The following is a 144,179-nucleotide window of genomic DNA, read 5'->3' as shown; positions in this document are numbered from 1 at the left end:
TGTGGTTATTACATGTTGTAAACAGCAATCCTATCACATACTTAAAAAAGCCCCAAAAGCTCAAATCAAAAGAGCAATTAGCTGGGAAAAGAACCCCAAACCATACAGCTCCTATTAACAACTGCCAACAAGCCAGACTGACTAAACAAAATAATAAGGAGTTCTGGAATTCCACATAACTCCACTTCATTCCCCTGCTGCAGGCAGGCCACAACAAGGACCATTCTAATCGGACAGGGATTTCCCCTTCTCCTAAGCACTGAATGGACACCTCCTTCCTCACCAGCCACACACTGGGACAGAAAAGCAAATGATTTGCATCTAAAAAGTCTCTTTCAGCTGAGAATTCCAAAGTACTAAGAATGCCTCAAGTTTATATAAAGGTTCTTTAAGGGCAAAAGGTTGCTCTAGGAGAATGGTGATGTAGCTTGGATCTATTTTCTTTTCCTCTTATCTAATAAGGTAATTTCAGTGGGTTTCTTTCCACTATTTTTCCTCAAACATCTCCTCACAGTGAAGACCAAAACCCACTCTGAAAACTTGTTTGAACTAGTGAAAAAGAGGACTAGAGGGAAACATGAGAAAAGATACAGTTGTCATAAAGCTGTCAAATGTCATATAGGTCAGGCCTATTAATTGTGTGACCCCTGTAACATTTGCAACAGATCAGTAAATCTCTACATCTATGCACATTGGAAGTGCCTGGAAATTTCAGTGTTACTTATGCTCAGAGTGTTTCTTCCTCTGCTTTCTTCTCATGAGAGAGAACTGATTTATTTTTTTTTTAATTAGAATGATCATTCTTTCTCTTTACATCCTATGTAACTTTGGAGAATCTACTCTTTCACTACCAGAAATGTTCCTATGATATTCAGTAAAATGGTAAATGGAATAATGCTATTTAAACAATTTGCTGCTGGCACAATCTCATGTCTATATATTCAGCTTTCTCATCCCTGGCACCTCTTTCACACAAAATGTCCTCAGTTAAGTGATAAATCCAAAAACTCTTTTTCTTGCTAATGCAGTTATCTACCTTAGTCTCTACTGAATCCTTTTCTTCTCCGTCTCATCATATTTGAGTATTTTGTCTTAGACTTCGAGGCTCTGAAGAGCACAAGTCCTCACACACACCTTTTAACTAGTTCCATGAGAATTCGTCTTCTCTTTTTCCCTAACAGTAAGTGAATGCATTGGTACACATGCAAAGTTTCTGGACAAAAGGTAGTGTATTTTATTTGATCAACTAGTACAGTTGAGAAAAGGGTAACTTTCAGGCCTATTAAGCTGTTCTTCAGGTCTGAAATCAAAGCAACGTACTTCAAAGCTGAATGCAAGCTGAGAAAACATGCTTCCCCTTTAATTAGGTATGTTATCAATTAGACCTGACAGTAAAGATACTGCCTGTGGAGTGATAAGGATGTTAGAAAACAGGAAAGGTGATAAGGTGCTTATCTGCTAATGGAAAGAAAGAGATCGGTAATTTATAGCCTGTGGAATATGAAAAGGGTAGGTGAGGAGAGGGGAGAGGAACTACAATTTGCCATAAAGCCAGTATTTCTTTTGAGATACCACCTATTGAGATTTTGCTGTGCCATGAAGTTATGACTTCTAGTTGCCATGGACATCTCCGGAAAGCACTTCATAACTGCACATATCACTGCATGCTTTGATTTCTTACTTCTGTGTAGTCCTTTGCAATTTTGCTCTCAGTTTTAAGGGCCAAATACAGACATCTTGGTTTCTGCTGGAAATGCTGGCTCAGAAGAATCAATAAGAGTGTACGGTCACGCTGACACCTAATAATGGGGCTTTATTAAAGCATTCATTTGCTCCAGCATCATGAATCAGAGATATCCACCTATAACAACATCATGTTCTGCTAACACAGATTGTTGTTCTTTCACAGACGCACACTACCATAAAATCACAAAGGCTGTAAATCCACCTGAGCACCTGGTTAAGAGTGGGTAGCTGCACACCCACTGCACTCCTCAGATGATGATCAGTGCTGTCAAATGGGAATTATTTTACAGATGTTGCACAACCAGTGCTTAAAGAAAGGTTCTACTTTTGTGATGTGACTCAAAATCACACACACCTCAATTATACCTAAGATCTGACAGAAGGTACCCAAGGCAGCTCAGTGTGGTGCTTCTCACTTGGAAGATGCTGGGGAAAACAGAAGGCACCACCACTAGCGCTGGACAGCTCTTCTGTAGGAACCTACTGGTGCCCACCCCTCCCTAGGCAATGACTTTCCAATGACAGATCCAACACCAGCCAAGTCGAAATACCCACCTTTCATAACTAGTGAAATGACTGCACTGTCTGCTTGAAAGCAGTTCTTTTTGCAAAAGAAACATACTTTTACATGTCCTTTAAAGCAGCTAACTCAGCTCTCTTGTGTGCTGGTCATTTGGTTTTATCTGCTTCATGAAATTTTAATCTATCTTTCAGAAATTCCTGAAATTTAAATGCCTGAAAAAGAAAGTCACAGATTTTTCTAAGTGGAAAAATATCACTTTACAGCAGTAAACGCTACTTGTTATTCCTATAAGGATGAGCTGACATGCCACTATTACTGATGTTGCTCTATCACAATCCGAATTCCTGTGTTCTTAGCTGTAAGATACTGTTTCAAGGAAATCAGTAAAATTTCATGCAGTGGCACCTGATCTGAATTTGGCTCTGGAGAAAAGCTCTTTGTTTAAAACTACTTCCATTTAATATGGGGAAATGACCTTAATATCAAAGGAAGCAGGGGGGTTGGAACTTGATGATCTTAAGGTCCTTTCCAACCTTAACTATTCTATGATTCTATGAAACTGCACTGCATGTGGAGTTCTGAAGACGTTGCTACCTAGCAGACTTGATGCTTCTCAACTCCTAATGAGTAGACACTGTCTCAGTGCTGACTTCTCTCTTCCTTCAACAGGCAGATGGTGTTTGCCTATCGGGGGTTTATTCATACAAACCCTGAGGTTTATGTTTGCAACAGCATAATGATGGACAGCCTGCTTTTGTTTAAAATTATAAATGAGACCAGAGGCACTTTTTTAGTGCTCTTGACATAGGAGGGGAAAAAAAGGAAAAGAAAATAACAGGGAGTCCACCCTGCACACCCTTTATTTGTGGAACTCCCACTGTCTTCAGCAGAAGCTGCACACGAAAGCTTTGTAGAGACATGTCTGAATATTTTTCAGCCTGACTGATTATTGCTGAGTTTTTCATCTAATGCTAGTCTTGGAGTACAACCTTTGCAACTTTATGTGGAATGTAAAAGTAACATTCTCTCAAAGGAGAAATTACTCCAAAGCTATTCATAACCTGAAATTTTTATACCATTCCTTGATGTTCTTATCTGAACCGTATCCTGGGCTGCATCAAAAGGAGTGTGACCAGCAGGTTGAAGGAGGTGATCCTGCCCCTTTATTCTGCTCTCGTGAGACCTCACTTGGGAGTATTGTGTGCAGTTCTGGTGTCCTCAACATGAAAAGGACATGGAACTGTTGGAACAAGTCCAGAGGAGGCCATGAGAATGATCAGGGACTGGAGCACCTCCCATATGAAGATCGGCTGAGAAAGTTGGGGCTGTTCAGCCTGGAGAAGAGAAGGCTGCGTGGAGACCTCATAGCAGCCTTCCAGTATCTGAAGGGGGCCTATAGGGATGCTGGGGAGGGACTCTTCATTAGGGACTGTAGTGATAGGACAAGGGGTAATGGGTTAAAACTTAAACAGGGGAAGTTTAGATTGGATATAAGGAGGAAATTCTTTCCTGTTAGGGTGGTGAGGCACTGGAATGGGTTGCCCAAGGAGGTTGTGAATGCTCCATCCCTGGCAGTGTTCAAGACCAGGTTGGACGAGGCCTTGGGTGATACAGTTTAGAGCGAGGTGTCCCTGCCCATGGCAGGGGGTTGGGACTTGATGATCTTAAGGTCCTTTCCAACCCTAACTATTCTATGAATGCTCACAGAAAATGTAACAGATTTCTTGTTGACTTCATCTTATATGGCAATTCTCATATTCAAAAGAGTTGTTGCACCTTTTCATCTACATTTACTTTTCTATAACTAAACTGAACCATCAGGGATGGTGATGCCATTTCCATTTGTGCAATTTACTGTCCTAGGTCAGTAGCGAGATCCCTGCCTGCAGTTAGAAGCTGGAGTCCAGAAGATGCCAGATGTGGTTTATACCTATTCAAGGTAATGGCTGTTCAGCACACTGCATTTTGACAATGGAAAGTATTTCTCACACAGTGATTCATGCTTAAACATGTCAGTGGCTTCTAGTCCTGACCTCAGAAAACTGCAAAGGTAAAACAGGAAAAAAGAAGAAAACCATCACCAACTAAAGTGAAACAGATCTGTGCTTACGCACAAATGTGCTCCTTCACAGAGGAAGCTATAAACAGCAAAACCCTGTCTCTACTGATGGCAATAGGAGCTCTACCACTGACCTCCATTTAGTAAAGATTTACTTCTAGCAAGAAAATATAATGACTCGACTTCATCATCAGTTGCATCTGCCTAGCTACACTGAATACAAGGACATTGATTACGGCAAAACAGTAGTAATTTGATTAAGGAATTCTGATTTAGGGAATGCTACCTCATTAACAGAAACAATCTTCAAACTGACTGATATGCTTCTGATTTATTTTCAAGTCATGGTCTTTGGAGGACTCTGTTAGAGAGTATTATTTTCAGGTCTTAATGAAGACCTAAGCCCCACACTGCCATAAATATGAGAAGTTTACAGTTAGATATTGAAGACAGGCAAAGAAAGCATTAATTTTACTTTATATTTGATTAATCAAAACAGAAATCAATACCTCAACCTTAAAAAACATGTTTGTGACAGAACAGGGAATTTAGCCTCAATCTAGTGATTCCAGTTCAGTGCTTTTACCACAAGACACACCTGTAACGTTTTTGACGTTCTAAACAGTAATTACACAGAAGTGGTTTCTCTTACTGCACTCACTGACTATAAATCCTTCATCCTATCATTGTTATTCTGAAATGGGGAAGCCTCACATATCCTCGTGTTCATCGGGAGGTTGAGGCAGATCCCTCACCCTTGGGCACTCACAGCATGGCTGGGAGAGCAGCAGGACTGTGCCTCTGACCCCCTCACTTGGGCAAAGGATGACTCACAGCTATTAAGAGTAATTCAGTAAAATCGTTTCTATGACAAGCTCCAGGTTCTGACAAGGTGATCAGTTTTCCTTGTTACTAACATTCCTAGATTGGTTTTAACTAGCATCCAGGAGTGTACAATGGGGTGGCAGTTGATGTTTCATGTATTGGTGGATTTGTATTGAATCAGGTTTTTGTCTTTCGGTTTTGTTTCAGATGGACTTGGCTTTCAGAACTATTACTTTGTAAGCAATAGAAGTGTCTCCTATAAACCACCACCTCAAGGTTCTACTGTAGGACATGGCTATGAAGGGAAATTAGTCAGACTTGTAATCATTGCAGAGTTAGAAAACTTTCTGCTATTCAAATAATCATTCTCTTTGCCTGGATAACCAGTGCAGGAGGAAAATAAACTCAGTGTAAATTCAAGCTTAGGAGCCTCGCTTATGTAGCACAATTTACCGGTGGGAAGGCAGCAGTTTGTATATCTAAAAGAGTGATGTTCCTGGTAAAATAACTACAACGTGGGCTAGGGTCATGTGAAAGAGTACTGCTGGGTTTGACTGATGGGAAAATCTGCAAGGAAAGCATGAATATAAACAGAAGATGCAGAAGGGATGTTCTGCTCCAGTGCAGTGCCTTGTGGAGATACTTAACTACCACTGAACTGCTATTAAACCCCCTTTAGCCTGCCTGACTAGCAGCGTGCAGTCTACACTAACACATTGCTTGACTTACTAGTTTCCAAGCTGCATAGAGCAAACCAGGCACCTTTGCACTGTGTGCTCTTTGCCATGTACAAATATCTCAAGTGCAAAATAGATTTATGAACTGTTATGTTAAAATGGTTGTCCCTGAGGCACAAAAACAGCAGCTCCAGAAACAAGGGTAGCCTTTTAAGTTGTCTTCAATTGCAGATCTATTTTGACACACACAAAAGATCAATCAACCTTCTGAAACAATAGAATTGACACGTTACAAGAAGGAATAACACCCAAAAACTACATGAGTGACTTTGTCTAATTACAGATTATTAGTGAGGTGTCACAGTTACGTGAGTGCCATAGTTCCAAATGTGATTTTATCTTTGAGTTTAAACCTCTTAAAGGTGTAGCTGCTCTTGAAAACCAGTTGTAGGAAGAATCTGAATGGAGCAAGGCAACAGAGAAAAACCCAGCAGTGAGAAAAACGTGCACAGAGGAAAGAGAAGCCATATGAGAAATCAAGATGGCAGGATAAATAATAGATGCAAGAGAATTAAAGTGAAGTATTTCAAAGGGTTATTTTGTCTACAGATGATTTTATGGGATTTATGCCATTACTGCTCAGGACAGTGATCTGTGTAAAACCTCCTATGCCAAATAAATAGTAAAGATTAAATTTCTGGCAAAATGCTCTCCCTATTACAGGATTTCCATTGCTTCAGCACAGCACAAATGAGGGAACTGACCTTGCCTGTGTAGTAATTTGCCTGTCTAGTAGGCCTCAGACTAAATTAAAGCTAGGATGGGAAAGCACAGAATGAGCTGTCAGGAAGGCAACACCACTTTCTGAGCTAGCAGACAACGAATGGTTTAAAGTCATTTAAAAACAAGCCAGATTAACAAGGTCTATAGAAAGCTGAAGCAGGAAGGCTACAGTAGCAACTATAAACATCTAGGTTCTAAAATCTGCATGGAAGCGTGATGCACTGCTGTGATTTGAGGCCCTAGAAAATCACGCAAGTCATTTAGTGGTATAAAGTCACTTTACCCTAGTAAAGAATCTGACTAGTTAAAGTTTAGGCTTGAAAGTTTTCTTTTCATTAATTCCTGCCTGCACCCGTGGTTCACAATGCACTACGCATCTGCTGACTTGCATCAGCAGTCCTCTTCAGCATTGCCCACACCCATGGGAACATGCTTTTGTAGCCTCACAAACAAACAGTTGCGGCAGGAACAGCTCGCATGCTGTGAAGTGCAAGTCTTCCTGCTTTCACGTTTGCTTTGCCTTTTCAAGGGAGAAATTACATCCTTCAGATACTTCATCTGCTTCAATTCCTGTGAGTGACAGCTCAGCAACAACACACTGCACGTTCATAAAGACAGTATCCTCCCCTAGCATCTTCAGCTAAAGCAGCATGGCCTGCTCTATAAATTCACAGCTTCCTGGTACATGATGGCTTGCAACGTGCAGGAGTGATACTGAAATCAAGAGGAGCAGGTCCAGATCTGTGGTTAATAGGTGTGCAATGAAAATTAAAATAAATGAAAATTAAGTTGCACATTTTCAGCTTTCATGCAAATGCTTTGCCAAATATAGCTCATGTCCTGCTCCAATGGCAGTAATTTCATGTTTCCACCCCAGCTGTGCTATTGAAAAAAGCCAGCTGTTTACAAGCTCATACAATTCTGAAGAATCAGTTTTTATTAACAATATTTTACAGTGAGTCAGCTGGTTACATTTTTCAACCGTTTACACTGTGTGCTTCCTACATAAATACCAGTAATATTCTATTATTCAGATTTATGAAGATACATGGATTTCCTACAAAGGATGCATATACATTTTCATTAGGCTAAAATGCCCTCTGTTCACAAAACCAGAAAGAACAGCTAAAAGGGACTTACTGTGTGGCTTGACCACTTACAGTCTGTCAGTAACACATCCTGAAACACTTCTCATCTACTGTTCCCTACTTACAGGAACCCGCCTTTGGTTAAGCCACAAACACTTCATGCCTTATCTACAGCTTATTGCTTCTCAGGCACAATTTACATAGCCTTACAGTGCAAAACTGGACTGATATCTATCAAATACTATTGATGGTTTTCCTAAGTCAACACCAAAGCATATTTTATTTGTTAGCCACTATTCATTCATTAGATTGTAGTCACATGCACCTACTCTATACACAGGGTGACATGTGAATCTGTTCCCTTGCAGTGACATTCTCCATGGATTAGTGATGGTGATGGAGAAGCTTGTGAAAGACAGCAAAAGCTCTGATGTGGCTTTCTGTTAAAATAAATAAGATCGGGGGGGGGGGGGGGGATCAGAGAAGAAACTAGTGTGCATATACATTAAACACATTTTTGTTGCCTAGAGAAAGGAAGCGCTGTGGACAGCCCGACCATGCAATACCTCACAGAGCTTGAGCCTCAAAGCAGAGCTTGAACATAAAGGTTAACTCCTCTCAAGTGCAGGATGTTTAAATATCTGCATGCTTAAATTATGCTTAAATTATTTCTTTTAATTCAGGTCAGTTTAAGCCGGGAGTATTCAGAGTTGCAAATATCCTTTGACCCATTCAAACAAGTGCAGAAATGGACTTGGGAGTTCAGGTTCTCTCTAACCATAAACAGACCAAACAAATGTGCATCTACTCATACCTTCAGAAATCATTTCTCTCTCTTTGCATGGCATATGGCATTTGCTTAATGTTTAAGTAGAACTTCTTTCCCCTCAGGCTTCTTCTCTCTAATTACTCTTCTTCAGTAATTACTCATTTTGTGACTTGGAATAATCTCTCCCATAGCAAAACCATCAACTTTCCAGTGCAGAGAATATGATGCTCTCAGAAAAAAATTCTGCCTGTCAACTTTGAGTTTAGAAGCACCAAAGAGACTACAAAGGATTCCATAAACTTTGTCAGAATCACAGAGGGGAATAATCCTGCAATTACATTTTTTGGCAAGCAAGTTCCTTATGATGCATTTTAGGCAGTAGAACTCTGCTTATAGATATGAAAAAAGAACTTTCTTAGGGTACACAACCTACAATGAGAAAACTCGTGCATCAGAATTTAGAATTTACAAGCTGAACCAGACAAACCCACCCTGCCTTCTGATACCTTAGCCAGAAGTGAAACTGTTTGCTGCTTCCAGTGAAACAAAAATATATTCACAGTCCAGAACACTTCACATCGTTATCACAAATGCTTCATCTTACTTTCTGATCTTCTAAAATAAAACTGACCTCAATTCGATTTTACAACACACTTGCTTTATGCCTGCATCCTGAAGATAAAAATAATGTTAAACACAACCCTGTGTCTGCAAATAGCTGAGGTCACTCCTACATCTCTGCGCCTAGCCTAGAGATCAGGGTGATGAAGACATTATGGTTATCGAAAGTCATCTGATGAAAGGAAGTACATGAGAGCAAGGCTTGAGTTATATAAGAAGGAAATGAAGACATACTTTCCTCCCCATCCCCAGATTTATAAAACACTCTGAAATCTCAGAGCTAATACTAAAAGAAGATATATTGTTCCCATTTTAGTTCATTAGAAGAAACATTTTGAAGTTAAGAACCTACCCTCTAAGTCTGCAAGTGACAAAACCACCCCCAAACACGCTGAAATAAGTCACTACCGTAGCAACTTACTCCTTTTGCACTGATGCCTTTTGTTTTTTGCATAATATAATGCAGCAAGTACATTTAGGGTAGAAATCTGTCTGCTTGCTATTGGTTTATGGAAAAACAAAACTGCAGCCAAATAAACTCCCAGGCAAGAAACTTGAAGTTTGCTGCAGAACGCAATGCGACTGTGACATCTGTGAGTGCACATGCCAGCAAAGGGAGGATGCTCGGGACAAGATGTGTCATCTAATGTCTGTGCCTGGGCTAATCAGAGAATACAGAGCCTTCCACTTAAAACTTTTCCCCCTTGAAGGTACAAATTCTTTTGCAATACACAGATGAGCAGAATTCCTGCTTTCCAGCACAACAGAGGACGGAAGCTCTTACGTAAGTACGATTTCCAGGAAGAAGCACATTCCTGACTAACTGACAGACTCCAAAGCCTCCAGATCAGACATTCTTTCAATACCACATGAAGAATAAAAGGAGGATGAAGGCAAGGAATTCCTGCCAAGGACTCTATATGCTTAATTCAAGTTTATCATAACCCAGAAACGCAAAGCTATGTGGTGTCCAGATGTTTTTGACAGATGGTGTCACGGCATTAAGCATTTTACCAGTGCTTGTCTGGTTTTACTGACCAGTGTCAGATCCCAAACAAATCCTGTCAGGAAAGATGTGGACATAACAAAACACTACCAGCACCTCCTCTGGAACTGAACTTGGAAACGGTACAGGGGGAGATACAGAAAACAACAGCAAAGCTGCAGATTTTAACTAACACAACAGAATTACAAAGGTTCGTGGTACTTACAAAGATTAGAGAAATAAAACCTTTTACAATACGTTGTATCTTTATAGTACACGGATTTAAAAAATCCTGCTACTGAAATCTCAAATGCAGTAATCTTTCATGTCCACTTTTAACTGTTATATCTGCAAAATGCCAGTGAAAACTTTAAAGCCGGTATGAAAGCAATGCATCCTGTCTGCCATAACACACGATATATAATACAACAGCATTATTCTGAGGAATCCAGTCAACTGAAGGACTGCAAACCAACTTACCAATTTCATGAAAAACTTAGACATTTATAAGGACCCAGACACAATCCCTCAAAACTTCACACGGTCAAAAATACATCATTCCAGCATACACACAGGGAGGTAACCACCTTTCCCTAAGGAAGTTACACATACTAACGGAGTTAAAGTTATGATGGTTGGGGTAAGTGGGACAGAATTTCTTGGGCTTATACTGCAAATAAATACCTATATTCTGCCTACAATCTTTTTGCACAGGAGCTGTAAGCCATGGCTGGCAATCTATCAGTGAAGATATGCAGCCTGTAATAGAATCCAAGCCTTGACAATATACCAGGGAACTAAAAAACTTCTAGGATAGATATTGCTGCTCTACCTCTGCTGGAAACCAGCAATTGCAGTAACTGACATTAGCAACAGCAAACGAACGAGCAGCTCCTGGTTCTGTGCTGGACTGAGCACCCTTCTGAAGTAGAAAACAGTTTCTCAGTAATTGCAAGTGGGAATATCTTTTTACTGCAAAGAATGTTCTCTGGTGTTCAAACCTCCTCCAACAGGGAAGTTTCTAAAAGGCCACTTCAGCTGGAACAGATCCTGTTGCGTTCAGTGGAAAGACTCCTGTTGACTCCAGATAGCTTTGAACGTAAGTGAACAAACAGCTTTTCTGCACTTGCTACTCCCAAGTTAACCACTTCCTCATTAGTTAGAGCCAGCTGCGTCATTTGGAACCAGTCCTTTGGGTATAAGAGTTCATGGTGTACAGTAGCACCAGGGAATAAAGCTGAAAACCATAACAACAGAATGTATAAATAGATAAGATCTCTCTATAGAGGACCTGGTTTTCTGCCTCCAGGACTTCAAATTACAGCAGAGTGCTCCGAGATACTCACATGATTACAGTTCGTGCAAGTACTGTAAGGTTACAGCCAGGGCTATAACCTGCTAGTATAGACATGTGTTTAAAGTGGAAAACATAGAGCTCAAATGCATAAGACTTAGAAAAAAGCTGGTTTTGTACAAAAGAAGAATTAATCTGGAGCATTCTGCTGTAAACCCCAATAACTGAAAAAACACTCAAAACCCCAAACCAAACCTCCCCCCCCCAAGAGCTAAACAAAATCAACTCCTCTCAGCATAGCCTAAAAATACAGTTAAAAGATGTCATTGCTTCCTTTCCTGCTACCCAAACAAACTCTCACCAAGTCACTGGTTCAGGCTCAGAGAGAGGAAGTGGTTGCCACAATGGCAACCCAACGAAAGCTCTTTGTCTAATACACTTTTTATAGCATGCAGAAAGAGCAGATAGCAAGAACACAGACATAGCTTCCCCTAGTTCATCATCTCCTTGTTTGATAAACTTCCTACTTCTCACAAAAATAAAGTATTCAGAGAAGTTTATAGAATGCTTTGACATACGTTCTGTGGCGGTGAATTATTCCTCAGGGAACACAAAAAGGTATAATTAAGGGAAAAGATGGAAGAAAAGATTAAAACATGAATGAATCTCACTACAAACTGGTCTCCCAGGTCAGTCAGTAATAAAAATGTAGTCTAGCATGCCTTTAAATGGATGTGGTTCAATCAAACGTTCCTAACAGTATATAACAGCATTACTTCTAAGTGCAAATGTCACTTTTATACTGCTTTAAGATGTTCTTTATTTCTACAGGCGTGTGACAGTGAAACATTTTTAGGAAAGCATATTTTATTCTCAAATCTTTATGAACTACCAGTTTTCTTAAGCAGATAATGCTAAACCTACATGTGAATACTCAGTGCTTCATTCTATAACTCAAAGCTGAGCAAACACATGCTGAAGCATTTCCTAACACACTTAAGTGCTCTAGTGCTCAGCTTCTCAGGCTGTTTTAATGGAAATCTCTTCCGTTTGAAAACTTTTGGGGCAGGAAGAGGGGGAGGGGATGTCACAGCACCTACAAAGTGTTCCCAAACAGGGAAATATGGAATGAAATACTTTAAGCTGGGCCTGGGGTCTGGAGCTTGTCTAGGAGTATTTTAGACAGGTCAGAGAAGAGTTTTAATGAGAGCTCCTGGCAAATTGTTATTGCAGGATCCACTTTCCACCACTCTTTAATCCCCCATTCCTCTCTTGCATTCACTGCACAGAATGAATACACACATGGAATGTTAATGGTTAATTACCCAACTCTGAAACCTAAATTCTCTTATTTCTCTTTTTCTGTTGTTGTTGTTTTGCCCTGTGCTCAGCGTGGACTGCACAATTCTCCTGAGAAGCAGATAACCATCTGGGCAGGCTGTGAATTCCTCACTGCCATGGCTGAACTGCCATCCAGCACCTCAGACAGACAAATTAAAGCTACACAGCAGAGCAGGCATATTCTTAGTTTCATCTTTCTCATTAGGATCTCATATACCTGCTTCCAATGTTGGATTATCAAAGCCAGTCCCTGCCACTGCAGACAACCAGGCTACACAGGACTTCTTGAATCTTCTCCTCTATCCAGGCTGCATACAAGTACTTAAACCCAAGTAAATTAGTGTCTAAAATTCTACTCTTTGATTGAAAGCATGGTAATGAGAAATTTGCTGTCTTAATTGGTCACAACTGTCACTGAGAGCCAGCTATCAGTTTGGCTCTGTGGGAAGCTTGCAGTGTTACTTCTGTTGGAGCCAAATGGTTGTCTTGCTGTGAGCACAAATGCTGACAAGTAGGGCAATATGTGGGAAGAAATCTGGCACTTCCAGTGGGATGTGCGTGTGCACACAAGCAGTTATGGGTTTGTATACTGGAAGTGTATCCTCTAGTTGACTCCACTAAACCTGTCATGTGCCCATTCACTTACCATGATCCTGAATAGCTCAATAGCTCTACCTGATATAAACTGGATGTCCAAACAAGTCACACCAATAAAGCAACCAAGATACACAAGTTAAATTACTTAATAAAGAAAAACATACCCACAGTGTTACAATAAAATAGAGCAGATAATGCATTGACCTTAAAAATCATATCTAGTGCCAAAAAGGGGGAAAAAAATCAAACCAAACTTTTTGATTGTAATTTGTTTCTTTAAATTTCAATTGCCAAACCCAGTAAATACTATTTAAAAACATCTAAGAAGCTTAAAGTGAGGCCTACACACAAAAGAGGACTTACTGTTGCAAAGCAAAGTTAAGTTCACTTAAGGAAAAGAAAGATGCAAGACTGCATTCAAGGCTGCTGGATGACAATACAGTGTTTTCATGTCATTTTCCCATGGCACTCAGCGATATCAAAGCTACAGAGGCCAGGAAGCATGACTGATTGTTGCTTTATTTTCTTAGTCCTTCAATAATTTCTAGCACATAAACACGTAACAACCATCAACAGAAGACAAAAGCTGAGATCTGACAACCAAATAAGCCTTCCAAAAGGGCAGAGTGTTTAATTCAATTTAATTCAGTGAAGGGTCAGAGCTGCTCTTACATCTCAGAGGATGCCGAGAACAAATAGATTTGTATTACAGAAATAGATTATAATATGTGGAAGGGAGGAAATGAAAGTCAGAGTTTCAGCCTTGGGTTTGTCTTTGCTAGCTTTTCCTGTATTACCTGGCTATACTGCCTTAAACACCAGAGACACAGCACACTCTTCTGCAGCTGCAAGGTTTGAGGCTTGCTGCTGATATTTATACTATAACTTCACTCTGCAACAAAGACCTGACAACCCCAACTACCTGAGAACTGACTTCCCCAGGAATGACTAAAGATTCATTCATATGAATAAATACCTGTGAAGGATCAAGTTTACTAGTTTCCTTTTATTTTGCACCTGTAGACATGAAAGGATAATTCAGTAATTTCATTACATCAGGAACATAAAACCAGCACTGGTTTTCCACTTACTATTAAAGGTAATCAAGCAGGGCTGAAATACTGTGCTCCTCTGCCGTTCCATTTTTAGATTATTTTCTTCCCCTTTCTATCTATTGGTGAGATTTGTATCACAAAACCATCAGCCTTTACAAAATGGATGCTTTTATCTCTGCAGCTGAGATGGTTGTGAAGTCAGGGTGACGAGAAAGAGTTTCCTACGTTAGAGTACATTTGCCACGTGATTAACTGGAAGATGCCACTGTGGTATTTCTATTTCATCTCTGTGAAGACATGCATCGAGGGCAACAACAAAGCACAATATGCACTTTTACAAGCCTAGCAATGCAAGCAGTCCCAAAGGGAAGCTTGCAGAGACACGCTTGCCTCTCCACTCATCCGCAGATCAAATGTTTCACTGAAGCCATCTGACTGACATTTCTCCTTCCAATGACAAGAAAAAGTGACATTAAACAAATTCTTGGGTTGCCATTGGATATTGGCTTCAAAATAGTTTTCTAGATGTCACATCAAGCTCATGGAAACTCCTAGAACTGCAATTCCCACTAAAGAATACAAAACCATGAGCAACATGCAGTATTTAATCCTTCCAGAAATACACTAAAACATAGAAGAAATTAATCTGAAATCTCTCAGATAACACCATCAGCTTAAAGATCTGTAAAAATAACCAGTGAGAAGCTCAAAGAAGTGGAACAACCTTAAGATTTTCTTGAAATGAAAGATGTGTTTTTAGAAGGTTATATGAGGATGACATTTAAAGGTGATATTTGAGGGGGAGCAAATAGTTAATCTATGAAACAGTATGAAAGTAATAAAAATACAGACGTTTACTGCAGTGCAAGCTCAGCATGGGCTGATTTGTTTGGGTCACTTGCTCTGCAATACCATGGCTAGACTGCAGCCTCACACTTGCAGGTGTAGATAACAGACTGCAATACTGCACTCCCAAGTGTGCCTGCATTCTTAGCTCCTCCTTAACTTTTGGTAACTTTGACTTCTGTTGTATTAGTATTGTTTTGAATGAAAGATAAATGAGCTTATAACTGAAGCCAGATAACTACTCTTATCTCCTACTCTGAATTTGACTTGAAGATAGTCGCTGTCTTTATGAGTCTGGCCTAAAATACCATAGGCAGCTGGCAGTTTCACTTAGTGTTGCCCTGACAGTAACTCCAGTGAAGCAGGTTAGTGAATGCGTTGTGTATTTACCAGCTCTACTGTTTATATTGCTATCAACGATGTTGATACTGTAGCAGGTCATTGCCAGTTAAGTAAAACTCAAGTTTATGTTACCATCAACTATTTATTTTACAATTGACATGGGCAGATATTGTGTAAATAAGTAGCAGTGTTTTCCTGTTAACAGAACTGTATTTAAAGTTTATGCCACCAGCAATGGTAATGTGAAAATGAACCACTCACACTGAAGAGATTTATATCTAAAGCATAAGCGGAGAAAGTAACAGATTACCTATCATTAAGCTTGCTGACAACTTCCCTTAGAAGAGATTGTTCTCTTGTTGGTAACCACTCTGCTAAATTTTAGCTGCATGCATCTACTTTAGGCTCAGAAAGCCACAATTAGAATGGTTCTGGAATGTGCAAGAATAATAGTAATTATTAAATTAAACATAATATTTATTGTATTGGAAATAAGTGCTGTAATTTTTTTCCTTTGAAAAGCTCTCATGCCTTGAGTGGGCTAGAAAAAGGACTTGAAATTCAGCAGACATGTAGTCTAAGCATAAATACTTCTGCTATTCTCATGAAAATCTACTCATATTTAGCCCCTTGGCTAAATATAAACCTTCAAATTCAAGCTTTTGCAAATACAGTCCATATTCTCAACAGAAGCTCTTTAGAGCTTTCCAGGAGAATTATCAAAATACAGGTTTTTTCTTGCACACTCTCAAGCCTCTCACAGATCCTACTATATATAGGATACATAGTTTCCTTATATGTTACCACACTTTTTTTCCCTATTGCTTATTCTCTTCTATCATATGCTATTACGTACCTTTAAAATGATTATTTTATCTACTACTCCATTACCTCAAGGGCAGAAGTCTGTGCAGTGCATCTCAAGTTTCTAATACTGATAATACAGATGGGCACTCACATTAGGCCATATGACCCTGCATCACATGGTGCCCCTGCTTCTTGCAGGGGGGCTGCATTAGATGACCTTTAAAGGTCCCTTCCAACCCAAACCATTCTATGTAGCCAAGCTTTTTTTTTCCCCTCAGAATGTTCTAAAAGCCCCCAAATAATTACAAACAAAAGCTATGCTTAAGGAAATCTTACCAACTTACGGGTACAGTGATGGATGGCTTAGTGGATATTGGTGCCCTTGTGTACATAAACACCATGGCACAATTAAATAATCATGTACCACTTTTCCTTCCCCTCTGAAGTCGCTGCATACTAATGTAGATGATTTTACATAGGGCTTCTGCTTCATTTGCTGAAGAGCTGAAAAACATACTGGGAAAGGAGAACTGTGCCAGCTCAAGGTCATATGAACTGAAGAATCCACATCAGCGCATGTCCTCTGGGCATCACCAGCACAACAGCTCCCAGTTGTGATGCATAAGGATGAGAAATGACAGAAATGAAGAAACCTAAGTAAGGCAAATTGCTTAAACCCAAATTCTTCACAAGCAATTGCTAACCCCTTGTTCCTCACCATCTAGGTACCCCACGTGACACAGATCTGATTCAAACAAATGCTAAATATTTACCAGATAGCTAAAGTAAATGAGAACTGTGTTTTGAATGGGCTATATAATTCCACTTGAAAAATCAGTCTCCAAGTGTTAAATATTCAAAATAAGCTAATATTTTCAACTCAAAGTCTCAATGCAGATGTTCATAATCTGTAAAATTAGAAAGTTTGCTCATTTTATGAAAGTGTAATGAAAATAAATTGATTAATGTTTAGTAAAACATTCAGACACTTAAATGATAAGCAGCACTCAGACCTATGAGAGAGTGATTCCAACTTCAGAGATGGGTAGTAAATCACTGAAAAAGACAACAGAATTCTATAATGAGACAATGGTGTCAACTTGAGCACTGCCCAGCCTTGCCAGGAACCAGCTTTATGAAAAAGAGATTCAAACAGCAAAACTGTATGGGTAATATTAATTTTGGCACCTCCTATTTCTAAGTGCTTGTCCTTGAACCCTTAAATAATAATTATTAAACCAGTCTATGTCAATAAAAAAATGAAATTATAATTTGATTACTGGAATCTATGATAAAATACACAGGCTACTGAAATCTTTGTAGACAGGTTGCCTATGAACACCGAAACTGGGTGGCAGCTTGCAGAGGTGCTTTTTCCTTCTTCCTGCTTTTGCTGCCCCTTTTTTCTCTTTTCTTTTGTGGTTCAATAAAAGCATTCAGCTTTCAATTCTTATCTTTTGGATGTGTTATATTCGTGCTACAGGAAACAAACAGCAGCATTTCGGTTTCTTTCTCTAAAGAAGACATTAATTCAGAGTAGAGTAAGCAATAGCAAAAAAACCCACAAGACATCGATACAGGGTACAGTAAGCAACAGCAAAACTTCATGTTTTAAATTGGAGAAGCAGCCAAATGAATTTTGAAAGCTTCTTCGTTGGAGGCTGAAAGGCTTTGTACAAACTTCATCCTGGAGTGATATTTTTGGCTGTAATATAGGGGTTTGTAATGGAAATGCTGACAGGCCCATAATTACGGAAGCACTAGCGGGCACCACTATAATAGTATATCAGATAGGCATAGGACTTAAATGCGATACAAGGTATCAAAAGATGTCAGTGTCTGTCCTCATTAAAGCAGCACTTAAAATTCCTTTTAACCTCCATTAACTCAAACCACGAATTTGATGTTCAGAAAGACACAGACAATGGTACTAACACTTGCAATTAATACATCCCCTTTAGTACTTCAAACTAAATTGAAGCATCATCCTAACTGTTTAAACTCATAGAAAATGCAAAAAAATGAATAATAAGAACATTTCATTTGACAGGACAAACTGAAGCCATTTAAAGCAATATAAAACACATTATTTCCTGTGTTCTGTGACATCTTAAAGCTTCTTCTTATACCCAAATATGCAATGATATATCTGTGATGTAATTACACTTCTGGATACGGGGAAGGGGGGAGGGATGGAGGGGGAGTTTTATTCTTTGTTCAATGGGTTCTTGTTTGTTGTATGACCAAGACAACTGTCAGATTTATATATCAGAATGAAATTCTTGATGCCTGTGCAAATTCCATGCATGCAGAAAAAAGAAGATCAAGCCTGAAGATCCAGGAGGGTTGAATAAGATGTTTACAGACAATATAGACTTTAATCTTACATTGTTAATCCCACCAAACCCATTCACTAAACTGGTAGCACGATCATAACCTGCACTGTAGATTCTAGGCCTGTAGTATGTAAATTCTGTAATTTCACCTGAGGGTTGTGTGCTATAATCATGTTCTTTTTTCCAACAGATGCAGAAATACCGCAGGAGGTTACCTTTGAATTATTTCCAACCACATGCTCTATTTCACGACTCCAACAAACCCACTCCTATTTCCTCCTCTGCATTAAGGTGATTGAAAACAACAGAAAGATTGAATTTGCCTTTCCTGCATCTAGCCAGAAAATAAAATTTTGGGGGTAAGTTCTCCTGAACAAGCCCTTTTTCAAGCATGAAAAATACATTAAGGGGAAAAAAAAGGAATTACATTCTGTACAAATCCAGGTATACAGCTCTTATCAGGTAAGGGAACTAACAAATGTCACATTCCACAGAAGCTTGCCTCACTGGAAATGGGATTGATGGTGGTTTTGATGACTAGGTAAAGAAAGAAAACATCTCGCTGAACAGAAAGTACTTTCCCATGGAAAGCTGGAATAGTACTATTTTGAGTAATGCCCTACTTAAACACAGGGACACCCTCACTCTGTCACTCACACAAACGTGATTTGCATGTTTGGTGGCTTGTAATTCAGTCTCAGACTACAGTAACACCTTATAAAAGATGATTCATAAGATTATTATATTTGCACATTTCCCTATTACTGACAGTGAAGGCTTCCGTGGGCCACCAGTCTCAGGACTACAGCCACTGCAGGACAGCATGACCAACAAACCAAAAAGGTCCCAACATCTATTGATGTTATTCCTATTTGAATGTGGAGCACAGCAGAGACTGCTGGGACTCCTGCCTTTGTGTCATGGGAGGTTTTCATTTTCTGATGAGGAAAACAGGTTTTCTCCTGAAAAGGAGAGGTTTTAAGATTTTATATCCACAGAAGACAATGGAATCGCCCAAGCTGAAGAACAGAGGTCTACATAAAGATGTTCTTTACTATTAACTCACTTGGTAAAGAAGGTGAGGCAGCAAAGTATTAAGTGCCAGACAATATATTAGTGTTTACCAAGTGAGGCTCATCTCCCCTAGAAGTCTATTGACCAGACAAAAATCTGCTTCAACCTGTGCCATTTTGTCCATATTATATAACATTTATCAAATCCTATGTTCCACAATCTTGATAACAGTCCCTACTGTTTGAACTTTCAAACATAATGGGGCCCTCTGATAGAAGAGAGTTAAAAGAACACACAAATGTGAATGTCATGAAAAGTGACTTGTAGTACTTTGTGGGAGGGTAAGACAAAGAGCACTTTCTTGAATCATGAAACTAGGTGTGATTTTTTCTGGCATTGTGTTATACAAATAGTAACAGGGAGCTCTTTGGCATTCCAGGAACTAAGTATAAATATGTGCAACCTAAAAGTATATCTTCTTAATGCAAATTTAATGCGCTGTTCAAATGCTGGGCAGCTATTATGCTGCCGTCAGCATTTCATTATGTGCTTTTGGTTTTCCTGATCCTGCTTCCTTCTGACCATTATACCTAAGACACACCTCCTGTGCAAGGGTGAAAGATGGAAATATGTCAGAGCATGTTCTGCAGTGACTTATTTGGTTTTCAAAGGCCATAAGATTTTGACATGACAGTAGGTGATAGTCAGAAATACTACTTTCTTTCTATGTTAGATCTTACCTTAGAAAACTCATTTTCAAGTTAGTACCTTCCTACTACAGACCTACCTGCTGTCTTCATTATCATTTTTAACATAGTTGGTATTAACTTGGTCCATTAATTATATTACAAATGTGTTTAATGTATTATTACAATCTGATGACACCACAATTGAGGTAAATCTTTAATTCAAAACTCACAAGCCTGCAGACAGGTAAGTTACTGGAGTGTCTTCTACTTTACCTAAAGGCAATGGAATTCTTCAGAGTGCAGTTCCGTACAGAATCTGTCTTGTGTTTCACACACAGCTCCTCATCCAGTGAGTTCTCTCAGGATTCTATTTTGGTATTCTTAATACAAAACAAGGGAAACTCCCACTGACTTCACTGGGAGTACAAGTGGACCTGAGAAGGGCACTAATCTCACTTATCAGCACACTATATGAATGCTGTCAATTAATTACAACCATATCAAACGCTTGGCTGCAGATAGTCTACATGGTGTGCTTTTCACTTACTGATTTACAGTCAGTGGGAGGAGGTTAGAGCAAAAGTGTAAGAGCAAATCAAAGTTAAACATGGACATGGAAATTTATCTCTGTTTTCAAGACTGCCAATTCTGTGTGCACTGGGCATGAACTAGGAGCATGGTGATGGAATGGCAGCAGAACAGTGTTTGCTACTGGCAATAACAAAGCCTGGATAAACAAGAGAATCATGCCTCATAACACAGTACCCTATTAGTTTAAATGATATGCATCCTACAGGAGCTAGTATCTAAAATAAAGCAAATGTTAATTCCTTTCAGAGATAAAATGATCAGAAGAGTATTCAGCTCCAAATGGAAACTAAGGAACATGACATACTGCCAGCCAGCACTTGGCAAAACAACTTCTAATATAATATGGAAATACTGTTGTACACCACTGCCAAAAAGATTAATAAACCCCCTGAAATTCTAGTTGTTAGCATTATTGCTACCCCTGGTTCCCTGCAAGAAGAAGTCCCTAAACAGTCAATGATTTCAATCAATAAGTATTAAAAAGAGAATCCTCTACCAAAGTTTTGTGCTTAAATGCAGCAGATAACCATGCTAAAAAGAGTATCAGCTGGTAATTCTAATTGGAATTCTGTCTCTTTGCACTCATAATTAATTCAATATATTGTGTTGGCATTAAGCAAAAACTCTGTACTTTCACCCAGTAGGACAGGAGTTGTATTAATTTGCTTTTCATATGCTTTTTATTTGCTGTCATCGATTCAATGGATTGAACAGAAAGCTGTGAAAGAGCGGATGAGGGCGATTCCTATTACTCAAGGGAAAAAAAGAGAAGTGTGAATAGCACAGCTTGGATGTATAAATATAGAGGGAAAAGTTAACACAGCTCTAGTGAAGAGAAGTCATTTCTTAATCTGTCTCTGAAAGGGGCCAATGGGTAACGCAGACACAAGAGACCTACCTGATATGGGCCAATTCAGTATCAAAAGCCCATTTTGCCAAGGTCACTCTGCAGATATTCTAAAAGAAAAGTATTTGCCATGAGATAAGCAGAAAGGTCCTCAAAAAGATAAACCATTCTTTAAAAGACAGAAGAAAAGGTAACATAAACAGACAGGTGACTTTTATCACTGGAGAAGAGGACATCGGTGGAGTCCCAGAGGAACATGCACAGGTCTCGAAGTGTTCAACACACTCATTAATGGTGGCAGCACATTCATCCACAACTTACTAAAAAAAACAAATCCCCAGTGAACAATATATAAAAGGAACAAGTGATGACTTGAACCCAACAAGGATGGAAAGCTACATTTTTGTAATTAACCTCCTACAAAAAGGATTTAAACAAGGGAGTGGGAGGCCTATTATAGAGAGTACAAAGAGAACAAAGGAGAGAACATGAGCAGAGAGGATACAGAGTTACAGTGATCACTTGCAGCCTGTGATGCTTAGGGAGCAACTCTTGATTAGATGAAAAGCTGAGTAACTTTATCTCCTTGACCCCAGTGGCAATGGACACCTGGAACATCAGCTTAGCATTTGTCAGTCCTAATTCACCACAGGGTCACCTCAGTGCACGACAGATGGAAAAATTCAGGGATGCAAATTTAGGCTTCACCATGGTTTTCAACAGACAGAGGAACCACACAGCCCACAGTTTACCACTTCTTAGTACATATCATGCAGCTATTGCTTCTACTTTAGGAAACATATAGATGTACTGGTAGGGACACAAGACTTAACAGTGTGAAATCACAGAGTAACATCTCAAAAGGGTGACCCACAGGAAACAAGACCTCCCATTTTACCAGCATATGGTTCCTTAGGAACACAGTACACCAGCATTCCATCTTGGGCTAGTTATTTCTCATTCTTGATAATGGCACACAGCACCAGTGCCATCCCACCTTAAGGTAATGAGTAATTTGTAAAGTTGTTCAGAGCTTGCCTAAGAAAGATCCCGTACTTAGTATGTTAGAACGGCTTTATGTCACCCACAAGTCTTCGCACTTGCACGACAGCAACTCCCCAACGTGAACCTCCTCAGCAACTTCATTAGACAGACTGAAGCAGTGCTTCTTGTCAAGAAATGATTCACAGAAGAGTTATATATTTTTGGGATTTATCAAAAAATGTTGAAGGTTTAACAGGGACAAACCCAGTAACTCTTCACTTCACCAGTTCTGAACCTTTCATCTCATCAGAAATGCAAAATACGAAGAAATATTTGATATTTGAACCCTAAGAAAAGTAGTTTTAAGCTAGTATCAATCTGCAGTAAGGGACATGGTCAAAAAGCAAAACAGATGCTCCACACCTTTTAAACTTTGATAGCATTTGTCTTTCCCTGCTTTCTAGAATAGCGTAAGCACATGCAGCGCACTAATCTGGTACAGAAAGGGCAGTAGGGAACAAACCTTCAGCTGACTTATTGAGGCTAACTTTGTGTGTCAACTTGCAAAGTTCACTGTGCCTCCGAACAAGTGCATGTTTAAAGCTGACACATGCAAATCCTTTGCACACAGAAATCAGAGGGTGATAAACTGTTATGCAGATGAACTGGAAAGAAAGTCCTTTTTCTTTGGAACTCTTGACTGGAAGGTGTCAGAAGTGCAGAAGAAAAATAAGGGTTTGCAAAATAAGAAAGGCAAAAACCCTGGCAGCTCTGAAATTATTTGCATGTCAGTGATTACGTGACAAAATATTTAAAGAATGGCAAAGCTTTCATTATTCAGTGAGTCTGCTTCTTTTCCTACATAGCTGCCTTATAGTTCCAGTTGCAGCGAAATGGAAAACACTTTCAACTGTCACCTGATAGAGCAAGTTAATTCTGCCTATTGCTATACATGTTGTTTATTCGGGTCCTTTCTCTGAGAAATGCCTCCTGTATACATCCTTCTTCTCTTACGTTTCACTTTCTTTCTTTTAGCTGACAAAATGTGTTAAATCTTGTTTCAGTCCAAAAGTCGTGGAGCATTTGCACTGCATTGTCTAACCTGGAGTTAAGAGGGAAGAGACGCGAACACTCAGGACAACATCAGGAACCATCTATCAACGCTAACACAAAAATTCAGGCTACAATTTCACACATAGAATCGTGACTGTTAAGAATGAATATTAATAGATAACTGCTAAAGCAGAGCATGAAATTACCAGATATAAACTCAACAGAACGAAGCTTGGTAGAACACAATGGCAAATCTCATAAACATTGAGACAAAATTCTGGTCTGTAACTGCTGAAGGCTTTGCCAAAACACCAGTTTGACTCAAGCCTCCTACTCTTGTATCCATGTGGGTTATACTGGTTGGAAATGCTAGCTGTCAACAGCCTATTTTAGTTAAGACTTAGGCAGCTCCAGGATACCACAGGTTTACACAAGGATTCTGGGCCTTTCAAACCCAGTTTCAGCCCCAAAAGAAAGCAGAGCTGCTACAGCTACACAGAGACATGGGCAGCAAAACACCCAAGCTTGACAGCGAACTTCCATTTGGATGCATGGATCTATGGCACAATTCTCAACAGACACGAGATTCTCATCTATATTCATCACCTTCAGAAACTCTGTTTTTAATTTGATCCAGAACATGTTGCAAACTTGGTGCCTTTTTTCTGAACTCCTTGTTCTTGTCAGAGGTTTGGATTGACTGCAAGGCTGAACCTGGGTCTTGTTCCTTACCATTAAATATGCATGAATACTTTCAAGACTAGTCCTTTACTGCATGTGTACTGTTACATGGGAGTTTCTTAGTGGCCCTAGGGAATGTCCTCAGCTTTTCTGCAATAATAAAGTCACTCAACTGCTACCTATAAGGTAAGCCTGGAAAGCTGAAGTAGCTCACTTAATCTGCAGGTCTAACTCCCAAAACATGTGGAAAAGGTCTGCAACCAAACACGTGAAATACAACAACCTGTGGAGAGGAATGCAATTGCCAGAAGCTTGTAAAAGGCCTTAAGGACCTCCTTGGAAAACTCTAAGATGTAAACTCTGACTCTTGCTCCCGTGTACACAGGACGTGATACTGGTTTAAATAACACAAATATTTCAAGCCAATGTAAATCAGCTTGAAAGCACACCATGACAAATCATACTGCCTTCTGAACCACTGTGCTGGGGTTTTCTGGCTTTGCTTTATTCATTGGGCAAAATGCAAAAGGAAAACTGAGAAACAACCTTGTACTGAGTTCAAGAGAAAAATCTCTGTAGGCACACAACATCTGCTGCTGCTGCAAATTAATTGTATATCCGACAGCTATAGGAAAAGCTGGAGGAGCCAATCAGCCTTTGGTTGATACAAACCTCAACAGAGGAAAGATGGAACGCTGGCAGCTACCTCAGAAAAGGGTACAACAATCCTCAAAAGGACACTGCTGTGCAAAACTCATGCAAGAATCTCTGCTCTGCACTTTGCTGTTCATAAAATGGCACCAATCAGGCATCTTTTGCATGGTTCTATTAAAATGTATTTTACAAATGCCTTTGTTAATAATCATACTATCCTGACTGAAGTGTTAGTACTTGGTTACCTAATACTCTTGGGCATATGACTTTGTGCGGTAAGTCAGAGTGCGAAACAACCCTGCTCTTTTGAATTAGTTATTTTTGACTTCACTTTCTAGAATATTTCAGAGAGAAAAATCTAAAATCCTTTTTTTCCTCCCTAGATATTTGGGAGAACTCAGAATAATATCCCTATGTTTCCATCCTTTTACTTTGAAGAATGGAAAAATATGTATTTGTATACAAAACACATAAATTGTTATTTAAGTATTATATATAAAAATGGTTTATATATATTTATATATATGCATTATTTATAACATTTAACTGGTTATATATATATATAAACCATATTTAACTGGTTTTATGGGAGTTGACAAAATCATATCTAAAGCTATTCGTATGGTTGTGAGAGGGGGACGGTTTGAACAGCTCTGCCAGTAGGATGTGTGCTGCCAGCACCAGGAAGGTAGGTGTAAGCTAACGCCAAACTAAACCACATAATATTAAGATAGGGCAGACCTCAAAACAGATGTGCAACTCCTTGTGGTGGGTAACTGAAGGAAACTAAGAGATGAGATGAGGTAAGAGGGTTAATATGAGGAAATCACAAGGAAACAGCAATTGCTGTTCCTCAAATGCTCTTGAGGAGCTTCAGCTTTACACAGACTATGGTCTGCAGAAGAAAGATGAGCTACAGACCTCCCCCTGCACCACAGCATCTCCTTTTGCCCCACATAAGAACATTCGCTTTCTACAGTCTGAGGCGGAGGATACTCATTGATTGCCACTGACATTCCTTGGACTGTCACAAGACAAATCGCTCATGTTGTTTACTCCAGTTCTGGCCACTAAAGGCCAGTTGGCATGTCTGAAAATGTCCTAGTGAAAAGGCAGGGTCAGAGGCATCCACATTTAACTTGTACCATTCTCACAGCACGATTAAATACAAACATAACCACCTGTTAGGCTTATTTCAGTGGGAGTATCTATTTTCAATTATAGCATTTACTATCCACCCTCAAGTATGGCAAGGAACACCATGGTAACATAAACACAGTCGTGGCTGCTTGAGAAAGTTAAATTATAAATAGCAATGTATAGTCCATGAGGTCCTGGAAATAAACTAACTAATCCATAGGCATTTGTAACTATGACATAACATTTCCACTAAAATGCTGTTTGCCTCATCTCAAACCCACTTGGAATAGATTTAGGAGTTGGGCATCACTTGACTGAGCTCATGTGCAGACATGAAAAGAGCAGAGAGAGTGGAGAAAATCAGCTAGAGCAAACCAGTGGAAAACTAGTAACAAGAAAGAAATAATCCCTGTAGTAGGGATTATTCTGCTTCCATTGAAGCTGATGGGGAAAAAAAACCCCTCAAACCCAACCTATCCCAAATGTATGAGTCTCCATGTTATATAGAACACGTTTTTATACTGAATCATCCCTGTGGTGAAAAAAAAAAAGAAAACAGGAAAATAAAAGACAAACCAAACAAACCCCCTTGGGCTTAACAAAATAGCAAACATTTGGAAATGCAAATAAACTTAGCAACCCTCCAAAATACTTGAGAGCTTTCGGAACTCGGTGCTCTCTTCCACTTCAGTCTGGGTGCAGAGATCCATGGTAACTGGGGGAATAGGGAGATTCAAGCCTGAGCTCCGCACTCAGCAGGGACCTGAATTATCAATTGTTTCAGTGTGCTGTACAGTTCCTTATCCTCTGCAAGACTGAGGCAGAGCAGGAGCAGCAGGCTGTTGTTCAGAGCAGCAGCTTTCTGCCATCTGGCCGGGCGCCTGCTGGGGTTGGCCAGGCTTTCTTCTTTGGGAGTATGACCAAGGACTCAAAAATGGGAGAAAGAACAGAGAATCCGAGTTTCTACAGAGTGAGGACTGAAAACTGAGCGTGAAGAGCTTCCTGCCAAGTCTGGCGGTGTGAGGACAGCAACTGTACAATTCTATGTAGGCTTAAAGGTGTTAGCGTGAGTTTGACACAAACCTGGGGCTTGATCTAACCGTGTGAAAACATCTTTTAGGTCAGGCAAGAAGGCGAGCGATTGAGAGACGTCAGCTCGGTTTCTTTCTTGTTAAGAACAAGAGATCTGAAACATCTACATTTTCTTCTGGTTTACAGCCATTGGTTAAAGTCTGCTTCTGATGAGACTGATAGAAATCTGGAATGGATCTACTGAGGTCAATGGAACGATTTCAGATTCGCATCATGCGACTAAAATGGAATTTAAATTCCCAATGTTTCTCGTCTAAAAATATGCTGGGTTTTGTCATACATATTTGGTGAAATCTCGGCCTCTCTGACATCAGCAGCAGAACTCATTGGTATTATTGCGGTCTGAATTCCACTGAATGGCTTTCCTTTCACAGAGAGTGAAGCAAAACAAAACCTGGTCCATTGAAGTAAGATTTAAAGACTTCAGATCAAGCCTGTGTGAGAACAGAAGCAGGCAGTTTACTGCAGAGTGAATCATGTGTAAGTCAGATGTTTCATTCAGCTTATTTCAAGTCACTGCACAAACCATTTATTAGATGAAAATACTACTTAAAGGTCAGCTAATAGGCACTTTCAAAGAAAACCTGACAACGTCAGATAAATAGCTGGCAAATCTGTCATTCAGAAGATAAGATTATACACTAGGACCAGTATATTCAATGGGCCTTACAAGTGAGACTGCTTCAACAGAACCATCTATATTTAATCAGGAGAAACACAAGCTTGGCCTGTGTAAGAACTTCATGCTTATCAACAGAATTACCTTTGTCTTCTTCTGATAAATACATGGTTTTGTTTCAGAGCGGACTGTGGGATTTGGTAACCTTTCACGTACCTTCGTGAAATGAACACAAAAGGTTATCTTGATATGTTTTAGTAACTTGTATAGAAAATGAGACCAAACTCTGAAAGTACTTTCCACAATGAGTTGTGTTTCTGACTGCCATCAGTGACTGATTGTTAATCAAGTAATTGAGCAACACTATGTGTTACACTGAAGTGTCATTAGCACATAATTATTTTGCCATGCATTACAATAATATTTTTACTGAAAGCAATTCAAACATAGTCATTAACGGAGCAATGCATTGAACCCAATGTCACATTCAGGGGGATGGAATGGAAAAGAAGGCACACTCAGCATGCTCACAGACAACAATTCCCACAGAGCTTAAGTATTCCTAAATCACTTAGGCAAGACTAATCTCAGAACAGACACGTAAAAAGCCCTAAACAGAGACCGGGATTTTTCTGGAGAGCACATGAACAGGTTTTCACTAAACCCAGTCTACAAACATTGCTGCACGTGACTCATAGCATGTGGCTGCTTGTGCTTTAAATTAAGTATGTGCGCAAGCGGAGCGCATGCAAAGCCAGGAGCGCGCCTGTAAAACCAGCTTCAAAACTGTAAAAGTACAAAACTAATAGAATCCAAAACTGCTGACCACAAATAGGAAAAAGAGGGAAGATACACTTCTTTTTTTTTTTCCCAAGAAAAGCCATGAAAATGTCTTTCCTACAAGTTAGCACCCTGGGTTATGGTTTATAAAAATAGCATTTTAATACATATCCAAGGATTCCGAATTGGCTGATCACTTATAACCAAAATTGGGAAGAAACGATGAAATGAGGAGAGAAACAAGACCAAGGCAGACTAAAAACATCATATATGAATACAGGCCAAGTTCAAGCCTAGTTTCCCCCACCTACAGACTGTAAACCCATCTGTTAACCCAACTTCAAATCTCAATTACCTTGTCTTCAGTCCTTTCTAAACCTAGACAATAATCCTCGGCAGTACCTAGCTCCTTGCTTTCTGACAACATGCACACTGGTAATGTCACTTAAATATGCCTACAATGTGCCTACACAAAGCTCTTCAGGCTGCACTGGAGAGCTATCACTGCAAATCTGCATGAAATGTCACTATTCATTTTATTTAGGTATCGAGCCTTACAAAATATACTTCACCATGACAGATGCTCTATGAACCAAAGGAGATAAGGATGGAATATAGGGAAAATTACAATGATTTTTTTGGGAAAAAAAAAAAATCATCATTTTAAGTGACAAACCAGTTTTCCATGAGCAAGACTACAAAGAATTATTCCTCACTCACAATAAATGAGTATCCTTTAATTGTTTGCATGTGTATTATCTATCTCCTCCCTTATAGTATTTAATGGTTGCTTGTGTTCAGTTAGACATTCAAGATGGAAAGCCTGCCTGTATTTCAGCATCCACAAGTGACTGGGTTCTATAAGGACAGCCTGGGGAACATATTTGTCAGCTCACTAGTCACAAAGAATATTGTGAATGAATCATTGTTATACACTATGGGTGTTCCATTACCTGACTAGGCAGACTTTTGTATAAAAGAATATGATTTCTAACAGATTTTAACAATACAAATGCCTATCAACTGAATATTCATGAAGGAAAACATCATTTTTAACCTTCCATAGTTATCATAGAAATACTTACCTTCCCATAAGCTAAAGGGCTTTATATATGTTAAGGATTAGAGCTGGAACTAAATGATCTTAAGGTCCTTTCCAACCATAACCATTCTATTATTCTATAAATCACCGAATATCTTTCCTTAATATGTGCAGTCAGGCAAAGAGCACATGAAAATTAGTATAATTATATTATTCCTAACCTTACAATTAGACAGATGAAGAAATTAAACAGGTTGGACTAAGAGAAAATGTATTCGACATGTCAGAGTTATCAGATTCAAGGTGCTAATATAGCCATCTGCATCCACTACCAGGTACATAAACAGTTGGCCACAATTTCAATAGGGCTGATATGATTTAGTGTTCCCATCAGCTCCTACATGAACTGCATGCTCTCAGCAACCCAAAGTTCATCCCCAAAATAAAACCCCAGAAAGCACTGTTTTATGAGCCAGTATTGACATTCTGTGCCTTCCTTTCCCTCTTCTTTTGTTTCTGAACCTACATTGTGCTTTCAAGGCAAACACACTCCACGGAGTTCTTGACAGCATTAAAGCTCTGTAGAGTGCTGTAGCTAGAAAACGTCCTAAAATACTGACAAGCTGCATTTTCTAATGCGGGAAATGCAAACCTGGGCCTTCTATTTTGCCAACAAAGCCTTCAAAGCAAATGTGTAGCATTAGTTTACATATATATACACACACCTTGGAGAAAACAAGCGTTGACATGGAGAGACAGGCCAAGGGAGATGAAGAGACATCTATGTCAGTCTGGAGTTCCTTAGATAATATCTAATCCTTTCCACTGAGAGGTTTTTTTTAATGATTTACCCCAAAACTTGAAGCACAAAGGTTGTCTTGATTCTTTCACAGAGCTGTATTGAAATGTGTAAACGGGAGTAAAGAAGAAAATGGGGTATTTTTGGTCTTTTGTTTGCAGTGGTGTGCAATGAAGAGTTGACATCTGTACTGCTTTGCTTTTATAGCTCTCTAGGTGACTACAACGAGTACAGGAAGGTCAGCCTAAACAAAGGTGCTTATTTTCTTCCCATGGTAAAACACAGCTCTCCCTTTCTTCTGATCATTCTTACAAGTAGGTTGTGCACTGAAAGAAGACTAAAATAGCTGTTCTTATTTGGTACTAAAACTTCACTTCTGATGCTTTCCCTCTCCTATTTTGTCTCTTGTATCATTATAATGAGTCTTCCCAATCCATAAGCTTTAAGGTCAATTTAAGGTCACACTGCATGTAGCAAAGGTCTTGTGATGTGAGTAGACATGACCGCCCACAAAGACCAGATTGGATCTGTTCGCTTTCTTTTGAAGGGTAAAGGGATGCTCCTAATGGTGTAAGGAGCTTTTCCAGATCAATAATTAACTCTGAATAGTCCTCAAACAAATCTAGCAGTGGTCCCCCAGTATTAACTGCAAAAAGAAGGCAAGGCTGCTGAGGGTCTCATAAGGCATATCCAGAAAGAATGATTAACCAAGTAAAACAGCCTTTACTTTTCATAGCACTTTATTACCTTATAAAGGAATAGGTGTAAAACCAAGGATGCATTATAGCCGTTGATAGGTTCAATTGAACAATAAGGCTCCTTTTTTGCTGGACAACTTCAACCCAAAGCTACCAGAGAAACTTCTGCAGAGCTCATGGCCATGACATGGTCCAGTTAGCATTTTATTTATAACTAATCCCATTTAATTCGATTTGAAAAGCTGACTTCCCCTTATGTTTGCTGATAGCCCTCCTGCTTACAACCAACATATTGCTTTTTCAAATGTTCCACATGTTCCCATATTCCTGAAAATATGTTCTGTGATTATAGCTGGGAAATGAGAACAGCATCCATAATCAGTCATTATTTAACCTATCTGTATTAACCGAAAGATGAGTGGATGCAGTTTGTCCTGCAATAGACCACTGTGGTTTAGGGGGAAAAAGTGTATTTTACGCTTTATACCCTACTAAAGGCTTTTCTGTTCTATATACATATCGTTATGTCTAAATATCACAACACCTGCTAACTTTCAGAGTATAAAAACACTTTCTCAAATGCTTTCGTTGACTTTCCAATCTGCCTGAATAAAACATGTTATAACAAGTGCCCTTTGTACACGAAACAGTAGACTATGACACCTTTTAAAGAAGAAATGTACACAAGATGAGAAGAACGCAAATAGTGTTCACACATATGGTGTTGAAATCATTTATGGACAGAATCCACACGGGGAGAACTGATAATGTCCAAACCAAGAGCTAAACAATAGCCATTTCGATAAAGGAACAGGCACACCACCTCTAAATGCAGAAGTTGGTCATGTTGAAAACTCACGATCCACATTGACAGCCATTCTGCAGGTCTCTGCTTGTTTGTATTCATGACAATACAGCTGTTCCTACACACCTCATGCAGGCAGTGCTCCCCACAGATCAAACCCAGCTTTCATCTATAGCCGAGAACAGGAGCAACCCCCCGGCTTCAGCAGAGACACTCTCGGCTGAAATAAAGAACAAAGGAAAACCTGTTTGGACTGTAGGTCTGGCCACACACATATAGCTCAGAACTAACAGAAGTAAATGCTAATGGACATCCCTGTTTCCTAGGAGAAAAACCCTATGATGACTGCTGTATTTATATTTGATATTCAGCTTTTAAATATACCCAACCTAACTTCACATCTTTATTAGCATCTTACAGCAATAGCTCCATTCTCAACAGGATCCAGCAAAACTGTCTTTCTACCCATTCCCCTAAGGAATAATCACTTCCCACACAAATCAAACTTGAATGTACTTTGCCTCTTCCAAACTACAAGTTCAGTGCCATGCTAAGCTACCAGGTTTGGTTTTCATTTTCACATAAAAGCCATGCCATCCTTCCTCTGGAATTATGGCTTGCAATGAGACTCACGGCTGAGCATTCTTTAGCTTCTCTGCTCTTTTCAATTGCTTGGTGTTCTTTTCCCTTTTTTAGGAATGTGGGTTTTAACTGATGATATTTAAACCACCACAATGCAGCCCATTGTCATGTTCTCCGATATGATGGAACAAACTATCTGTAAGAATGAATTAACACATGAAAATGCAAGGGAAAAAATAACCAAGAGGCAAAGTTGACTGCTGACTGCAGCTGGGATGAGGGCTGGTAACATACCCTAAGCAATGACTGCACCAGATTTTACTTGCTCTATGGAATAACTGAAAGAAATGGCTTTTGTGAGGTCTCAGTGCTAAGAAAAGGACTGATTTTGTGTGCATGCCCCCCAGAAGTACCGCAAATGGGATAAAGAATGAACTTCTAACTGGCAATTGGATTGGCTTTCTCAACCAAGAGCTATATTCTGACCTAACAGAGCTGTTGGTACTATCTTTGTTTAGAAATGAACATAGTATTTCCTTTCTTAAATAATTTCCAAGCTGAGCAGGCAGTTTGCAACAATATACATGTAACAGCCCTAAATAACTGCCAATAAAAACTCACTTTAATGAGTTTGCCTCAGCCTTGAATAAGAACCCTGGTGTGGTGCCACAGCAAGCACTCTTGGAACAGCCTGTCTTTCCTGGTGCCTATGGAACAGGAACAAAGATGCACCTCTCACTGCTGTATCCTAGCTCAAAAGACACAAGAACAGCTCAGTCTGCAGCAATCAGCATATCTCAGGAAGTGTTCTATTTGCAAGAAAGCATTTGGGCTCCACGCTGGCAGGTATGAAACACAACTCCCATAAATACTGGGGTTTCTTATCTGCTAAGGGGATCAATGAAAGCATGCCTCAAGAACAGGATCTGCTGCAGCTCATGAAGACCAGCTCTGCAGAATCTCCAGTCCACCACCCTGCCAGAAACCCTCTAAACCTGGAGGCAGGGCTGCTGTGACATCTATCAGCTTTTTACTCTTCAGAGGCAAGTTAAGGTCACAGCTGCCAACCAGCACAGTGCTAATTGCTGTACTGTGCATGTGTGTATTTACACACAGAGCCATGACTCCTTGTTACCCAACTGGCCATTACACAACACTTCAATGTACATTTCCCCACATTACACACACAATCTGACTACAGAAGATGGGGCGCACGTGCTTGGCTAACACAGTTCACACTCCCTTTTGCCTCCTGTACTGATTACCTTCACAGGGATGGCATGGGAAGCCACTCTGGTTTCAATTACAACACACCACTGAGTAAAGATGGAATTCTTCCTCCTTTGTGCTGTGAGACTTCCACGGGTGGATAACCAGCAAGTCAGTGCTAAACAAGAAAACTGCTCATGGAAATGCTTTTGAATGTGTGTATAAAGCGCACAGGCCGAAAGCCAGAACTTCCACACAGTTGAAAAAGCAGAGTTGTAAAGTCAGAGTGAGAAAAACAGCACAAAAAGAGAAGCCATGCAGCTGTGTGAGAAATAACAGCCTTTTCCACATACCCATTGAAACCTACAGCCTTACAAACACTTCAGTGCTCAAGCCCCAGAAACATCAACGCACATTAGGTACCCCAAATGCCGCTTGTAGAGCAGAGTCCAACATCCCAACCCTGTGAGGAACTGCATATCCTCTGGAAATTGCATTTCCAACAAAGCCCATTGAGCTACAGAGACTCAGCACCTGGCAGAAGGCAGTTTGGACCTCTTAGAACCAAAATGCTCTTGTTTTTTAAAGGGTGAGCATTGCTGCATGATGTTCTCCTAATGGCTGCATGGAGCATCACCTTAGTCTACAGAGATGCCAAAAATACCACGCATTATTGGTAGTTAATGTGCAACTAAGGATAAAAATAAGATAACACCACCTTAATAGACTGTAGATGTCAGAAAGATGAACATTATGAGAAATACAGTGTGGGACTTTATTTAGTATGTAAACCACTATAACAAAAATAAGATACCTGCCAATTGCACATTATTTCCTAGCTCATTTTATAATTAATAATGAAATTCATGCTAAATATCAGATATGTTCTAGGTTCAAGACATCTCAGCTGCAGCTCTTGGCCTAAATAATGGATAATTCAACATGAGAGAACCTACAAGATGCATGAGTATCTTGACTAATTCTGTTGCATTGTAGGGAATAAAAGACCTCATCATGCATCAACCACGCCCACTCTGGGAGGGTTTTGGCCTTTTCTGTACCTGGAAATCTTGTTTAACAATAATTTTCCAAAAGAAATCAGATCTGCTCCCTTCTGATAAGGCAACGAGCCGTTGTTAACGGAGCGTGGCAGTCTGAGGACATCAGGAACTGGCTTGGATAAAACGTTGTCCGCATTAGGATAACACAATAAACACATGAAATGATGCACTGAAAGAATAATGCCAGCCAGCATCACAGCATGCTAAGGAACTTGGCTGGGAAACAGAGAATAGTTTGTGTTGGGAAGGACACCTTCCAGTGGAGCAGCTTGCTCCAAGCCCCTGTGTCCAACCTGGCCTTGAGCACTGCCAGGGATGGGGCAGCCACAGCTTCTCTGGGCACCCCGCGCCAGCGCCTCAGCACCCTCACAGTGTGCTGCAATCAAATCACAGATTTAAGTATTCTGTTAGTTAAATTATGTAGGAAGTTCGTAATTAAACCTGCACATTAACCCTGTGCCTGTTTTCCTACACGTACACGGTGGAGCTAGGTCCTGCTCCCAGAAAAAGGGACTTCCGGAGCAGCTTCAAGTCAATATTTGGCAGTTCCAATTCTCAGGTTTAGAACACCGATAATTTGCCAAATTTTCAGACAGGGACAAAAAGCCCATTGAAATGAGCGCTTGGTCACACTCGCGAGGACTCCTCCGGGCACACTGCGAACGAACCAAACCAGAACGGTGCAGAGAACACCCGCAGGCTCTACTTCAACAAAACCCGCTTCAATTAATGGGTGGAATCACCGCATTTCGTTACTGCCCGGGGGAAGCCGGGTCCAGAAGGGCGATGCGCTGCCCCGAGTAGAGCCGAACCGAACCGAGCCGAGCCGAACCGGCCCGGGGCTGCCCCGAGGGGAAGAGCGCCCTCCGGCGGCCGCGGGGAATGCGCCCCCTGGCGGCCCCGCTGGCTCCCGCAGAAGAAGAAACTTCTCCGCGCAGCTCAGGCGCAAGATGCGCGGTGCGCAGCCGGCTCGCGTAGGGCGTGCGCGCAAAAGCGGCCACGTCCGGTCGCGTAGCGCAAGCGGCTGAGCGGAGCAGCGCTACCTTCTTGCTATCAACCTGAAATGACCACCTCATTTACATCCGCACCTATCGCGCCTGTAAACGACCACAGTTTACAGTTTACACGCACCAGTAACCCCATAGTACGGGCACTGCATGCAGGCGCTGCTGCCTTCGTTAAAACAAAGAGCAGGTAGGGTGTTCGCAGATAAACAGAACCCTAACTCGGAGTTTGGAACGGTCACAAAGAGCGCGCTGACTTCCAACCGCTTCTCTAAATGACAAAGTTTCACTAACAAATTACCACCTCCCTGCCCTACCTGTGCTGCAGTTTCAGGCCACGTTCGGCTGCAAGGGTATTTTAAGCAAAGGTGAGGATATCTTTAGAATCTGGGTTTGGACGGGCGCGTTATCAGATGGGAGATTGCAGCACAAAGCGCTCCCTTGCAAACAGCTCTGAAGTCCGCCTGGAAAATCGTCATAACCAACACTTGGAGGACTTCAGTTACCTTCGCTCCTGCAGGATTCCCTTCATTTCCAATCAAAACATTCCTCTCTGCCCAGCCACCTCCGACCAAGTTCATCGCACGAAGAACGAGTCAGTAAAACAAACACAGCCTCAACTCGCCTGCAAGGAGCAGACCCTCGCTAAGTCAGAGCCGTTCCCCGAGGCAGAGCTTACCTCCTCAACTGTCAAAGGCATGCAGATCCGGTACTCCTTCATGAGCATATTCCCCCTGCCTCGGTGCGGACCAGCAAACTGGGAGAAAAGTGGTTATTTCGGCACGATGATCACGACGAAAACCAAGCACGGGAAGGGGGGAAACAAGCGAGTCCCTTTCCCTGTGCGCGCTTGACAATGCGTCCACACGAGAGTAACGCGACCATGCAGGAGGAGGGCTGACCCCGGCGGAGGAGAGCCAACACCGCTGCTCCCGGCTTCCAGTTCCTCCTCTTCCAGACCGCGCTCACGGGAATTCCGCACCCGCTCGCACCGGCAGCCACCGCCGAGTCCCGCGCCCCAAACGCCGCCGCTACAGCCTGAGGCATCCGTCGGAAGCGTGCGCAACCGGCCGCCTCCCGCAGCCCCGGCGCGGCATGCCTGGGGCGGCCGCGGAACCACTGAGCCCCCCCCCCCGCCGGCGGCAGGAAGGACGGGTGCGGGTTACCCAGACAAAGGCTGCTCGAACGCCTCCTTCCCCCGCCGCTCGAACGCGGCTCCCGCTGTGCCCGGGGGGCCGGAGGTGGTGCTGGCGGTGGAAGGGCGGGGGGGGGGGCAAGCAGCGATCCGGTGGCCGCGGGCTCGGAGCGGCTACAGCGGCCCCGGAGGGAGGGAGGGGGGGGAGCGGGTGACATCAGCGAGGGGCGGGTTTGAGAGCGCGGCCGGGCCGCGGAGCTCCGGGTGTCGGCCGGCGGTGCCCCCGGGGAGGCAGCGCTGGAGCGGGACGAGCCCCGGCTCCAGTTGATCCCAACGCGGATGCAAGGGGGGAGGGCTTGGTCCTGCGGGGGACAAAGCGCTCACAACGCGGGGTAAGAGGGGCAGAGAGAGCCCCGTCAGGGCCGCGGGTCTCCGCAGCCGCCGCTCGTTACCGGCGGCGGGGGAGCCGGGGCACAGGATGTGAAGGCCTCACCCATTTCCCTTTCGGTCAGCCCTGCGTTATCAGCCAGCGGGTTCTGCAGCGCAGACAAAACCCGTGTGCTCCTATCGGCTTGCTCCTATTTACTTTCAAAGGCACGCAGAAAGTTGGGTGGAAGAGGACCCCCCCCGGTGAACAATGGAGCCGTTTCAGGAGGGCTGACCCCGACCCCGAGTAGGCAGATTCCCAGTTACACCGGGTTGTAATGGGCTTGGGTCCGTGGGTCGAGAGGGATTTACCCCGTATGAAGTTACCACTTGATAGCACAGGAGCCCAGTTCTGGAACGAGGGGGCATCCCCTCGCTGTCACACACCCGCAGGTCAATGATAAAACCTTGCATTGCTGCTTGTCCCTGCTTTCCAAACGGGTATAAAGCATGGATCACTGAGAAGCACTGAGCCAGTAACGTGGGAACATAAGGCACTGCATAGATAATGGCAAACACGCACCTGCACTTAAACAGACACCAGCTACAAAACCGGAATGATGAAAGGCCGTATTGAGGCCGGTTAAAGATGAATGGAGGTCTACAGTGAAACGTGTGTTTCATAACAAGAGCGAGCACAAACCCCCTCAGAATCCCATTGGTCCTGGATGTACATTTCCAAGCCATATATATGGTTTTTAGCCCGGAGAGGACACAGTGCCATCTCCTGGAGCTAACGACAGAACTTTCCCATCCCATTGCAATAACGGCACAATATTTCACATGCTCTGCCTTTCCCATGAAGTGCAAACACCTACACAAAGGCATGGAAAACCTGGGAGCTCTGGGAACAGCCTGGATTTTCAGCTGAGCTACAAACAATGTCCTTAACGAGACTCATATCTCAGACCTGACAACAGCTATTACATAGCAAACCTGGAGCTGTAATTCCTGATGTTTGTCCTATGTGTTCCTGAAACTTCCATGCAAAATAGCCAAAACAAGGCAATAAACTGTGCTAGGCCGGGTTGGATGGAGCTTGGAGCAACCTGGTCTAGGTGAAGTTGTCCCTGCCCGTGGCAGAGGGGTTGGAACTAGATGGTCTTTAAGGTCCCTTCCAACCCAAACCATTCCATGATGCTATGGTATGATATTACCTATAGATTACAGGTAATGCAAATTCAGATCTAAACCATCTGCTTCAGTTTAAGTGATTTGCTAATGGGTTCGTTCACTGAAGACAATGTATCTGGATTACTGCTGGAAAGCAGTGTAAACAAGTGGAACTTATTTGCATAAGGCCTTGATGCTACTCAGCTGCAGGTAAAGACACTGATTTCTATAAACACAGGCAAAGACTTAACTAGTTTATCTCCTGTTACCTGATTTCAGCTCTATAGCTGTCTATAATAGACCATTATAGCTCTATTTAAAGCATCAAAGCATGATGTCTGCAGAAAGTAGTGTCTGATCCAGGAGCTGCTTCAACCAGAAACCAAAATCACTTCCCCTACCTACAGTGAAGCGCTCTTCAGTCTCCCCACACTCACCCGCAGGGGAACAGCCCATTCTAGTGCTGTCTGCACGTGGGGAACAAAGCAGGGACCCCAACACCACCCTTTATAAACACTGCTCACCAAATGCTTTCATTTCAGGTCATGTCTGGCTCCAGCTAGGCAGGATTTCTGCCAAGCGAGCCCACCTCAGTGTCTGTTCCCTGTGTGCTCTAAGAAACGAATCTCTTACCTCTGCATCGTGTTCTCTGTGGCCACTTGTGACAATGAGACATTCTTCACTCATCACTCATTTCGACCTGGGGGGAAAAGCCCATATTGAACCATGCTGAGCAGTAAGTCCACGTGGATTTGTGTCAGCAAAACGTGGCTTCTTAATGAGGCAACAAAAGGCAACTGTTCCTTGAGGCATTTTACCAGAGAGTTTTGAGTAAGAACTGAGGGGGTTTTGAGCCATTCAGGAGGTCTATGTTGAAGGCAAAAGCTGCCTCCTCATCTCCCAGCACACCCATGCAGGCGAGGGAAGATAACAGTTGCAGTTATGCATTCATCTCCTTACCCTTTCGCTGCCTGAGCCAACATGACTGTGTACAGGAACACGTTCAATGACATTACATGCGATGTTTTGCTTCCCTGAAAGCCATTGCTCCTTATCCATCAACTGTAAAATTACACTACTATGGAGATTTTAGCACTCAAAATAAGTAGCCAAAGCTCTGTAAAACCCCATGAATGGCCACAGTTAGGAGAGAAGAACTCGCTGTCTATGACGCAGGCATGTAGTTTTGGTATTTAGGTCAATTAATAACTAAAAATCATTCCGGATGAAGGATAAATTATGATACTGGACTTCTTTAAGTCTGGGTTCAGAGAGAAGGTGACTCAAGTTCATGGCCTGTGCTGTGCTGGCTGGAAACCAAGTACCAGACACAGCTGCAAAATACAGTATTAGCTCTGAACTCCTTTAACTGAATTACTCTGAGTTTACACCAGGTGCAGTAACTCAGTCTTCATTCTGTAAGCAAAAGATGTAGCACAGTTATCTGAAATACCCTTTTGCAACATTAACATGTTGGTACATACGCAGCATAAAGTAACACAACACGAGGTGTAATGTTATAGTAACCTGTTTCCCCTGGGAGAAAAACCCTACAGAAAAGGCATTCATTGATCAGGATTTAGGAGTCGCTTTCTTGCAAACGTGCAATCCCAGCCTGGTTTGTGTTGGAAAGGACCTTAAAGCTCATCCAGCTCCAACCCCTGCCACGGGCAAGGACACCTTCCACTAGAGCAGCTTGCTCCAAGCCCCTGTGTCCAACCTGGCCTTGAGCACTGCCAGGGATGGGGCAGCCACAGCCTCCGCACCCTCACAGGGAAGAGCTTCTGAGTGCTGAATTCCTCCCGTGAATGCAGTTCCTGTAGTGCATGGAATCCTCTGCTGGGATGGGAGATGACAACAATCTACCGCCACGTGTACTTGTACCGACATCTATCAAAGACATGAATGGTGCAACTGTCTGAAACCAGGATGCTTGCACTCTTAAAAATCATGGCATCTCCTACCTTCTCCTCCCCTCTCCAGCAACGGAAGTTGATTCAATGGCTCAAGGCTGGACCACGATACACACTCAAATCCTCACGGTGACAAGCTACTGCACCCCGTCTCCTCCACCGAGATCGCACCGTGGGGCCGCCCGCCACATGAACGCGGTGTGCCTGTCCCAACACACAGAGGAACAGCGCAACAGCACGGTCCTCCTGACCCCCCCGCAGCCCCATCAAGATCTGGAGCTCTTGACACCGGCTACGAGCAACACCGTGGCTGTAGCAGCTGTGCCGAGACCCCACACCAGTGCTGATGCCGCAGGGCAGCAGAGAGCCGAGAGATGGGCTCCATTGTGGAGCCAGTGCCCCGGGCCTGGTGCCCCATTCCCCGGTACCGGGAGACCACGTCTTCCCGGGCGCGCCAAGAGATACGGCAAGCTCCGCCCCCTTCGGCGTGTCCCCGCCCATTTCGGCGTGTGCCCGCCCCTTACGCCCCGCCTCGGGTCCTGAGGCGGCCGGGGGTGGCTCCGTCAGCGCCTGCCGAGCGTGCGTCTTTGTGCGGGTCCTGCCTGCTTCCGGTGTGTTGTGTGTGTGCCGGCGGGGGACGCGGAGCGCAGCCGGGGCCATGGCAGAGGGCGGCGCGGAGCGGGCCGATGGCCGCATCGTGAAAATGGAGGTGGATTACAGCGCGACGGTGGACCAGCGGCTGCCCGAGTGCGAGCGGCTGGCGCAGGTGAGCCGGACGGGGCGGCCCGGCGGGGCGGATGGGCTGAGTCATGGCGCGGGGAGCGCTAGGCCGCGCTCGGGGAGGGCCAGGGTATGTGCGGCTGCTTCTTGACACCCGGTCCCTTTGTCGGGCCTTGCCTTGGAGAAAGGGAGAAGTCGGGGCTGCTCCATTGCTTCACTGGCAGCGTACGCGAGCAGAGTGCAGCCGATCCTGCCAGGTTGGGCAGGCAGCGCTTTGCTGCTTACTCGGCTGTGTACGCGCCCCAGAAGGCTGGCATGAAGGGCCAGAGCCGTGGCAGGCTGATGGGGTGCTTGGCATCTGCTCAGCAAACGTGTGTGCACCCAGCCATAGGCCACCTCAGGATGTCTTTTCGACGGGTTCATAGAAGTAATCACACATAGGGTGTGTGTTAAGGACATTTTGTAATGGTCTGATTCTGTAATGTAGAGATTCTTGTGCATCTCAGGCCTCATAACAGTCAGAGGGGATTTGCTGTTAGGTTCCGGCGTGGTAGGATGGCATCAGATTCTTTCTGTGCCACAAATACCCTGCTTGATCCACGTCTTGTTGTGGTAGACACGTTACTCTGTATAGCGTATGTAGGATTCTGAAGGCAGTAGCCTTAAAATGAGTAAAATGCATTTTACATTATCTTAAGACTGTGTTGTATGGAGAGTAGGCACAGGTGTTCCATAGGCACAGCTCTGCGTGAGTATGGACACCACGACCATGGTCACTGCTGTGTAACACATATTGCTTTGTGGCAGTAAGAACTCATCCTTGACAAAACATTACATCTGGTTTGAAAGGTGTCACTAGGGTGGGTGTGTTTTAGAAATAAATTTTCTCTTCTTCTGTTATTAATTCTCTAGTTTCTAACCATTTTTTTGCAGCCCCACAGTTGCCCAGATTCCCCCATATTCACAGGATCCCAGACTGGTTTGGTTTGGAAGTGACCTTAAAGCTCATCCAGTTCCAGCCCCCTGCTGCTGCTCCAAGCCCTGTCCAGCTTTGCCATTTTAAATCCAGTGTAAAACATTAACTTTCTTTTTTAGAAGGTATTGGTAGGAATTACAATTTAAGACTAGAAGTACATTGTGGCATCTTTAGGTTCTCTAAAGAAAGGCAAATACAGTTCTCAAGCCCCCAAAAGCAACACTGTTATAATTATAGAATATAGAATCATGGAATAGTTAGGGTTGGAAAGGCCCAGTTCCGTGCTTAGACAGTAAAACATGTAGTTTATACTTTCTGTAATACCCTGTAATTAAGATATGATGAATGTGGATGAAAGTAATAGTAGAACAATTTTTTGGCCAAGGTATCTAATTGCATCTCTGTTCTCACTGAAAGCTTTGTTTTGGCTAGAAAGAAATTAGTCTTCTGTCTGGGTGAATGTGAGCTGACCTAACCTGCCTGATACCTGTCTGTCTTGAAGGAGAAACATAGCAACTTATGGCATGTGTTGGGCAGAAATGGAACTCGTACCTTTCCAGTTTCATCTGTGTGTAGAACCTTAATACTGTGTATGTTTCTTTTGTTAAGGGGAAAAAACCTTTATAGTACACCCCAAACATAAATAAGCGTTCAGACTGCTCTGGCTTCTACTTACATGAGTATTGGAGCTACTCTCCATTTAAATTGAAATGTGTTCTTCTCACTGTGATAATTCTTTCCCTATCACATTAGGAAGGAAGATTGCAAGAAGTAATTGAAAACCTTCTCTCCTTGGAAAAACAAACGCGAACGGTAAGCAGCATATGCTCTCCTACAACCCTCCTGTTCCACTGCATTCAAGTCATGTGGGAAATTGCAGTATAGTGTTTCTCTTCTGCTGTTCTTTTCTTTAAAAAGAAAATCAGTGAGGCCAGGAATAACCAGGTTTTTTTCCCTTCATAGAATTGAAATGCAAGGGATGGAGGTCTGCAACTTGTTCAGTCCATCACTAATATGCTCATTGTGTTTTACAGGCATCTGACATGGTCTCCACATCCCGTATCTTAGTTGCTATAGTGAAAATGTGTTACGAAGCTAAGGACTGGGATGCCCTTAATGAAAACATTATTCTTCTATCAAAGAGAAGAAGTCAGTTAAAACAGGTGAATTTAATCCTTTGAAACAAACCTTACATTTGGATCATGTATTATGGATCTGATTTCCCCTTGTGTCTAGGGACTTTCCTCGCTTTGTAGCGCCTGCCTCAGTGTATTCTTCTTAGCTTCTGATGTTTTCTGGTAGACATATGAAAGCCAGTAATGAAACTGATGTCTGGAGTTTGTCTGTCTTCATGTGGTGCCTCAGTGCCATGCGGTCCAGCTTGTCATTCTTGGCAACACAGCTGTGGCTTTCTGCTTTCATGCATATTGATGCTTTTAGATGGTGATTCATCTTTATGCTCTTCTGCATGAAGTCTGAATTCTCTGTTGTTAATTTTTATGTTTACATGAGGTGTCCATTAAACAGAATTACTGCAGTTTGCTGTGCTCAAATAAGGTATATGGTTTACATACTTGCTTCTGAAACTCACACTCTGGAATTCAGTTTTGTCTCGGAAATCAGCCATCAGGATAGCTGAAAGCCCTTGCACTTAAGAGGGTACAAAGTTTATTGCACTGTGTGTTTAGTTTGACAATTAGAAATCAGCAACAGGTAATTTTAATGGCATCATTGCTTTAGGAAGAAAAAGGTCACATACTTAATGTACAGAAAGATTAGGAGTTTGTGTGAAAGTCCAGTACAGTTTAGTTCTCTAACTTGCTCAGACGGGCCAAAGACTTTGATCATTTCAGCTTTCAATTTGTTGGCTGAATTTTCTTTTTGGGGAAGAAGTTTCTAGAAGTTTCATCCTGCTTTCTGGTTTTTAGAAGTATGTATTTTGGTAATAATTCTAACAGCTTTGCCAGCACTGTTAACAGGAGAACATATTCCAGTACCTGTGCTTGCCACTGAAGGATGCTTGCTTATTGGTGCCTGTTTGGGAATATGCAGAGATGGAAAAGCATCAGTCAGAAATAATTGCCCCTCTTCCTTTCCTTCCTGAAAAATCTGCAGGTGTCCTAAAGAGAAGGGCTAGTGCACACCCTTAAAAGAAGATACACTTTCCTTCAACTATGCAGGTCTTAGAGCAAACAGATAAGTTTTGTCAGTCCATGTGAGAGCCATGTGGATTTGGCAGGAGCGCTACTTTTAAGGCAAGAACCATGTGGGATGAACCAAGTATCACTGGAAAAACTGAGATGTAAGAAGTGACAGAACAGCATCATGTTTGACTTGTAGCATCAGTTGCTAGCAGCATTGCACACAATTTTATGAGTCAAAGCAATGATGTATCTTACATTCTTATTGAAACAAGTGTCTTTAGTTTGATATGAAACTATTTAGTACTTATCTCTGAGTGTCACAGTTTGAATACCTTTGCAAAATCTAACCCCATGGTATGCTGTCTGTTCTGTTGTTCTAGGCAGTTGCTAAAATGGTCCAGCAGTGCTGCACTTACGTTGACGAAATCACAGACTTACCAGTCAAACTGCGCTTAATTGACACATTGCGTATGGTTACAGAAGGAAAAGTAAGATTTTGTTTTAAGACTGAATGTCTAAAAGGTAGAATAAAAATGTTCACCTTCTCTAAAAGCATAGCTTCTTAATGTTATTTCTTAATCTCGTACAAAGAAGAGCGAAAGTAATATTTAAGTTAACCCAAGAAACCAAGTAGTGTATTTCTTTCCAAAAGACAGCAATCACATTCAAGTAATGTGCTAAAACACTGGTCATATTTCCAGGATGCAGATGTTTGGATGTATTATTAACAAAATAATACATTTCAGAGTTCTAAAATGGCATTCATTTTTCACTTGGAAACATTATGCATTTGAATTTCTAAGAGAAATGGGCAGGTTTAGTTTAATTTCCTCTGCACTCAGCAAGGTGTTACATACAGTTACGGTAACCAGAAGGTGGTATCGCAACATTATACCAAGCTAATTGTTCACATAATATTCCTTTTGCTTTAAGAAAATAATTCTGGAATAAGGCAAATTTGTGTTACGGCTTTTGTTTGTTCAAGGTCTACATTGTTAGTAATCAAGTATTGTTGATGTACACCTGGTTTAGGAGTGAGTAAAACAGCGCAAACGGTACTACCCATTAACCATGGAAGTCTTAACTTTGTATCTGTTTTGGTGTATTTTAGTCAAAATATTGAATATGTCATTCACAGAGCACATCCTGTTATCTTTACTTAAAGAATGGTATTAGATATTACTTCTAGATGAATTTGGCCCAAGTGCTTCTGGTGCATCAACTATCCATCACATTTTATCTGTGTGTGTTGTAGATGGTGTCAGTCTAGAGGATGGAAACACAAGGAATTAATCGGTTGTATGACAACATCAAATAAATGTCTTAGTGGGGTTGCAGACTTAAGAGTTGCACACTTTAGAAAATTCCAGTGTTTAAACTATGCCTTCTGCTTTTAGATATATGTGGAAATTGAACGTGCTCGCCTGACAAAGACACTTGCAACAATAAAAGAACAGAATGGTGAAGTGAAAGAGGCTGCCTCTATTCTGCAGGAGCTGCAGGTAACGTGCCTTGTCACTCAAAATCCTGTCATCTCTTAGATTATCCTTTAGAAACTTCATCAGGTACATCTGCAGAAATGCCTGGAGTGAGATTAACTGTTATTAGTGAAAGTGTAATTCAGTCTTAACTGGTTTTGTTAGTCTCATAGTTAGGTTACTTAGAATATTTCCTACTTGGAAAACAGATTTCAGTTCTGCAGGTGGTGCATTGAGTTCAGTGTTAATGGATTCTAATGATTCTTTTCTCCATTTTCACTTGCTTTTTCTGTTTTGTTCCCCCCTCTCCACCCTGACAAACTCCCACTCTCCTTGCACAATTAAGACTTCATTTGATTTGACTTTGACAGTGATAAAGAGTTACATTTCCATTTTAGGTGGAAACCTATGGTTCAATGGAAAAGAAAGAACGTGTAGAATTTATCTTGGAGCAGATGAGACTTTGTCTAGCTGTAAAAGACTATATTCGGACTCAAATTATCAGCAAAAAAATTAACACAAAATTCTTCCAAGAAGAAAACACAGAAGTAAGTCACTGGAGGACTTTTTCCTCTCCTTCTGCCCTTCCCAATTTTAATCTGATATGCCTGTCTTCAGGTCCAAGCGTATTTGAATCCCTTTTGTTTTCTGGGATCCAGTATAATCCATGGAGCTGCATTACTTTTGCTGTTTGCTACTGTTTCAGAAACTAAAGCTGAAATATTACAACTTAATGATCCAGCTGGATCAACATGAAGGCTCCTACCTCTCTATCTGCAAGCACTACAGAGCCATTTATGATACTCCATGTATCCAGGCTGAAAGCGAAAAGTGGCAGCAGGTAAAGAAGTATTACATACAAAGTGTTTCTATTTTAATGTGGCAAATACCCATTTCAATACCAGATCAATTTACAGCAGTTGATGTAGCTCATTAGTCTGTTGTTCTTGGGGTTATTTTAGTGGCTGTCTTAACAAATTGGTTAGTTGAAAACAGCTCTAATTTACTGCAAGATGACATCAGTTTCACGTAAACTTAATACACTGGGCCTAAGCCTTTTACATGTTAAACTCTTAGGTCTGTGGGAAGTGTTTTCAATTCCTTTGTTTAATTATGGGAGAAAACTCACACTCTTTCCTCTTAAACAGGCACTGAAGAGCGTTGTTCTTTATGTAATCCTTTCACCCTATGACAACGAACAGTCTGATTTGGTGCACAGAATTAGTAGTGACAAAAAGCTAGAAGAAATCCCCAAGTATAAGTAAGTATTCTTTTTAACACATAGTTCTTAATTAAAACAAAGAATGTTTCTCTCAAGCTGGCTGTGCAAGTGGAAACTGTGCTGAGTCTGCTGTCAGCATCTCAGAATTTAATGCTGTATGAAAAATAATGCAATATTCATGATTGTGCAAGTTCTACATTAAAGTAAATGTCCCTTAATGAGAGAGAGATCTTTATTAGAAACACAGTCTGACTTGAGCTGCCCTGATAGCGTGAAGTATTACATTCATGAAGAACAATAAATGCTAATAGAAATAAAATGAAAGCATATTGAAGTACTGCTTTGATCTATTTAAGTATGAAATGAGGCTTATTAATACAGCATTTTAAGCCAACTTTACTACATCATTTAGAGACCTCCTAAAACTATTTACCACCATGGAATTGATGCGATGGACTGCCCTAGTTGAAGAATATGGGAAAGAATTGAGAGAAGGATCCCTCGACAGTCCTGCAACAGATGTTTTTGGCTGCACAGAGGAAGGTGAAAAGAGATGGAAAGATTTAAAGAACAGAGTTGTGGAACACGTAAGTCTGGCAGTTTCTAAGCACTAGCTATGTATTCAGTGCCTCAAGTAAAAATGCTTTTCACTTGCCATATTTCAGTTACAAAGAGAAACAAAAGAAGCATGTAGTAAAGCAGCAGATAGTTGCCTTGTCCATTGTGTTCCATTTTCAACATTTGCTCATCTGTCTTTATTATTGATAGGTATTTGGCACAGTTGCCAGAACACAAAGATTATAGTGCATTCAAATTGTGAGATTTAGCATTCACGTTTCAATGGAGCAGAAACTTGAAAGTCTTGTTTTGCATTGGATTTGTAATTAATTGATTATATTACCTAATAATTTGTCACGTAGAGACTTTTCTGCCTTTTACAAACAAAGGAACTCATGTTCATAATTTCCTCATGTACCTTCTGTACCTTACACAGCTCCTAATCTGCTTTTAACATCGGCTCTTGTATTTCTGCAGCCTGATTCAGTTATTTTTTGCACATAACTCTCTACCCTGAAAACTTTTATTCCAGAATATTAGAATAATGGCTAAATATTACACCAGAATTACAATGAAGAGAATGGCACAGCTCCTGGATCTGTCTGTTGATGTAAGTGTTACTTTCCTTATCCTTCTTTCATAAAGGGTTTGGAAGTGTATGTGTGCATGTGTTTGTGGCAAAAATATAAGCAAAGTTATGTTCTCTTTGAGTTCTCTTTTTTTGCTTAGAAAGCTGTATAAGTGATGCCATGGATCATCATGGTATTGTTTTACAGACAATGCAGGACGAAGTACAGTGCTTGGTTCACAATTCTCAGGTTTTACACTTGTGTGGCTATGGATATAGTAGCTGTTACTGTACCTCTATATTCTGCCTTTGTATTATTCTTGCAGCTCTCCTGCCTTTGTCCTTAGTCTGTCCTTCATCCCCTGTTTGTGTTACCAGTGCTTTTCAGGTCTTAACAGGCAGAACGAAGTGTGCTATACTAATAGATAGGGAGCATTAACTGAACTTCATTGGGTTCTTCTTATGAGAAGGAGTATAAAAGTCAGTAATAATATTAATCCGATTATTTGTTGCTTTGCTAGGCAACATGAAGACCTGAGTGTATTTTCATGCCTTTCTGGGAGTTAGAAAACTTATGGTTTTTTTTAATCCAGGCAGAACTTGGTTTCATGATGCACGTGCCCATACGGCAAAAGCTGCTCTTAAAAATTCACTTATATTCGACATCTCATTTAAATGCTGGAGCTTTGTGTCTTGTTTTTCCGTGTTAAAAGGTTTTTGTCAATGAGTAATTAAAACTGACTGAAGATATAACAGGGTTTTGGTTTCTCACCTTTAAATGTCCCTGTTCATAGATGATTGTACTTTGGGGACATGGGCAGGAGTAGTTTTTCTGTTGCCCCCCTTTGTGTTCTCAAGAGCTTTCTAAGGGAGTTTATACATCATGTCATACTGGTGTTTCAAGTGCAAATGAAAAGGTTTACCTTACTTCCTTCTAATTAAATCTGCTCTTTTCCACAAATAAACCTTGTTTGGCAGTATTCAGTAATTCACAGATTTTCCTATGCCTCTCTTGTCAGATGGCTTGATCTGGTATCCGTGTAGCCAAGTGTTCCAAAGTGTAAAAGTCTGTTGGTATTGTATATTTAACTTCTCATTTCAAGAAAGGTAATTACCTTGCAGTGCCAACGTGTGTAATATTAATTGCGTGGGCTTTTAAGTACAATATTACTATAGCTGTATTTCTGTTAAGTGTAAAGAAAATCTTGTTCCCTGCTTTAATGCTTGGGAGGACTTCTGATGTTTTATAGATAAAAAAGCTTTTTTCCTGACCTAGTGTTGTTTGTCATTACAGGAATCGGAGGAGTTCCTGTCTAACCTGGTAGTTAATAAGACCATCTTTGCTAAAGTAGACAGGCTGGCAGGAATTATCAATTTTCAGAGGCCGAAGGACCCAAACAATATACTCAATGACTGGTCTCACAAGCTCAACTCACTCATGGCCCTAGTTAACAAAACCACGCATCTCATTGCCAAAGAGGAGATGATACATAACCTGCAGTAAGATGCCTCAGTAATCTCAGTGCTTTTAAAGAAAGCATAAAATTTTCATAATAGAGACTATTATTCATGTGTGTATGGTTTGTTTTCTCCTTGTCAGGCCTTCCTGGTCTAAAGTTTAGAACATAATTCTGAAATTCCTGTTGACAATTAAGTTCCCTTGATTATTCTTTCAGTTGTTAAATGTTTTTGCTACAGTTGGTGAAAGAGCATAATAAAACTGTATTGCCTGTATAATAGCAGTCTTGTGATTTCTTTTTCATGTATACCTGTATCTAACACATAATTCTGTGGTTATTTCATTACAGGACTATTTGTGAGGCTGTGATTGAGAAGATACACTGTATATAATAAAATCCTAGGGTTTTGCAGTAGCATGCATTGAGGTAACTTAAAGTATTTTAATGTTATGTCAAGATAATTTTTGAGCAAAATTCTGGATGTTCATGCTCAAGAATAGTGCTATTTTTTGTGATTTGAGACTACAGATAGACTTCAATTCTAAACTGACTGAGAAATCTACCTGAACTTTGCTTGGTGCAAGGCACTGATTTTCAGTTTCTTTGGTAAGAGTTTATTATGGATACAAAAGCAATTGTGCAGTTAGTTAGGGTAGTACTTCAGAGCTGCTGCTTCTCATCATTGAATGTGTTACATTTGGAGAACCTAATGTCCTGTTATTTGCTCTAACCTACTTGTAACGGAGGGAAGCTGTAGACTTTTCCCCTTGTGCCTGTTCTGTCTTTTTAAGGAAGTAAAATCGTAGCATGAATGTATAGTAAGAATCAATGGGACTTACTGAGTTTGCTCTGGTTTGTAATGATTGTTCCTGCTAGCCATAACTAACTATTCTGCTCATAATTAATTAGGCAGAGACTGTAATTGTAAATGATGTACTGAGGTGTTTATAAATCCTCTTTTAAAGCACACTGAACTTCATTGACACCACCACTCTTAGTACAGGTAATTACCGTATGAACACATAGGAAACCAGGGAACTTCAGACAGTGATTTTGAGTGAGGAAGGTTTGTGGAGGGACAGGAAAAGGTGGAAGCTTCTAAGCAGTGATTTCAGTTTGAAATGTAGACATAGTTTAAGGGAAACTTGGGCATGTCTTTTGGGAGGACTGTAACCTTATCAAGCCATACCAATCCAGCTCACTGCATTTAAGTAACAAAAAAAAGAAGCTGAACTATCAGTGAGGGGAGAAGGAGGAGCAGACTGTTTACAATGCCTAGGATGCATCTTAACTTCCTAAACTGTACTATGTTCCCAGCTGCATGAGCTGTGTAAAATCACGTCACAACCGTGTCCAAGAAGGGGATGTACTGGTCTGTGCAAGGTTAGGCTTAGCATGAGCAAAACTGGCTGTTGCTGGGGTGATGAGCAAATTAATTTCAGTTTTGACCTTCTCAACTGGAAAATAATCAGTCTGGAAGAAGAGGCTAGTGGGATCAGAAAGGGGAGCAGTGGATCATCAGGGGAAGTGAGAACTTGCATCTCCCTATTCTTATCATAAACCTTTTTCTTCTGTTGCAAGTCTGGACCAGAATCTTCAACCCCAGGTATTTAAGCTTATGGCTCTGTGACACTTCTACCAGATGAGAGATACTGGACTCTCTTTTCCCTTTTTATCCTAGAGTGGAATAGTTCGGTGGTTTCCTGACCCTGCTTACTGGGGTTCTTGTGGATCTTTGAATCTCTCTGGCCTGGCTATATTCCTTTCTGCTGCCTTTGTTTGCATTTAGAGCACAAGCTGGATGGAGAGCAGAGATGGTTTCTCTCCTCACAAATACCTTTTGCTGTGAGCATGGTCCAGGTATCTCCTTAAAATTCAGTTTAGAAGGATTATGACGATTCACTTTCACGGCCTGTGTTCATAGCAAAGATCCGCAGTGATCAACCTTTTTGCTTTTTGGTCTGAAACAGATTTTTGTCCTCACAGAGTTCACTTGGTTTGACTTGGTTGTCTTGCCTTGGCAACATACTGCCCAAGGCAAGCTCCCTACCTAACTGTCCTCAAGAGTGAGACAGACCTGGTGTGTACCTAGTACTTGGTGCCAGAAGCAAGAATCCCTCAGGGTTTCCCTCCCTCCCCACACATCACAAAGTTAAAAGAGGAGTGTAAAAACATTGTAGAATGATTAAGCTGTGCACTAAGCCCAAGTGAGTGGAAAAGAATCCAGTAACTTATTTAGCATGGAGTTTAGGGGTTGGGGTTTTTTGATTGGTTTTCTTTTTCTGGCGGAATACTGTTAATGCAAGCAAAAGGAGTGTATCTTTAGTGTGGAAAAGGTTGCCACAATGAGCTTGCTAGGAAAGAAGACGAGCTGTAAACTTCTGGTGCTAGTTCAACTCAAGAAAGCAGATGTATGTCAGATACAACTCCTCCAGGAGCAATTTAAAGGTCAAAAGGCATGCTGGCTTCTTAAAAAAGCATTGAGACTGAAGATCTTTGATCTTGACAATGTGGGATCAAACCATTGCATTAACCTGAACTTTGTAGTTCCCATCTCCTCAATGTACTCTCAATATCCCCTTATTGCTGTTTGCGTCTCAACAGTCTCCTTTTGTGGATCAAAGGAAGAATGAATTAGTTTGAATATTACTTGTTCTAGAAAATACATGTGTTTAAAAGAGTCCACGTTGGAGAAATGTTATCCTTGGATAATTGCAAAGTAAGATTAAAGTTGAGATCATTTATTCATTAGAGGACTCTGGAGGAATGCCAGGGGAATTTTCATGTTGGAAAATCACAACTTGCTACTCTTCAGCTTAATAACCAGGCATTCATGGCTGCCTGGAAAAACAGTTTGCTTTATTGTTTAGTAAGACTAAGAATTACTGTTGCTATCTAACCTCAGGTCTGCCACTGGCTTGTCTGCAGCAGAGGGTAAGTCACACCACTTCTGTTCATTTCCCATGATTGCTGCTTCTGAAGGAGTTCAAAAACTTATAAACTCCAGTGTGCAAAGACAATAAAAACATTGCTTCTAGTACTGCAATCAGCCTGGAACTTCTGTTGAGAAAGGCCTCCTGTTGTTCTGTTTCTCAGAGGTGAAAACTGCTCAGGATGCCTGCTGGGATGTTAGGCTGTAGGGTCAGGGAGGCAATTCCCTGCTCAATGTGTTCTATTATAAGCTTACTGCTTTTACATGTCAATTGTAATGTTTTTTTTCCTGTATTCTGTAGTTAGATATCATGAGTAGACTGATTGAAAACTTGAGTTTTCTGTATTGGAATTCAAGAAATTCCAGTTCCCAGGAACAGGAGTGAACTTTATCACAGAATGAAAAATTATTTTCTCAATTTCCTGGGAAGGCAAAAGGCTGAGGAGAAAGAAACAAAGCAGCAGTGTAAGTCTGCAGTAACAGTTTTGTTTTGAAAATGCAGAAACCAAGCTCTTGCTGTGATTCCAAGTGCGCAGCTCACGCGTGAGCCAGGACTCTAGGGCTTTTTGGCTACCAGCTCTCCATTAGCCCCGAAGCAAGTGAGGGTTTCGGAGTTCCCAACTCTTCCAGGATCCGTGCCACACCTCTCGGAGCTCTGCTCAGATCTGAGCTTCATGGCAGGGAGCCTAGCAGCCCCAAGTGGCCCCAGGTTTTCAAACTCCTGTTTTTCTGGCAAGGAGCCTACATTCTCCAAGGACCTGGGAATGGCTCCTAGCTTCACAGAATAGGGAGAAGCCCTGTGAACAGGCATTTACAGAATCCCAGCTTAGGGGTAGGGAGACTGGATGTGTTGGTGCCTTCTGTACAGGACTTCCTTGCAGTTTTGGTCACTGGGAGGTGGGGCTTTCTAAATGTTTTTTTCAGCAGGAAATTGCAATTTTCAGATATGAAAGGTTTTGAAATCTTAAAAAATGTAGAAGTGGGATTGAATTTGGTGTTGCTGCAGTTGTTGGGGGGTGTGTGTGTGTTTGTTTTGTTGTTCTGTTTTAATCTTACCATTATAACGAGTCCCTAGAAATACCACTGTTTGGCTATTGAAGATCTGAGTTCTGTCAAGTCTCATGATGCTGAGCAGAGGTTGTTTTGTTCCTATCTCATGCCTCTCCATTATGCCTTGGGCATTTCTTACATTTGCAACATACTGTTGCTTTTCTTCTGCTCCCAGACTCCATGTGACTTGGTCTCCTTGGTCAGAAGCCTAGTGCTGTGAGCTCTTCTTGTCATGAAATCCCATTAGTGAGCACAGCACATGGGGATTCCAGGAACTTAAGAAAGCCTGAATAGTCCTGGAAGTGCAGTCAGCACGTAACACGTGTTTCTGTGTCTAGCCCAGTGCTGAGTGAAGGCCTAGCTTGTCATCTCAGCCTGTGGAGTTGTGAATGATGTGTCTGATTGCAGTTGGAAGCCCAAATTACAGTTTCCACTGGGTAATACAATTCAATGAGCGAGAAAGTGACATCTCATGGAGTTACCCCCACAGTAGCACCTAATATAAGCTTATTTCCTTAAATTATCCTTTAACACTATATTGAAACATGTCAATAAAAGCCACAAGAAGTCTTTTTTTTTCCCATGTGGTGTGTGACTCATTGCTAGTGGCATATTCTGCCCCCTGTGCTGTTCTAATAGAAGGGTCCCTGAAAGCAGTTTCATTGCATTACAGCTCTTTGGATTTGGGATCTCATCTCTTAGGCCAGTTGCTGTATGATTTGAACTTTAAGCAGAATTTCCAAAGTTAATGAGTGCTCAGAGCCCAAATTTGTTTTGGACCAACATTCTTCCTCTTTCTGTCTGGTACAAAAAGACTGAAAGAGCTTGAAGCAAACAACACAGTTACTCCCATCTTGCAGGCTCAGTAGCAGTACTTGAACAAAGTAGTGCTTGCCAGCAAGTCCCAGCTAGAGCAGCTGGCTCTCTAGCCTCTGGCATGTCCACTTGGGGTTTATGCAGTACAGTTAACCAGTCTACAAAATAAAGTAAAACCTACTTCATATGGAGGCTAAGAGGTTTAGTTTAAGTAACGTCATAAAAAGCAGTGGGTGGAAGGGCACAGACTCCATAATGCTGTGTTTTATACACAGCACTTTTTGGAGTCAGGGGATTCCCCTGCTGCTGTGGTCTTTCCCCTGCTTCTTTCTGGGCTGTTTCTGCCCTCCTTTGACAGCAGGCTTTGCCTTTCAGTACTTTCAATCTAGGCTTTTTAACACAACAGACACCGGCAGCAATGAAAATGGTGTCTGCCATTGAACAAATCCTTCCTTGTATAACTTGGTCACCAGCTCCACAATTTTTTTCCTAGTGCAGCATAAAGAAATACTGTCAGAACAAATGGATTTAAAAGTTAATGAGAGCTTACATCAAAAACAAACTCAGCAAATTTGTGCCTCACCCCAAACAGAACTCCAGAGGATGTATGCATATTTTTAGATACATGCACACATAAAACTCATCCTATTTTCCACTGCTTTAAAAGAGAAAATTAAGGAAAATCTTCATTTTGTAACAGAAAATGTCACCAGTAATACAGAAGCTCACGAGAAACCAAACATCCAACCTCCAAAATCACAGAACTAATTCCACTCCAACAACCTGGACTGAAGGAGACACAAAGTTACATCCTAAACATGGTTTCACCTTTAGCTGATTCACTTAACTCCCTGGTCCTTGTGCAGTGCCCATGGAAGCAGCTCTGGATCATGTTGGATCATGTCCTTTGGGCTCCCACAGACCAGCAGGGATGGCTGATGGCTGCAGAAACACTTGTCCTCTCGCAATGGAGTCTCCTGGGTTAAGACTGGGATCAACCACACCTCCCTACAGCACAGCCTCAGGCAGGGCACTGGAACAGTTAACTACACTCCCAACTGTATTTATAAAGTCGAATTAAAAGTGGACTGATTTAAGTCTGTGCTGCAAATGCAAGGGATTTCTTTACATTTACTTCCTTCTGCATTTACATTTTTTTTTTTTTGCAAGGAGCTCTCTATAAATGCATTACTGATGAATATTGAAAATAATCTCGGGCACAAGTATCTTCTTGCAGTGGCAATGCATCAGAGGTTTGGCTGGTGGTTATTCTTCAAAGAGCTGGGAGGCGTAACATGTAAATTTAAATATAAATGTATTTAGGAAAATCCAATACTAAAATGATCTGGATCTTGTAATTATTTTAATTAAAGTAGAAGGAAAAGTGTTTTTAAAGACATCGCAATCCTGGTCTGTTGATAACCTTTATTAAAAGCCTGAAGTAGGCCGTTTCCCCCCAGATTCCTCACTCACTTTGCCCTGAAGCGCGATGGCCTCTGCATGGCGAAGAGACACCATCCCCAACAGCCTTGCCTTGGAGAAGGCAGTTTGCACAACCGTGTAGGTACGAACAATCGATTGCCAAACACCTGGAGCGCACAGCTAACAGGGAAGATTACCCTCTGAAAATACAACTGTTACGCAAAGCAGTTTCTGGAACTCCTGCGCAGCCAGACCCACGTTACCATCAGTCCTTGGGCAGGAGCAGGTGGGTCTGCAGAACACCCTGTACAACAGGCGCTGCTCCATCGCCTGCCTGCACCCTCTGCCTGTGGGCCCCGGGGGGCTGCGAGTGTTTGCAAGGGCAGAAACTAAGCAACCAACCAGCTAACAACCAATCAACTAAAACCCCACAGCCAGACTAAGCCCAAACCCATCAGACCAGTACAAAACCCCCGACAAACACGCGTTTCAGCACAGGAGGACCCTGTCTCACAGCTTACCGGCGGGACTCTACGCGTGTGCGCAGCTCTACCCCGCGCTGAGGGGCTGCTGCGTGGGTGCAGAGGCAGCGACACGATTCCCAAGGAAGGGGAGGGGGTGACAAAAATAAAGAGAAAGAAAGAAACGAATAAAAACCCCATCCCGGTGTTGCCGTTTCCCAGCCCCAGCGGCGCGGCAGTGCCTCCTCACGCCGCTGCCTGAGGGGAAGACCTGTGGGCCGGGGTCCGCGGCTGTCCGCCGCCAGCCGCCGCCTGCCCCATCGTGCCGCTAATAGAGCCGCGGGTCCGGGTCCTGCCCCCGGTTCCGGTCCCGGTTCCGGTCCCGGTTGTGTCCCCGGTCGCAGCACCCCGCCGCCCGCCGCCTTGCCCCGCTGGCCGCCGGGCCAGGCCGGGCCGGGCGCAGGGCGGGGGAGGGCTTTCCCACAATGCTTTGTGGGGACGTTGACAAGTGGATCCAAGATGGCGTAGAAAGTAATGACAGGTAAGTCAGGACTTCCCCGTTCACCCCCTCCGCGGGGGCCGAGGCCGGCCGGGCCCGGCTGGCGGGGGGCTCCGGGGAGGCCTCAGGGGACCTTCGGTGACCCGCAGCTCGACCGAGCGGCCGAGCGAGGAGTGCCGGCCGGGCCGGGGGCTGAGCGGTGCCGGCTGGAGAGGGCCCTGTGTCTGCGGAGGGGCCTGCAGCGGCAGCCGCTCCGGGGCTGTTTACGGGCGGGCTCTGCCGGAGCGCCGGGGGCTGCCGCGCTCTCCCGTGGGCCCGCGGCTGCCGGCGGGCGGGTCGGCGCGGCCCTAAGCCCGGTGCGGCGGGGGCAGGCGGAGGGGCCGGTGTGGGGAGCGGGGGATGCCTCTCAGAAGCCCGGCTTGCCCGGGCTCCGGGGGTGCTCCGTCAGGGAGGAGGGTGGCGGGAGGCAGGGGGTGGGAGTCAGCTTTGTTTTTGTGCCGGGCGGGGCGGGAGGGAACTGCTGGCGACAGCCAGGAAATCACCACCATAAAATACAAGTAGGGAAGCGTTTTTAGGTAGGGTTTGTTGAAGGATGGAAAAAACAAATTGAGAGAATTTAACAGCTGCTGTAAAATTAACCCTCGGAGCGACTGAAGGGTTGGCAGAGGAGCTTTCATTTTTGTTTTCTGCAGCAGGCTTTGTCAGGGCCGAGTGGCTACAAGTTGGGAGGTCTAACACAGAGCCCGAGAGCACCTTTCACATGATGCAACTGTCCTGAAACTGGAAATAGGGGAGTTCCTACCGCAGGTTGCCATACAGCCCTCCCAACAGAGGCTATATACATGTATATATAGGGCAGATCTACAAGTAGGGAAAGGATATATGTTACTCCTCCTAGGGTGGGTCATGTCCTTTTATTATCAGTTTCCAAATGAGTGAAGTCGTTTGGCTTCAGTGCATTGTTAGTCAAACTGTTGTTTGATTATAGTAACGTGATTAAACACATCATTGATGGAAATGAAGAGCTGACTGCGGGGAGGCAGTTGCAAGGTTGCTTTCCAGTGAATGACAAAATGAGCGAGAGGTGACAAGGCAGCTGGATTTTTGCAGTATCGGCGGTACAGTGAGCTTGAGATGGAGGTTTAAAGTAACAGAGTATATTTCACTTTCCATTGAAGAAATAAAAGAAGTCAGTTGTAAGACACACAAATCTCCTGAGAATGAACATCCCCATTGACAAATTGAGTGCATCATGGGTAGTCTTGTTGGGATGGTTTGAGTTGTTGGGGTCTTCTAATGTTGTCATTCTTAATAAATAATTGAAACAAGGTGAAGGATAACATAGTTCTCCCTCCTTTATTTATGTTTAAAAATACGTAGTCCTTTGTAGAGATGAAAAAACCCCTGAGTTAAAAGAAGTGATACTTGGTAAGTGTGCATGATTTTCCAGGACTGATTGATAGAATGGACAGGTTTTAAAATAATGTGTTTTAAACTCAGTTCTTTCAGTATGTTTGGGTTATAGCAGCTTGTGAATGAAAACTCTGGTGGATTTGTTGTTTTCAGGGGGCAAAGCTTGTTTAATGGGGACAGTCTGAGGATGCCGGGCAGCTCGCTGGTCCTGTGCAGCCAGGAGCTGATTTAGAACATGCAGTTGAAACTGAGAGGAGGGGGATGTGTACAAGTGACCATCACATTCCCTCACTCTCCTCAGGATACAAACCGAGGGATTCACTCTTAGATGAATCAGGCTTTGGTAGGCTTAGCTTTGACAGCACAGAAATTGTGAGTGGTGAAAGCTGAGTTATGCTGGTTTTTGTGTTGAACTTTAATTAGCAGAACAATTTTTCTTTATTGGTAAGTGAAGGACCATTTTCTGTGTTATTGCTGATAGAATTGAGTTCTCTTTGTAATTTGTTATGAAAGCGGAACTTACTTTATTTTTTCCTAGCTGAAGTCACATTTCTATTATCACTCCTCATCTCTGAGAGTTCTTTTAAGTTATGAAATGTACTGTGTGTGTATTTCCCCTCCTTTAGTTCACACACGCTGTGCCTTTTTGAGTGAGCCAGATGAATTTTTCAATGAAAGAGGCTTATTGAAGTGATAGCTCTAGGACTTGAAAGGTTGTCATAGCTGGTTATGTTGGGGGATTTTGGGTTTTGTTTTATTTGGGGGAAGGTGTGGGCTTTTTTTTGCCTCTCCTCAGCAGACTAAAAATTAAGGAGAGATGTGGAAGCAATATCTTAATCTGATTTGTCCCAGTTCTTCTTGATCTGTCATGGAGGAGCCTTTCCCTTTGTGAAATCTCACTGGTTTCAGAGGAGTGGTTCCTGGGCTTTGGGCTCTGTACGAGTAGATCCGGTTACAGGAGAAGGGCTGCAGTGTGGGGAGAACTTCTCATTGAAGGTTCTATTACAAATGTAAGTGGCAGTGTCTAGAAACTTTGAAGAGGTGGTATTTCCAACTGGGTAGGATTCAGGCCTAGTGCTTGAGCGATCTGGACAGCCTGATGCAAATCACTTCACCTGTTTATGCTTTCTTTTGAAGGAATTAAAAATAGGAATAGTGAATCCTACCAACCTGTAAGGAGTCTTGACGCCTGTGGATGAAAGAGGCTGTGTAGGAGCCAGGCAATATTACTAGTAATGTTTTCCAACTTGTGTTAATTTAGTAGTGTGATGAAATATTTTCTCCATTGTCGGCAATTATTTTTGTTACTAAAATCCCCTTTGCAATTATGGCTGGATATTCTCTCAATACCGTGGTTCTTTTCTGTTTCTTCATTGTTTACTACCACCCTACATTTGCTTCTGCACTTTATTCTAGGTGTTTTCATTTCAGCAATGACAGAAGCAATTGCTGGAGCAATTCAGATTATTAGTTCAAAGCCCTTGAATCTTTCACCTCACTGATGTTCCCTCCTGAGGTCAGTGGTACCCAATAGGTCTAGTAGCAGGAGTGAAATTTAAATTAGGAAAGTGTTTTGTAATAATTTAAATCCTGTCCCCTGTGCACAGCCTGAATAACCAGGGAAAGCTGTGGGAGCTGGCAGGGAGGACAAGAGGGAAGGATGGTGTCAGTCTGCTCTAGCTTAGAGATGGAGTAGGTGGACAGCTGGCGTTCCCCCTGCGTGTGGGATCAGTAGGCCAAGAGTCCTAGTGAATGCGAATCCCGTCCCTGTGTTTTTCCTGGCATTGTTAAAGGCTTCTTCCTGGAAGCAGATCCCTCATATTCCTCTTGGTTCAAGGGTGCTGGTGGCTTATCATCAGGGAGAAACCAGCAAATTTTGTATTCCCCATCTTCCCTCCTGCTTCTGTGTTATAGCTGTTTAATAATTTCTCACTGCTTTTCTTGAGATGCTAAGGCAAGATCCCATTATCACTGCATGGTGTTTTTCCCCTTTAAATAAAAGTCTGATGGGCTAGATAATCAGAACAAAGAAGGCCTTCCTTTTTTTGATCTTGTTTGGCTTAATATTTCTTCTGTGGTCTTTGGCAGCAGTCAGCACTTGCATTTATGCATATCAATGACATATTTAGAGACATCATGCTCTATGTTTGATTTCACTCCCTTTGGTTGACTTCTGTGATGGTCACTCTTGTTTCAGCAAGGAAGAAAAGAGAATATTGATAGAGAGAGCTTTTACAAAAGTTTGAACTGAGCATTAAGGAGTAAAAACCCTGAAGGAATGCTTGGTCTGGAGATTTTGACTGTGAAAGTAACACTTGTTTTATCCTGGTATTTATTGGGGGGGGGGGGGGAGGGAGAAAATAACTAAACTTTATAGATAGTGAAATGAGTCTGCAAGGTCAGATCCCTCCACAGAAACAGCCCAGCTTCTGATGATTTTATGATGGTGGTATTGATATGTAACTCAAGTTCCTTATTCAAAGCCAGTCTTGCTTACTGAGCTTTCATCTTCTCTTCACACAGATGTTTACAACATGAGGCTGCAACCAGAAGCAATCACTCATGTCTGAGAAAAACAGAAAAGTGAATATTACTGTAGGAAAAGAAGTGATTAGGAATTTAAGTAGGGAGATTGTAATTACCCATGGGTGAGAATTTGTTTCTCTGTTGCATTTCTATTGCACTGCTAGATGAAGTTAAAGGGTACTTAATGTGGCTATAACATAATATCCAAATATTTCTCCACAATTTTCTATGCAAATTCATTGTCATAAATTTAATAAAAGTGCACTGGTTATTTACACAGTCTTTTCTCAGAGTCCTTCAAATTATCAAATTACAGACTTATTACAGGAAAGCCAGATAAGAAGTCATAGATTTCAGTCTTTTTCCTTCTTAAATGTAATTTTACTACACTGAAGGGTTCCATTTTATGATATAAAAAGTTTGAGTGGTTACTGTGGCCCCAACCTGCTTCTGAATGAATGCAAGCTATAAGATTTTCTAAGTGGCATGGAGTCTTTGTCAGCTGTTAGGAGACTTGTACTTGAGCAAGAGAATTAACAACACTGAACTGAGCTGCTTTTCCAGGAAGCAGTAGATACACAGTGCTGCTGAGTTGGTAGCAAGAGTTTTTGTAAGTGATTTTATGTAAAGAGATGTTTTGGAGATGTTACTGTAAACTGTTGTGCGATTTGTTTCTGTTAGGAAGTACCACTTGCATGAAGAATGATGTGTCTGAGGTGGATGTTTTAAATCTTTGGTGTGTATGTGGTTTGGGGAAATAAATTTCATGATGTTCTCTGTTTGTAAGCAGTAGGAAGGCTGATGATTCTCAGAGCTGTAATGACTAAACATCGGAAGAAAAAGAATAGTAGACTTATGTTTGGTATGAAGTTTGAATTTTGAAGTGGCAGGAAGTGAAGGACAGAAATGTCAGCAGTGTGTGCATTCAGCTGAGCTGGTTTTATGGTAGATAGGGTGAGTGTTATTTAGAAATGATCTCTCAGTCTGTGAATTTCACAGGATTGAAGTTGTTTTTTCATGGTTCTATATATCAGAATACAATGTTCATCAAAACACTAAAAATGACAGCTTAAATAAGCTTAGGAGATCTTTCAGAGCCCTTCAGACCCCATGGCAAGAGGGTAATAGGTAGCGCCACACAAGCTGCTTCTGAGAATCTTGCTTATTGGCTAATGTGGCACGAGAGTTTAATTTGTTGGGAGATATTTAGTGGTTCAGTAAACCAAGAAAGTAGCAAATCTTTGTGGACATAATAAATGGAGAATGCCACAAATGAAAAGCATAGTTGTTTTGGCAGCATATAGAATTATTATTCTTGTTTATATATCTTCTCACTTAATATAAGATAATCTGTATTTTTGTAAGTGAGGTTTGCATTTTATGGTGGGATAACTTTGGGGGGCTGGGGACAGGCAGTGTGCTTCTGTTCCCAAGCAGTGTTCCTTCACGGCTCTGAACTCAGCTCCTGTCAGCAGGATGGGATTCCCAAATGCTGTGGACCAGCCATGCTAGCTGCCTTGTATCTGCTTCTCTGTCATTGTGGGAGCTAGAATTTGTTGCACTTTTCTCACTGTCTGCACAGTGCGGTCGTTGAGAGAAGTGGGTTTTTAAGCATCCTTCTGAATCTGCACTAAGCTGTAGCTGAGTGCTGTAGGTATTTTATTGAAGTGATGCTTTTGATGGTAGCTGTCTGTGCTGATGGTTTTGAGGTAACCGTACACTGGCTGTGTCTTAAAACAGTCACTTTTGGAATGGTGTAGGACATTTGTTGTTTGAACTGACTGATCTTGCTTGCTGGTAGTGTTGTTAATGTTTGTTTGGCTAGGCTAGACACTGCTTTTCTTCCTCCGAAGTTCTGTCAGAATGATGCCATTAACCACACTAGGGTTGTTACTCATTCCTGCTGATGTCTGCTCTTTGAGTGGGGTTGGAAATACGTGACTGAATCGCTAATGTTCATTTCAAAAGGAATGAGTAGGGTGAATGACACTGGGAAGCTTGTGCTTTGGATACAAGTGATGGTGTTCCCCATAGGGTTTGCTGTGTGAGAAGAACTTGGGAATCCATGTTCTATTCTCAGGAGAGGTGTAAAAATTGAGCCTGTTGGTAGTATCACATTCATGCGTTTGAGGAGAGGAAACAGGGATGTTATAAAAGCATTATCCAGTTGCAGAAGGGTTAATATCATTAAAATACAGAGTTAGAAGACAACTCCCCAAACCAAGCTTAGCTTTATTATGCTGAACTGTTTGAAGCACAGTCATGTAAAAATGGATTTCAAAGGTTATTTACAATACAGATAGCAATTTTTAGTGGTGGAGGTTAGTTATTGCTTTGAACTTTCAAAACAGCACACAAAAATATCATGTACAGTTACATAATAGGCATGGTTTTGGGAAAGATGTGTTTGGAGTATCTGTGGGTGGCATGATTGTGTTATTAAATCTGTTATGGTAGGACCCTTTTTGTGCTAAGCACTGTATAAATGCGTAACAAAAAACTCAGTCACACTATTATTCACTACTATAATAAATTTAAGTTCATTATAATGCTGCAGTGAAGACTGAGGTATATTGGAAGAAAATTTTCCTGGTTTTGCAGCTTTCTGCCTTAGTTCTGTGCTCAGTTTGTGAACTGTGCACTATGAACTGTGTGATATAACTGACCCTGAGCGTGAAAACTCTTACTTTCTTTTGCCTCTTGAATAGATTGATAGTGAGATTCGGATTTTGCATCTCAAAAAATGAATTTAGGGCTTCCCCCCCCCGTCCATCTCTCAAACTGTGATCCATACGCTGTGTTCTTCCGGTTGATCCCCTGGCCATAGGTGTATGTTGCTTTGCAGTACTGGGATAAGTCAAGAGTGGATTAAGTTCTTTTATGAAAATGGAGTTTGGCATGTGAGGAAAGACTGTTTCATCATCACTACAATAGCCCTGTTGAGAAGAGAAAGCGTAGATTGAATCACTGTGCTTCGGAGCTGCTTAGCTGGTGGGGGAAGAAGAGTTTGCATGGGGTTTCCCAAAAGGGGGTATGCTGTGATAAATAATTTCCTAATTTTAAAAATAACTTTTATTGCTGGAATCCATCTATACCAGTGTTAGAGGGAGCAGCAAACTGAACACAAGACTGGAAGTGAGGGACTGCTAGTTTTGATTCTCTGTGGCTGGTTAAACTGATGAACTTTAGGAAATGAAATGTGGTCAAGTGCTCTCTGTATGAATGGCAAGTTCAGAGAGTGTTGTGGAAAACTTCATGACATGGTTTTGCCTTTAAACATCTGAAATACATTTGTAAATATCCTGATGTGTTTTGCATTGAAATGACGCTTGGGAATCTTCTTTGATTCCCCTTTCTATTCCTTGGGAACACAGTTTTGTACTTGGCATTTTCCAAATGAGGTGACAGATGTTTAGTCACATATACACAGATGTACCTATATATCATACAGCGGGCACTTCTCAAAAGGGACTTTTGGCATTATCTTATGACTCAATGGAGAAGAATATTGGTAATTGCATGACTGTGGAAGTCCTTAAGATTAATGATGTTCGCTTTTTTCAGTCAAAATTACTGCTAGACATTAGAAGGTGAAATGTGCAGAGACACTCAGGAGCAGGGCCGTGTTCTGTTAGCCAGGTGCTTAAAAGAGAGGTTCAGGCACAAGCAGGTTATAGTTTGAAGAGCTGTAGATTAATGATGTTTAAAACAGCTCTTAGGATATGAACACTGTATTCTTGTTTGAGTTTGAGACTTGCAGGTTGGTGCTTCTCCATGGAGAACTGCTCGTTGTGCAGTGCTGGTTTTTTCCCTTTGTTTTTCTCTGGCAAATTTCATTAAGAGAAGCAAAGATTAAATTACTTTTCTAATGCATTTTTTTAAAAGTAAGTAATTGGTGATGTTGTTATGGGGATAAAATGGTAACCATGGGACAGTATTTCGATTAAAATGCCCTCATCTTGGTTAAGTGTGAGAAACTTTACTCTCAAAAAGCAGTAAGAATGTACAGGTAGATGGGATACAGACTGCTGCTTTTAACCGGTTATTATGAAAGACTGTTTACGTGGAGATTTTCTATGAAGGAGCCAAAAGGAACTTTAGGTGGGGCAGAAGCACCACCTATTATTATGTTACCTGATGCTTACTATGCCATGCTCCTCCTTTCAGTCGGTTACTGCTTGCCAGATGTTAATTATTTGGGTTGAAATTTCCCATGGTAGGTGTCTGTCGCAGGCTGACTTTTTGGGTGCAGTGGAGGGGAGTGAAGGGTTTTGCCTACATGATCCAGTCTTTTTTTTTAAAAACAGGGCAAAAAAATGTGTTCTTATGTTCACAGTAAAATAGGGAAAAAAAAATAATCTAATGACCTGTAGAGCTGCTTTGTACAATGTTGAGATTGAGCTATAGTGAGATGTTTCTGCCAAGGATATAGTTGTTATCAACCCTGTGAAAATCTGCTCAGCGTCGGTCAAATTAGCATTTAGTACAAGTCTAAAAGATAATTAATCCCTGCAGTGAACATACTTCATCTTGTGTTATGGGATTTCTGTACAATTTGCAGGCTAGGGCTTCCACACTCCTCCCTTAGTATGATTTTGGACAAAAATGAGAACAGAGAGAATTCCCCTCCCGTACTGCTGACACCCAGTTCCTCTTTCCTACCAGCTCTACCTTCATTTAGCACAGAGGAAGCAGCGACTGGATTTAAACAGAAGGTGCAAAATGGAGATTTTCGCAGAATATGCAGAATATGTAGAGTAAATGTGGAGATGGGAGTGACTGAACAAAGAGGCTGAAAAACACTAGTGTTAGAAAGAAATAGAAGGGAGGCTACACTGTCTGGCTACATACAATTTATTTTATAATGCTAATGCAGTTGTTTGTTGGAATACATTTTCACTATTTGCATAAATTAGAAAGTGTTTCAGAAATGGCGTAGGGAATAACAAATAAAAGGCAAATCATACTTAAGCCCCGTCTTTGCTACAGTTCATTTTCTGTATTTCTAATGAACGTTCTCATGTTGTGATGTAGAGAAATGCTGAGTGCTCATAAGTCACTCTACAGACTCTGGGTGTTTGCCTTTGATCATATAAAGGGTTGTATAGTACAGGGCAGAGCATAATGGGGAAAAATCACTTTAAATTGTCTTAATCTGAATCTTAAGAAGCGTATGTGTTGTAATGTCTTAATTCTTTGTAAAACGGGAATAATGGATAAAGGTATTTTCTTAATACTTGTAAAGTGCTCAGTCACAGTGTTTGTAAGCATTATTGGGAAATTAAGGAAAACATTAAAATGCAGTCTTGAGAACCAGATTTGAGTAGCATGCAGTAAATAAGGCCTTAGGCCCTGTGCTAAGTATTTAACTCAATGTCCATTAAGCAGGCAGCCTCTGTTCTGCCTGCTCATTCCGCCAGGTAGCCTTGGAAAATGTAGTATGTGACTAATACAGTGAAAGGCAATATCATAATGCAGGCACACAGAGGGACCAACATAAGCTTGTACAGATACTTTTGTCATTACACAACCCTTGAGGATTGACCTTTGCAATCTAGTATTTATACTCTAATTATAATGAATGCAATGTGTATATGTATTTGCTTTGTGTAGCTTTAATTTTTCAGTAATGAATGGCGTTCAGACAAAGGGAGTACACACCACATTGATGATGTGCTTTGACTTACCATCTATTTTACTTAGTTTCGTCAAGATAGGCCATGTTTTCAGACAGTGGTGTGAAAAAGGGTCCTTCTAAGGCAGGTGATGAGGATATTTAGGATACTTACATGGTGGATGTAGTGGTTACAAGTGCTGAGGTCATGAGTTCTTTCCGGACTTTGAGCTAAAGATGGCCGCTTCATCCGTGTGTAAATGTTGCTGCCACTGGCTGTATAGATGTCCTTTCTGCTGCTATTTCCAAAATGAAAATGAGATCAGTAAAGGTAATATAGTGTTAATAATCACTTAATGAAGTGTCTGTACTGCAGTAGTAACTGGCATGCAATCAAATCTGACTCGTTACTGTGATGTATGTTAAGTGGTGTAAAGAACACAGAGGATCCAGATGTGGAAGACATTTGCTCTTAATCTCAATTGCGGATATATTTTTTTACTGTTGTTATGTGAATAGTAAACCACCCACAGGCACTTGTTCCTTTTTTGGTAAATGTGGATGTGTTTATTCCATTAAGTTTCTGGATCAGACTCAAGGCTCTAGTTATGTGGCCAGAGATCACTTGTCCCCTTAATTTATGGTGCTCTCTTTGTTTTTTTCAATGAGGAAGGATAATCTAAGTATTTCATGGTAGGGGGGCATCATGAACCTCTTAATTCCTTCTTCTCCCTTTCCAAAATCAAGCATATCGTGTTCCGTAGAGCCCATGTATCAGAAGTTCTTGCTGCTGTTATGCTATATAATAAAACCTCAAAATGAGCTTTCCTCATTCTGTATGCTCCATTTCAGATTTAACATCATTTTTGGAATTTCAAGTAGGGTCATTTTGCCTGGAGTTGTACAACATTAAGCAGAGTAATTCAGTTATTTCAGAAAGCTGATTAGATTGTCCTCTCTCAAGGGTGGAGACTTTTGTATTTGTTCTGTAAGGTGTGCAGTACGTTTCTGAGCACTGTGTATAACTAATATTACTGACTTCAGCCAGAATTGCAATAAATAAGGGTGTAGTTTCTATGCCATTATATTTTTCTTAAAATAAAAGGCAAAAGCACCTTTTATACCTTTTGTTTTTTTTTTTTTTCTTCCACCCTGTGGATGAAAGATACTCCATCCTTATCCTCTGTTCTGTTAGGTCTTTCACATTGATATAGTGCACTATCATTATCTATTCTTACTTTATTAAATGATTTCTGAGGGTGAGATTATTTGTGATGTGTATGTCATGACACTAGGAAAGTGCATTTACTTCTGTGTGTAAGTGGTGTCTGTATTTTGTGCAGCTGTATTTTATTCCTTCCTGGAGGCTTGAGTGAAATGCTTTTTTTTTGTCTTACGGCAAAGATAAGTGTATTTTATTGTTACAGGTAAGGAAAATAAATAGATATTTAATTTTATGTTACTAATCTGAGGGTACTTGCATGGTATTTTGGAGTACTACAAAAACAATGCCTTAACACCTAGAGGTGTAAGCATGCTTTAAGGTGGGATCCCTAGAGGTGCCAGTGCAACTATAATATAACAGTAGGTAGATGTCTTATTCCGTGTTGTAGTATGTGGTCTGACAAATGCAGTTTGGTTGCGGTCTAAGTAGTTGAATTCCAGTGACCCATCATTTTTAACTCTAACATTGGCATGTTCACAATAGCTAACATTTTTATTGTGTAGTATATGAAATGTGTTGTAATTCATCCAGATTATTAAACAGATCTTTCTGTACCTGTGTAAATTTAAGTATCTTGTCAGTGTTTTCCTGATGATTTTGAGTGAGAGGGAGCTGGAGGACTCAGCAGTCACAGAGATTGTGTCTGTGCCAGCTTTCTGACTTCCCAAATACTACTTTTCAGCATTATGAAAGAACAAATTTTTGAGGCCTTCATATGTGAATTAAGCTGTGAGGTATGTACTGCTAGTGTCTGTAGCGAAAAAAGGTTGGAAACTGTGCTTTAGTGAAACCTGGAAGCTACTACATGGATTATTGAGCAGTTAATGAATGTAGCTTATGTCTTTTATCATTAATGGGCACAAAAAATAAGTAAGAGTTTTCTTTTACTGATGAATGATACCATGGTACAGCGCTCACTCTGTTGGCAGCATATGGCAGTAATTGATGGGGTAATGGATGTCTTGGTACCAGCAAGAGGCTGAATTACAACTTACCCTTTCCTTGGTGGGCTTAAGTCTGGGTCTGTTACCTGTCTTGTTACGTGTTTTATGAAACTTGCAGCATCTTTGAGATCCTTTAGCCTTCAGTGCAATTCAGTTCCAGTTGACTTCAAAAGTTACTAAGGAAGGACAGAGCAATCAGCCTCAAAAATCGCTTTTTGCTTCTTACAAGGAATTGCTGGGAAGGTACAATGAACCAGCTGTCTCTGCTTGATGTATTACCTGACCTTAGGTGTGTAAAACTTCTGTCCAGTTGGGTGGCCAGCCCTTCCCATTTGTGAGAAGGGCTGAGAAATCACAGAGGGTTAGGAAACAGTGTGGTCTCTGCACGTGTTTCCTTAGAGAGGGACAGAGTGAGTTGAATTCCTGCCCTGCTTTCTCTGAGCCCGTGCCAGCTTGACCGCACTAGGCAAAGGAAGGGCAAACCCTTCTCCTCCTCTCCTTTCCTGCAATACAGTGAGCTGTTAACAGGAGGACACAGCTGAATAGCTTTGGCAAGGAGCAGTTGGGTGCTTATTTCTCAGAGCAGAACTGTTTGAAGGGTTATGGAGTGTAATGGGAGGCAGCTGGAGAGGCTCTTCCCCTGCATGTTCCCCATGGCAATAGGTCTCATTCATTTGCTTCCTTTGGCGAATCCCAGGATGTGGCTCTTGAAGTATATTCAATTGAGAGTAAGTTCCTACCAGTCTCACTGTAGGACTGCAAGTTGAACATCATTGCTTTAGCATAAATCTTTATAAGAGATGTTAATGTCTGGTTAAAATATGCAAATATTTACTGACTTGTCTACTGTTTGTCAGCTTGGCATGCAAGACCTTGGATCTGATCCTTCTGTCTTGGCAGACATTGGGAATTTTGCCAATAACATTAATAGGAACAGCATTGTGCCCTCTAATCTGTTTGTTTATGAAGTACAGTGAGAGTTATCTGGCTAGATGCTTTACAGTGAATTGAGAAAGCATCTGTTTGAAATTTTTTTAGGAACCATCACATGCTTTAACTTATTATCTTAATGTATGGACCCTTTGATTGCATAAAATACATCTCTAAGCTGTGAAGCATGAAAGTGCACAGTCATGAGTTAAACTGCTGTGAAACACTCAAATTTTAGTTCACGATGTTCTCTCCTCCTACATTGGTTTTTAATTTGAAGTTGGACTCATCAGACTGTGGAGTAGTTCTTCAACAGCCTCCTGTGCACCAAGCAGGCGTAGTGTTTACTTGAAAATAAATGACTGTGTAGATCACGTTGTTTATGGCTCTTCCTCCTCAAGCTGCTGTCCCTTCTGCCTTTCCCAGCCCCCTCTGCAGTTCTGCAGGGGAAATGTGTGCTTTTATTTGGAGATTAGATTGTAGTTACTCCCTTTATGTTTGTTTACAAAATCCCTTTGGAAAGAAGGCAAAATACTCATTAGGAATATTGAGCCTGAAAATCATTAGTTGTAGGGAGGAAAAAAACACCCTCATAGTTCATTGAAAAAACCACCAAGGCTTAAGTTAAGAGCTTTTCAATGATATTTGGTGGAAACTGAGCTGAGCACAGATGTCTTTGAAGGCCAGTAAGTTTTCTTCTACTTAAAGGCAGGAGTTTTTTGGAGGTACAAACTGTAATGCCAGGGTTAAATTTGTGGATTACTTAGTGAAGAAGTGTTGTGCAATCTTCTGTCCATGCTCTACTCAACGTGATGCCTACTGCCATATGGGGTGGGAATCACAGGCTCTTGGGTTTAAATACTTCACTTGAGTGTGTAAATCAAGAGTTCTTCTCTAGGCAGCGGTGCTGCTGGGATTCAAAGCTTTGTATTGGCTACTGATAGTACAGTACAACATTGTGCCTGTGTTTCTAAGATAGATCCATCTATTTTAGATGTGTAACTTCAGATGGTGGGAATAAGCCCATTTACTCTTCCGTGGAATTTTGCAGATGTACTCAACTTTGCTACTAGAATAAATTGTTACTCAAATTTGAATTTAGGAATTTGTGGCATGTTGTTCTGCAGGCCGTTTTGAGAAGATGAACAATCTTGGCATTTGTTCTGTTACATGCTTAGTATTTTAATCTCCATTTTACAGACAGAAAAAGTGAAGTGCGTAAGTGATTTGCTCAGTTTTCTGGAGGGATTCAGGAGCACAGCACAGATGTTGTGACTCTTCAGCTTTCCATTCTAATCTGTAATAATTTTTACTCTTGGAATGCATGTAGAAATTCCTGTTTTATATTTGAAATCTCTTGGAAAATAAACACAGTACTTAGATTTCCTTTGACAAGTGTACGGGCATTCGCTGTTAAAATATTAACTGTTTTGAAATGATTTTAAGCATGGGTAGGTCAGATACTACAATAGCTAGATTTTAAGAAAGCGTATTTGTAATTCACATTTACCTAAACTACTCTCAGCTGCTGACTTTGGCACAGCTCAGGGGAGCAGAACTAGGAGCACAGGTTTTTAAAGAGTCATTAGGAAGATCCAACTGTGTCCACAGAGCAGTTTGGAGCACCTGGATTGGAGCCTGAAGTAGGTGGTGCAAATACGCAATAAATATGCATGTTTTTGTCTGCATGTATGGATACAAATACAATTGAAATTAAATCTGAGAGCTGGAGTGTGTAATTTTCCATATGTTGTCCACATACTGGTTTTCTTTGTTATGATTAGATTTTCTTTAAAGCAAACCAAACCAAAATTAGACTGCAGTGGCTCCTTCTCTGTCACTGTGTCCCATGCACCGTGACTTCAGTGGGTTTTGTAATTACACTAAGAAATACTAATAGCGTGAGTCGGTTTAACCAGTTACCCAAACAGCCTGGTCCTGACTTTCCTTGGCTCCACTTAACTTAATCCACAGGTTTTTGCTTAGGATCAGTTACCTCCTATGAAGTGCTTTCTAAGTCTTCAAGTTGACCAAAGGCATTATGTGGTCTTTGCAGTCCTGCTGGGGGGTGAAATCCAGCTTCTCCTCAGACAGCCTAGTTCAATATTTATTAAAACAGCCAGCATAAGCCAATTGATGTAACATGGGTTTCTTTTACTTAGTGCCATGTTGGAAAAGGACTGGGTAACTTCACTTTCAAATGCCTTCAGTTATGCTGGCCAGGTCAGTTAGGATGGGATCTGTGTACAATCAGTTCCATGGGAATAAACACACAGCAGCTCTGCTCAGACTTTTGGTCAAAGGAATTTTGGTTTTATGTCAGCCAGGAAGTGAAGAAATCAAAAGTACAACAGAGTTCATGAAACCCTCTCTTTTCAGTCCCTTAGGAGGAAAACAGAATGTACATGAGAAAAACATCAATTAACTGTTGTATTGCTGTTGAAGCAAATCCTAGATTTGTAAAATTCACTGTGGCCTAAAATATTACTGAAGTGGAAATCAGTGTAATTTTTAGTTGTATCTAGAAAGCATCCTTACATAAACAGCTTTTATACCTAACATTTGTATAATTGAAAATATGTGCTTAAGTGATCCAGCTGAGTGTCTTTGATGTTAATGGAATTACTCCATGAATGAATTACTCATACGTATGGAAATGCAAAACCTACTTGCCTGTTCCTATTCGGATTGAAAATGGGGGCTTATTTTTAGCAGAAAAAGAAATATCTGGATGAATGAGGTAATATTTTGCAAGGCCATTATTAAGGAAGAGGCATATGTCACAGATTTGTATCAGGAGAACTGCAAAATGTTCATGCTTGTCTTCCTCCATTTTTTGGGAAGAGGCATTGTGTTATATAAGAAATCTGTATAAAAGTTGTAAAAGGGAAGGTGGTTTAAACCAAAATTGTCTTGGAAAAAAAATCAATATGCCTTTATGTTTCCATATTGATACTGAATCAGATTTTAAGAATGGAAGGGAATACGTTCATCCCTTCTATGTTGTTTAAAATATGTAAAGTCTCATTTATATTTCTACTGTCTGTTGGCTCTGGCATCTGTTAATGAGGAGGTGGGATTTTTCATATAAGGAAATTACATTTATCTGATCTTCAGATTAACTTCCTGACTTTCTCTTAGTTTGGTTAAAAACCTAAAAATGTCAAGTATAAGGGAACTTTTTAGCAGCAAGTTTTTAAAGTGGGCTAAAGATAGTTATTTGACACAGTTGTGATAGTTGATGTATAATCACAAATACTGCTAGCTTGCTGCTTCCGAAAACTGAAAATGAGAACTCTACCATTTTTTTTCTTTTTCAGTTATAATAATGTAGTTTTGTGAAGTCAGCTTTAAAGTACAATGTCTCTAAGGATGTGTATTGTATATTTAAATCAATGAAGGGAAAATGGAGACAGGGATTATTGAAGTGCTTTGCTTTTCTACTCGTGGATTAGATTGTGGATAACCATTTGTCTCTGTTTATTGGTAGATAATGTCTGCCTTGAATACAGATCTTTATCACAACTTTTCAGGTTTTTTCCTGTCTAAAAATAAGTGCTTTAAGATTATTTAAGAAGTTGTGCACAAAGGTGTTGGTGTGACAGGGGTACCTAGGTCTTTCTCAGACACAAATGGAAATAAACCAGCTGAAGGAAGAGGAAAGCAATTTCCTGTTGAGATCCTGTTCTTTCTCATTCATCCTCATCTATCCCCATTGTGCTTCACCCAGCCAGAGAGCCTGGTTCCTTCCCTGAGTGTAGGTGAGAAGTGCTTGTCTTGGTGGTGAGAAAGGTGTCTTGGAGTAAATGGCTGCAGGCTTGGAGAAAGAGCAGTTTGGATGAGTTGTGTAACTTTCAAAGCAAAGATCATGTTGTCAGCAAAGACCCAAAAGCCTCTATCGGTAGTGGGTTTAAATGCCTTCTTGAAATAGAATCAAAACTGAAAGCTGGGAGCAATGGAGAAAAGTCTGGGAAGAGATTAGTTAGTGAGAAAACTTGGGATAGGAAATGTGAGTGGCATAAAAGGAAGGGGATGTGATACAGCACCTTGAGATGGGAATGGAAGTTGGTTGGCAAGTTGTCACTGCCATTATACAGCTAACCAACATTTTATCGTCCCCTCTGCCCCCACTCTAGGATTTCTGTCCCTGAGTCATGGCAGACAGAAGACCAGAGAAGTCATGTGAACAAGCATGTGAATCTCTTAAGCAGCAGGATTATGAAGTGGCAGTGAAGCATTGCACAGAGGCTCTCCTTTCCCTCAGCCAGTACCCCCCAGCTCACCTCCCGGAGGCATGCCAGGCAGAAATCGACCGCATCAAAATCGAGACTCTTCTGTATAGAATTGCTTCCTTTTTACAACTTGTGAGTGTGACTCTTTAACAGTATTTAGTGAACTGGAAATAACGTCAAAAACCTTGTACCGTCAACATTTAAATAAAATTCAGACTTTTCCTGTGATTGGCATGTTGGTTTGCCACGAACCCCTCTTGCTAAAGCATATATGAGGCTTCTGTCTTGTAGTTTTCCTTGACCTGTTTATTTTTCAGGACTGGGGCCTCTAAGTAGTTTGGGTGTGAATCACAGTTCTCTAAAAGAATGAAGAAAAATACTTAAACTAAAAATATATTCCAGGAAGGCAAAATGTCTGGGTTTAGGGTATTATGTTTGTGCAGTTATGCTGAATTACATACCAATGACCTTATCTTTAAAGACTGAACTTAAGGTTGCAAACCTGAACACCCAAAAAAACAAAGTTAGGAATGCCAGAATTCAGGTAGCCAGTTCTCGCCTAATTTAGCTTCATTTACACAGACCTGACTTTAGCCTTTTAATACTTGATCATGTACCAGCTTTCCATTGCTAGACTAGAGCATGTCTTGTGAAAGATGTAACTTTTAGGCTCTGGCAGGTTTTAATGGAAGTGTGAAAACTGGAGTCTTTGTAAAGGTTTGTAAATGTAAGGTAAGGGGCTTAACCTTGAATTATAGGTGATCCTATTGCCAAATTGGTGTCCTTCCTTTAAAGCATCAGACACAGTTTCTTAAGGGAAAGGACAATAAAATGCTTAAGAATAAACTTACAAGCTGCTTAATGAACCTACATTTTTCCTTTCCTTTGTGTTTTGGAAATATTATTACGAATTTACAGGAGCTTTGTCCACCCCAATATTCAGGTACTGGATATGAACAGTTTCATCCCAAGTGGAAAAAGTTTGGCCAAGTTGTAAGACCTTGCTGGGCAGCTTTAAAATAAATCTTGCCCATCTGATGTGAGAGTATTTTAAATATACAGCTGAATTGGACTATGCAAGAGCTGGAAAACTTCTTAAATTGAGAGGTCACCTATCTCCATTGGGGAAGAGATTCAGAAATGACTAAAGTTGTTTTTTTAATGGAAGTTACTTTGGACTTCACTTCTCAAAATCATTTGCATAGGCCAATATGCAGATACATGCTGAGCAGTATATAAGACATTTCTGAACTTGATGCCTTGGAAGATCCTGTAGGCACCCATCTGGATGTTCGTCATAGTGACATTATTGCAGTAAGTCTTCAGGGGCTTTAGAAAGGTACTTGTAATTAAAACTTTCCTCTTAAAGACTTGAGTTTCTACAGGTATTTGAAGGCCTAAAAAGAATAATTCAGTGTTTTTTTCCCTTGTTTTACTAAATGAAACAATTATTTAAAAGCACCACTGATAGGACAGTAAAATAAAACACCTACAGTTTTCAGCAGCATCATGTTGGTGCAAGTTTAAAAGAAGAATTGATTGCAGCGGCCAGAAAAGAAAGTTCAGTTTTCCTAGGTGTTGTTAGCCACCTACAAACACGTATAAAACATGGGGGGTTGGCACTAGATGATATTAAGGTCCTTTCCAACCCTAAGTATGCTATGATTCTATATACTTTGCCTACTTGTGTTCCTCTCTTAACATGTCCATTTGCTGAGAAACAGAAAAAGTCAGCATTCTAAGAATTAATTATATTACATTTGACATGTGACTGCTGTTCTTTACATGTTGCACCCAGGAAAAGATGAGGTAATGGATTCTAAAACGCTTTAAGACACTTGTAATTCAAGCATGTCGTTGTTTGTGCTAACTGGAATGATGCCATCTTTAAACTTGTCATGTTTTACCTTTCAGAAAAAGTATGGGCAAGCAGATGAAGACTGTAGGCATGGTATGCTTATTTCTTTTTTTTCATTACATAGTGTTATAAATTGCACTCAGTTGTCTGCATTTTGAAAACTGATGCCCAGATTTGTTAGTTTGCTAACAGTGATTCTTTTTTTCCTAGTTAAAATTATGTGTCTGCTTTCTAAGACTTTTTCTACTTTTTTTTTCCTCCTTTTTTTTTTTTCTTCTTTTTTAGAGAGTTCTCACTATTTTCTAACTCATATTGAAGTACCAGAACTCAAATGCATGTCTTTGGCACAGTGGTGTGTTTGGCTAATAGATAACTTAGTATACTATTATATATTAGGTAACTTAGTAGGATGAACGAAGAGTGTTAGGATTCATGTAAAGTTAAAGACAGATGATGGTTCCGTCTTTCTTCCTGGCGACATGGTTGATATTTTGGTTTGCATTTTGGGACTTGATTCAGAGAAAATCAAGATGATGTACTTGCATTGATTTGTATTTGTTAAAGCTTCTGAATGTGCATATGGCACATTGAAGTTGAGCCTTTCATATTTCACTGCTTTGTGCAGTCAGGGTATTTTTAAAGGAATTAACCATCCTGCCTAATGTTCTGTTATCCATGTATAATGCAAGTGACTCAAAACTCACTGAGAACTCTCTGCAGAGTTTGGTAAGCGTTGGAACCCAGCTTATCAGTTGGATTGGTAAAGAGAAGGTGGGTAGATCTCACCTTTCAGTTGTTAGTTCCTTAACTACCCTTGAATTTTAAAGAGTAACCACATCTTTGTTACATAGACTGATACACTGTTCTGCCATTCCTGTGCTAGCAGTGATGATCTTTCAATTGTTCTTTCTGGTTTTGTGTGGGTTTTGTTGTGTGGGGTTGTTTTTTTTTGTGGCTTGCTTGGTTGTTTTAAATACATTTGTCTTCATTGACGCTCAAGTCTGGGGAATTTGTGTGGCTCTGAAGCTGCTTGTGAAGGCCCACAAAATATAACTAAGAAAAGTAAACTTGCTTCTTGCTTCTGTAGGTGTGGAATTAAAGTTCAACAGATTTAAAAAGGCTGAATGTCACTTAATCAGTATCATGCTTAAAATAGTCCGGAGGTTTTTGTATTTTAAGCTGCTGCTTTTAACTGCTGATCTCTGCCAAGGGTGTAATATTCTGACTAACCTCACAGTTGTCTTTCGCGATGGCAAATCAAAGTGAGACACACACATGGAAAGATGAATGAAGGTGAAAGGAGGTAGGAGGGAGGATTCTGTTTAATGAATAGGATTCTCATTGATGAGGTCTGATGGGTTTGTCATAGGGATAGATCGGTGACATCCATCTGTGAAACTTTTTCTTGGCATATGTGTCAGTTATCAGGATATCAAAGAAACTGTCATGTTAACTATTTTTCTTCTCTCGCTGGATGGGCATAGAAGTGGGTGGAAGAGCAGCACTGATGTCTGCTTTTTTTTTCCCATTAAGTAAAGAACTTTCAAATATAGCAGGTAACAAAGGAATATCATCCGCTTTAATGTTAATTTCTTTAATTCATGCCAGCATGTTCTGCAAATATTTTTTCCAGATCCAAACCAGAGGACATTTTTCAGCTTATTAATGTCTTATTTATGTATGTGTATGAAAATGGTTTGTGTGTGTATTTTTGTATAAACACACGTTGTATTTTTATGACAATATGAATGAACTAGTTGGTTGGGGTTCCGTAGGATGTGCTGTTAGCAATTGTAGCCCAGCATCTGACAGTTCAGAGTATCTGCATTTGTGATCCTGGAGGGTCTTAGTTTTAGTTTCATGTTTGAAATATCCTTGGTTAAAAACAACCTTAGCATGGACTACTTGATACTCACACTTCCTTGATACTCTTTTTTTTCTTAGATAGACAGTTTTATTCAAGCTGCTGTTCTGTCTTTTTACAAGACTTGACATGTTGCATACCTATGACAGTGTTTTATTTTAACCTGCATGATAAGTAGATTTGAAATAACTGGAGAAATGAAAGTTCTTTACAGTGTGCTGCTTGTAGCGTTACAAGGAATGATGGTACTTTGTAATCTATTAAATTATAACACAAATCTTTACCAAAAGATACTGGCTGATGGTGTTGTGTGAGGTTTTTATTATGTTTTAGCTTGGTGATCCTGTGCAGTTAATGATATGAAAGATCGTAATTGGACATCCAGTCTTCGAGGTTAAAATAGCAAACTGTCAGACATGTTAAAGCTATTTCTGGCACAGCTCCTTCTGATTTGGGAAGTAAGCTCTATTTCTGGAAACGTGGTCAGTATCGTCAGAGTGGTGAATTCAGACTGATCTTTGAGGAACTTTAGAGACAGGATTTAGTTACCATGTCATTCTGAAGAGATGCTGAGTTGTTTTTATGTAACTGTTTTGTGGGACTGGTTTTTCTTGCACTTTGTGTTAATGGTGCAAGCGGCTGCTGAGTGAGGAGTTTTGATTTATTATTCTCAAATGTAATCCTGAAGTTATGGTGAATGTAAAATTCCTGTTAGCATTGACAGGAGCTGTTTGCATCTGCATGAATAGTGGTATAAACACAGACATTGATGTTGCCTGCAATAACAGTAATATATGTTATAATTCTGTAATTTTAAACAACTGTCCAGCCTTCTTTTCAACTCACATGCTTAGCTTACTAGCTTTTTAGTCACTCTGGCATTTCATTTTCTGGACAGGTAATACATATGGTTAAGTGTTATTCCTGCTTGTCTGAAGCACGTCTATATTGTGAAATAAATCCTTTCACTGTTGGAAGTGTCAATGAAAGTGTCTGTTTGGCAGCTATCTGATCCAGTGCTAGAAAGCATTAGGAAAGTTTTCTGTTACACAGAGCCTGTAAATTTCTGGACTCAAACAATCGTTCCTATATCCTGCACTTTACAGTGTAAATGAATAAAAGCCCTTTTAAAGTCGCAGGAATTGACCACGAGGAGGTTAGCTATATTTGGAAACGACAGGGCATGTTTTCTTGTGAGCATGAATGGATCTTCCTGAGCATGTTTGTGTTACTGAGAGGTTGTTGGTTGCGATTTATTTTTTACCCTTTCTGTGAAGAGGAGGTTCTTTGTGTCTGTGTCAGATATTTGAATTTAACCTTCCCATATTTAATTTTTGTCTATTTTAGCATGTAAACATGACAGCCTTTTTTGAGCTCATGTACAGCTTGTACAGCTTTTCTTAGATAGTGGGAGACAAGTTTCAAGTTAATATTAGACAAGAACAAGTAATACTTACTTTAATCCAAGACATGTCTTCCCAAGAAGCCATAGGTCAACCCAAGTTTCAGACTTTATTTTCATGTTAAAGATGAAGGAAAATTGTATGTAGTTTAATTAAATGTATACTGTGATGAAGCTAATAGCTGCTGATTTGTGTTGCAGTGCTGGGAGAGGGGCTGGCCAAGGGAGATGGATCTTTCCGTGCAGTGCTCTGCTGCATGCATCTTAAAGGGAAGCTGCAAATTGTGTCTAATGTTCTTTCCAAATCACTGATGGGTGAATCACTGGTAAGTGGGTTTGTTGCAATCTATATAATTTAAAAAGCAGTTTTGTATTTCCTTTTTTAAAAAATGTGTGTAATAATGAACTTCTGTAAGGCTGCAACTAAAATGAATTGTATGAAAACCCCAAAGATTAAGTATATGGGCACACATATTTCAGCAGGATACCTCGGTTGTTGCATTAGCAGTGTTTCAGAGGTGTTGATTCTTGGTTGCTGGCCTGAATCCTCAGGGAATACAAAAGAATTTTCATATTTATGGGATTGACTAAAATAATGTAAGTCTCAAACTTTTGCTTACTTTGTTAAAGTTGCACCTAACATCATATGGTTTTAAGCAGAAAAATGATTGATAGGACTTTTAAATAACTAGCACATGATAAGTTGTAAGAGAGCATGAAAAGCCTTTCAGAAACATACCCCAAACCTGTGTATTTCCAGAGGAAGATAAAGGTTTGAGTTCAAAGCTTCTATCTCACCCTTCAACTGTTAAAACCTTTTAAGATGCTTTTAACCCCGTTCAGTTAGTAACTGTTGTGACTCATATGTGACTACTCCTATGGGAACAATTAGGGACAGTAAGTTTTCACAGGAATAAGTGTCCTTTTTATTTCTGTAATCTAGATTAAATAGCATGCAGTTTGTCACCATGACCTCCTGGTGATGCTAAATCCAGAAATGTGGTCATAGCACAGACAAGAGCATTCCTCTGGTCAGACCATGAGGAATGTCTAAGTGACATCAGAAGCTGTGGTAGGAAAGCCTATTACCTTGAAATTGGATCATGTCTCTTATACCTTGGTGTTTAACTTAATCAGGAGGTTGTTTCTGAGAGGCAGTTCTGTTTGGCTGTCTGGTATGTATCCTGAATTCCCTTCCCCCCGCCATTGGCTATTTTTACATCAAGAAAAGGGTTTTTACTTTGTCTAGCTCATGTTTTCTAATGAAAAAATGCTTCATTGAAAAATTCCTGGTGAGGTCAAAAGAAACTTGCCTGCAGGGAAAACCCAGTAAAATAGCCAGAAGCTCCCTATCACAGGAAGTGTATAGTGCCCTTGTTTTGAGCTCTTGTGCAAATAAAGTTACTCAGTCTCTTAATTCCAGAGTGTTGTCCCAAAGCAGAGTTTGAGAGGTTTTTACAAGCTTTAGGTTGTAAGACGCAGTTGTTTTCAGTAGGAATATTAAAATCAGCAACTGATTTACTGACTTGTGCCATTGTATGAGAGAAGAAATGAAAGTCAGCTTTGAAATGAATTTATTGAAGGGTTGGAATCCATCCAGTTTCCTCCCCAGTGACTTAAGAGAGTGATTCGTGGTAACATTTTATCCTCTAATATGTTTAAGCTGAATTTGCAGCCGTCTGCTGAAGAAGTGAAAAATCAGTTTGAAAGAAGCCTAAGTGTGAGAATTGTTGAGTTTGTAAGTTTTCAGCAAAGAGTAATTTCTACTCCTCAGTAGCACAGTCAAAATGTGAAGTCTAACAAATGTGCTAGCACTTAATTAAGTTTCTGTAAGAGATGATTGAAATAAAAACCACAGGTCTGCCTTCCTTTAATCAAAGTTTTGGCTTACTTGTGTGTGAAGTCATTACACTTAGCAACATATTTCAGATAAATTCCGTTTTGAAGGAATTTTGCTTCACATGCAATATGAATATGCAGTTACTTTTAGTTACACGGCTAATCCTTGCTTTTTAGTGAAAACTCTGAAAATCATGTAGTCTACATCAGAGCAGAAAGAGTTATGAAACTGTAGAAACTAGTAGTTTCTAAAGTGGGTCCTTAAGAAGAAAGGGATCCATCACTGCAACTACAGTGAAACTTTAACATATTACGTTAGAGCCAAAGCGTTTCAGTAACTGTAGCACACAGTTCATGTACAGTGCTTTTCAGTAGTAGCTTACAAAGTGCTCTGTGAAGACAGTCAGTATCACTGTCCCCATTTTGCAGATTGGAAAGTGGGGCATGGCAAGGTGAAGTGACCTGCCTAAGGTCACCCAGCAGGCCAGCAGCTCAACCTGGTGACAGAGCACAGATCTCTTGAGACCTTGTCCATGGCTACTCTGCATGTAGAGTACTGCTCTGCAAGGTAGCAATCAATAAATACTGTAGCTATTAATACTTGTCTTGAGTGGCAGCTAAGCTTCCTGAGAAATTTTTTATTCTCCCAAGTTGTTCTGAACACTCTGCTCTCCTACATGGACCTGTATTGATACTTCCTGTAAGTCTAGTGCTGGTTTTGGCCATTGTAGAATCCCCTTTTTCACTCTCATGTTTGCTCAGTGTTATGTAGTAGGTCATTTATAATTGTGCTTTCCAAGTCAAACACATTTTTCCTTCTTGCCCTTCTCTGTGGTGGTGGTGTGGGGGGGAAATGAACTTAGTTGCTGTGGTTTAATGCATGTTAAGGTTTGTTTGAAGTATTAATATTCTTTCTCCCCCCCAGAACGGGATGGTAACTAAAGATCTGACACGACTGAAAACACTTCTTGCTGAAACAGAGGTAATAATGAGCATATTAGTGGAAAAATAATGAGCAGTACTGACAGAGCTGAAAGCCCCAGGAGATGCAGGCTCACTGTGAACATACTGGTTCAAACATCAGTGTTTCCACTGGTCTGTTGGACTTTACCACCTACCTATCACAATCTTGCATGATCTGTGAGAAAGTAGAGGAAGTTGCTAATATGTTGTTGACTTTCTTGAAGTAGAAAGTAGAAAGAATTCAAAGCATTTAGATCTGCATTATTTATGTATTTATTGTATTTTTCTATGTTGGAAATGATTCTGAAATAATAAACATGACACGTATCAATGCCCTCTCAGTCACCTTTTTTTTGTATTAGGGGTTAATCTGTCATTTCTACTGATTAAATTGCCACTTCCTCTCCCCTCAGCCCCCCCAATGCTTTGTCATTGATATGGGCTTTATTTTTAGTGTAGATTCAAAGCTGAAAGACATCTTAATACAGTTCAGACTTGTGGCCTTTTAAAAGCTTCACTGCAGTCCACTGAAATGATCACAGGGTGGAATTTAGACTTGTAAAAATCTCTCAGATTTTCACACAGCAATGACTACACTTGGTGTTCCTGTCACAATTCCTTTTATCAGTGGCTGCAATCCAATCAGGTTAATATGAAATTTATGTTTTTGACTGAAAGTGATTTCAGACTTCTGATAATATTTTTGTATTGGTTGTTCTGAAACACACTTTGACAGCAGAGAAGCCAGAGTGGTTCTTGTTGATGATATTTTTCTGTGTTCCTTTATAACTCTGGGTTTTTTTTTATATAATTGTAGGCAGCTGGTAAAGTACCATCAGGATATCATGTAGAAGATTTAGAAGAAGGTATGTAACTCAGTTCTAAAGCTCCTTTATTTTGTAGTGAGAAGACTTGGATTCTGCTGAGTACTCAGCGCTGCATAGTAGTCAGAAAACAAGAAGGGGGCTTGACTATCATGGTGAGCCCTCGGGGTTGAGGTAGAATTACCTCATCACTGACTGAATTTGGAGGCAGAAGTTTCTGTTTATTGCTAGAAGTGCTGTATCACAGCATGCTCTATTCTGCGCATTGTTAGAAACTTGCCTTCATAACCTTTGGACCTTAATCTACATTAATTTGTTAGGATTGAAACTTAATTGTTGGTGGATAATTTTGCCTTGTGGACAAATACACTTTGCGTTGGAGTTTAGAGATAGAATTCCCTGGGCTGTTACTATCTGACTCACTGGCAAGTAGAGAAGTAACCAAAGTTTTGCCTCCTGTGCAGGGTCCCGGGATGGCTGGCACTTTCGCCCTCCACCCCGGGGAGTCACAAGCAGTGAAGAATATACGCTATGTAAAAGGTAAAGTCATTGCTTTATATCACCATTCTCCAAGGGACCCTAACGTTTCTTCTGGTATTTAGCTGCTGACAGAATGATTAAGAGGTCAGGAAAATGAAGGTACTTGTTAGAACAAGAGTTGATGTGTTCACAGATATTTTTTGAAGGATCAGTTTATCTGGAAGTGCTTCAGTTTATAAAACGGGAGAGTGTGGTTTGAGGGCCATTTTTCTAGTGACAGGTCAGCACGTGTCTTCTTCCCTTCCCTTTTCTTATTTGTGATAAAATAAGTAGGCTTTTTGATAGATGTGCATGTCTCCAGATGAAAAAAGTGTCTGTAGAACTTTCCTCCAGATCTCATTATTTCCATTCTGCATAAGCTGAAATACATAGAATTGCCTCGCTCAAAATCCAGTGGCTTCTATTGGAGTTTCTGCTTCTTGTCTTTTTCAGTTGTCAAGTCAATATTGCCTGTAGTTTGTGTTATTAATTGTCAATATTTGAATAAAACTGTATTAATATAGATGGGGAGGAACCATCAGTATGCACTTGATTCTGCAATATATATAACTGATGCAAATAAGTTATTTTAGAAACATCAGCAGGAATCTGACCTGCTTTTTAAATGACACAACTGAATTGCTGAATTTGGGCTATTTTTTGGCATGATTTTCTAGAGATGTTAAAGTGTTGGCATCTCTTCCTGGCTTTTATCATATCTGGTGCATATTGAGCAATTTTGAAAAAGCAAATATTTACAGTGTTTAGTTCTTGGTGAATGTCTGTTGAGTAGCATCTATACCATGTTTCTGTTGAGTAACATCTATACCATATTTCCAGCCCTTGCACTGAAACGTTTTTCCACTGAAGCTGCAATTAGCTTTATGCACACTGTTAACCCTTGCAGTGAGAAGGTTGTGCCTTCCTCAGCAAATCCATGTGGACAGTATCATTCTGACCACAGACTAAAGATTTTAGTTCCTTATAAGGAGGCAGTTAGAGATACTGAATAAGAATTCTCGAAGCTATGCTTTGTTTTCCCCCTGTGTGCTGTAAAGCCGTAGGAGTACATCATATTTATTCTAGATAATGAAGCTATGGAATTGCAGGAGGTATTAAATAAGAAACTAAAAATGAGGAAAAAATAGTGCCTGTTAAAAATGTGAACAATGAGAATGTGGAAAACTTGCATAATGATGACAAATGTTAAGGTAATATGCTTTCCAGTTAAATAATGAAAAGGAAAACCACTTGATTTTAAACCTGATAATAAGAACAGGTCAACAATTTTTTATGCTTGCGCTCTATTTACTTTGGGCCATGAAAATCATAATTGTACTTTAGCATACTAATGCAGTGGTGAATTGGAAAATTTACAATAAAAATACTGAAAATGACTGCCAAGAAAAACATTTAAATTCAGAATAAGGAGTATACCTTTAGAACATCTTTAGTGACATCATGATATATATCATGCTTATTTTACTAGCAATTTGGGCATGCAAGCCTTTAAATACTTAAACAGTTCTTAAAGGAAGAGTGTATGCCAAATTATAACTGCTGATACAAGGGTGGCCTAGATATCCAGGTACTTTTGCTGCAAGGTTTTCACGCCATAGTCAGGTGGTGTTTTTGTCAGCACAGCGCAAAGTTCACATTCTAATTCACGTTACATTACATAATGCATTTACTATGGAAAGGTTATTCACTCACTGGTCCCCTTTTGCTGTCTTCATCAATGATGTAGCGTCCTGACTTGCTGTATGTTTCTGTTCTTGGTGCATCCTTTCTTTTTGTATAGTAACTCATCACTGTAGGAAGAGATTCTTAGTGTAATTATATACATAGATATCCACATGAAATTTAAGTACAGCTATGTCTACCAAGTTTCTATAAACTTAACATCCTGACAGAGGCCATCCTGCCTGACTTTATTTGTAATAAAGGTGATGCTTAAGTTAATTCTTTATAGTCTCCTTATGCAAAACAAACAAATCGGACTCCTGGCCTGGTGTTTATTCTGTATATCCACTGCTTTCTTAGAACTGTCAGAACTTACCCCTCCCATTTTATTCTTCATTTTGTCATCTATTTTTTAAGTGGTTCAGTTTTGAAGAATGCTGAAGGTGCAGCTACTGCTGTTTTATAATTTTAATTAGAACAATAGTTCCCAAGTTAGAGGCATTTGCCCAGACTTGCAATAAATCCTGGGAACTGGAATGCTTAAATGTGTATAGGTGCTTGGAATGATGCATTAGCACATGCCATTAAATTAAAAATGTAATACTTGAACAAATCCTTTACCTCTGAAAAAAATAGATCCTTTTGGTCTGATATACCCTTTGGAAAGAAGAGGATTAAACCTTTCCCTTGAGAGGTGATGTGTGTGTAGGTGTATTTAGTAGAAAGGACCATGTGATGTCACTATTGCTCTAGGAAAAACTGCTGAATGAGTATTTATCAGCTAATAACGTAACTATTGGAGGAACTCATGTTGTATCTTCCCTTTGCTCCTGATGAACAGTGTTTTATTCATACTAATACAGGGTCTAGTCATTTCAGGGATAGTCCATGATCTCATTGTGTTAATTGCTGTGCCCTTGATTCTTTCCTCTTTGAAGCTGGAGATTTCTTAAGAAGACTTCTGTCCCCTACATCTAAAAGAAATCTGATATACTCTTCCAGGCTTCAGTGCACGAGAGGCTGCTGCCTCTCTTCCAAAATGCTGGTTACATATATATATATATCCAGATTAGTTCATGTGAACTAAACTGCCTTCAGTTCTGCGAGAGAGACTTAACGAAGCTTGAAAAGTATAATTTTGGTCATTTTGTTTGTTTTTTTTAATTGGAGACCAAAAAGTTTTAAGACATAATCGTGTTTGCTGTTTTATGTAGATTTTTAGAGCAAGGGATCTGCAGGTACGGTGCACAGTGTACTTCAGCACATTCCCAGGAAGAGCTAACAGAATGGCAGAAACGATACGCTTCCCGCTTGATCAGATTAAAACAGCAGAAGGAAAACAAGCAGTGTTCGGGCAGTTATATGGAAACCTTGATTGAGAAATGGATGAACTCATTATCTCCTGAGAAAGTGGTAAGGAAAATACACTGCTTCCCTATGGGCTCATATTTAAAGCTAACAGATGTGCCCTGTTTTGGCGCTTAATATCAGAGCTGGTTGAATGTCTCCTTACCAAGAAAGTGTCCAACCAATTTGCTTCCCTTTCCATCCTGCCCTATGTCTTTTTGCAGAGATACCAGAGACTTAAGCTGGTATCTGCAAGTGTACTCATTCTTTTCAGGAATTCAATAGAGTTTGTGAATTACAGCTTGAAGGTTAATCACAGCTCATTAATTTTGCATATTTACTCTTTCCAGTGCAGGGTGGGTCAGCCAAGTCTCACGGTATTGTTCCTGTTCCTTGACTAGATGGCAGAATTTACTAAACTGGGAACAATAAATGGCAAAGCTTAGTGGAGAATACTCTTGCTTGGGCATGGCTCCTTTTCTTTGCATGCAGCTGCAGGCACTTGTATGTAGAGCAGCCAATCCCCAAAATGTTTAAAGCAGTTTGTATACCAGAGTATGGGGTATGTATATGATCAGACTTAGCAGCCAATTGGAATACCAAAGGAAGTTTTTGTGGCATTCGACCAGCTCTACTCACCAGTGACCCTAAGGAGTTTTCAGGCCATCTATTGTTGATTAAAATCCAGGAAGAGTAGACTTTCTGCAAAGTTCATTAATGAGTAGAAAGCCTCATTCTAGTTTCCTGGTGTTTCTAGTAGTCTCATTGATGTCATGAGATCTGGGGTCTTCTGGAAATGGGGTATTTGGGCCTTGTTTTATTAGATCCTTCTTTCTTTCTTGTTCTACTTTAAACGTTTACAATTAAGCTGGGTTTTGAAAGTCAAGTCCTGCAGTTAGTTGTCCTTGAATGGTTACATTCTTCACTTACCTAGTATGACCTAGCAGATTTAGCTTGCTTGTCTCTCTGAATTAGCACGTATTTTCATTAATGTGAAAGTCACTTTACAGAACTTGCATCAATCCTGCAAGTAGATAGGTAGGAAACCATTTTTTTTTTCATTTCCTGTTAAGAATTACTACCTTTCTCTACTTATTTTTATTTTGATACTACCTGTAGAAGTTTGACATTATTTTCTTTTGTTTTAATCTAGCTTAGTGAATGTGTAGAAGGAGTGAGAGTAGAACATAATCCTGAGCTATCGGTAACTGTCACAACCAAAAAGTCACATCAGACATGGACATTTGCTCTCACTTGCAAGGTAGGACTACTTATCTTTTGAAAATGAGTCTGTAATAACTAGAATGCAACCCACAAACTTTGTTATTAAGATTCCAATTGCTTAATTCTTCTTAAAACAGAGAAACGTCCTAGCACCATCCCTTCTCTCTGTCTTCCCAGCAACTCTGTTGATCATGTATTGACTGGCCAGGTTTCTGGAAAGCAGGCAGGACTCCTATCTGCTCTGAGAATCTGAAGTTCTTATAAGCTCTTCTTATCTGATTGCATGTGATTATAGTCCTGAAGTAATTTCAGGTTTCCCATGTGCTGTCATTTCAACCTCTGCCTTTTTTTTTTTATAGCCTGCAAGAATGCTGTATCGAGTGGCATTGCTTTATGATGCCCATCGCCCACATTTTAGTATCGTTGCAATATCTGCTGGAGACAGCACTACCCAGGTATCCCAGGAAGTTCCAGAAAACTGTCAGGAATGGATAGGAGGAAAGATGGTCCAGAATGGAATAGATCATTATATATACAAAGTCAGTATAGCATTTAACACAGAAATCTTTGGAACTTTTCGCCAAACTGTTGTGTTTGACTTTGGATTAGAGCCAGTCCTCATGCAACGAGTAATGATTGATGCTGCTTCAACTGAAGGTAATGTATTAAAAATTCTGTTTGGAATAGTGGAAACATTTCATGCTGTTGTCTTCTCTTTTGCAGTTATGGTCAGAACAGCATCTGTATTAACAGCTAATGAATATGTTTCACTGTATGTTATGTTCATCATGTGTGTGAATATAAATAGTAGACAAAAGCTTCAGAGGGTGTAAATAAAGCGGATGACTGGAGTATGACTATTATGGCTCCTAAATCTTGACAAAATGCTGGGAATTTCTGGTTTGGTGTATTTTATAAACCATTTTGATGTATCCCTGCCCATGGCAGAGGGGTTGGAACTAGATGATCTTAAGGTCCTTTCCAACCCTAACTATTCTGTGATTCTGTGTCTGTAGGCAGCACTGGAAGTTTAAGTATTTATGGGTTTATAATTGTTCTTGTACTGATGAAAATGTTAAAAACATAGAAAAAGGTCACTAAAGAGATGAAGTGTTTCTGTGTAAGAATACACCTGGTAACTCATTAGTTTAAGCAGACTATTTGAGTTGTGTGTGGGGTTTTTGTTTGGTTTATTTTCCTCCCCTTCTGATGTCTGACTAGGGTTGTCAAAAGCAAGAGGCAAAGTGTAGACTTGTAACTCAATGAGTTGCTGTTGACATAAATGTTGAAAATATAAAGGAAGTGTAACTTTATTTTTGCATGTGTTGCCAGAAAAAAAAACCCTGAACTATATGTTACTGTAAGGGTTGTATTCTGTTTATGAAACTGAGTGCGTCTCAGTTCAAACCTGAAATAGCTCTTATTATCAGGAAGATGTCAGTGAATTGAAAGATGTTTGAAGGGGTGCAAAAGAGAATGAAGTACTTTGATTTATGGTTAAAAGGTAAAGAGAGCTAAATATAGGTCACTGTGTCACTTGGCAGCAAGCAAGGGGGTGGGATAGTGTGGTGGTTTTTAATGAGATCCTGAGAGATAAAAACACAAAAGAAGCAGAACTGTAGCACTGGGGTCTAAGCAGGAAAAAGAAGGAAAAAAGATGTAACTAAGAAAACAGCGGTTTTCTGTTGGCGTCTGTTTTCAAGAACAGGCTAACATTTGCAACATTAACAAAAAGAAACTATAAATAGCAAATACCAAAGATCATGAACTGATCTTTCAGATGACCCAAGTGCTTGTAGCCAAGAGCAGGAAGACCGTACAAGCTGTAATGTCTCTTGAAGCTGAGGACATTGCATTGCGAATGAGAAACTGCTTAGAAGCAAGGCTGTGGTCTTTTCGGGAACTATTATATGGTCTCCATTTAAAGATGTGGGTAACCACAGCTGACAGGCTTCCAAAGACATTGAGTTTGTGGAGAATACGTGTCCTTTTATTGTAAACCTGTTTAAGATCAAGAGAACCAAGCCATAACTTACTTGCAAAGTCAGAGTTACTGTCAAACCAGTCTATGGTCTGGGTCCTTGTTGGCTTAAATTACTAACCAGAGATACAAGGAATAGTCAAGTCCTTATGAAAGTGGTGGATGAAGTTGAAGTAGCACTCTCTAGCATTAGATACTGATACTTCCTTTTCACATGTTGCTTGTCTGTGTGCAGAGGATACTGAAGTCTTCAAGCAGGTTCTTACTAATGTTTGTTTCAAATGAAAAGAGTGCTGGGTGCTTTACAGATAAATGTAGGGAGAATATTCTGGGCTTTTTGCTAAGCTTATCTAAGAAGCGTGTAAGCAGGCAAGTGAAAGGGATAACTGTTGGATGTGTGTCCAATTCCATTGTTTCTTTTAGTATATATGAATTGGGATCGCACGGAAGTGCTTTTCAAACAGAAGAAGAAGTCTCTGAATTTCCATGTAATTCAGGGTCCTGTCCAGTTACCTGAACAGAAAAGAAAGGTCAATGTTAAAATATTTTAATGGAGGAGCTTCCTTTATGCATTTTGAAATCTTTATTTGCCAGGGAAAAAAAACCCGACAATGAACCAAGAGAAGCTTTCTGTGCACTGAGACTGTACAAAATGCTCTTTAAGAAAGGGTCACGGTATGCGCAATCTGTGCCAGGAACTGTTTGTGTCAGGCTTCCAGTGGAAGCCTCTCAAGTACTGGGAATTAAATGGCTGTCTTTCCAGCAAACAAGGACTCCATCCCAGCATAATTACTGAGCTTTTTGATCTGTGGTATGGTTAGTACGAGAAATCAGTTACGGTGAAATGATTTCAAACACAGAAGCCACACAAACACAGACTTTTTCTTGCCGTACAACTAACACGGTTCAAGCTCGAGGTAGATATTTAAGTGTGGCTTGTTGATGAACACATGAGATTAGTAAAATAAACTACATTCCTGTAGCTGTAGTCAAGCTGAACTGAGATTTCTTTGCCTAAAAAGCTGGTTTCCTTCTACTTAGAATAATGACAGCCAAGATTATGTTAAATATCTAATTTGAATTTGAAAATGTCTTTTTTGCACATTTTTCAGTGTTGGTGTGATATCCTGGATACCCATCTTAAATCTTACTCAGACATAATACATTAAGATATCATAGCTTCACTATAAATGCCAAATATTTTCAGCTCTGCAATTTAACTGCAATTTTGTTAACTGATGCACTGTTATCATAGTGTTTTTGTGGTGTTAATGGATATATTTTGGGTGGCTGTAGACAATGCTTGGTTGTCTGCTTCTCATTTAAGCTATGTGGTCTCTGAAATGAGGATATACTGAAAAATTATTTTTCTTTTATTTTACTAACTTTGTATTTAACTATATATATATATGTTAGGTTACATTTCCAAAGTTTTGCCTAGGAAACTCAATTCAGCTATAGAACAAAGCTGTCTACAGCCTTTTTTTAAAGGCTTTCACACTCTTGCAAATGTAATGATCCCTGACCAGCTAGTTTTATCAATTTGGTTTTATTACCTTCTAAATTTTATAGTATATATTGTAAGGTTCTTCACTCCTTCATATTTTTGAAGTGAGATGTTGTTGCCATTAGGCTTTGAAAGCACATTGTGATGCCAAGTCCTTCAAAGTAGCGTGTGATTATTAAAATATAAGTGCTTTCCTTCTTTGTCTGTATTAATTTAATTTCCTATCTATAAAATATTTTATGATACTGTTTGAGAGCCTGCTTCTTTGTATATACCTGAAAAACAGGGATGGTAAGTACCCACAATGAACTTACTAAAGCTGTTGTAGGCAGAGGAAGACTCTTACCTACATTTCGTTCATTGTCTCTAATAGGATTGTTTTCAGTAAAGCTTGCTTATTTTTAAATAAAACCCAAGCACAAATGGAGTTTGAACTTACTTCCTTTTCCTGTTATGTATCTACATCTAGATCTTGAATACCTGATGCATGCACGGCAACAGCTACTAACCACAGCTAAGCGTTGGGATTCTACTTCTAAGACTATTGTAGAATTTGAGCCTAATGAAACTACTGAATTGGAGAAGAGCCTTCTTTCCAGATACCAAATCCCTCTGTCTGCTGACCAGTTATTTACACAATCTGTCCTGGACAAATCATTGACCAAGACCAACTATCAGTCACGGCTCCATGACCTCCTTTATATTGAGGAAATAGCACAGTATAAGGAAGTTAGCAAGTAAGTGATACCTTTATAACATATTTCTTCAATATTTCTTGGTTTCCTATTGAAATGAGGATGGCAACTTTTGTCATTAAAACTACGTGCTTGATTAAGATACTGAGTTTTCCTGTTTCTTTGAAATGAATTTGAGTCTGAGTCTGGAAATAGTAACTAATTTAAAACAAGTAGTATGTATTAGTGCTTCTGTGGAGGCACTAAACAGGAATATTGTGTTAATGTCTGGATAATTATTTTTGTTTAGAGTTTTTTTGTGTCTCTATACAAAAAGATATTAATAATAAGAGCCATATATTTGTTCCTTGGTGAAAGTAGGTTATAGCAAAGAAGTATGCAGTCTTTGTATAAAGGGTTGAATTGTGTGTGGATCAAGCTCATCTTACAATGATGTGGCAGCTGACTTCATTATATTTATTCTCTAAATAGGCTGAAACTGAGCTTCTGAATAAAAGTCCCTAATAAAAGGCTTATAGCATACCTTGTTTGTGTTGTTCTGTCTTTAGGTACTATGTACATAGTACCCAACTGGATTAGCTGCAGAAACAAAATACAGAGTTAGGAAAAGGATGTGTATTTCCCAGGTATAGACCCTCACAGTTTTTTTTTTTCTGCAGTTTGATATTTGTGGTTCAAAATTTTGCCTGCACTCATGTGGTGCAAAAGAGTTTTAAAGTGTTGCAGTACTCAGAATGAACAAAGGGTATAACTTCCCTTTAACCTAACTCGGTAGCAGAATTAGTTCTATCCATGAGCTAAGTCCGAAATCAGAAGTGTGTCAGTCTTGGAGCTACAGAGGTTCAGCTGAACCACTTCTCTAGAATTCAGGAAGAAAATACTATGAGTAGTTGTATTTCTCATGCTTTGAAAGCAGAAAAATGCTTCAGTTTCTTTTTTCTATCTCAGATGGAGGGCAGTGTATTTGAACTATTTTTCTTCATATCTTTCATCGCTGCTGTGCTCTGCTCGTGAGCTGCAATCTAACATATGGAAGAACCATGCTTGAACACTGTTTTCAGCATACAGAAACGTTCTCCGTCATACATATTTATAATCAGGTTGACTTTTCTAAGGCTTTTTAAACGGTAGTGTTTTTAAAGGAAACTTTATGAAATATGGCAAAGGAGTAAACAATATATTTACTGAGTGAATGTTCATATTGAGAATTACACTCATGCCTCATAGGAAACCAGAAAGTAGCGTGCCTGTAGAAATGAAAGACAAGCTAGTGTATCCTGTGTGTAATGCTTCTCCTTTGGACAGTTTGGTGCAGTGATAAGTTGTTGCTCTTCTTTTTCTGCCTAGCAGATTAATAGAAGTAAGTTTGAATAATGTTCTTGTAATCTTGTTTTGATGGTGTTGATGACAGAAATACTCTTTTGATCTTGTAGCTGACCCACTTTATCGCAACGAGGCTCAAACTAGCACACTCTTCTGATCCTCTGCGGCTAAGATCACACACACTTGGTATTCTCTAGTGAAGTGTCAGGGTTGCAAGCCTAGAAATGGGCCCAGAAATACAAACGCAAGTGGGTTGTGGTACCTCTGACGTTTTGCTACAATTGAAAATGTGGATGAGCTGCTCCTCTCTGATGGGTTTGTGCATGTGTATTGTAACAGTTGTAAGTAGGGTTGTCAGCGTGGCCTCGTAAGATGAGACTGGAATAATACTAGTGTCTGCAGTTCAGGCTGGAGTGCAGTGTTGGGTTTTAAGAATGTTGATGATTTCTCACTTTCTAGGAAAACACAGTCTCAGCCTTCATGTGGGATCATTTGAGTGGAATGACTGAAAATCGTGGGAGGAAGGTTGCAGTGGCTTTAAAAGTCTTGAACTCAGTGATAGGGGAGCTCATTCTGGATAGGCTTAGAGAGCTTTACTTTACACAGTATGTTAGAGATTGGAAGGGACCTCAAAAGATCATCTAGTCCAATCCCCCTGCCGGAGCAGGAACACCTAGATAAGGTTACACAGGAATGTGTCCAGGCGGGTTTTGAATGTCTCCAAAGAAGGAGATTCCACAACCTCCCTGGGCAGCCTGTTCCAGTGTTCCGTCACCCTCACTGAGAAGAAGTTTCTTCTCAGGTTTAAGTGGAACCTCTTGTGCTCCAATTTGTACCCATTACCCCTTGTCCTTGGTTATTTTAATATTTCAGGAGGTGTTTATAAAAATTACTCCACATTAGGACATCATAAAGTAGAGTAATAAGGGAGCCAGTGCTGTCTTATTTCTGAATGCAAGCATACTCTAAAGGGAAAACAAACCAATGTTGATCTTGATACTGGTTTGGGAAGGGGTTGCCCTACGTGACGGTTTTAAAGCCCTTCCTTTCTCTCTCTCTTGCACATTGAAAAGAAAAGCATGTAAATGTTGGAGTGGCTAGAACTCTGTGTGTATTTTCTCGTATGGATATTAAAGATTGCGTGGTGTCACATACAGCTCCTTCCATGCAGAATTATAAAGCAGATTTATCCTAAAGGTTGTGAAAACTTAAAGCACTGGCTTTGATGGAACTTTGCTTTTGTCATTACTGTATATTACATTTATCAACACATAGTGAAGTGTCACACTGCATGCCCAGTCTTAGCTCCATATGTGTGAATGTGCGAGCAAATGTGTTAAATGCACTTTTAAGAACTGTGTTACATGAGGCTTTGTTCAGAATGGGTTTAATTGCCTTTTTTTAATTGTTTGCATTGGTACTGGATGGATTTATGAAGTCTTTCTTTAATTTCTGTGGTTTTAAATATGAACAACGGGCTTGGTTTTTTTAGCTGGTTTCATTAGCACTGCAGTTAGGCTGGATTTTTGCGGTGCTTAAGAGAAAACATAAGTATTTGGTTTGTGTAAGCCTGACTGAAACCCTCTTTTTTTATAAACCAGTAAAATAGGGGTGAGGAATGGATGAAAGAAGCAACTTCTGATTTTTTAAAAATCTAATTCTTAGAGCTTTTTGTAGTTTAACGATTTGCCAGAAGGTGTCAGCTTGCTCACTGGAAATTGCTTTATACTCTCTAAACCTTAGACTCCCTTTAGCACAGCAGAGGCAGTTCAGTCATGAAGACACTAACTTGCGCCTTGTCTCAGAATGGTAGTACTTGTTCCAGCACATGTTTATAAATCTGACTTTGAGAACAAGCTGAAACACGTTCAGCAGCAGAGGAATTCAACTTTAGGAAAGTTTTAACAAAATCAGTTTACAATTGCAAGTGATTATATCTTAATAGTAATACCAAGCTCTTGGTTTTTGTGTTCAACATTTTATATAGTATTTTAACTGTCATCTGAATGAGGTATGAGCTGGTTTAGATGTTGCTATCTTGCTGATAGCTCCTTTGGAATAGTTCAGCACTCATATAGAAGAAAGCTTGGGTTTTTGTTTAGTTTTGGGTTTATATTTTTTAAGCACATGTGGAGATTGGGTTGCACCTAATTCTAACGCAGTACATGCTTTTCAGTGATTAACTGTAGCCTGGGCAGTAACATTTGTGGTTAGGGATGGACTAAACAAATCCATGCTCATAAGAAACATCCTGTGCTTTTTGAGTGGAGGAGTGTGAAATTTGGATTTCATTTGCTGCCCATATTATGTAGAGAAGCAGGTACCACGAGGGGGCAAACTTGCAGTTTTTGTGCAACAGCCATGATTTGCCAGATATGAAAACAATAGCTTTGGTTTGGTAGATCTTTAATTATCAAGTGAGCTCAAATGTTGGATTTTTATTGTTACAGGCTTTTGATTGGTATTAAAGGAGCTAAACGATAAATAACCAGTCTAGTAGGTTAAAATAATATTATAAGAACAGATAAAATAAAAACAGTTTGAAAATTATTGTAATAGAATTACTTTTTCCCCATTATGTTATTTTTTTTTTTGCATTTCTGAAAACCTTTGGTTTTCACCTCCCCCCCACCGTAATTTGTTGCAAATTCAGGAAATAGTTACTGAGAAGAGAGCTGAATGTTGTTAGTGTGTCAGACCTTTTACCTCTTTATTCTAAAACCAGGTTGAAGCAATCTGTTTAAAACAAACTCCAGCACTCTAGGAAGAGATTGCTGTGTATTGGTGAGAGGTCAATGAAGTGTGTTCTGCATGTGACTTCTAAGAATGAATTTGTTACATCTGTGATTGCAGGAGGAACTTGCTGCTAGTAGGAATTCTGTGGACAGATGATTTATATGGCTGATGGGATGCTATTCCCCAATTCCACATAAATTTTTCTTGTAGTGCATACGTTCTGATTTATTTTTTCCCCAAAAATTTTAATCAGTCCTTCTCTATTATAGGTATAATAATACCATTTACCTTTTGAGATGTAAATTACCCTCTGTGGTGTGCAGCCTGGAAGGGATAAGTGAAATAAATAGGATCTTCCTCTGTTCTTAGCCTGCATGTCTCTCCTTGAATACCTAACATAAGCCTACAAACTATTTAAATAGAAATTGTCTGCTTTGGGACATGCACAACAACTCTTAATTCACCCTAAACTTCTTTTGGTCTCAGATACTATCTAGTATTTTGATTTTTTTTCCTGTGAGGGTCCTTTCTCTAAGCTTCTAAGATGTTAATTCTTTCGAATGTATGTTTTATAGGCTATAGTCAAAAGGAAGACGTGTGGACACCCAGCAGCTATATACTTAGGGAGGGCCAGATTTGCTATTCTTCATGTTCAGGAGTTACACCTTCAGAATGTAAGGCAGTGACTGAGTCTTCAGCCTGAGTACATGAAATTTCTGAATGTGAGAGGACTTCCCTGCACTGACTCGATGCTTTCTTACTTAGGTTCAACATAAAAGTGCAATTGCAGATAGTAGCAAGTTTCATGCTCACTGGTGTTTCTGGAGGTGCAAAGTACGCCCAAAACGGACAACTTTTTGGCCGCTTCAAGCTCACTGAAACGCTTTCGGAAGACACTTTGGCTGGACGGCTGGTGATGACCAAAGTCAACGCTGTTTATTTATTGCCTGTCACTAAAGAGAAGTCAGCACAGACCCAAGGAACCAAAGAGAAGGTTTATGAAGCAGCTATTGAGGAGAAAACAAAAGATTATATCTTCTTGAGGGTATCCAGGGAATGCTGCGAAGAACTCAATCTTCGGGCAGATTGTGAAATGCAGGTAAGTCTGAGTGGAAGTGCTTTTGGTGTGGGAACTGTTTGCATTGTGTCTGGTTTGGCTTCACCCAAGCCAATTGCTTTAAGATATGAAAAGGAATTTTATTGTCATCATACACAGAAAGCAGAGCACGGAGGAGAATTTCAGATAGGTGAAATCTTTCTATACATAAATATACACATACACATGTATGGTTTGTACAGATGAGTCTTACTATTTGAAAATTAGTACTTTAGAACTGTTATGGTGTAAAAACATGTTTTATTAAATGTAATTTCTGACAAAAGTCTTCTGATAGATTCGGCCTGCTTTTAGATTTTTGCTCGTTTATCTCATGGTTTTCAGAGTTTGGTTTGTAAGTTAACTTGGACGTTGTTTTATATTTCTGGTTCAAGTACAAAGCCCTCTGTGGACTTGCAGAGGAAAGCTTTGTCTTAATTTATTTTCCTGCAGGTAGGTGTTTGTGGGTAGCTCATGGGCTTTTCTCCACCAGACCTGCCTAATCTCTCCCCTCTCACCTAAACCCACTGAATATATTGCTTACTGCTGCTGCCTGGACTTTTCGCTGGCTTAATCTCTCTAATGTGGCTTCCATCATTATGTCTGTCAATGCTATTTTCACCGGAGACCTCAGGAGCCTTTTCTTAATGAAGTCAAAGGAGGGAGTTTTCTATTTCTGTGATTTTTATCAACAAACAAACCCTAACCCAAACCCCAGCAAAACCAAACCGAAAACCTCTGCTGCTCTTGACATAGCCAGTTTGGTCTTTGACAACTTGCATCTCGGACTCTTTATATCTTTTCAGTCTTTATGTTTGTGACATTGTCGATTCCATTATTTGTTCCTAGGCCTGAGGTGAGATTAAATTTTAATAAGGTTTCTTGAGGTTACAGCTGGGCCTTATGCTGCTTTCTGTACCCGTATGGGAACAAGGGAATATTGTCCTTCAGTGGAAGGGTCTTTAACTTACAGTATTTCCTTGATGGAGATAGTGAGGGTTGGTAGGTAAGAGCCACAAGGAAGGTGAATAAATAGTTTTATTATGTATATCCTGTGTTTCAGAATGATAATACTTGCCTCCATGGCTCTTGCTCCACTAACACTTCTATCCAGGACAGATGCTTACCTATCTTGGAGGCATTCTGTCACAAAATGAGGATTTGTAACATTTTTGCTAGAGAAAGTGGTGTTGGCAGGAAGATCAGGCTTTTGATTACTTTGCAGTTAACATGACATGGGTGAGGATACTTTAAATATTAAGTACTGTGTGGGTTGCAAACAATGAATTAGATGTAACTGCATATAAAGGAAGACAAAGCTCTAATGAAGTTAAATACTTAAACTCCTCACCCATCCCCAATGTGTCTGCTGTGGAGCTTATGATTGATCTTGTTACCAAGCAGAAAGAACCTCAAATTAAGGCCACTAAAATTGTTGGAAAGGAATGCGTTTTCACCAAAGGATTATCTCCTCCTATTCATTTTGTTTTGGAGAAACATATGCGAGCATCCTAATGTCTTAATTTAGCATGGATAATTGGTCTGGGAAGACTTGGGTGGTTCTGGGCTCTTGGTTTTGTGTTTGTTTTCTTAAAACAATAATTAAACTTAGTAATTGATTCTATCAGAAACTCCTCTGGAATGCAAAATGAGCTGGGGCTTCAGAAATGGCTCGTTTTGCTTTGAGTTGCTGCCTCAGGTGAAGTTTTATAAGACAATCTGTTCTGCATGAAGAGTTGGGTCTTAAAGTTGCTTGTAGAATCATTTAGTACATCATACGTGGGTCAGTGAACTGGTGGTCAAATCCTTAAACTGTTATCTATGTTTTAAGGGAATTCTAATTGTGAGAAAACATTTTCTGATTAAGTAGTAACTGAAAATTTGGAAAGGGATCCTCAGGTTAGAACTAAGGATGTTGTAATTTGGATGTATAGCCTTTTTATTAAAGGTGTTGGGAACTTTGCTTAGCAGAGTTAGCATATTCCCCATGGGATTCTCAGGCACTGACAGAACTGCTTTCCTTGTGGTAGGTTTTGGGTAAGTTGGGTGGGTTGCTTTCTTTCCTCATGTAATAATTCATTTTGGAAACTTTCTCATCCCTTGTTTTCCCATTGTTGGCTTGACTATAATAAATACACAGTTCAGCTTTTATCAAGTGCCCCATTCATGAAGGTAGGATGGAGTGAGTGGATGCTTTAAAACCCCCTGGCTGCTGCTCTGCTTGGGCACCAAACTAACAGGCAACAGTTTTATTTTTGGAGTGTTTGTTTTGTGTCTTCTTCTGTGAAACTGGCAATGGAGTTAACTTCCTTTCCCACTGTTTTCTTATTGTGGACTGTATATTAAAGCAGGTTACATGCCTCTCCTTCACAGATGGCCTCATTCAGTACTCTGCAACTGCAAATGTAACTTACTTGATTCCATCAAAACTAAACAAATCAAAAGCAGATGGTGAATGCAGGTAGATAATGAGAGGTATTTAATGCGAGGCACCTTGCTTGGACTCCCAGAAGGGACTATTGAAGTGTCACTCAGATGAGCATCACAGGTTTTCTGCATTTAAATTATTGTTATGTTGGGTGTTCTTTTGTCAGCCTCGGGCCTAATTGAGCATAGATGTCTTTCCTGTATAGATCAAACTGTGAGGTTGGGACCATTGCCATTCCTGGGGAGGTCTCTTCCAAACATCTGTGGGATGTGATTGAGTGGACAAATTGGCTCTGAGTAAGGTTGGGTAGGACAGAGCTTTGGAAGGAAAGGAAGCTTGAGATCCCCCTTGTGCAGGATGAGCGGGTGCTGTCATTCCTGACAAGTGCTGAACCCCACTGCTCTGAAGACCACTGTATTTACTAAGGTAATGGATAGGCGTATCCACATCCAAATTAGGCACATTCAAAACTACACAGTGGAACAATGAGGAAAAAGATTCTTAAACGTTCATATGTCCTATTTACAAAACTTCTAGCAGTTACAGTCACTTCAGTGAACTCCATGCTTAGCATTGTACAGATTTGTTACTGCCCTTTTCTCCAGCATTACGGTTCTACATCTTGCTTTAAAATATGTTAGTCAAGATAAATATTTAATATCTTTGTATCTGCCAGGGACTGAAAGCTAATGGCTACGTTCTGCACTGATACAAGCAAACATTGTTTATTTATGGCAAAGCTAGTGGTGATTTTACGTGCTACATAATAATGTGATATTTAAATATACTAGAAGGTAAACACTGAGAGCTGTGTTTTGCAAATCCTTTAGTGATAGATAACAATGATTTGACAAAAAAAACCCAGCCCGAAACCAACCAACAACTAAAAATATGTCAGTGACTTGAAATTCTTCAGCACCTTTAGGTGGTTTTATGCTGCTTTATATTAGTGTAAATATATGCCAAATTTTGTATAAAGGCTTCTGTGTTGGTTGTTAACATGTAGATCTCGGGCATAATGCTCTGCTCAGATGCATTTGGGCTTGGATAGATTAATAAATGCAAATTTAAATATGTGTAAATGATAATTTGAATGAACTGTTTTTATGAACTGTTTCCCCAGGAGCTGCTTTTATCCCATGTTCACATTTACAATGTATTTTTCTCTGTGCTCTTTTAGCATATGTATGTATAAACTGATTCACTCTCCATTGTTCAGTTCTGAATTTAATCAGGGATGTTAACGTGCTCTTCATGTTGTTCCTGGCTTTGTACCAGAGTTTTGTTGGCATTATCTTTTATTTACTAGCATTATAACATAGGTAATTGAGAGAACAAAGACATGAATGTATTGATAAGCAATGAATTGTTAGAAATTAACTTTCAGAGAGTCCTAATAATTGAACATAAATAACAAGTTATATTGTTGCAGAATGTTTGACTAGAAATAGTGTTTAGGGTTTATCTCTGCTGGTCACACATCTGATATATGTCGTCTGTTGAGCCGTGAAAATTTCTGGTCTATTGCTTTTCTGAGGTTGTTCTTACAATAAGGGATGGAAGCTTCTGTTTGCAAAACCAGTGGTTTAGGACAAGAATATTTTCTGCTGTATTTTTTATATTAATTAATTCCAAGAGTGTTTTCCCTTTAATTTTTTTTTCTGAAAGTACAGTAGAATCTAATCTTAAAAGTCAAACAACAGAATTGCATTAGAGAAAATGCTGTATTTATCTTTGCTTCACAACAACAATAAAAAGGAGCAAGTTAATTTTACCACACATCTTTTGATTGAATGATATTTTTGGCTCTCTTCTTGAGAGTCTGTAGTTCGCAGGAAGATAAAAATGTAGCATATGCAGCAAAGTCTGAAGAGTGTTTTCTAAATTAGTTGGTTTTGGTTCACCTCTTCATTTCTTCATTCATTTTGTGCTGCAGGTTGAACTTCAGTTTCAGTTAAATCGCTTACCCCTCTGTGAAATGCATTATGCTTTGGACAGGATTAAGGACAACAGTATTTTATTTCCAGATGTCAGCATGACTCCCACCATCCCCTGGAGTCCCAACAGGTATGAGAATGCAAACACTTCAATATCAAAGATTGTATGGTGATGTGTACTGATTTTCTCATAACAGATGGCTGAAACCTGCCCTGGAACAAGAAACCTGCCTTGCTGCTCTTTAATGGTGAGGATGGTTCAGAGAAGGGAGTGAAGCTGTTCTAAAGAAAACAAGAAAAGTGATTCTCTGAGGACTAGAATCTGTTGATTGGTTTTCCCTGCGATTGAGCTGTGGTTTTATAGGCATTGCAGTTGCATTGCAGCTGTAGAAAGCAAATCTGCTATTGTTGCTTACTCTTCTGTTCTTCACTGAAAATATGCATGATGCTTTATAGGAATGAAAATGCCAGTTCCAAGGAGTTTGCTGTGCAGGATCTCAAAGAGTGGTCCATTAGTACTTCTGGAGTGTGGTGCAGTGAGCCCAAATTTGGACATATCACTGAGGGTATGACTAAGAAAGGTGTGGGAAGGAGCATTAGGACCAGCACTGCACTTGCAAGCAGTCCTGAGATTCTTTGTATACATATCTTACAGTTTCCTTTATGAAACTCTAAACCCCTATGTTCTATAAATACTTATAAGGAAACTTAAAGCTGGTGCAATGATGCAGTGAAAATAGTTTGTCTCGAAGAGGAAACTTAGGGAAGAGAAATCCGAGGCTGTGTTGCTCAGGGAATATGGGCTGTGTTGCTGCATGGGGAAGGATAAAAGGGGCATGAGGTTTCTGTACTTAGAAACCAGGGAAATGAGAGGTATGTGGAACTGATATCCTGTACAGCATGAGAGGAGTTGTGTGGTGTCTTGAAGGTGAGAATTAAGAGCAATTGTGATACAGTACTAATCAGATGATAGCTCAAGGATTAAAAGGAAAGGGATCAGGTTAGAAACCTGAGACTGTGAGATAATGTGAGACAAAAATTACTGGAAAATTTTAGTTTGTCTTTGGAAGTGTAGGAAAAACAGAGACAATAAAAGGGTGGGAGCAGCGTTCTGGGTGGGGATGATTGCTGCTTGCATCAAAGCTTTGACAGGACGGGCAGAAAGAAGGGAATAGGTTTTATATAGAGTTATTAGTACAAAACTAGTGGTGGTCAGTGACAATCCCCTGGCTTAGTAAAGTTTTGGGTGAATCTCAAGGGAATGGTGTTAAAGAATAGTTTGGAAGTTAGCAGTGTTTTCACTAAAAAGAGGGTAAGTCAAGAAAATGAGAACTGTTATTTTATCTTTAGTTAATATCATTTGTGTAATGTTTGATGATTTTTATATATGTAAATTGTAATGGTTGTAGTTCAGTTTCATTCAGTGTAATAAGCATGTTTTTTCCATCTGGTAGCTTGGTTTGTCCTACGTGGAGAATCAGTACTTCTGACTGAAAACTGTCTTTCCCTGTTCTTCTTGGTTTCATGTCCCTGTTACTTTCCATTATTTCTTAGAGTCTCCTGCCAGCTTGTTGTTTATAGCTGTCTTAAAAATTGGGAATTTGGTCAATTCCCTCTTGATTTTACTCCTTGTTACTAACTGCTACTTTTCCCAGTCTGTAAGAAGCACAGTCCTTGTACCAAAGCAGATCACATTTCTAAAGTATGGCCATATGTGCAGCAGTAACAGGTGGTTTTTACAATGCATGTCTACTTCTAAATCTGTCAGTGGGAATATTAAAACTGTGTCTACAGAGCTTTAACCTCTTATGCTCATTGGAATTTTCTGAAAGTATCTTCCTCTTAATGCTAGTTTCACTAGCTGGTTACAGCAAAATCCACTCTTTTAGGCTGCTTTCCCATTAGAGGTATGTGCATTAGTGATTTAAAAAACAAAACGCAAAGAGAAGGTTGTGGTTATTGGTGGCTATTAAGTTTTGTAGTTGTTTTTTAATTTCATCATGGATAAGTTTTATCAAGCCCTGGGGTTGTTTACCTGTTGACTTTTAAAGTTGACAATGTAAATACTGCAGGAAAGAACTGTAACTGAAGTCACATTTTGCATATTAATAGTAGAAAATTGTATGTCTACTTCCCTTTGTTATCAGGTGATGGTGCAGCATCTACTTTTTGTGCTATGTGTTCTATGCAAGTTAATTACTGTTAGGTGAGATAATGTAAATTGAGAAATAGATTCCTTATGAAAAAAACAAAACCCCAAGTTATTTATTGCAAATACCAAATCTGTGTGATTACAGCATGTGATTGTTTTGTTGGATTTGTTGATTTGTTTCATTGTGACTCAATGCCACAATCAATACAGTAGCGTATAAGCTATTTATAGCTTTTAGAAATTATACTGCATTTCATTTCTGGCTGACAGTGCATTGCCATAGCTTCTGTTTTTAAACTCTGTTGTCTCCTTTTGTACAGACAATGGGATGAGCAGTTGGACCCTCGGCTAAACGCTAAGCAGAAAGAGGCTGTTCTGGCTATCACTACTCCACTTTCAACACAACTGCCTCCTGTTCTTATCATCGGTCCCTATGGGACAGGAAAAACCTTCACTCTGGCTCAGGCAGTCAAGCACATACTTCAACAACAGGATACTAGGTGAGATGGGGCACTAAATACAGGGTGATACTTGATTAGCAGAGATGTAGTTTTTTACTTAAAAGGCAGAAATGTAGAATTTCCATCCAGCTTAAAAACAAACAAACCCCAAGCCATCCGTCATTGTTTTGAATGAGAAAGTAATTTTATAGTTGTAGCCTGTAGTTTCCTTTTGGAATGAAACTGTTTAAAATGGATGATGTGTAGATGACTGTGATTTGCTTGACATGGAAAGTTTGGCAGTATGTTAGATAATAAGAGCTGTTCCGTGCTTAAAATCTAAAAAAAGTCTAGATTGTTAATCACAAAATAATTATTGGAAAACGGTTTGAATTTTTCCTAACTGAAGAATTTGTGTTAAAGGGCTCAATCATGCCAACTATGGCAGGTTAGCAGCTAGTTTCATTAAGAGAAATGTGCAGGAAGATGGCCACTGTTTCCTTTTTTTTGTATTCTACTGCTTTGAATTGTTTTCTGTTTCTTCATTGCTTTTTTATTTGCACCATTTATTCCAGCAGGATTCTCATTTGCACCCATTCTAATAGTGCTGCTGATCTCTACATAAAGGATTATTTACATCCATATGTAGAAGCAGGCAATCCCCAGGCAAGACCTCTCAGGTATTTTTTTAAGGCTTATTATGTATCTATAAAATACTATTCTTAAGAAAAGGTGTCTATAAAAAAAGGTTAAAGAACTTCTGAAACATAAAAGCATATTGGCATTACCAGCAGTGCTTTTAAAAACATAGACTAAAAGGACCGTGAAACATTGTCGACGTAATTTTGGGTCATTTGTTAAATAAACATAAAGACATCCTTTTTTAAGCTTTTATTATTCTACTGATAAATGTGTCTTTCCTAATGAGCAAACTTTCGATATGCTCCTCTAAAATGATAAAATCAAATGCGCTTTAATTGTATTTTAATTCCAGAACATTTTGACTCACACTTCCAATGAGAGTTTGGAAACTGGGGGCTACCCACCTGGCTTCTTGAAGAGTAACTTTGATGTCATAGGAGCTACATATTTAGAGAATCATGTGAAAGTAGTTTGGCCTCTTCTGCTAAGTCAGGTTGAAGTCATTGTGTGTGTGGTTAAATATACTTACCGTGGGGATTTTGGGGAAGTGAGGGGGGAAAAAAATGAAGAGGTGGAAACCTGAGAAGCAAGGGGGGTAAACTTGCATAGAAACAGCTAAGGAGGGTTTATTTAAAGGCAGAAACCAGCTCCTGTGAATATTTTGTGCAGTAATCACAATATATGCAGTATAATGCTAGGTTGGGATGTATCTTTTTTAAACTATAGGCATAATTTTCTGAATGCCAGTCTGTGAGTTGAATATATTACTAAGGAAATGCCTCTTTATGTTTACTTGTTAGCTATTAAAAGCCATTCGGGACATATAGTTTATGCAGTGTTAGTAAAGCCAATGAAGTTATGTGAAAGGGATAAATTTACAACAGCTGTAAATTGTCTTAAATTTGATGGCTTAAATTGCCTTATAACATTTTACAGACACTGAGGATCTGGCCAAGGAAAAGAAGGCAGCTTATTTTGAATAGTTACTTTTGCTTGCATTTCAACACAGATTGTCTTAAGGTGATTTGTAAAGCACTTTGTGATGAAAAGCATTATAGTGTCTTAATTCTGTGGTGGGAAAATATGTGTGTAACTGACACTTTTGGGAATACTGAATTGTGATTTAACAGAGCAAGGAGTTAAAGTAAAATGCTTTTTTTTTTTTTTGTGGTTGCCAGGCTTTTGCTACTTTTTTTATGTGCTGCATTCAACTACATAGTCCAGTCTCAGAAATACTTATGAAAAACATACATGAAAGTGGTATTTTCCTTATGGTTAAAATATGTTTGCCAAGGAAATCACAACATATTATTTAAAAGCCACTGAATGCTTGCATTTAAGCGTGATTGTCATAGCAGTTGATATGAAGCCTTCAGAAAGTGCTGCTGTGGATTTGCATGATCTTGCTTAAATAGTCGTGATACCTCTATAAAATGTTCTCTGCAATGGAGGCATATCTACATTTCTGGGTATATGTATTCATGGATCCACAAATACATATGTCTTCAAATAATACTACGTCTAATTGAAAGGCAGATGTTTGAAAGGTAAACACGTATTGACCTGATCTTGGCAGGAGTTAAAGGATTAATTTATCTGAATTGAAAGCAAGAGCTATGAAAGACTCCTAGCATGAAATGAATGTTGGATCTGTTACCTTGTTTTTTGACTCTTAAGATATATTTTCAAATTACCATCATTACTATTAGTGTAAACAGAGCTCCTGCAGTATTCTGAAGGAAACATGAAGTGGAGCAGCAGCAGTTGATTATCAAAGCTGGATGTGCTACTCGCAGAGTTTGTGTTTCTAAATGGCTGAACAGTTTGCTTTAGAGTTTTTCCTTATTTACTCTACAAGTGATGAGTTGGCTTAATAGTATCCTGGATAAAAATGTTTCCGTAGCTTAGTGGGGAGCACCATAATATTTATGTTGTTTTTAAAGAAGGAAAACTAAATTATCTAACACCCACTGAGTACAGAGAACTGTGTAAATATTTCTGTATGTTTCTGTGGATAAGATGTACACTAAATAAATTACCCTGTCAGTGATGCGACATAAATGTTTGAAGCCTGGAGTTTGGGTATTTTTGTGTAAATATCATATTATAAATTTGTATTTTTTTTCCTAACAAAATAACTTTCTGTGCCCTTTAGAAAATACAAAGTCAGAACGAACACTGAGAATTTATGTCGAGTCTAAGTTCTGCACCTAAATAAAATACCAGTGAAGCCTGAAGGCCAAATTCTCATAGTGCTGCTGCCCATAAACAAATTTGTACCCAGAAAAAAAAAATGCCCTTGGGTTTGATGAGATGATTCAACTGTATTAGGGGCACACTCCAAACCCTGACTCTTGCTGGAGAAACTTGACACTGAAACGATTTTGTTCTACTTATGTAAATTAATGCAGATGTGTTTCTGAAAGAAACAAACCCCAATCATAACCTACAGTTAGGAGAAAAGAGCCTTCAAGTAAGTGCTTCTTTTAGGTGCTAAATGCTTGGTTTTCAGTGTGGAGAAGCAGGGGCTTTTAGATGGTGAGTCAGAGCCAGGGGCAGGGGTACCTTCCACTAGACCAGGTTGTCCATCCTGGCCTTGCACACTTCCAGGGATAAGGAAGTGTGCATACATACCCTCCTAAAAACCTCAGTCAAGACCTAGGGAGCAGATAGTAGCAGTTTCTCTGTATGTTCCTGGGCATATAGTGGTTGAGGTATCTGCTGTTCGTTTCTGTTATTTTACTTGCATATTTCAAATGTAGTTGCATCCATATGCTGGTTTTTGTGTGTAGTATTAGGGGGAAAGGAAAGAGGTTGATACTGCTTTTATCTCTAATTTTAATACTTTAATTTCAATTTATGCCTAACATGTCATTGCTGACTATTAATTCAGCAATGTCGGAAAATAAATTGATTCTATTTAAAATCTCTCAGCTGAAACCTCTTTGGTTAACCTTTTAAATACTTAAGTCTTAATGTATATGTGTAAATATGGCTATAGCCTGAAACCAGGTACCTCTAGCATGTGGCTGCGAGATTCAGGAGATACCCCAACTGTAAAAATTAATCAATGGGAGCAAACCAGAGTTTGAATTGAAACAAAACAAACAAAAACCACAACCCAAACCAAAAACCCAACAGGATTTAAAGAACCGTTGCCCTCTTTTCCAAATTGGCTGGAGTAGTTCTTGTGCTGAAACTGGTGTTAATGCATCTTACCAAATGCTAGTTTGAAAAAGAAAGAAATCACTCTTTGGCCATTTGCTTATTTTCTTGAAACTCTAGCTTTTATCTTATGCCATTCTCAGAAGAAGATTGATTTCAGGAGGTAACTGTCAGGTTCCAAGACAAGTTCTTCACATGTTTTCTGTATCCCTGGGAACATGCTTGTTTGTGAGAATGAGCCTGTCTTTGGAGGTAGAGCAAAAGAAATGGAAGAGGGAAATCAGGTGCTTTTCAAGTTTTCTTTAGACTTTTTGGGTCTACTTAGAGATTCTGGGGGGTTTTTAATAGACTTTTAACTGAGGCATAAAATCAAACTGCTGGATTCTTGCTCCTCTGAGCTTCTGTGTTCTTTTTGCTTGAGGGATTTCAGGTGAGAAATAAGTGCACAAAATCTAAGGAGCTGGGATTGGAGTTTTTCCAAGAAGAGTTCTTTGGAGCACAGCCTGAAGGGAGAATCCTGGTATTTATATCAAGAGCTGGGAGGAATTGTGTTTTCCAGTTCAGAACAGGGAAAAAAGTTCTGAAGAACTTTAATTTAGTCCCTGTTCATTCTTGTAAGGAGACATAAGAAGCAGAAGTTGCTTTTGTAGGACAGGAGTGACATGAAACACTTGCTTAGCCTCCCTCAGAGGTTCTGATTCAGGCTCCTGCTTTACTAACTTACAGAGCTGTATTTTAAGTGATTTAGGAGCAATCCCAGCCTGAAACATGAACAAAGACATGATTGTGAATCTAAATTACTGATGTAAAGTCACTACTTTTGCAAATAGTCTGTTGTACAAATTGATACTTTGATGATAGAACTTTACCAATGGGAGCAAAACAGGAAATACTGGGAAATACTCAATTTCACTGACATTTAATAGAAATACTAGGGCAAACTTAATGTAATGGCTGGAAAGTTGATGGACAAATAGGTTAGCTGCCAGGTTGTCCCATTCTTTGACTCATTGGCTAGAGACCCACAGAAATGAAGGCTTTTGTTGTAGATATCCAGATGCCACATTTCGAAATAAAGGTGGTATGAATTTACATGCGAGATGCAGGTTCTGTGCATGTTACTGAGTATTAGGGAGTAGATATATTCAGTACTTTTGTTTGCAGAGGATTGAGTCCTTAACCTATAATCACCTTCATTTCCAATAGTAATTTCCCTGCCTGTGGTTTGGGTAAACCATAGCCTTCGAAGTTTTATTTTCTCCAGAACTGAAGTCTTGATGTGAGGCACATGATGTGAGAAAGTGCACACTCACGTGAGCTATGGCTGGGTTTTGGTTTTGTAGCTGCAGTTTTTGCTTATTTGATTAGTAACTACTAATTAAATTAGTAACTGCTAATGCCGGACTGTGCTGGCATTTAGGTACTTTGCTGATGCAGGTATTAATATTAGAAGATTGGTTGCTTGTTTAATCAGAAGTTAAGGGTAGATTGCAGGGAGAAACGTTCTGGTTTTTGGTAAGCTGGTAAAACCCAGTAATGGGTTCATCTAACTTCAAGAAAGAAGAAGTCTTAATAATGAAATTACAGGAGACTTTGTTAGCCCAAATTGCACCTGAGAAAGCAGTCCCTTCTTCAGCGTGGCTTACTTACACCCCGACGTTTTCGAAGTAGTCACATCTGTCAGGTGGTTTTGTGCCAGGGGTGAATAATAGCTCTGGGATACCTTTTTGATCTGACATCAAAATAAAAGAAATTAATGGGTAAGCAGCAATGCAGTTTGAGATGCTGTCAGCCAATCTGTGAGTCACACATAGTTGAATTTTGGTAATAAAAGACAGTGCATGCTATAATAATGTCTAATAACCATAATATTTTGCATTTCAATAGCAGCTTTCATCCAAGAATCTCAAAGTGCTTTACAAACATAAACTCACAATAAACTCATTAATCCTCACAGTGCTCCTGTGAGAGGGTAGGTAAGTATTGCCCTCAGTTAAGACTGAGAAATGAAATCATACGAAAGCTGGTTGAAGGCTGGGATAAATAGAGCAGGGTTATTTTGCTCCTGCTACCTATTAGGCTGTGTTGTTATGCTGATGTAATAACAGTCTATCAAATAAGGCTTAGCAGTTCAGTGGCTGATAAGGCATAACATTAGAAGATGCTTGTTCTAGGAATGTCTCAGGAGTGTGGTGTTTGCTCCCTCCCTGAGCCCAGGCTTAACTAGAGTTAGCTTTGGTCACAAAGTGTCAATTTTGGTTGATTTTGTTGTCAAATTAAAAAGCCCTTCAGAATATGCAGGAGCCTTTGCACCTCTCTGCATTTCATTTTGTTCTTATCGTTCAGAATGGACATTGTATTTTCACAAGCCAAACTTATAATAATCCTAATAATTGTTTCTCTCACGTTGTATGGAACTGAGCTGTAATTTGCAAACGTGGGTGGACATGTGAAATCCAACCTCCAGCCAGTGAAGTGCATTTAGGTGCATAATTACACTTTTCCAAATACTTGATTAAGAATTTGGAATTTGAAATAGTGCAGGTGAAAATAAACGATGAATAGATAAACCAAACAGCACTAAATTCCATATTTAGAAGTGAAATTAAGTAATAGCATCTTAATTTGACTTAGAATTAAATAACTTTAATTCTGTGTATTAATATTTCTGCAATAGTTTATTGTAGTTTAAAGATTCTGCTTTAGATACAGTTCCTACTAGACAGAGATTATATCCTTGAGGAGCACCCCATAGAGAAGCCCTTTGAAATCTTTATCCAGATCCTCTGCTGGTGGGCTTTGGCATATTCCTGTATCCCTCTGTGGAGTTACTTCTACTCCATTTTCTAGGGCATAGCCTTTTTGTCTTCCTTGTTCCTCTTCCATTTATCTAGACTGGCTGTAACATTTCATCACTTTTTAAGAAGTATTCATCATTGATCTCATGATATGGTGATTAAAATTATCTTGTGTCATGGAAAGATTAAGTCCAGTGCTTTGCTGGCAATGTCCAGATTAGTCTTAAGACTCCAGCCATCCTTTTTGGCACTGTTTTCTCATTCTTTTATAGAGTGTATCATAATTATGCCCCTGTGTGATGGGCCAAGATGAATTTACTTGTATACAGAATGAATATACTGTTTGCTTCTTAGATCCCTGAAGACATTTACTGTGTGTAAAAGGAAGTACAGGATTTTATTAATGTTGTTTGAATTGTTTTTTTTTAAGATCCTATGGCTGCAGTTGCTGAAATGTGGAGAGCACTGCAGCAAGACTATGGGCTGTATTTATATTTCAGCTGAGGACATACTTCTTTACAATAGGTTTATTGACAGCTTAAAATGAAATAGACGTTGATGTGGGTGTTGCAGAACTTAAATGTATGAAGAAATTACAGATTTCCATATCTGAACTAATCCTTGGTAGCTCTTCATGTATGTGGTATTGCACTGCAGCAAATAATGGAAGCTAAATCCAAGGCATTTTAGCATATTTTCGCATGTTATTCTGCATAGTTGTGATGTTTTCCGTCCTGAAGATTACATTTAATTACCAGAAAACAGAATATTAACATTTGAAATATTAGGCTGTCACCATGTTCAAATCGTATAGAAAATAAGTCCCCTTTTTCTTTTCTAGGGTATATTTCAGAAATCGCTGGGTAAAGACTGTCCACCCAGTTGTGCATCAGTACTGTTTGATTTCAAGCACACATTCCACCTTTCAGATGCCACAGAAAGAAGACATTCTTAAGCAACGAGTAGTGGTCGTTACTTTAAATACATCACAGTATCTATGTCAACTGGATCTTGAACCAGGTGAGATAACTTCTAAGCCAGAAGTGTCCATGCTTAAGAATTACATTCCTCTTACCAGTGTCAGTTTGTTACCCAATGTTAAAAAATAAGCAGTGATCATCTTAAAATGTTCTTGTCTTGTCTTTTAATGAGTGAATGTTTATTACAGTGCTAAAACTCTGGCATCAAATCAACCTTTGGCTTAATCTGGTTTTTACCTGATTTAAAAATAAAGAAGCATGATCTATGATCTGGTGTTTCTGAGATCCAAGATAGAGAATTCTGTTTGAGATTCTGACTTTGAATATAATGCTCAGTGATGTCATTACTCAGTGGAGCATGTAACCATATATACACACGGAGAGCTTGTTTTCTGAATTGTTCAGCTCTGCAAAGAACTCCTGCACATACAGACCCATGTGTTATTAATGTGATTCTTCCAGGGTTGTTTCCCAAACTGAAATGTCTTAGGCTGGTTTTTGAGGGGCAGAGGCTCCTTAGGGTTCATTGTTTTCTTGATCTCCAAATGAAATCCATCTGCTTTTTGGAGAAGGTGGCATTTCCTTACAGAAGTTGTTATGGTTGGCTTTTTATGGCTGCATTTGTTGCAACAGAGAAAACTAATACATAATTTATGGTAAATATTTTCAGGTCTTTAGATGGAAGTAAGTCCTTTGTCAGTAAGCTGTGTACAGTCATTCCACAGTAATGTGTGTGCAGCTGCATGAAATACATGTTTTCCAAAGAAAATTGCTACGTTTCTATGTATATAATCTTAATTGGTTGGTACACTAAGTCCTCTAATACTTGGTTTTAAACCTTAATATAGAGCAGTGTATAAAACCACGTCTCTTCTATAGCTATCCTGAATTTACATTCCATAAAGTATAAGTCTACTGTGGCCCAGTTTTTTTTGAGTGCACGTTATCCAGTGCATAGATTCCCACCCACCCAGCAAAACTTTTGGTCCATTATTACCATAAGACTGAATTTAAATTTTCCTTTAATTTCTGTTTTCTTTTTCTCCCTTTAAAGCCCCTTAAACCAGCAAAGTGCTCAGGTGTGTGTGTGCAAATTTCATGGGAACTATAGTACATAAAATAGCTAATAGGACTGAAGTATATGAGGAAATCTGTTTCATCATCATCATCCGAAGCTCTTCATGCCTCGTAGTGATGATATCAGAGTTGAGAAACCTACTGAAGGAGGTCTGCCAAGAGACAGTTCCTTTTGGTATAAGGGGAGCTCAGATAAAACACCGATTTAACTTCATGTGTATCAGAAGAAAGAGGCAGAACTGTGGGCTACTGCTAATGTCACTGGCAATCAGTTGACCCCTGGTCATTTGATGTGTTTGAGAATTGTTTGTGTGGTTTCTAGTAGTTGCTAGAATTGTGTAAGACACACTGGATTTTTTTTCTAGTTTTGGTTAGTTTTGGAATACAGAACTTCAAGTCCAATTTCTTGTATTATTATCGCTGTTTATTTTATCATATTTCAAGTTCCATTTATTTGCTGATATCTCTGGTTTGCAGGTTTTTTTACACACATTCTGTTAGACGAAGCTGCACAAGCTATGGAGTGTGAAACTATTATGCCTCTAGCATTAGCTAATAAAAACACCAGAATTGTCTTGGCTGGAGACCATATGCAGGTAAGAGCTGTAGAACTGTTGAATGCCAAGTATATATATGTATGTATTTCTATTTATATACGTAAGTTAATCTGCTCTAAATTTCTGTGGTGTGTAACATAGACTCACGGTATTTCTGCAAAGTGAGACTATGCTGTTGTCTCCATTTTACAGTAAGGGAACTGAGGCAAAAAGTGAGTGAGTTGTCCAAGGTTACATAGGAAATCTGTATAGAATAGACCTGAGCCCATTCAAGTGCTGATCTGTATGCAAGTAAAATTTCATTTTAGAGAGGGAGATGCGTATGTTTTACCAGCCATATAATAGATGGGGAAGCCAAGGAAAATCCAAGGGGTGTTACTTCCATAAAGATGTGAGGAAGTTATTATTATAGTCAGGGTAAGAGTTCTCCTACTCTTTATGACTGGTATTTCCTGTTGATATTTGCAAGAATTGTAGAACACAGAGAATATGTAGTATGATTTAGGCAACCTTTTTTTACCAGAAGCATCATCATCTGGTAAGGATTTGAACAAGTAAGAAATAGGAAACTGAAGCTAACCAGTACATTTATGTTACTGCGATGTACCTAGCCATGGTATATGTCTTCCAACTATGAATGTACAGTTAAAGTAAGTTTTCTTTTTTTTGGTGCAAAATAGGCGTGTTGGGAGCATGAAATTCCAAGTCCACATATTTAGTTACGTTTTCTTTGTATGTGTGTGTCTATTACAGCTCAGTCCTTTTGTCTACAGTGAATTTGCCAGGGAGAGAAACCTTCATGTCTCATTGCTTGACCGGCTCTATGAGCACTACCCTGCAGAATTTCCATGCAGGATCTTGCTGTGTGAGAACTATCGCTCCCATGAAGCTATCATCAAGTAGGTGTGAACTTTTTCACTGTATCATGTGTTCCTTTGACTGTGAGTGAACAAAGCAACTCTTGAGCCCAGCAGAGCTGAATAAAGAGAGAAGCATTAAATGTTTCTGTAGTGTAGCCTAAGTTGTTTCAAAGTTAATTACTAGAGTAATTTTTGTAACTAGGTTGAAATTCAGTCTCCTAGAACAGATGCCAGGGGTTCAATCAGTTGTATTACAGACCCCTCATTCAGGTGGGGGTGCTTTGGCTGCAAGATGTGCATGCTAAGCCAAAGAACAGTTAACTTCCCCCATGTAACTGTTAAGCAGTATGTTGTATAGGGTCTGTTTACCTTTGAACTGGTCTAGAATTGTAGAATTACTGGGGTGGATTATATTGGAATGGTAAGCTGTGTGCACTGTAAGGATGTACAGCCATGAACAGAAAAAATAGGTCAAATTTTGAGCATGTTTCTGCCCTGTTGTCTTCTTTTATTACTTCTTTCAAGACACATTAATCAGTGAGTTTGCATTTTTATGCTATGGTAAACTAATGGCTGCTAGTGTAATGAGCTCATCCATGAGCTCTGCTGGAAAGAATAAGTGCAATCATGGGGAAAAATGCTAAAGTTGAAATCCTGGCTCAAATGTATACTGAGGAATGTTATGTTGGTATGCAGTCATGCTAATTAGGTTATGACTGTGCTCAAAGCAGAAGCATTTAAGTGCTCTAGGAAATCAGAAGTGAGAATGTAACATATTTGGTTACACAGCTTGATCTGTCTTCATTTCATGGACTTTGTCATTATGGACTGAGTGGTGCTAAATATTTTACACATTTCTTGAAATTGTAAGTTCAAAATGAGAGCGGATCTGAAAAGGAAGGGATTGTTTCAGCTTTTAGTTAGAGATCACTTCCATGAAGTTTACCTCATGGAAATTCACTTCAGCAGTTGGAGTTCAGACAGCGAGTTCCTAGAAAGATCCACTGTGTGAACACTGATTGCAGAAGTACCACTGGGGCTAGTCGGCTGTCTAGGGGAAGTCCAGTGTGCCTAATTCCACTTGAAAGTGTTGCTGTGTGATGTGAAACCTGCTAAATACTCCGATGGTGGTGCATTTAGTTCATTCTCAACTCTACTTTTTAATAAAGTGGAATTTACCCTGATAAATGGGGCCATGGCATATAAGACAGAAGTAAGTGAAGGAAGATGGTTCATGTTGGACTCATTAATCATACCTACCTAAGTAAAGAGACCAAGAGAAATAAAGGAAAGAGCAAGCCATTAGTTCAGCCTGAACTATTTTTTCTATTGGAGAAAACTTCCCTTGTAGAAAGACTGTTTTATTGTTTCATGAGAACTCATAACTAAGAATTAATTTGCAGAAGGAACTGTTATGCAACTCAATCCACAGAACAGTGTTATATTCTTCAGGTACATGTGATTGTATATATTTATCAGTGAGATGTGCATCTTTTATTAGTGAGCTCATATGTAGACTCCACATTTTATTCTGTTTGGTCTTGTTGCAGTTATACATCTGAACTTTTCTATGAAGGCAAATTGATGGCAAGTGGAAAGCAGCCAGCCCACAAAGATTTCTACCCTTTGACTTTCTTCACAGCACGTGGAGAAGATGTGCAAGAAAAAAATAGTACAGCTTTTTACAACAATGCAGAGGTAACTCTTCTTTGGCTTTATTCATGATTGTTTTCTTAAAGCTCCGCTCCTCCCAGATATATTGGTTTATGATCAGTGTAGGTGGAAGACATAAATTGTCCTCTCCTAGGAGAGGGGAACATGGAGCAGGCTAAACATGAAGGAGTGAACATTACAATTGTAGTAAATATTTCCACTAATTTATCTTCTTTTTCTTTGCAAATTGTAAGCTGCATATAGTTCTCTCAGGCTCATTCTTCAGCATGTCTTTCCTCATAATTTTTGGTGACATTCTGGTGGATGTATCTTAGCAACTGAGAGTAACTGCAATTTGAAGTGAAACTTAGATTTCTTTGTTGTAGAAATGTTCCCACTCAGAGTCCTCTGGAGTAACGTTTCATGTTTGCTTTAATATATTTAGGATCAGTGTCTAACCGATCATGTGCAAATAGGATTTATTTTTTTAGGTGAGAACTTATTCTCAGTATATTTGTTTCACATAAATGTATATGTATTCTTCAAAAATCACTTACATTCTCATTCCTTCTCTTGAATTAAACCCAACAAACCCCCATAAGAAACAATACACATGCACCTCAACTCATCCCACCCTGACTTGGTAATACTTGTTGTAGTGGAAGATTTCGAATCACTTTTTCCAGTCACCTCAAGTTAGGGGAGGATTGACTCAATTCCTTTTTTCCCCCCACCAAAAAGATGTCTTGAGAAATATCCTTGACATTTAAAGACAACCCAAGAAATACCATTAATTTTCTTAAATTGAGCATTATTACAGAATTTAGGCTGCAGTTTAGCAGCAGTGTTTGTTATGAAGCACTGCAGAGCTGTCTGTTTCCCCTCGTTGATCATGGTGCAGTTCATCTGATGCATGATCTTAAAGCTTTTTGTTGTTATGCTGCACTTGTTATGCATTCTTTGATGTATTAAAATATCCACTTAAACAAGAAGCTCCAATGACTTGTGGACACATCAGTGAAAAAAAACCTGAAGGCACCTGACTGCTTTGATTAATCTACTTGGATTGCTTTGCCATTTAAACAAAAGTTGGGAAAACCCTAAAAATATCTTCAGTGGCCAAGTAACTGCCTGAAAGTTATGAGTCATTAATAGCTACAGGCAGGAATGAAGGACAACAGCTGCTTAAACACCAACATGAAAAGCTGAAATTCAGATGATGAGAGAGTTTTTTGCCGTTTGACTCTTAATGGACATTTGCATTGGGGCATCTTATGGTTCATTGGTGTCTCTATTAAGTATTAATCTGGAAAATGTGCTTTCCCTTTTCGGTCTTAATTCTGTAATTTCCCTATATGGTGCTATTTCTGAATACATAGCCAGAAGCTGTAGGCTTACAGGGAAGCTTGCCAAAATACCTGCAAAAGATAATTATATGTGTGCTACGTTTTTTTATAGATATCAAAGTTTATTCTCATATCCTTTGTCAGTGGAACTGGCTTTTAAATACAAGAATTTGTGTTCCAAAAAGTTATAGTCAGGGCTTGCTCAAAACCAGCCACGTATTTTACTGCCCTTTGAAAATCTGAAATGGTTCAAAATAAGCTTAGACTTTTAAAGCATTAAGAGGGCTTTCTTTGCTTTATTTGTTTTCTCCTGATACTCTTTTTATTCCTGAGTTTTTCAATAAACTGTTCCAGTTTCTGTTAATTTTTTAAGGCTATATACATGAGAACCTATGTCATGCAGTCAGATCTTGGATGCTAAGAAGTCAGCATGAAACAAGAGACTTTAAGCATTGAAGAACTATTGTGGTTTATATTATTGTATATACCCATTGTGATTTATATCACTCTCCATGTTCCTCAAGTGTCATAAAAGTCCCTAGAATTCCTGCTTACTAATTTGAAGAAGAGATAATATAAAAGCTAAGAGCATTAAATATCCTTTTAATGCCGCCAGATGACTGGGTGAGTCAGGAAGAGAAGAAAGTTAAGAATACTTAAGGTTCTTGTAGGAAAGATTCTCTGCCTTGCGTCCATTAAGAGGCTGAACTTGCTTTTGTAATGCTATAGGAAAACTGCATTCATCAGTTCTTCTGCTTTAGATAACTGGATAAATATTTATTGACTTATATTGAGATTTTTTGAATGACACAGCAATGTTTAAAAAACACAATGTCAATAAATAAATTAAAAAAGGAGCCACAACCCATCCATCAAGTTGTTCACAACTACCTTCCATAGTGCAGTTATCTCTGTTCAGTGTGTTTAAACAGAAGCTGCTATGCCTGGTGCTTTTTGGCAGGAGGTTACTTTGAGCCTCTCCCCTCACAGGAGGTGGTTTTCAGTTTTTATTACTCATTAGTCTCCCCAGGTAGCACATGTAATAGTATTTAATAGAGATGAATTAGCAGTTGATGAATAAACTGAAATTCCTGTTGGTATCCTTTGGAATGGGAAGCGATTGTGCTCTGGTATATGTGCTTGCTTTTTAGAGTTAACAAGCTCTGATATATATAAAATCCAGTATAAAAAATAAACTCTACTTAGGCAGTATATTTACATCTGGAAATCAGGTAAAGTATGATAAGAAATGTCCATTTTCTTAAGGAAAACATAAGCGTGAAAATGAAAATAATATAATTTCCCAGCTTGTACTTTAAAGGTGACATTTTTGTGGTCAAACTGTTACTTCAAGATTAAAAAGGGGCACTATATAGTAAATAAGTTGTTTTAATACATAATATTTCAGAGTATCATTAAGATGTGATATTACTGCTTGTTCAGAAAGGCTGTGTAATGCTGTGTCATGTTCTAGAGCTTTAAAATTCATATTATCTTGCCATGGCAAAGAAGAATCTTCAGTGGAGCGTGCTTTTAAGAATTCTGACTTTCTTTTAAGGTGTTTGAAGTAGTGGAGCGTGTTGAAGAATTAAGAAGAAAATGGCCTGTTGCCTGGGGCAAGTTGGATGATGGCAGTATAGGTGTCGTAACGCCTTACGCTGATCAAGTGTTCAGAATCCGGGCTGAACTACGGAAAAAAAGACTGTCTGATGTCAGTGTGGAGAGAGTGCTAAACGTTCAGGGTAAGTAATAGTTGTGTGTCTTGAAGATATGCTAAGGAAGTGAGAAATGTAACTGGTGAAGCTAAGTAAGATGTACTGAAATCCTCTTTAAAACAGTCAGAACAAAAGGAGAGCTGTGATACAGCCCATAAACCCTGATGTATCAAAGTGAAACTGGCAAGTGTGCTGATTAGATGTTATTCCAACACTGAATACCAAAGCAATAAACACCTGGATGTGAGAATTACCTTTCTTCAAAACTTAAGTTCAAGCTTATGTAAAAAAAATAAATGGATTTGGTGAAAAATGTGAAAACTTTTATCCCAGTGGGAAAAACAGAGCTCCAAATAAAATTGTGAGAAGGCTTTAGCCTCAAAATGTTTTACTGATTTTTATTTTTTTTTGCATTTGTGACTGTAAAAAGAGGTCCACATATTTTGGTATTTGTTCCTGGAATCACATGGATAGCAAGAATTTTGTGTAGGCATAGCCTGTTGCTAGGTTGCACTTTTAGTCAGCAGTAAACAAAGGAAGATAATCAAGTGACTGAGTGAAAGCGAGTTACTGTTGGGAGTTCTATTGTTTCATGGTAGATATTTGTATGGTTGAGAAGTTCTTACATATGCAACAAGAATGTCCAGAACTTTTTTCAGGTAGAATAAATACATCTAAGAGTTATAATTGTTTGACTGGCAACACTGTAAAGATAATCAGCATTTCAGAAAGTTCTGGAGTGATTAATATTAAGGTGAAAAATAAGATTTTTAAAGGGGAAGTATTCTGGTAATAGAATATGCTATTTATAGTGCATCTTCTAAAATTTTTAAATCTTATTATTCTTGCATAAAGCTCTTCATGTGAAGGGTAGCTATCAGTTGTTCAGAGTATCTACGTGTGAAGTCTGGCTCTGTGTTACTAGCTGAAATAACTGCTGTTATCTCAGGTATTTGTTTTTTGCTTCATTTTAGGAAAACAGTTCAGAGTCTTGTTTCTCAGCACAGTACGAACACGACATACTTGCAAACATAAGCAAACACCAATTAAAAGGAAAGAGCAGTTACTGGAGGATTCAACAGAAGACTTGGATTATGGTTTTCTGTCTAATTACAAACTTCTCAACACTGCCATTACAAGAGCACAATCCTTAGTAGCTGTGGTGGGAGATCCTATTGCTTTATGTTCCATTGGAAGATGCAGGTACTTATACATGTTCCTTAGTTCATCAGGGGTAAGGATACTGGGAAATGTGTTTGTTATGGCTGATGGATTTGGGAAAATTATGGATGTTCTTTCAGGTGCCAAATAAGACACTCTGTATTTAAACCGTCAACATAACTGCATTCCATCTAATCTCCTCTATGGGTGGCCAAGTCTGGCTTTTTTTGTTGGTTTTATTTTGTTCTTGTTATGTTCTGACCTTACCTTCTTATCCAGTGTCGTAGTGTCACCATGTGTAACAGCCTATGGAGAAAAAGTATGAGAGACCTATCACTTGCTCATTGATAAACTGCCTTTAATGTATTTGTAGTTCCTTTAATTTTTACTTGGCAGTAACAATTGAAAATGCTTCATTTTTTTTTTCTGTTTTTCAATACCTACTACAATTTTATATATAAAATTAATATCTAGAGTTAAAAATTAGATGTAATGTAGTATTTTAAGATTGAATATCATGGCAGTCATATGAAGGTAGGAGGCTTGAAAACTGCTAGTTACGTTTTTGTATGTCTTTATGACACCAGGAAAAACCTCATTAAGATTTGAATGAATTTGCTTTTTACAGACCTAAATGAAGAAATGTGAAAAATGTTAAGAGATGTGAACACTGATGCTAAGGATACCAAGTTCTTGTTTTTCAAAGGTTTCCTTTCCGATGGAAGAGCTGAAATTTTGAGATGATTAGAGATAAACCCTGAGGCTTATTTCTCGAAGAGAGGAAACACTGCACTGACTACATTATTAAAATAAAGCTAAAAATACGTATTAGGCAGTTGTTACATCTGTGTTGTGTTCCACTTTCCTGAGCAGCGTTCTCCTACTGTATTGAAAATGGATGGTTTTCAAGTATTAGAATTGAAAAACCCCAAATGAAAACCGAACCTTTGTTTACTGCATTTATGAACGATAACCTGAATTTTAACCTATTCTCTGTTAGAGACATTTCCATACATAATAAAGTGATCTTTAAATGACTACTAACGTCTTACTGAAAGAGAAATAATGGTTGTGGTTTTATTTCCCTTTTCCCATTACCTGCTTGGGTTTTTTTAGACATACTTGGTTTATGTAACTAACTGATGAGAAAGCTCTGCGCCTCCCAAACACTTGATCCACAAATGATGAGCATCTGTTACAGTCTGCTGGTGCAGTCTCTAGTTCATTGGCTTTCTCTGCAGAGATGCATAACTTAGCTGTAGAGGTTGCCATGCTGTGCTGGCTGAGATTTCTCTTACTGCTTCCTCAGAAATTACTCTCAGTTGATAAATTTTGCTTCTCTTGCTGACACTGGGGTTCAGGATGTGCAGTGTTGCCTAAGTCAGAGAGTTAGTTAATCCCTAGTTAATTCACTTAGCACCTAGGACCATTACTGGCTCTCCAACTATCTGTCTAAATACAGCTTCTGTTGGAGAATGTCTTACTCTCTCTAAACCCCAGTGAGGAAGATAATCTCTTGAATTTTCACATAAGCCTGAGTGTTGAGGTTTTAATTTAGATACCCAAAGGGGACCCAGTTTTCAAATGTGGGGGCTCAGCAATTTCTCCAAATATGGCTCCTTCAAAATATCCAAAATAGGGCATGCAAAAACTTATTACATGAAAACGTAGGCTATCAGCATGGTACATGCGTTATAGTGTTGGCACTTAGGGATTGAGTTTGCCTTTTGAAGGCCAGCAGCTGTTTATATATGTATAGCTGTTCCAAATTATGAAACAAAAAGATAATTAAGAAACAAGGAGCAGTGGAGCTTTATTAAGATGTATCTCAAGCTTTCCCTTTAATACACCATTGTCTTGTTTCACTGAATAATTGAACATTCACCCTTTGAAAACAGTGCTGGAGGGGCTCAGGCGTGCTGCTAGAAAGATGGTTCTTTTTTAGTACAGCAGGAGTAGAGAAGTCTGCAAGAAGTGACATTTCGTTAGGAAAAGCAGACCTCAAAAAAGTTTAGAGAGTACTTGAATTTTATAAATATTCTAATACCTGTCAAAATGAGTCAAGACTCTGTAATGATAGTTGTAGAGAGCTTTGTGAAGTATGCCCAGGGTAATCATTACATTTCTGTGTGTTACAATGAGACTAGACAGGGCTGTTGTGGCAGACACTCCCTTTAAACTCCAGAGCACACTGTAAGAGAGAAGCAGCAGCGTTTTATTCTCTGTTCTTACACCCCAGTACAAGTGCTCCATGTGTAGAGAGACTGCTCAGGGCATTTTAAGCAAAAGTGGATGGGTCTCAGTGGATTTGTGGTTCTTGGCAGTAGGTTTGGTGACTGAATTGATTAATCAGAGGGAGTTCCATCATTAAAGCATCTTAGTGAAGTATTTCAGTTTGGTTTTTAATCCTCACTTAAAACCTTGCAAGATAGGTTTGCCTTACAGCACGATGCAGAAAAGAGCCATCTTGCATCCTGCATTTTAAAACAGCAGTTCTTGTGTCTATACAATCATGACAGAAGATGGGCTTTTAGGGAAAGCCGTTTTGACTTCTGAAATACATCAGTAACATTATAGTATTCTTGCAAGAAAGACATTCATTATGTCCCATAAAGCTAGCTACTCAACAAAATGTGGCACTGCTGTTAAAATCAGTGTGCAGCCATCTCTCATTTTACAGGTTGTAGGAAATAACGGTGCTTTCTTACAGATCAGGCCTTATGTTTGAAGGGTCAAGTAGAATGAGTTATGGTCAAACACAACTTTAAGATAATTTTTAATACTTTTTTCAGTAATTTTCATTATTGATGATTTTTTTTTTTAAAGAAATCAGGTGTTTTGGGGGGGGGTTGTTTGGTTTGGTTTTCTTAAGTAACATCTTCAGACCCTATTTAAATATCTTTTAGTCTTAAGTAACTTCACTCACAAACTTTCTTTGAGGTTAAAAAAAATCAAAAGCATTAAAAGTATCAAGTTTTTGTATAAATCCTAAGGTGGATGTTAAAAATATAAAGACTTTTATAAGCAATAGAATGTCATGAGAAAGCAGAAGGAGGCAGGTAGGAATGTTCTTTTATTACCTGGTTTAAAAATCACCCTCCAAAAAGCTGGATACAGAAGACATAGAGATAACCATGTGTCATTTGGTGGTTGAATTTCTTGCTTGAAATGTCTTCTATGTGTAAAATTTGAGGCTTCTGTTTGTTTTCCACCAGAGGATTTCAGAGACTCTCTGAGTACTCCTGATACATTAATCTTTACATGACCCTGAAGTGCTTTACAACAGTAGTTTTCAGAGTATATCTCAACTTTGGTATTTGTGACATTGGAGTTGAATGACCTGCCTAAATTCATAGAATCTTTTTGGCATTTCTGGGAATGAGAATCTGTGTAATCCCTGTGACTCTTTGAGCCTTAATAGGTTCCATAAATCACACGCTTTGCAGAATTTTAAGCATCGTGTTTTCTGCCTTTGGTTTTCTAGGATGAAATTCTAAGTTAGACCTGTCCGTGCTATTAATCGTATATGTGATACACAGCCAGTGCTGCAATCTGATATGCATGTCCAAATCCAAATGTCCATTTTAAATGACTGGGGAGCTTTGCATAATGCTGTGGGGTTCAGATGCATGGATCAGGTTGCTTGGTGTATAAAATGTGTATACATGAGAAGTAAAAATGCCACACAGTTACATTAAATGTTTCAATTTTAACAACAGCCATCGAGTCTTACTCCTTTTTATTGTTTCTAAAAATTGTTTCCATAGGAAATTTTGGGAAAGGTTTATTGCCCTGTGTCACGAGAATGAAAGTCTCCACGGTATCACATTTGAACAGATCAAAGCTCAGCTGGAAGCTTTGGAGTTAAAGAAAACTTACGTGTTGAACCCACTGGCTCCTGAGTTTATCCCACGAGCTCTTCGGCATCAGCATTCAGCCAATACCACCAAACAGCAGCAGTCACCACCAAAGGTAAGGTTTAATTCATGATGAATTTTGTCCGAAAGTGGAAGTGAATGTGGAAATGCCTTTTGAGAAATGATAGAAAAGGTTTATGGAACAAGCTGTTTGTTTTAAATTGGCATCAATACCATCACATATGAATGCCTGTCCCAGGGGGATCCACAGCATTTGCAAGTGAAAGCTCTAGGCTTGCATTTATAACACAGTATTTAGCAATACAGCTTGGGATTGTCCAAGCCTGGTTTCTTTACTAAAACGTATCCCTTGGGTCACTCTGGCATGTTCATTGCCTGTTGTAATGACCCTGACAAACTTCATTCGTGGATCTTGGCCTCAGTGTTCAGAGAAGTCAAATGAAAGCCTCTGAACAAGAAACAGTCTCTATCTTGCATGGCTTGTGCTCTGCCTGTACCCTGACAAGCAGTAGGTTGATACAAACTGTGACAAGGTGTATAAGGAAAAAACAGATTAACAGCCCAAAGTGATTTGGTTTAATCTAGAAAAATCACATTTAAAATTTAGGGACTTATGTAAGATAATTATTGGATTTAATTGAATGTATGTTTTAAAAGAGTGGATTGCCTAGATTAACTCATGATAATGTCCTTCAGTAGACCAGATTTCATTAGTTAGCCTCAAGCAGGCAGAGAGATTAAATTACCTGGTTTTGTAAGAGCAGGTAAAGAAGTGATAAAAATACATAACTTCCTTAAGATGATGAAGAACACTACATGTTGGAGCTTTTGGGGGGTTGATATATTGGTAATTAATTCTATTTTAATGGTTCTTCGTAATTTAGTTCAAAATCATTTGAGTTACAATTCAATTAATTTTGGTTTAGAAATACAACTAAAATGCAGGGTGTCCGCCTTGTGATGTATTCTGTTGTACAAGGAAGGAACCTGTGTATTTTCCATAGCTTTGCATTTTTGTTGCAGGCTGTATCATTTAAGTGACATTTTTACAACAGCATTTTGAGCTTAAACAGTACAAAAATGAAAGCTTTCCCTTTAGCAGTCTTTCCCAAAAGAGAGTTTGTAAGTGAGAACATTTGGTTTTCTTCATCAAGATGCATTTCTTTCTGAAACAAACACCAGATTTCTAAAGCATCCAGTCATGTGTCAAAACAGTAGGCTTACAGAAAATGGTAAATTAAAGAATTGTCTTGAAAAAGCCAGTGCTGCACTCCCATTTTTCATGAATGCTTCAGCTTTGAGTGCATTTTCTTTAATAGTAAAGCATCAATATTTATATTTTTTGATTCCTAAATGAAATAAAAGTATTTGCCAATACAGGTATTGTACATTAAAAATAAAGGGGGAAGTGAGAGGCTGGTGAATAGACTGCTCTGTTTAGTTTTCTTCTGGTTTGTTAGTAAACTAAGAACTAGAGCAGAAGAAGTCAAAAGAGACACTTTCAAACTGCCAGCCCTATATTTTCAGTCTAAAATCTTAAGTGCTTTAACCATCTATATAGTAATTATAATAAAATCCCTTCCTTCTGAATACAGTTTTCAGCTAGCATGTGCAGTAACAGAAGTAAAGCAAGCAGGTAATGCTCAATATTTCGTACACAGAAAATGGTTGTGATAAGCAATACATTTCCCTTTGCTCAAGTTCTAAAAGCAGATGGTTAGCTTTGCTTATTTTAGACCTCCTAAGTACAATATTTAACATTAAAAGCTGAAAAATTAAAACCTAGTGCTGGTGTATTTTCTAGTGAAAAAATGACAACAGCCCCCACCCAGTACAGTGCTTTGTGGTGTATGAACATCTGTGCAGTGAAAGGGACTTTGTGAAAACAGCACCTTCTTACTCCTCAGAATTACTCTTGGACTTATGTAGAATCAGAATCACAGCCTGGTGTGGGTTGGACCAGTTGAAGTGGTCCAACTGGTTGAACCTGATGACCTTAAAGCTCCTCCAGCTCCAACCCCCTACCACAGGCAGGGACACCTTCCACTAAAGCAGCTTGCTCTAAGCCCCTGTGCCCAACCTGGCCTTGAACACTGCCAGGGATGGGGCAGCCACGGCTTCTCTGGGCAACTTGTGCCAGCACCCTAGCACCCTCATAGGGAAGAGCTTCCTGATTTCTAATCTAAATCTCCCCTCTTTAATGTAAGGACATGAAAAGCCTCTTTGCTATTTTTTTTTTTTTTTAATAAGAAAGAAACTTTAAATCCTGCCTCTGAGGACACGGCTGGTTTGGAGCTGGATATCTGTGAGCTGCTATGCTTCATGGCAGCCCTGTCTGTCAGGGCATCTGCCTTTACCTGTGTTAGTGTGGCTTGGCTGGCGATGGAGGAAGCGTGGAAGGAGAAGCAGTTGGATAGGCACAGCCTTTATTAAAGGTGATGTTGTGGAAACAAAGTTTTCTGAACTCGGAGCTTCCCGCAGGGCAGTTAGTGTGCACTGAATTAGGCTCTGGATTTTACAGCACTATCTCTGAATTCAGGCACTTAATCAGGATGAAGCATCATCCTGAACATTTTATACACTCAGTGAGGACCACAGGTCTGATTAAGTCTCTGGAGAATAGTCTTGTCTCCTGTTGATTAGAGAGGGGTCCTAGGAGTTACAGGGCTGTTCACTGCCTGAAGTCACCTAAATCTTGGTCTGAGTGTGCCTTAAGTGCCTCCATGTAGTGTGGATTTTTATACTCTGAAGGTGGAACAAGTTTTTTAGGGGAGCCTCAATGTATTTGAGTTTGGAGAGCGCTCTCAGTTGCCATCAGTTGAAGTGTAGATTTAGGTAGTTTGTAGATGAGTGGGGAAATGAACCTTGGTGTGGGAATCTTTGAGAAATTATAACGGTTAAGTTAATAATAGACTGCTATAGAGTCATTAAGTCATCAAAACTATGTAAGTAAAGGACAAAAGAAAGCCAGCACCTTCCCCAATTTACAAATGACCCCAGCTGACTTATATTCACCAACTGAATGCTGTTACATGCTGAAGCTCCTGTTCAACAGGACAGCTTTTCTTAAGAATTCATGTAATTATTTGCTATTTCAGTTTTAAAAACATGGCATCCATGAAATACAAGTGTGGCAGGTAGAACAGAGATTTGTTAGACATGCAAGTTGATGCTAACTGACAGCAGAACAGATCAAGAAATGCCTTGTACTAACCAAAAGTGATTAAGACTTGTAGCTCCCCTACATTTTTAGACTCTTGCTCTCTTTAGTGAATAAACAGGTTTCTTTTGTTTAAGTACTGCAATGAAAAGCAATTATTATTTTTGTTTTCAATAATTCATTTTTAAAAGGAGAGGAGAATTCAGAGACCAGATCTTTCATCTGGTTTATGCATGAGTCAACATTGTCAAACAACCCGTCTTTGTACCCTGACTAATTTGCTCAGACTGCTGGAACACTGCCTAGACTTATCTCCTGAGCAAGAAAAGTTTTGCAGCATCAAAGGGGTTTTAGATCTATTTTACATTTATGAATGTAGTTAGGTCCAGATTAAATAAGTTCTTCCTATCCTGCAAAAGACTGAAGAGCTACCGTATTTGAATATGTGCTCATGAATGTTTATGAATGTTAACTAATTAGTTGATGCTGTAAACTCACGGGTATATAGGAGGGATAACTCAATTTTCTAACTTCTGTTTCTAAGGACTCTACTATATGTCCTTTTGAGGGAGCAGTCACTGTGGGCCTGAAGTTCAGAAGCAGATACATGAAGGGTAGGGAGGCAATGTCTGTTGATGCTGGGTGAGCAGTTGAGTAAAACTGGTGGCAGCTACTTTGTCTCCAGGGTTCTTGAGCAGAAACCTGGAGAAGAAAATGCAACATACTTCCAGTAAGAGCTGGCATGAAAGAGGAATACTGAGTGTTATATTAGTGCTGGGTGCTGCTCCTAAAATAAGTGAGACAGCAGGACATGAAATGCTGAGATAGGAAGCTCTCAAGCAGCTGCTGTAACTCTCTGTGCATCTGAAAACAGCCCTTGGAGAAGGACTGGTAATGACTGACCCACTGGTTAATTCAGTTAGTGGGATTTAAAGTCCAACACTGTGAATTCATAGTCAGGTGATGGAAGTGCTAGAGAGTTGAATGTGTAAGGCTGAAATGTTGGGCTGGTATTTCCAGCTCTATTTTGTACTTAATTATATATGTTCACTTGAAATAAAAAGCTTTGGTTTATGTAAGAACGCAAAGCATTACTATTATTGTGGTTTTCTTTCCCTTTAAAGGGCAAGGTCCATCATCACAACCAGAATGACCATTTCCCACCTGATGGAATTGGTAAGAATCTGCTGTTACTGAAGGAGTTCCTCTGAGCTCACACTGATTTGCCTTCAGTGAAGTTGATAGTTATGTGACATAAATTGTGTATCTAGTCTTCTCTCTCTTTGAAAGCCTTTTACTACTTAAGTGCATTTGGGAAACAGGTTATGGACTGTTAACTAGACATTAGGTATTTCAGAGGCTGTCCCTTTACGGGTGTTGTGCACGCTGACTTCAGAGCCTTAACAGAGCATGGTTGTTGACCCCTTAAGAATAACTGTGTTTGAAATTCATGATGTAAAATACCCTACCAGTGTATTTGCACTAGAGGAGTTATAACATTATATTGCATGCATTCTTTTATGAAGTACTTCGAAATTAAAATTGTTCTGTCATGTATCCAGATATTACTGATCATACTTCTGCAGTGTAGCATGCAACAGTTTAATAATCTTATTATTAATTGGAAAAAGTATTAATTTAAAGGAGGATGGTTCTAGTTTTTGATGTGGTGTTTAACAGCTACTCTGACTGTCAGCGTATTTAATGGGATATTTTTCATTGATGCAGTTACCAGATACCTGTTTCTCTGTATTTCAGCTGGTGTTTTCTGCCTCTTCAAGTTTTTGAAATGGGATACAGGAATTGATTAATGCTTTCTCTTGGTGTACCAGACCTGTGCTGCTAGAGAGTTGCATGCATGGTTTATAAAGACAGATGCTATTAGGATGAGAGAAGAAAGAAATAGTCTTCTTCGTGTTCTGTTTTTGTATGTATATATATTTGTATTTTCTTTCTTTCTTTTCAGTTCAGCCCAATCCTTCTGTTCTAATCGGAAATCCTATCCGAGCATATACTCCTCCCCCTCCTCCTCTGGGACCTCACCCCAATCTGGGGAAATCTCCAAGTCCTGTTCAAAGGATAGATCCACACACTGGGACAAGTATTCTATATGTACCTGCTGTCTATGGAGGAAATATGGTCATGTCTGTGCCTTTGCCTGTAAGAATTCAGTTCCTGTTTTTTTCCCCCTCATTTATTGTATGTACGAAAATGAATGGCAAAATCACTTGATGAATATTTTGCAGGTTTCTTCAGCCCACAAATATGTGGGCTTTGCTTGGCTTTAGGAGTGACTATGCAGAGGATGATCAGATAATGAGGACTTAAAAACATTTCTTCCACAAACAACTCCAGGCAGCCTAAAAGCAGTTTCTTGTCCATATAATTTGGGGTGTTTTCTCAGCACTAGGTTTAGAGCTCACCAGTGGAATCTGTCTCATCTGACTTGAGATACCTACATCTAAGAAATCATTAATTGCTTAGTTCAGTTCTTAATCATTGGAGAGACACTGGTGATTCAGGTGGAACTTGTTTCTCTTTATTGGCTTCATACAGTTTAAATTACCAGCTTTGGACGTCTGCAGTGCAAGGTGTCTGAAGTGATAAGAAAAATAAGCGTAGTGGGATATTTTCCACTTCCAGAACCTCATAGTGAAGATCCCTAATCAGGTCTTTTAGGCTGCCTTTATGTATGGGATTTTGCATTACAAATAAAACTATCCCACTAAAATTTCCACAAGTGAAAGAAGCAGTCTCTGCTTTATTTCTAACCTTCACACATATTCCAGGAGGAAAATAGGGAGGAAAGAACAAAGGCTGCAGAAGGAATATTGTGGAGTATTATGTATGTGTCGTACACAACTCCTGAAGCCTGTGGGAAGGACATGGAACCCACACATGCAGACAATACTAAATGTTGGCATATGGTTAATTTGTTTTATTAATAATTATGAGTCCTCTATTATAATTCAGGTTATGGATGCTATATAGGAGACTTGCTGTAGGTTCTCTAGTTTCAGTTGCATGTCTCAGGTCATAGCTATATATTTTCTTTGCTAGGTCAAGGGATTTCCCTTTTTCCTAGCTTATTAGAAGTCTGCATTTGATGGATAAATCTAAATGCAATGAGAAGGCTAGCAGCTGTACCTTTGTCATGCTCGCTCACATTTTATTAATATCAAACCAAGGTAATTTAGAAATCTGTCTTATTGTTCCAAGGTTAATATATTTTTTTAATGTATTTCTAATCAAAAGAAATATATTAAAAAGTATTTTGAGCTCACCTTCCCTGAGGATGGATTTTTAAATAATGAAGTGGCAAGACCGAGGTACTAATGAGATAGTTACTGTTGAAAAGAAGCTTCTTGGAGATGATTTGAGGTTGTACAGATGCAGCAGTAGCCTAAAGCTAAAGTTCAAAGTGCACATTTCAAGGGCAAATACTAATTTTCAAAGAAGAATTGCATGGAAGTTGTTACACTTAAAACAAGTAGGGACTGAAGTAAAATGTGTTTGTTCATGTGAGATAAAATGATCTCTTTGCTTTGTTTAAGGCAGTTTCCGTATCCAAGGTAAAAACCTGAGGAGGTTGTCTGCTGTCATGAGTAAAGGATGCTTTTTCAGCCTGAGTGTTGATGATTGCTTTCGTTGCACTCTCCTCTTATTCATGTGTTTTCCTCCTTTTAATAAATTCCCCACAGGGTGAGATTGAACTGATTTGATCCAGTGCTGTCTTCTTTTGCATTCCTTTTAGGAATAACTTCTAAATTGTAAAAAATCTTGACTGTTTTACATGCTTTCAGGAGGTGAATTTTACTTCAAATATTTAGGAAGGTGATCTGTAATATATGTGTCAGATAGTATAGACATTTTGGAGTGGCCGTGTCTAACAGTCTCTTGATGGTACCAGTAGTCCTGTTAACTTCACTAAGTGTCTGTGGGTGCAGAAAAAAGAACGAGTGTGGATACACAATGTTTTGCCCGGGGTAGTCTTTGAGAATCTTTGCTTTTTGCCCTTTGCTGCTAGGCCTGCCCTGAGTGCTCTCCCTTTCCACACCATCTGTACTTGTGTGATTACATTAGTGTGTCAGGTCATCTGATGTACGGAAAACTGACCTATCAGTGCGCTTGTTACTTTATGTTGTGTAGCATACCTTAACAGATTGCATTTTTTTTCTTGTTCTTTTAATGATGTAGGTACCATGGACGGGGTATCAGGGTAGGTTTGCAGTTGACCCTCGAATCATTACTCATCAAGCAGCTATGGCATATAATATGAACCTGTTACAGGCACATGGGCGTGGGTCTCCTATACCTTATGGCCTGGGACATCATTCACCAGTTAACATAGGACAGCAGCAACAGCTTCAGCATCAAGACAAGGAGCAACATGAACAAAATCGAAACGGTTAGTTATCGAAATTGCATTGCAAATTGGTTTTGGTTTGAGGGAGTCTGTGCTTTAAATGGGGTATTGTGGAAAGGGCTTTTTTTCATTTCTTTCAAGTGACATTGAGGGATCTACAGAATTAGGGAAATAACCTGTGACTTGCCATTACAAATAGAATAACTAAGATACCGTGAGATTCAGAAGAGGAAGTAATCAAATTTGGGGGTGGTGTTGAGGGTATAATTGATCTGTCTCTGTTCTGCAATCCAGTAGTAACGACTGCTGATGTTGTTTACAATTAAGCTGGAACAACTACTTAGTGATGATTAATGAACAAAGCACAGAGATTAAAGCGAAAGCGTTATTTGTGTAAATTGTATTAAATGTTTATGATGCTGTAAATGCTGTACAAATAAGTCTAAATTTTCCTGTGTCTGGGAAGAAAAAGCAACACAAAATAATCAATTTTCCATTGAAACTAATTAATTCCTTGAATGTGCGTAGGTAAAAGTGAAAACACTGCTGGACCTGAAATCACTAAAATTCGAACACCTGAGAAGAAACCTGTAGAATCCAAGCAGGTGGGTTTGTCTTATTTGGGGTTGTGGGGTTGGTTTGCTTGCTTTTTGATATTCTCTATTTTTAATGAATTTCTTCATTACTGACACGTTTTTGTTTGATTTGGTTAATGTGAATTTTCAAGGCTTTTCATTCTGTTTTTCTAGGTTGACTTAGAAGCAAATTCTCAGAATAGAAGCCCCGAGTCCCGTTCCAGTGTTGGTTATCCTAATGCTAAGTTTCATCGCAAAGAGAACCTTAACCCCAGGCAGCTGAACCTCCATCTCACTCCACCCCACTCACAGTACGCAGTTCCCAGTCGCCACTTCCAGCACCTGGCACAGATCCCAAGGCAGCCATATCCTCTGCAGCAACAGCAAAACCTTTTAAGTCAACAGCAAAATCATTTGCCTGAACAACAAAACCAAATGCCACCCCAGCAAAGCCAGGTAGTTCAGCAGCATAATCATTTGAATCAGCAGCCTCCACAACCTTCGCAGCTTTCCCCTGCTTACCAGGCAGGCCCCAGCCAATCTTTTTTTAATAATCCCATTCCCCACCGACCACATTCTCCTGCTGTAGATGCTGTGATTTCAGAACAACACCCCCCACCTATGTTACAAGAAGTCAATAATCCTTTGAGGCCTATTGCCCAGCACAACCCTGTTCTGCCAACCCACTTGAACAACTTCATTGAAGAGAATCCATCAGGAATGCCCTTAGGGGACACTTTAGGTAGGTGACTTTATTTAAATTCAGAGTGTGCAATTATAACTACATTGAAGTGAAAATGAAGGAGGTATTTACCTTTTCAGGCATATTGCCCTGAATTGGGTCATTGTTGGGTTAGTTTCCATAAGTAATGTCATTGAGCATAATTTGCTGCTTGAGGCATGTTTGAATATTCAGCACTTTATTAGAAGATCCATGTTTATATGATTTTCCATATGATTTAAATAACCAGGTTATACACTGCAATGCAGTTAGTATATAATAGGCCCTGGAATATACTGTATAAAAAGTATTCTTTTTTTTTTGACATAAAGATCTTTAAAAAGGGGCAGTAGATAAAATTTTTGTTTTTAAAACTATTTTTATAGATCGCATGCATGGAAATGTAGCTTTGGAAACAATAAGGCAGCAACAACAAGCCAGGTTACAGCAATGGAATGAACATAATGCCTATCTCAGTCAAGGCACTATTCCATATCAACACCATCACCATCCTCATCTACCACATCTTCCTCAGCAGCCAATTGGATTGCATCAACAGCAGCAAGTTAGGGCAAACTGGAAACTTGCCAGTAATACAGAAGATGAAACAGAGGCAACATATTCAAGGTATTTGTTTACTGAGTCATCAGAGCTTGTATAAAATTGAGCAGTGGGCACTGCTGTAACACTGTGATAAGTGCAAGACACGTAAAAGTACTGCTTTTTGCTGCTGGTATTATGAAGGTGAAAGTAGCTGACAGGCTGACTTACAACTATGCTTTTATTGTGTGTTATGTGTTGTTCTGTTAGCATATTGGGTAGTAAAGCTGTAGTGGAAAAAATACTTCTGTGGAGCTTTTCAGTGCTGTATTTATGGCATAAGGAATGGCTAGAGAGTAACAACCTTGTGTTTATAAGAGAGGTGTCTGAGTGTAGTTAAATCCTATTAAAGTTGCCAATTCTTCAAAGTGAATTAGTAGCCTCAGATTTATATGCTTGAAAAGAAACAATCCAACCCTTCCACAGACACGGTTCCCCAGTAAAACCTGATCTTTTCTTCCTTTTCAGAAAGCCTTTGCTTTTAAAAGCAGATGTAAAAATAATGCTTACCTTTGAGATGAAGCATTAGGGGGCAAGAAAGGAAGCTGTTGAACATAAACAGAAAAATGGTTCCAGTGGTCATCAGCTTTAATCATGTGTATTGTAAAGGCTGGATTTTTAAATTGCCTCGGTTTACTGTCATCTCCCACTATGCTTTATTTTCCATCTGATTTGTTATAGTAAAGCATCTAAATGCTCTCTTACCTGACTCTGTGAAGTGCTGAATTGAATATTCTTGACCTTTTGAAGAAGTTTGGAAGTCTGTTGTCCAAGTGAGGGGAATCCCTGATTGTTCTAGGTTTTGCCTTTTAAAGGGTTAAAATTTTCTGTAACTATGTGGAGTCTTTTACTTTGTATAGTAAAGCAGGAAATCCTTAGTTGCCTCTTAAGAGATAACAAAAAATGATTCTTCTGACTGAAAAGGAAATCTCAAGAATTATTAAAACTTTGAGATGAGGTAGGTATTTCATCCAATTAATCCTCCTGTGCCTAATTTCTGCTTGCTCAGCCAAAGCCTTTGAAGTTAGGGTCAGTAAGTGCAAAAATGAGTATATTTAAATTCAGTGTTTTGTGCTTTTGAGTTTTCTCCACCTCAGACAGAGTGGGATTTCAGCAAAACATCTGTTCTTTTTCTTGATACGTTTGTTCTGTCAATACAGATTCCAGGATTTGCTCAGAGAACTGTCACACCGTGATCAAAGCGAAAGTCGGGACTTAGCTGAAATGCCACCCCCTCAGTCAAGACTGTTGCAATACAGACAAGTTCAGCCCAGAAGCCCACCAGCACTCCCTTCTCCTTCCTGCAACTCTAACCACAGCGGTCACTTCCCTAACTTCACTGAAAACAACAGAGACATTGAAATACCCAGTAACCCAGCATTTCAGCAGCATTTACCCCAAATATACAATCCCCCTTTCTCAATGCCATCTGAACATATAACCCCATCTCCCTTGAAATACCTGCAACCTGATGGATCATGGACTTATGCTAACCTACAGCAGAATCACCTTATGGGGCAGGGCTTTCATTATGGTATACCTCCATTGCCCCATAGGTCACAACAAAACCCTTTTATACAGATACAGAATCATCAGCATGCAGTCGGTCAGGAGCCATTTCATCCACTCGCATCTCGAGCAGTATCTGCTTCTTCGCTCCACAGCTTAGAAGAGGTAAGCATTTTTGTCTGTAGCTGAAGTTGGTGTGTCATTTTAATATCAAATTATATGTTCAAGTGGTCATGAATGAAAAATATCTCGTGTGTTAAAAGCTCACACTGGGAATTTCTGAGGTAAAAATTTTCTCTGCGTCTTCTCTGTTCACCCTGTGCGTATTCGTGCTTCTCATCACTGCAGGTAAAATGTTTTCGCTCCTAAACGGGAGGTCTTGGCCTGTTGACTGTTACTCAGAGTTTTCTTGCCATCACTGCTGTATTAGCTGCATGTCATTTGTCTGGAGTGCAAATTAACCACATCCCACCTGGGTGAAAACTCATGAAATGGCTCTCTGGAAAGTCAGCTTTATAAGCCAGCCAGCTGCTCAGTATTAAACTGTGTTTGAGTTAGTTTTCATAAGAGCTTGAACAATACAGTTGTTTCAGCATGGCGCAAAACCCGATTTAATAAATCCCACCTACCCTGAGCTAATTCTGTGCAAAGCCACCCTATGTATCTGGGGGCTCAGAGTGTTGGAAATCAGTGCAGAGAGATCCAGATGTGCTTCATGAATCCACATCTAGCACAGATGCTGCCACATCACAGCTGGCTCTGCCCGTCTCGATCTTTTCTGTTCTGGACTTTTAAGGATGTGTATTAAGGGATGCAGACTATGCAAGCACATAAAACTAGGACAGGTCATGTTCTGAACAGTTTTTAATCCCTGTTGGAATTTGGAGTGCCAAGGAGTGTATGACATGTAGACATGGCGTATGCTGGAAGCCAGGTTGTATGCCAGGAATGTCAGAATTGATATTCTCAGATAATCTTGCACTGACTGCTTGTAATCCAATATTGGTACCTCAAGTTAAGTGGCGTGTTCTGTGATGCATTTCTGTCAAGGTTCTTACAGGAGCTGTGGGGGTATCCCCCCTTAGCGCTATCCCACATACTTAATTGCCTTTTGACTTGTGAAAATAGAAAATACTTCATTTATGTGCCTGAGCAGAATAACTAAAGCTTAATTCCAGTGCATTTTACAGATTTCTGTCATAGATACAGAGAAGTCACTGGAGCCCTCAGGCCCAGCCAGAGCTGTAGTAAGGTTTGGGTTTATAGAAATTCTGTGTCTTGGTCCATTAAGCCATACCACCTTGTATAAAATCTAACACTGTGTGACAACAGTTAATGCTGTCAGTAGAGCCAGACAAGAGAACAATGGCTTTTCAGCAGAAATAAACTAATAAATATTCCTGTAGAGTTTGTGACAGCTCCTGCTATCCGAAGGCAAATAGAGTGAGCCTTTATGTAATTAGTACAAATTCGGTTTTGGTCTTATTTCTTCTTCCTTTCAAAGCATGTGACAGAAATGCCAAGTCCAGTAAAAATGTTTCAAGACAGAGACTTGCTTGTAAAGTTTCCAGGACTGCTAGTTCAGCTGGTAGGTAGGACTGAATACACAGCCTGAATACACAATGCTGTATTTTTAACAAACCCCTCATACAAGGCAGGTGTCAGGAGAGATGTCTTGACTTTCGGTATCTTTACTAAAGAGTTTTCTTAATCACTATTCATAAAACTTGATACTTAAAAGCTCTTGCATGTGTTTAATCAAACCACATTTGAACTGTGTATCAAAGGCAATCCTTAAGTTACAATGTGTGGTCCTATACTTGGAAGCGTCCAGAACTTTGATAACTTCCTGACTGCTTACCAAATTGCCCATTAAACTCAATAAGACATACACCTTCTGCGTGTGATTCAGGCAGTAACTTACGGGCTTTTTGTTGTTGTTGGATATCACAACTTCTGGGTGTCATTCAGGCAGTAACTTAATGGACTTTTTGTTGTTGGATATCCTCAAGAGAGAAGAGTGACAGGATATCAAAGTGCTGTTCCCTTCATATATCATGATAGTGTGGCAGCTATAATGACATATTACAGTTTTCTTTCATGCACTCTTTTTTTTCCCCTGCCTTATTTTTTGTGGAAGATAGAATAACAATATTGGGGCATTGCAAGTTAGTGATTTGATATTTAGTTAGCTAATTTTTTTAGGATGTTTAGTTTTTTCCTTTATTAAGTATAGATTTACTACTATGACTTTGGTATTTGTCCTCTTATTAGTAAAGCGCAGAAGGGAGCAAATACTATGCTTCTTCCCCAAAATAAACTATAATATAACAGATTTGCTTTGAATCTTGAGAAGTTTAGAGTCCTTAAATCTGAACTCTTGAAGCCAACAGGTTGATAGATGGAGCTCCTGGCATTTTCATCTGCATGATCTACAGGGTTTATGGAAACAAGTAAGCTCTGTGGTTTCAGATAAAATTCTCTGCATTATTTCTCCTGAGGGCATACACTTCTCCAGAGCATTTGTTTTGTGTGTACATACATAAAATCCAGCATACAAATGTATGGTGCTTCCCCAAATCCTGGTACGCAAGTCACTTATTTGTCCTTTGGAAACTAAGCTCCATTTTATTCCTTTCTACACTTTAATTGAATGTTCTCTCTTGCTCTGTTTCTGTAAATGCTGGGTATCTTCCTCCTCATACTGAGATACACCTCCCACGTAGGAGTGTGAGATGTAAAGGTTGATAAGAATTAAGGAATCTCAGTTGACACTTTTTGCACTTCCTTTAAAATTCTGTGTCTCTTTCGTGCGATTAAAATACATTATCAGTGACTGCAATATACAACATGGAATTTGAAATATATTAGATTTTTTTTCTAAATGCAAAGGAGGTGGTTTTGGGTTTTTTTTCAATAAGACATTGCAGTGGAAAATCTGGATGGAAAACCAGTATTTGATACAGTTGAATAAAAGGAGCAAAAGGCCTTTTTTTGTTGTTTTCTTGTTTGCAGTATGAACCAAGAGGACCAGGCAGGCCGTTGTACCAAAGAAGAATTTCCTCTAGTTCAGTCCAGGCTTGTTCTGAAGAATTAAGCACTCCTCAAGACAGTCTTGGTCAGTGTAAAGAGCTTCAGGACCACAGTAACCAGTCATCTTTCAACTATTCATCACCTGAGTTGTGGGTAAACTCCTCCTCATCTGCCCCATACCCAAACATTCCATGCAATGGAGCCAACAGAGCAGTTCCACCCCGGGAGTTGTTAGGTAGGTACAGTCTTATCTTTGTTTTTCTGCTTCTCTCTCTGCTCTATCAAGTAGACCGTTTAGGCTGGAATAAGCAAGTGTGAATAGAAGGGTTGTTGGTTTGGTTGGGTTTTTCCTTTTTCACAAAATCTTTTCTGCCATCTCTTCAAATCCTGAGGCCAACTTCAGCAAAGATTTTTTGAAGTATTCCTTTAGTAGTTAAAGGTATGCTCAGAGTAATCCTATTTTCACTTGCTGTCTTGTTTATGTTCCAGTACATTGCTGGTGTCTGAGGAATACTGTCGAGCGTTCATCTACAATACAGATTCTTGCCTTCTTACAAAAGTTACAGTAAACCCACATGTTCTCTTACAGTGGGTTCAAGTGCGACTCAGTTGTTGCTAAATGAAGCTAAGGTAACTGGTGGGCTTCATTTGCAAGAGAGATTGTTTCCAGAATAAATGATGTTTCTTGTTGATACTACAGTCTGGAGGAGAAACAACATAAACTGAATTAGTAATTTCATTGTATTTTCTAGTAAATTCTAGTACTTCATCTAAGTAATGATGAATTTTAAACTCTCACCATGGAAGAATCACACAGGAACCTGGCTTTCCTGCTGGCAGTAGCAGTGCTGATTGATTTAGCAGAAGGAAGCGAAATTAACTTTTCAGTGATTAAAAAAACCTGCAAGTAGAGAGTTGGAGCAGTGCAGCTATTCATCTGTTCTCTGTATTTTTGATGTTTGTGAAAAACAAAATTACCAGCATAGTGCAGTTTCTTCTCCATGATTTTGCTTTGAGGATCTCCAGTGATAATTAAAAAATAATACTAAAAAAGAGCAATCTTTGGTGTGAATATTAAAAACATTTAATAATGTGTAAAAATTTTTATAAGCTGGGCTTATTGTCCTTAAAGGTCTAATTACTTTGAGTCAGATTTTATAAACCTCAAACATCCTGTAATTTCATAGTGTAGTAATTGTGAAGTAGAAACATGCATCGTAGAATGAATGAAAAAATGCTTTCTGTTAGCAACAACACACAAGTGTTAAGTTCCTCATGTGCATTTTCATTGCCAAAGTGTGCAGATGTTATTTTACAAAACCATATTTAGGGCAGCATCTTTTGGGCTAATTTCAAACTTCAAGTTCAAGGCACCTTCTTCAGTCTGTATTTTCACTGATAATCAAGTTGTTGAATGCATGATACATCTCATCAAGAGTGACACCCATCTCTGCAGTTGCTCTCTAGACTCTGTGGTTATCTGATAGTTGCTCAGGAGCCCTAACAAGATTATGTTGGGATCAGTTGATACCACATCTCCTTGCTTTAGCGTAAAGGTTGAGAACATGTTTGTGACTAAATTCTTCAGAGGAAATATGTGTCTGTAAAAGCACCATATCTATCTGTTTGCTGTCAAACAGTTAATCCTAAACAAAAGGGGCAAGTTTAGATTAGTATCAGCATTTGCAGTGAAAATGTTTCATGTTGCAGTTAAACATTTCTGGTTTATAAATAAATGTATATTCAACATTGCCCTGTATCTGATAGTTTGTGCAAACAAATCACCATTTTTATGGCTGTTGTGCTTTCCTGCTTTACAGCTCACTGGCTATGATGATCATATTTAAAGCCCAGAAGTGTTTTATAGTGCTGAGGGTTAATGACCAGTAACTACAGCGTTTCTGGTTACTATTGATTTTTATCCATGAAATTAAAACCCATGAGAATGAGATGCTATGAACTAGTCCTGTGTTCATTGCTTGAGAGTGAGAAATCATGCCAGGCTGTTCAAGGGCTTGTATTTCCCGTACATGAGAGATGGCTGTGGCACAAGTGCTCGGTTATCTCAACGTGGATTTACAGAGTGCAAGGAGAGCTGCCATGAAATGCTCAGTAGTGTTGTATGCAACCACTTTCCAAAATTGCAATTTGAGAGCTTGTTTCGCATTGCTTTTTCTGTTGATAGCAAGAAAATGTTTGAAGTTCTTGAACAAGATGTTTATTTGGGGTTTTTTCTCCTGTTAGACACCTTTACCACACATAGCTTTCACCTCTGGCTTTGCTTGTTATTACTTGTCTTCTCTTGAGTGCTGTGGTTATTTTGGGGAGGTTTTTCTGCTTGTGTTCTGGGGTTTTATTTTTTGGATCATAGCAACCGTAGCAAAATTGTTTTGCTTATGTTCTTTCTATATTCATTCTTCTACAGATACTTTTTTATTACTTTATTAAAAACAAAAGCCTGTGTATGACCCCTCCAGTGGGAAACTTAACTATATACTTCTGGTTTTTCTAGTTTTATACTCATTTGGTGGTATTTTTGGGGGGTTTGTGCACTTTAAAAATAACATTATACATTTAAAGATTGAAATAATTACAGGATATCTGTTGCCCAGCTCCTTAGCTAGATAGAATGTAGACCTGTATTTCAATCTCTGGCCATGTAAGATAGCAGAATTCTCCAGATAAAAGTAAGATGCCACATTAGGATTTAGGAAACTCACTTGAAAGCAGTTTTATACCTATGGTTTAAAGCACCATTTCTTTCTGATAGTTACAAGGGTAGTTAAACATGGGGCAAAAACCTATCAATTAGCAGGAATGCATTCAGACTAAAATGTCAATAATTATTTGGATGCCATTCAGGAGTCAGAATTGCTGTTTGAGAATGAATTATATATGGTGCTGTAAAGTTTAATTTTAGCCTATTAAGCTCTAAAGCAAGAAGAATGAAATGCTCATTGTGCTGTCTCAGTGGATAAAGTGTTTAAATTAGAATATATCCCTTCCTGAAGCAGCTTACCTTCAGTGCCCCTGCTAAATCCACCTGTGCAGAATTGCAGGTTCAGTGTTACGAACTCTGCGGGTACGCGCACCTGGACAATCTCTCTGATAACGCCTGTCGTCTTGGCATTGCTGACAAGGATAATACATGAGCCAATAGTTGGGAATGAAGCTAGATAGCATAATAAGCAGAAATTTCCTAGGACCTAGAGTGACTAAACACAGAAAATTGGTGGTTGCAGTATCCCTTAGTACTTTGGTGTTACTATAGAAAGATTTCCACTGAATATTAGGATAAATTTCTTCACTGAAAGGGTGGCCAGGTATTGGAACAAGGTTTTGCTGGGAAGTGGTGGAATCACCATCCCTGGAAGTGTTCAAAGAAACATTTAGATGCCCTTAGTGACATGGTTTAGTGGTGGACTTGGCAGTCCTGAGGTAAAGGTTGGGCTTGATGATCCTAAAGGTCTTTTCCAACCGAATTGATTCTGTGTTTTCCTAAGTGTGAGCTGTTCATTTAGACAAGCTGTGGTTTACTCCTTTCACAGCTCCACCGAAGACGGTCAAGCCGCCAGAGGAACACCTGAAGGCCGAGAACATCCAGCTATCCAACTCCTTCAACTACAGCGTGCTGCAGCATCTCGGCCAGTTCCCACCTCTGATGCCCAACAAGCAGATCGTCGAGTCGAACAGCAACAGCCAGCAGAACGCTGGTGGGAGCAAGCCGGTCATGTCCTACGCAAGTGCTCTGCGGGCTCCGCCAAAGCCCAAACCTCCTCCTGAGCAGACAAAAAAGAATAGCGACCCTTTGTCTTTGTTTCAGGAACTTAGCCTAGGTAGTTCATCAGGTAGCAATGGCTTTTACTCCTATTTTAAATAACCAGATTATTTTTTTTAGAGAGAATTTAATTTTTATTTGTGTCCGTAGGTCTAAGATAGTTGGGGCTTCACCTGTAGTTGCAACTATTCCCTTTGTTTATATTAGTAACTATAGCCTCACTTAATTGCTTTGCTGCTAGACTTGCAACTAATTTTGGGGGTTGGTTTTTTGGTTGTTGTTTTTTTTTAATTATATTCCATTATTTTGCTTTTTTTTTTTTTGGATGTGGGTCGGGGTTTTTTTGGAAGCTTTTCAGTAGGAAAACACCTGTTATTTTTTAAGTTGTGTAACATTACTGATCTGTTGCATTAAACTAGCAGCTGAGAGGTTCTTACCTGTCCAACAAAAAAAGGAAAAAAAAGGAAAAAAAAAAAGGAAAAAAAAAAGGAAAAAAGGCAAAAAAAAAAGTTTGTCTAAATTGTATTTAAGAAGATTGTAAGTAGCATTTACATTTATTCAATAACATTAGCATACTATGCTGGGTTTCTGTACCAGAAATGGCCAGTTAATGTAAAAATGTATGTTATTTCTGCTTAAATTCATTTAATTTTCTTTCTTTTCTTTTTTTTTTTTTTTTTTTTTAATAAAGGTGCAGCATCTTCTAAATCCTTTCAGTTTTATCAGCTTTTTTGTGAAGGGATGCTGCATTCTCAGACTTTTCTAGTTTTAGATTCTGTATGATGTGGTATTGTATTTTCCATCCACCGTAGGGTAAAGTGAAGGCATTCTTTGCAGACACCTTTGCCATTGTTTGGAAACATTCAGATAAAAAAAGTATTGGTATACTTTAAAATATTAAAAAAAATATATATAAAAAGGCAAAAAAAAAAAAAAAGAGAAAAAAAAAACCCTAACAAAAAAAAAAAAACAACCCAACAAAGAAACTCTACATTTTATTTTTGGACAAGCTGGTAATAGAAGCTTGTTTGAAAAGTTAATTTGATAGGTTTTTTAAATGAATCATGAAGCTGAAAATAAATTTTTAGGTATGTTGGTGCTTAGTAGATTTAATAACTATTTTAAAAAGGACAAAAAAAAAGAGCGTGATTTTAGTAAAACTACTCTTTTTTTTGTTTTGTTTTGTTGGTTTGTTTCAAATTTTTTTTTCCACTCTGCATGTGTAAATGTTTGTAATCTGGCTTCTCCCCCCTCTCCAGTGGTATAAAGAATTGTGCCGCTTGAATTCTTTTTTTTCCTTTCTTATCTTTTTTTTTTCTCTCTCCGGTAAAACTTTTGGTACATTATTTGATGTTTACATTAAAATGTGACATTATACAAGGAAATTCAGATATTTTGCTAACTGTTTTGTTTGAGGAACATCATTAAAGAAGAGATTTAATGTTTGTCAAAGCTGTATCCAAATTAATCGAAACCTTTGGGGGATGAGGACGGTTCCCAGGTTATTTTATCTATATATGAGTTCTGCCAAGTTCTCCACAAACCTGGCCCCTTAGGAGAACAAACGGAAAAGAAGATTAATTCTAATGATGGGATATTTAAAAACTGAAGAGATAAGTGTGAATGAAAACTCGGAAGATGAAATTTGTCGCTGAAGATTTCAGGTCTTGCACACTGTTCGTACTTTAGCAGCTGGGGAGCTAGCGAGGGGGTGTAGTTTCCCCAGATCCATAGTCCTCCTTTTACACTTGAAGTAACTTTAAATCTGGGAAATGCATTACAGGGACTGAGCTGGGTGTAGCTGCAGTATTCCTCCACTTAATAACATGCACGAATTAAAGTTGTAGAGCTGCGTGGGGGTGATTTCAGATTTCTACAGCTGTCCATGGGACACCTGACTAATGAGCAGTGGCTGCTGCTGTATTCAATCAGATTTTTGCTCTGGTTACAATCAGGGTTATTATTTCTTTTGCATTTGACTTCATGTTTTAAGGCAAGGGTCTTTATGTAATGGGGTTGATTTAAACTCAGTACACTGCAGAGGTTTGCATATAAATTTTTTATTATAAATCTTTGCTGGTTTATGATTCAGAAACTTACCTGAAAAAACTTTTTGCTGTAAAAAGAAGAGCACGCGTAACTCCTTAATTTATTTCCTATATGTCTATACCAAACAAAAGATAGGGAGGGGGAAGCCCCTTGCCAAGTTATGCACTTCAGCATATGGCATCAAATCAAGAGGACCCAAAAATGAGGAGAGGCCAAATTCTGCAACCTTGAATCCAGCAAAACTACTGTTCAATGGGTTTTTTGTCAAGCTGACGGGTGCAGAAATAGGTCCATGGGAAATTCATTTGCAAGGGCCGGGTGTGTGCTCAGTCTAAGTTAGCCTCAGTCTTTTTATTTCCCCGGAACAGTGCCAGTTCTCCTCAACGGAGTGACTGGCACTGCTCTGAGAGAAGAATCTGTGTGCCTGAGCGTTGTAGTCTGTGAAGAGTTCTTGATGAGATGTGCGAGACTATGACAGAGGAGAGGTAGGGTTCAAATGCACTTCACTTCGCCGAGTCGGCATTGTAATTTCAGGGGCTTCAAAATCACTCATTTATATGGAGCAGTCTTTTGATTCTGTTCACCATATTTGAATATTAAAACTAATAAACGTCACTTGTTAATTTACTGCTATCTGTCGATTAGTTAAGGGGGAGATGGTTGCATCTCACCACATTTTATTCATGTTTTACACTGGCATTTTTGCCTGCACTGAAAATGCTGTGGTTGAAGGAGCTTTTTCTCTCTGACTTAAACCTTGATGAAAATCCCTGCCGGTTTTGGTTCTAAGTTTTCCTAAGTGCTCTCACCCAGGAATCTGAGGATGGGGTGGCAGCAATCCTCAGACATATTTTCTGCTGGAAGATGTCCTCAAGTATAGTTTGTGCTGTTTTACTTAATTCTATAGGCCTTCCTGCCTCTGA

The 144,179-nt window shown here is 39.6% G+C and overlaps 3 protein-coding genes and 1 long non-coding RNA gene across 9 annotated transcripts in view; 3 read left to right on the top strand and 1 right to left on the bottom strand.

Annotated features, from left to right (window-relative positions):
* The window catches only part of PITPNC1 (phosphatidylinositol transfer protein cytoplasmic 1), a 77,418-nt gene extending 40,166 nt beyond the window's left edge, over nucleotides 1–37,252 (bottom strand). The window contains exon 1 of the mRNA XM_061377402.1: nucleotides 36,718–37,252. Coding sequence (XP_061233386.1) covers nucleotides 36,718–36,765 — 48 coding nt within the window. The 5' untranslated portion in view covers nucleotides 36,766–37,252. The remainder of the gene's footprint in view (nucleotides 1–36,717) is intronic.
* On the top strand, nucleotides 16,702–19,726 carry LOC133224950 (uncharacterized). The gene is made up of 2 exons (XR_009728979.1): nucleotides 16,702–17,015; nucleotides 18,885–19,726. It is a non-coding gene; the product is annotated as an uncharacterized LOC133224950 (long non-coding RNA).
* Nucleotides 37,253–41,238: 3,986 nt separating the features above from the next.
* On the top strand, nucleotides 41,239–50,028 carry PSMD12 (proteasome 26S subunit, non-ATPase 12). The gene is made up of 11 exons (XM_061377353.1): nucleotides 41,239–41,391; nucleotides 43,075–43,134; nucleotides 43,356–43,484; nucleotides 44,846–44,953; nucleotides 45,863–45,967; nucleotides 46,342–46,491; nucleotides 46,650–46,784; nucleotides 47,092–47,204; nucleotides 47,578–47,752; nucleotides 48,256–48,333; nucleotides 49,586–50,028. Exons 1-11 carry the CDS (start codon nucleotides 41,284–41,286, stop codon nucleotides 49,793–49,795), a joined length of 1,371 nt encoding a protein of 456 aa, XP_061233337.1. The 5' UTR covers nucleotides 41,239–41,283; the 3' UTR covers nucleotides 49,796–50,028.
* A 6,810-nt stretch (nucleotides 50,029–56,838) lies between these two features.
* On the top strand, nucleotides 56,839–143,883 carry HELZ (helicase with zinc finger). Of its 6 annotated transcripts, none has more exons than XM_061377212.1 (31): nucleotides 56,839–56,973; nucleotides 73,720–73,947; nucleotides 75,730–75,766; nucleotides 79,141–79,265; nucleotides 81,704–81,760; nucleotides 82,559–82,607; nucleotides 83,030–83,105; nucleotides 85,982–86,180; nucleotides 87,268–87,375; nucleotides 87,698–87,995; nucleotides 91,296–91,563; nucleotides 96,346–96,679; nucleotides 101,041–101,171; nucleotides 103,514–103,693; nucleotides 104,212–104,313; nucleotides 111,080–111,258; nucleotides 112,773–112,891; nucleotides 113,606–113,751; nucleotides 115,263–115,410; nucleotides 118,270–118,453; nucleotides 119,401–119,629; nucleotides 123,355–123,559; nucleotides 127,750–127,801; nucleotides 128,592–128,785; nucleotides 130,823–131,033; nucleotides 131,520–131,596; nucleotides 131,741–132,308; nucleotides 132,674–132,914; nucleotides 134,048–134,561; nucleotides 137,412–137,664; nucleotides 140,978–143,883. In XM_061377212.1, the coding sequence occupies exons 2-31, from the start codon at nucleotides 73,738–73,740 to the stop codon at nucleotides 141,307–141,309; spliced, it is 5,826 nt and encodes a 1,941-aa protein (XP_061233196.1). In that variant the 5' UTR covers nucleotides 56,839–56,973; nucleotides 73,720–73,737; the 3' UTR covers nucleotides 141,310–143,883. The 6 variants fall into 6 exon arrangements, with proteins under 6 accessions (XP_061233196.1, XP_061233194.1, XP_061233197.1 ...); XM_061377210.1 differs by having other exon boundaries at nucleotides 104,209–104,313; XM_061377211.1 differs by lacking the exon at nucleotides 56,839–56,973 and adding an exon at nucleotides 60,868–60,992 and having other exon boundaries at nucleotides 104,209–104,313.
* Nucleotides 143,884–144,179: the final 296 nt, after the last annotated feature.

Source organism: Neopsephotus bourkii, unplaced genomic scaffold, assembly GCF_033783945.1.
Source record: "Neopsephotus bourkii isolate Nb327-2 ecotype Australia unplaced genomic scaffold, CSIRO-AGI_Nbou_v1 NB_1749, whole genome shotgun sequence".
In the NCBI taxonomy this organism is placed as follows: Eukaryota; Metazoa; Chordata; class Aves; order Psittaciformes; family Psittacidae; genus Neopsephotus; species Neopsephotus bourkii.
This window is presented reverse-complemented; position numbering and strand designations above follow the sequence as displayed.

Excerpts from the sequence above, each read along its gene's own strand:
- PSMD12 (XM_061377353.1), top strand. The coding sequence starts at position 41,284 with ATGGCAGAGGGCGGCGCGGAGCGGGCCGATGGCCGCATCGTGAAAATG. Across the intron at positions 44,954-45,862 it reads GTATGGTTACAGAAGGAAAA|ATATATGTGGAAATTGAACG; the intron begins GTAAGATTTTGT and ends TTCTGCTTTTAG. Across the intron at positions 45,968-46,341 it reads CTATTCTGCAGGAGCTGCAG|GTGGAAACCTATGGTTCAAT; the intron begins GTAACGTGCCTT and ends TTTCCATTTTAG.
- HELZ (XM_061377210.1), top strand. The coding sequence starts at position 73,738 with ATGGCAGACAGAAGACCAGAGAAGTCATGTGAACAAGCATGTGAATCT. Across the intron at positions 86,181-87,267 it reads CATTATCTCCTGAGAAAGTG|CTTAGTGAATGTGTAGAAGG; the intron begins GTAAGGAAAATA and ends GTTTTAATCTAG. Across the intron at positions 131,034-131,519 it reads ACATGAACAAAATCGAAACG|GTAAAAGTGAAAACACTGCT; the intron begins GTTAGTTATCGA and ends GAATGTGCGTAG.